Genomic DNA, 144,179 nt, shown 5'->3' with positions numbered 1-144,179 from the left:
GACACACATCTATTAATTATATAAATTTTGTTATAATTCTACTGCTAATTAATAAGTTATATCTTGTTGAAGTTCAAAAATTCAAAGTGTTTAGATTTTAATGGACTACTCAGTATATTAACGGAAAAATTGTCACTTTTCGAAAAGGAATCGTCGATACTTTTCTCCTCTCTATTAATGTTATTAATAAATAACTATAAATAATTATACCCTTAATTTGATAAAAAAAAAGCATTGTATTAGAGGAAATATTATTCAAGTTTTAATGTTATAATACTTCCCTCATCAATGATGGTTTTATAGCAATACAATTTAGAATCCTACAACTCAAGTTTTGTTCAATATAATTCTTAAAAATTGAACACAATAATAGTAAAATATATTAAAATTTAGAAAATTATATATTAATGTTATTTTTTTCTACTTTAATTAGCAGTAATGAGTGGTTAATTAATCACAATAAATGTCATCAGTGAAATAGACATTTTTAATGAAATTAAATTCAAAATTTTCAAGATTACAAAATCTTTAAAAATGAATTTTTAATCTATTTGAAGTTGATTAAAAAAAATAATTATACTCGATAGATAAGAAGAACTTTCAAAGTGTCTTCTTTTTAATAGTTGTAGCCTGGAGGTTAGGGGTATAAATTGCAAAGATGTTTTCTTTATGTCAATCACAGGGCCATTTTTACTCTACATATAGTTCATACGACCGTGAAGTTTGTTGTATTATTAGCAATAATTATTAGTATGTGTCTTTCTCGATTAACTAATATATTCATTAACTAAGGAAACCTTTTATAGTTTGTTCACCCCAAAAAGAAATGTTTACAGTCTTCAACTGGTCTAAATAATATACATGTATCCAAGGTCAGTAACTTTTGAAGACACATAGAACCTGCACTAAGCATATGTCATTAGAATTTGTATTTTAATAGTTCAAATAAGTTATGAGTGCAATTCAAATAGAGTGGGGAAATTTATTTTTATATATTTAGATAAATTAACTTAGATATTTTGGTCAATTTTAAGACGCTCATAGCCTATAGGAAGAGGCAACAGCAACCATCATCATTTGAACAACGCCCGTTGAAACATTCTATAATTGATTTAACGACCTTGATAATATTTTTTCTTGAATTCTAAATCAAAGTACGCCCTTACATTTATTAAACCGTTCATTCCAAGCATGGGTGGGGTAGTATTGTTGTACGCTATTTGTGCGTCAATTTTTTCTTTCTTTCTTTTTTACATACGCGCATTTTGGTAGGAAAAAATGTATTAATAAGCTGTTTCTGAAAATATCTAATACATACGTGATTGTTCCTTAATTAAATCAACAACAAAATGAAGGTACTTTGAACATACTTTTATTTTACCAGATCCTTGTGTTTGTGACTTTGTTATATATCTTTCTTTTTTTCTTCCCTTTCATCCTATAGTGCTGTATCCTTCTATTCGTCGTCGTCGCTAGTGCCGTAGCTGACCATCCTCCTCCAGCTCCCTACCAGCCAGCCCCATACCATCCCGCCCCAGCTCCATACCGTCCTTCTCCAGCCCCCTATCACCCAGCTCCCTACAAAGAGGAGGAACCCGTAATAGTCCATCAATATAAATGTTGAAAAACGGATTTAAAAATATGTGCTTTCTTCTTTTTTAGAAAAACTACGCTTATTCCTATGACGTCAATGAGTATGATGAATACGGTAACCCCAACATTCACTCAAAGACCGAAACCAGAGATGGCTACAAAGTCGAAGGTAAGTGCGGGAAAATATTTAAACATAAGTACCTATGATTCATATTTTCTAGGTCAATACAAGGTTACATTGCCCGATTGCCGTACTCAAATAGTGGACTACTACGTTGATGAGTACAAACAATTCCACGCTGACGTCAAATACGAAGGTCAAATCTGTGATGATTATTCCGTAAAGGCTCACAAGAAGCCTGCTCCATATCAACCAGCTCCTTACAAGTCTGCCCCCGCCCCATACAAGCCTGCCCCTGCTCCATATCAACCTGCTCCTTATAAGCCTGCCCCTGCTCCATACAGACCTGCTCCTTACAATGCTTAGGAAGATTTTCCTCATAATATATATATTTGATATCTATTTATTATACTTTTCTCTATTTTTCTGAATATACACAGAAAATATATACTAAAAGAAAATTAATATTTGTGATTTGATATTTCTTAAAAATTGGAGATTATTACGATAAACTTTGTATTCTGAAAATAGTTTGATCTAAGTCAAACCCAAAAACACTATACTTATAAAAGGGATAAATGAATTTGGACCAGGGCTAAAGGTGGATATCAGGTCAGTGAGGTTTGGACCTTACTTCTTTTCTCCTAGTATTGTGTCGACTAGAAACAATTATCGACTCGGTTTGATTCGACATGAATCAAATTGTGAGTAACTTTTCCAATTCGAAGGAAATCCGAGTTGACCTCATATTCAATTGAGTCGAGTAAGTTTTTATCAATAAATGATAATGGTTTTGTAGTGCTGTTTTCCTAAGGTTATTTTCATCTCTGAGGAGACAGACAGATTAGGGATTTACTATGGTTATGTATCGAATTGAGCCATCTCACAGTTGCTACAAAATATTAAATCATTGGTGGAGACGGGAAAATGATGGAATGTTTTCGCGTGCTATTATACCTTTATACAATTTAGAATTAGAATGGAGTAACTTGTATAATGGTACCCTCGCACGCTTAAAAATACGTGCATTTTTACTTCGTTACTCATATGTGCTCATAAAGCAAAAACATCGTCTTGAGTCAATCTTCAACCATTTGATTCAGTTCGATTCAAGTTGACAGAACACCACGATAAAATAGAAGACATATTTATAAGTGCAACCATAGCCAGTTGACTTGTAGAAAAGAAATTATCAATGCTCTGGTCCTCCTGTTGTATAGAAAGAAATATTAATTTGACATGCGCAATAGTTTTCACAGTTACAGCCCTGAACAGTGCTTTTAAAAAAGATATTATCGTTACTCTTTCATTCTTGAGGAGAGAACATATAAGTCGTATAAATGACTATGTATGAGTGTGGTTATGAAAGATGATTTGTTGAGGAATTTATAAGTGTATATCCCTGTCAGACTCAGAATAAAATTGAGGACCGAAATTGAAGTAATTCCTACCAAAATCCTTGAAAGATACGCAGTGGGATTTTTGTATATTTCATTCCTTTTCACGGCAGACAACAGATAATAGTTGGACATATTTCCCACAACTATACATAGTGAAATGTACTTTTATGTACATAATAGTTCCTAAGTTTAATAGTGTTGAAAATATTATTAGGGACATGATAAAACTACAAACTGTGACAGAGTAGGATTGTTTGTTTGAACATACTGCTGTAATCATGTGCATCATACAATGAATCTTAAGACGGTCTAACAACCAACTTTATGAGACAAAATGGATCCTAATTTGGAAATTATTTAAAATTGCATATATGTATCCTATTAAGTAAAAGTAATGTGTTTAACCTTTCAACGGTATATGACATTGGACACAAGGACTTTTGCGAAAAAATATATAGACTAAACACGAATAAAAAGTATAAATATTAATATATATATTTATTTCTTTGAAAAACCACACTGCCATGTGATCTGATATAAAATATATTTATTTTTATTAGCAATTAAATTCTCTCATCTTCACAGATGTTGTCTCTACAATATCTATACGTATTACGTAGTTTGTAAAATAATATATTAAATGTAGGTTATTAGTGATGTACCAGTTGTAATTTTTTGAGCCAAGACAATAGCTTGGTCTTGATTCTGGTCCTACATGCTCAAGAAAAGGTTTCTTTTGCACTCAAAACCTCGATTATAAAAAAATAAATAATTGTCATTTATTTTACGAATGTTCAAAACTAATCCACGTGGTAAACATGACTGTGAGCCTCTTGGAAGCTTTGTTGCTTGTTTGTTTTTTACCTTCAGGACTGAATGGCTGGTGATGTTATTCCTCCCTATAAAAACATCCACAAAATCAAGTGAATCATTATAAAAGTCATCTACTACTTCAAATAAGTCCAGGGTTCCGACACTCCTCGATAAGTTGGTCGGGAAAGAACTTAATCTTTGGAGCAGTTTGGGGAAAAACTTTGTTTACGAATTGATTCAATGATCAACTTGCAGCAAAAAGTCCTTGCTCTTGCTTAGGGTCGGAGTTTTTATATGCTATCCAGGGGCGTGCATAGTATTATATTAGGGGGTGGAGATAAAAATTTTGCTTTGCTGCATAATTTGGGCGAATTACGTTAAATTTAAATTTTTTGGGACACCTTTTCCACGTAAAATCGTAGTTCAAAGCCAAAATTTATTGATTTTTATTTTTTTAGGGGGCAAGGGGGGAGGGCTACATTCTTTCCACATACACACCCTGCTGGCGCTCCTGCTATCTACAACTAATCACATTCTTATATATTAGGCTTTATTGCATTTTCTTCCTTATGCCATTTTAAAAATGTTAAAATAAATAAGTATTGGTTAAAAAAATAAAAAAATAATTTCTCGGGAAAAATATAAGACACATATGTTATCTATATAAAGTTATTTGTAGGGATGGGATTTTTGTGGAGAAAGGAAAAATGTCAAGGCTAGACATTTGGTATTACTGAATGAAGGCCCTTTTAAAATAAGCTGCTTGTTATGCCATTTTGAAGGGAAAAAGTAAATTACTGCTCTAAAGAGAAGAATTATCTACATTTATAAGCGTAGGGAAAGTATTGTAGTTCTATTTGAATACATATATATATTTATTTTATTTGCCAATTTTAAAACAATTTACACCAAAGAATGGGAGAATTCTTCTTTCAGAAGGAAATGTTGTTGTTTTTTTTAACAAAGACACTTCCACCATCTTGGTGAATCCGCTTTAGTCTAACAGTATGAGGATGAGGTTCTTTGTGCACTCCAACCCTCTACAATCAACAAAAAAATAATTGCATGTAAAAAACAACAAAAATATTTTTTTAGAAATGTAGAGTTATATGACATGCTAAAATAAAAGACTGAACAATATACAATGACGAGGCTTAGCCATAAAATAAACGAAAAATGATCGCTGCACTGTTATAATGGAAATAAAATATTATATACTAAATAAAAAGATGATATTTAGAGATATTTAAACTCTAACTATTCCATTTAATCACCTTTTCTCTATTCCACCTCTTTTATCCGTTATATTACCAGAGTTGTTGTATAAAATATTACTTGTCGGTATGTTAAAAAATGAAACTAACAAATGACATGGCAATTTTGAAGAATATTTTGGAGAGTTTAATTTTATTAGCGGCAAGCAAAGTGTTAGTGCAGCTCAAGAAATTACGAGCGCACCCTTGCTAACTACCCCTTTTTTTGACCCCGCTCCCCTTTTCCTCAAATGTTTTTTTTTCTTTAGAAACGACATTCCCCTTAAAACTTTAGTGAGTGAAAGATTAATTTGAAATCATGAGCTCGCAACCGCTCTAACTCATAAATATTAAGCGTAGCTCGGAGTGTCACTTACTAATTATTTGGCTACAAGTACCTATAAGTGGATGGAAATACTCACAAATCACACACCATAAATAGCAAAGACATAAAGTGGCATTACTCCTATGTCAATGTTCCTCAATTCTACTGAGGTTGCAACAAGGACTTAACACTTATAACTCACCAACAAATCATCAATTTTATTTTCCGTTTGTCATGAACACACAGTGATTACTTCATACTTTATGTCTAGTTGCCATCATTAGACAAAAACGACTATGGGCCTATGGCTATCGTGTAGTTAAATTATGGTGTAGGCAACTAAAATTAATCAGGGTATTATTTATGTATTAGTTAATTATAATCACAGCGTTAACTCACTAACAAACACATTAACTATGTTTTCTTGATGCCAACTGTCAATTTTTCTACTTCTTTACGCTCAATCAAGGTTCTGAACGTTGATTAGTAGAATTATAACTACCTCTTCCAAAGGTTTTGTGAACAATTCCGAACAATTATTTAATAATAATTCCATTAAGGGAAATAATTCCCAAATTGCCGATTGATTTTGAAACTTTTTTCCGCTTCTTTTTGTATCAGAGATTGCGTGATATAATCTAGGGATCGACGGAGACTATGTTCTGTCTCGCTTCTGCCTTTTCCACGCACTCTATCAAACGCCCATCCGGTATGAATTATTTTAATATTTAGGAAATAACAGAATATTTTGTTACAAAATTACCCACAGGCCACAAAGGTCATTTAAAAACTTGACAACTCCTTTTTTTCATCACTAATTTTTACTATTTTGAAGTTGCAAAAGCAAAGTTTGTTGCTTTAAATCTGAAAAAGTCAACGGAGAAAAAGTGCTGAAGGGAGAATTCATTTTATTTTTTTGTATCCCACAAAACTAATCGTGGTCAGTAATAAAAAAATGGGTCCTTGATAAGATTTTTTCATCTCAGTGTAAAATACCTAAAATAACTTAATCTCCTAATGATAACCCTATTGTTGTTAACATTTTGGTTTTAGCAATAGAGGTAAAACAAAGTTTAATATTAATCATTAAATTCTAATATTTATATTAACATACATAAAGACTTATATTGTGGCCAAAAAATCCATAAAAAAAAATATGTTTCTGTTATTAAGGATTTAGAAATGGCAAAGTTTTAAGGTTTTTCACTTTATCTTTTTTATAAATTTGAAACAGCCTTGAATAAATGCTATTAAGACTGTGTGGTAGTAATTTATCTGATAATGTTCTTTACTCTGTGTGGTAATCTTCTAATTACTAATAAATCATAACTACCAAAAGATAATTATCATTTAGATTAAATGGTCCATTCTTAGGATTGGTTTCAAAGACAAGTAACGCAGGTAGTTTGTTGAACTGGATTCGACTCGACATTACTTATATTAAGACACTACATATGGCTTATATGAATCTTGCAGAGCTACCAAAGGTGGGTGGGGTTGAGGGGAGGCGAGGCAATTTACCATTTCCCATATTCATGGATGTCAGAATTTGATAAGTATGTAGATTCTTCCCTTTCTGTAAAACTTTCTATATTTTGGGCCATGTACAAAGTACGTATTTAAGTTTTTGGCAATTTTTGCTCCCTCTATACATTTTTTTGGTAAACAATTATTTTACGAACATGGTCACAATTCCCCCCAAAAAAAAAAAAAGACCTCCACCCTTCTACCAGCGTACGTACTTTGTATATAGGCTCATATGCCTTTTAACAGTGATAAAGATAATTATAATAATGTGATCAAATATTAACGTGGTCACCCTGAAAATTTGAGGAATGTTTGATTGGAGACTGAAGAGCAGCTTAGCTGTCATGACCTTTCATTAAATTAGCTGTGATTGGTTATTACATGAAGGAAATAAATCCAACCCCCACTCCTTATCTAGCAAGGATATAGGTAGAAATTACAATTACTCCGAGTTGGATTGACTTAGACGCGCCAAATTTTAACACAACAAAGCCTTTATAAGTTTACTATTGTTTAAACCTATGTAAGGGTTATACTTTGAAAAAAAATAAATATTCAATGACTGCTTCATACTCGATTTTGTTCATTTTTACAAAAATACCAACATCACCTCACTCAAACTACTGTTACATGACAGCTGAGAGTCCAAAATGGCCGATACTTTGGTTAGTAACTGTCAACAGATTCTAGATAGATGTGATTACGAGTTCTACTGGTTCACGTTGAGGGCAAAAACATTTCATACCACCTTTTTATAACTCCCCAACAAATCGTCAGTATTATTTTCTATCTTTCACGGACTATTAAATACTTTATACTTTGATGTTCTATCTTCAAAAATTAAATATTTATGCCTTGGTAACTGTGTTTAGGCTACAACTACAAATAGACTTGGGTTTTGAAGGTCATATTTTTTAAAACTATTATGATTATTTGCTATATTAGAAAGGACCAACATATATCGACATGTTTTTTGAATAAATGGGGAAGCAAAACCTCATCTATCCTTGTTTTCGGCGTACCTGTAGAATGGAGATTCAGTTCCAAACAGAGGCTCGAGTATGCTACATAAAATATTCATATTACATTATAAATGAATAAAAATATATTATTTGTTCAATAGGTCATAAGCAAACTTTAACAAAACACTTCCCCCCCCCCCTCCAAGGTGGCGCCACTGTGAATAGCTTTAATAATAAATAAATGAGTAAAAAAAACTCATAACAAACAAAAGCTATATTTTTGATTGAATTTCTAATGGGCCACTATTCGTAAGTATGCCAACAAACTACTACAAAGTATACAAGTAAGTATTTTCCATATGTGTAGTTACTTTTGTTTCAGTTACACCTTTTTAAGTAACAATTCAATGTAGTGGTACAAAATATGTGCATGCACTCAATGCGGCGCGTAAAGGGCCTATATTTTGCAGTTGTTTGTGTTTATGTAAAGATATGATCAATAGAGATGTGAAAAAGTGGAATTTCCTGTGAGTCAATATACCTAGGGTTGTAAATACCATGCATTTCTTAGCGTGGAAGTTTTTTTGTTTTTGGCAACCTGAACAGTGTTTTTTTTTTTTTTTTTTCTAAAGCGTTATCATTATTCCTTCATTTTAGAGGAAATAACATGTAAGTATAAAGTGTACACACGAGTGTGTGTGCTCATGAATGATGGAGAGTAACGCTTATGAGTAATAAGTGTAAGTCCTTGTTGGACTCAGAGTAAAATTGATCATCAATATCTGATTAATTCCTCCCAATGGCATTGCTTGATTTGGATTGAAAATTGTGCTTATGTCCTTATTTTAGTAGCTGCTTGCAGCTTATCTGCTATTCTCTCAAAGATTCTTCAATTTGTAAAAGGTACCAGTTTTAGGTTTTTTTTTTAACATGCCGAAAATCCTTACACAACTATAAATACCCATTGGAAAGTAGAAATTTCTGCCTCTATTTGTGAATAATAGCTTTTAACTCAAGTATATATACAAAGTCTTTAAATATTGATTTTTGAGGACAAAATTATTGAAATCTTACAGAAAAGCGGGTTCCTTACTTTAAAGCCAACAATAACTAAGAAAAATGCAGATGTAACTTGATGATGACTTAGTTGTAGGGACAATATTGCAAATTATTCCTAATATTATCCTTTAATTATTATATAAAATTAGAAAACAATTTTATCTCAGTTACTTTACTCAAACTTAGGATGGGGGTTATAAATTAAGATAGAAAATAGTACACTAAAGATCTCAAACATGGACCTTCCACTACTAGACGAAAGGAAATGGAAAACCCTATGGTATTAAAGAACGTAGGATTTCATATTTGTCAGAAAAGTTAGAATAATTAACTGTGAATATCATAGCACGGTGTATGCCCAATTTCGTGCAAAGATAGTTATATACAAATTCAATAAGACATAAGCAAACTAAAAAAAGTATTATATATAATCCACAAGATGGTGTGACAGTCTGTAGCCTTATGTTTAAACTACTTGCTTAAAAAAATGGCGCATGCTCAGAAGTACTTTTGTAGCACTCTCTATTGAAGTAACATAAACCTTTATTTCATATCAAACAATATTATCAAAGGGTTACCTTGCGTTCCTCAGACGATTGTGATATATACTTCAAATAACCTCCCAACAAATATTTATGAAAAAGCTAGTCTATAGGAGAATTCCATCTTTTATTTTGTCAAAAAAAAACCTGTTTTGCACTAATTTTGTAAACAAAAAAAGGTGGGAATAGCATTTACTGACATTGTAAAGAGGAATACAAACTTGAAAATTGAGGTTTGATGAAAAAAAGATAAAAAAAAGTGACAGAGATTTCAATCAAAAATCATTTTTATGTTTTATATTTATACCTATGCAAACGAATCTTCAGACAAAATTCTATAAATTTTATTTTTTTACGAATATAATATTTAATTGGAAATCCTTTTTTTTTTTTTCCTGAAAAAGAAACCGAACCGGCAATTTTCAGCAATTTCATTTTTGCCTATTTTCAATATATTTACAAGATGTCCTGATTCGTATAGTTGTATCTAGGTCTTTTTCAGTTAAAAAAAACATTTTTTTATGTTTTGGGTATGGAAAATTGGCACCTTGTCTTATCCTTACCAGATTCAAAAGAAGAATCCATGCAAAGTTTCGGCTTCCTTGGCCCAACAGTGTAGGCACCTGTAAAATATACTCTCAGACACAAACTTTATTATATATTGGGTTGGACAAAAAGTGATTTTGTATTTTTGACTCTATTTCAATTATTTATAAAAAATTTTTACAATCACCCGATTGAAACCAAGTATGCCTTGTTCAGTTCGATAGCTTTTTACCAACGAAAATCCAAGTTCATAATTCTTTTCTCGTAGAAGTCCTTTTCTCTATTAGAAAAAAAATCGAACAACTCATTTTCACAGGCCTCTATTGAGGGAAAATTCGTTCCCCCATGCTCGTTGGTCCTAGACAGGAACATATGGGAGTTATTGGTTCCAGGTCTGGAATGTAGGATTGATAGACAAGAACTTCCCATCCGAGCTCTCGGAGCTTCTGGCGCGTCATCAAAGATGTATGCGGCCTGGTGTTCTTGATGAACACACATTTCCTCTCATATGCACCAATGCTGACTGCTTCTGTTCGATTGCCAGCTTCAAATGGACAAGTTGTTCATAGTAGAGGGGGAAATGGTCATAGGGGAGCAGCTCATAGTAGATTATTCCCTGCCAATCCCACAAACACACGGCAACACCTTCCCGGTAGTCCATCCTGGCTTGCTCACGCTCTTATGGTTCAATTACTGAAGATTGTTCGACATTGGGCATAGACAAGTCTGAATGTAACATATAGTATTTTCATCTATTTATAAACAATTTGAAATATTGATAGATCATACCAGTGTGAAGCTTCTTCACAAACTGCGAACTGAATATGATCTTTCAAATGGTGTCCTCGAAGACAGAGACGGTTGCAATTGAGCAGAAAAGTTGTACCGTTCAGGCTTTCGTTAATTTTTGAGCGTCCAAACTGAAGAAAAAAAAATGAACAACGAATGGAAAAAGTCTTTGAACGGCGATCATTAATTCCCTTTATTTATTGTAATCCAACGACATGTTTTACACCAGTTCCAAAGGTAAAACCAAGAGGCAAAACAAATGATCAATTTTGATACAGATTTTGTTGGCTATGAGAAAAAATTTTGACCGCTAGGGGACGATGAGAATGTCATGAACACATTACATCACAGCATAGAGGAACTCACTTTTTTAATAGCCATGAGCATTGTTTACTTATATATTTTTTTAAACTAAGTGACAGAGAGTGATGCCACCTTGCGACAATATAATGCAACTCCGCGAATGATGAGTTTAAATTATCATTCAAGGAGTTGTATTAATTAGCATGAAATATAGGTGTAAGTTACTCACATTAAGGTAGCTGTAAAATTTCTTCTCAGGATGAGGTAATTTTTTAAAACAAACATCAGTCTATAGATATATATATATATATACATATTAATTTTGTCATGTCCATTTGAATTAATAAGATAAACTTTGCAAAAGTCGTACCTGAAGTGAATAAAGTCATTTGTAGTACATCAAAAGCGATATCTCACGGTGAAAAAGTATTTTGTAGCCAAATAAATTTGTACAAAAAGTGTAGTCACCGTCGATAGTTTTTTCTAAATCAATATATTTAATATCAAATAAAAAACTAAATTGCACGAAATTTTTGCTGTACCATCAAAGCATACTAAAAGAACAGAATTTGACGCTTCGGATTATATACCTGAGAAGAGTCTTATTTTGTTCAAAATCCTTATTAGACGTCTTAATTCTATGTACATAATTCCTCTAGATATTTCAAAGAACCACAATATGAGATAAACCATTTTAAAAAATAACCATGCATTGATCAAATAATAGTGTATCTTTAAAGCGTTTATTCATCTGAACAGACTTATCAATAATCACACTCTTAGGTGTGGGATACCTACCTTCGTGGCATTGATCTACACTTCCTTTTTTTTAAATGTGCTACGTCAAGATAAAAACAATCTTGATGTATATGGACTAATCAATATTAATGAAGCAAATTTTGTCTTTCTGAATGTATGAAAATAACACCAGGTGTATTGTATACCGTGATCCGTGATGAATATCATGAACATATCTTGATCTAAGAAATAACAATGTAGACGTATTAATAAAATATTGCAGGTGTGAGCATATAGTATCGAACGTGTGTACAGGGTGCACTGTATATAGTGCTCCCTGATGCATATCATATACATATTTTGGATATAAGAAATAATAATGTAGTGATATTAATGAAATATTGTTATTCTGGACGCAAAATTGCCTTAAAGATGTGTTGTAGCAAGACAACTGTTCACACTCCCGTCACTAATTTTGCAAAATTAGGGATTTATATGGATAAAAAGATAACAGGGTGTCCGACAAAAAAGTCCCAGAGAATTGACGCCATGATAAAGCTGACTAGTTCAAGATCTCCCACTAGTTCCTGCAAAAAAAAAAAAAAAACATTATAATTTGATTCGAAAAGGGTGCAAAGTATTTGACAGCACTTAACTAAGTCATTTGTTTTATTTCTGAAATACATTCCTTTTCTGATAAAAATATGAAAATATCCAAGGTGGTCTTAAAATTTTGCTAATGACTGCATATAGAACAATATTTCCATAACATTATTTCAAAAATGCATACAATATTTCATGAACGTATTATCCCGATCAATAATAGACTTTTAATAATCAAATTTACGGAATACCTAGTAAAATCCAAGAATTTTAACTATAGCTTAGAACATTTATTTGATTTATAAAAATTGTTAATTTGGCTCCGTGAAGACCATTTCAATAACATGAAGTATATCAATTTTTAATTCTTTCGTTGTGATGATGAAATTTTGCACTTTAATTGCAATTTGCTACACCTCCAAAGGATTAATCAGAATAGCATGCTGTTAATTTTATTGAAAGGATGATGTCATCTAGGTTGCGTAGTGAGTTACTTGTAGAGTAAAGATGAGCTTCAAAAGGTATCATATATGAACACCCAATATATTTATAAGAAATTTGGATAACATAATATTTAAAATTTTATTTTAATATTTTTGATTTTTTCCTGCTAGGAGGAGTTTAAATAAAATATTAACTAAAACAAAGCAAGAAAATTACTAACATTCTTACAAATTTATCTCTTCGTGGCATTTTCATTTACCCAGACAAGATACACATTAAATAACTGAACCTCTATATCTTGACAGAAAAAATATTGAAATTTGAAGAGTATAACATAAAAAGTTCTTAGAAAATAATTATACAAATATTTAAGTGTATGGGGATAATAGATGTGGAATACGTCATTATTTTTATTATATCGTGCAACCTTTCCTTAGAAAATGAAGAGAAATAGGCCCAAGTGCAGTTAGCCGATTTTCCTGACTATAATACCATATTCAATCATACTTGGAAATTTGTTCAAAGCTTAAAAACAGCTTATTCTAATCCAATCAATCAATTTTTAGAACACTGACTAGGAGAAAAGAAGGAGAAATATCGACAGCTGACAACATTTTACAATATAAATTTTGTATTTGCGAGGATACGCTGTGGAAAGTCCAACTTAATTCATGATACCCTTAGTGCCCTCTAGCGGCCATAAAAATATTATTATACCCAACTATGAATGAACAAAAAATAGTAGGTGGACTTCGTTTCACCACTTGGTTTTAGGTTTGACCCTGGGTTAAGACATGCCTATTCAGTACAATAAAAAAGAAGCGAATAAACAAACGGCTAAATGTAAGCTTTTTAATTTTTTTTTGGTTAATCGTTCAATTTTATGCTGTTTAGGCACTTAAAAATAAATATTTATTGCTCAACCTGATTAAAACTTGTTATAATTTCCTAAATTATCATTAATTCCCCCCCCCCCTTTTCAGTTATTGGACATTATAATGGATACAGAATAAACAATATTTTTAACGTACTACGATGATAAGTACTCTATACATGATATTTACTAAATAATGTAATGGGATTTAAAAAATGCTAACTTTGCCTTTTTACGTAGATCACTCACTTGGAATAAATATGTTTTACATTTTTGACAACAATATTAAGCCAAATAGTACCATAAAATATTTTTATTTTTAAACTAATACCTCTGATAATTTAACACAAAAACAATCTTGAACAAAACCAAGAATTTATGTCCAGTTTATTTTTGTACAATTTTTTGAAATGGGATATTTTTTCTGAAATAGGAATTGGCATACAGAAAATAAAGTGTAATATCCGATTCACCTATTTCGTTTCTTATATATTACTTTTCAAAGTTATGAAAAAAAATATTATGAAATATTTCTGTTAAGATACACCATTTTAGATTATGACTTTATTCTTCTAGTGTTATAAAATATCGTAATAAATAAAAGAGAATGATAAAATAATCCTCAAAAGCTGGGAAGAAACAATTTAAACAAAAACTTAACAAACGTGTTCTAAACACATGCCATCGATGAAGCAATAGTTATTTGAGTGCAATAAGTTTTGAAAAATGTAATGCATGTTGTCTCATATCAGGGACCGTACCGAACGATTCAAAACGTCTATATTATTTTACTGTATCGGTTAACACGTTAGACTCGCTAGTAGTGATACAAAATGCGTAAGTGTACTTATTGCACTCTACCCAGTGATTGTTTTAGTTCAGTAAAACATGATAATATGGAAAATAGATCAAAAATCGTTAGCAGTGTTGTAAATAATGTCGGAATTGGGAATTTTTACTAGAATCAGAATCGATTTTTTTAAATAACTAATAAACTCCTTATTAACGTTAACTGTCAGAAACTATCATAATAAGGTCGACTAAAAATATAGTAGACTCAAGTTTTTTATAAGCATCAACCAAGTTCTTGACTCAATCTTTACACGTAGACGACTTGTTGTTTCCAAGGAAATTTTTCACATATCTATTTGAAAGCCTGTAAAGCCTTCAATTCCAGTTGATGTAAGAATTTTTGAAATTCAGTATAATTGAAAACCTACCTTATTTGTGGGGTTTTTTTCTCGAAAGATATTGCAACCCTTCAGAATTGACTTTACCTATTGCTTTTACAAAAATCCTCATTTTACCAAGTTTACTTTGGAAAGGTGGTATAAATATTTTTTAGGGATCCACTAAAGGGACAGACCTGACAATGCTTTTCCCTGGGACATATGTAGGCCAAAAATGCTGGTCACTTCTTTTGTAATATTCCATAGTAGCACGACTGTCCTACAGACATAGGAAATATCAAAGTTTTGGGATTCCTGATTGCATACTCATATTCATTCCAATAAATTTGGGATCTCCATAGATCTTCTATTAATAACTCTCATATTTAATTGTTTATAAAAGTATTGCCATATGTCTCTTTTAAATAGAAGGAATGAGTAATGGGAAAGGATGGCATATAATTACAATTATGCAGAAGGACAAATTTCAGACTTCTCTAAGACGGATCAATAAAAATACGCCAATCAGATGTCCCATAAGTTTAGGACATGACTGTAAACAGACCATTGATTTCATGGCAAAGAAGACCGTCAACTGAAAATAATGTAGTGAAATCAAAATTCAGCTTTGGGTAATAGCTAATGGAACATTGTAGTCAAGTAAATTGTTCTCCTTTAGTCTTGAAGCAAGAAGTTATGTTTTTTCTTGGCAGACAGCCCCATTCATTTCACTACAGAAATAACAGTCATCATAATGATTTTTGACAAACCAAACCGAACACATATGATGGATTGCCCATTGCTTACCTTGGTCTCCTAAATTGAAACCAAAGTATAGCTTATATATTTTCTTTATATTGTATGTAATACTTTGTCACTGTGTTTTAGTTGTGAACCGGCTGCATACGTAACATAACTTGTCTTGATGTTTTATAATGTCGAGGAATTCTGACTGACCTGAGGACGATAACGAGCAGATTATATATATAAGAGTTTATCACGATTCCAGATCTTTTTCCATTTCTCGTACTTATAGTTTTGCATTAAGACCGAAGTGTAGATTTTTCTTCATTGCTATTTAAACTAGTTTAAATATTAAATCTATCCAACACTAATTAATTTAATTTATTTTTATAGACATTTTTTTTTAATATTATAATAAATTTTAGTAGAATAACATGTGGATATATTTTATACAAATTTTGAGACACGTATAGTCATTTTTTTTATTAAAATAATATCGTTTCAATATCAGGAAGCTTTATCAAATGAATAGATTTACCAACAAGTAAATACGCAAATTTATAAAAAGCAAAATTAGTTTCATCTTAAACACTCTACGTGCTGGAGGAAATAAAAAAACAGATTTTGAATTAGCGTCAAAAATTATGTAAGATACACTCAAAATTATTATTAATGAAAATTCTATGTTTACCTGTGTTATGTTCACAAGATTATGAAAATCACAAACAAAATATCTAAAAATCATGTAAGAGGGTATAGATTTTTTGCCAGCCATAAATTATCCAATAATTGATGTAATTATACCCAATCGGAATAAACTCTTTGTATTATACGAATAGTTAAGAAATGTAATTCCTTATTTCAATATATTTCACCTTAAATAATTTAGCCTTTTCTTCAAAATTAAGTGTAACCATCTCCAACATTATAATCATTGTGGTGTCCGGTAAAATGATTGTGTTAAAAAGGTGCGAACACAATCTTTGGGTTAATATCGCTTCACAGTGAAATTATGATGTAGATTATCATACTGACGGGTTGTCACTTATACTAACCGTAGGCTGGGGTCTATTACAAGTGATCATTGATACTTCGAAACGGTGCAGAGGTTGAGTAAAAGCTACCTTGGTGCCCTGCAGTTAACCTAACAAACCGTGGGCAGAGGTGAATTATAAGGTATCAAAAGTGGCTTGATGCTTAGAAACACTGCAGCGGTAGAGTTTAAACTCCATTGGGTCTTAACACTTCACATGTACAATCTGAGGGATTTTTTGATATTAAAAGGGTTCCATGATGCTCAGAGAATCGGCTGCGGGTGGAATTTTTAAATCATTGAATGGTTAGATTGTCCGATAATATGATTATAAATTGCAATGAAATTGCACGAGATAATATTCTCTTGAAATGAAATTACTCTCAATCATATTGCTTTACGATGATATTGCACAGCACAATTTTGTCTCATAATGATAATGTACGTCAGGATTTTACAACACAACGATATTACCCCAACAATTTTGTCTGCAAACTTTTTACCACTTATCATTTTACAGTGAACCACTCCGCAAAAAAAAACCTCAGGGCTACTCCCCATCTTATATGAGCACACGGAAATGTTCAATTCGGTTTGGTATATATCAATAATAGCTTGTATGCTGTAGAAATGGAAGTAAACTCTTCAGAATTCAAATCATAATTATAGCAGCTCAGAAAAAGAACATTCCCTCTTCCGGTTGGCAACTCCAAAAGAACGCTAAAAATATGACCGATTCTTTTACATTTTTGGATTGATTGATTAATTAATTTCCTTTAATGGGTCAGATGAATCTGAACCGATTAAGTACAAGTTGTATTTTGTCAGTCCTTCTTTATTTGATTTAGTCCAGTCTCAGGACCGTTTATATGAGTCCATGGCCGATCCTTACGACCGTCAGTCCTTCGGACTTTCAGCCCTAGAACTGATTTTTTTTTAAGAAATAAAATTCAGTGACGTCACCAAGGACACAACTTTATATATTTTAGGGCTGATATGCAGGACTTAACTTGACGAGACTGTAGTTTTCATTTTTAAATAAAGTACCTAAACATTATAGGTTTACAATGATTTTATCTCACCTAAGAATTGTCTTTGAAGTCAATATACAAATACATTTCCATTATTTAGGAGCGAACGTGAATCGAACTTACACAAATTGAGCTCAAAATAATAAATTTTCCTGAGTACATTGTCGACTAAGCTATGTCGCTCTATTTCAGATTGATTAAGTAATGGTTCAGTATTTATCTGTAATAAACAGATATGTCCCAAAAATAGTATCCAACCTTGTTTGGTATTAAGCCAATTCGTCCCAACTATAACTAATAACTTTAACCAAAGGTGCAAACAAGAAATCCAAAATTATTGTATATCCATCGAACTGGTGGATCAGTTGATAAGTCGTTGATAAGAAATTATCCGTGAGGAAAAGTTATAAGCTGCGAAAGAGTATTGATCTACACAATTCACGTCCTATCAACAGGGAAAGTGTGATTCCAAGAAAAAATTATTGGTTGCAAAAAAATTTTAATAAAATAAAAATGCTATAAATAGATAAATTTGTAAACACATTAATAAATGGCGTGCTTCTCAAAATTTAATTTATTGTGTCATTTTTCATGCAACAAAAAAAAAGTTTTAAATCAAAGACCCTATTTATTTTTGGTAAAGGAGAATACATGTGCACGACTAAATTTTTATCCACTCACAAACTCGACTGACAAAAAGGAAAAAAGTTGAACAACATCAGGATTTTCCTTGTTGCCAACTTTTAAATATTATTTAGATAGTAATTATCAATTATTATATACATTAAACTGATAATATAAATCTCAAAAAAGTACCTTGAATTATATTAATTATATATAAAAATCCAAATCATATGTTGTACCTTTTTTGAGTTCATAATACGTAGAGTCAGCTGCTTTAAATCATCCACGAGTCAACTCTTTGGAGACTTGAAGATTATAATCAAGACATGACCTCACAAACACAACAATATAAACGGTATTTTGATGTCAGCTATCGATGTGTCTTCTTCTTTTTCTATCTATATCAGTGTCCTATTTGCTTTCATTCAAATTATCTTTTTTTTTATTCTGTTAATAATTTCAAAGAATTATTGAATAATTAATTCCAATGTTGGGAAGAATTAGTTAACTATCAACTAATTTTGGGCCTATTTATCTATTTCTTTTCCGAGGAAAGGTTGTGTGCTATTATAAAGATAGTGACGTGTAAAATGGAGAGTTTTTAAAAATAATTTATCTAATGGTTATTACTTATTTTACATATATTATGAAATACAAAATGGTATAATAAGTTGTTACCTCACTAACAAAAAATTACCAAAGTAATTTATTGCCCACCTGTATAACTTTTTGTTTTTCACCTCTCAGGGCTCAATTACAAATTTATTTTTTGGGCTGTGAGTTCCTAATATATTGTAATCATTTAAAAATTATAATTTTTACTCGGACGTCAGTTTTTCCCATAAATTTTGTTAAAATAATGAACATTGAAAATATGAAATTCATTTCAATTTTAAATTTTTTTTCTCTAAATATAATTTTTTACATTTCTTAATGGGCTCTTAATTTTTTGTAATCATTCATTTAAAACTTAGAATTTTCGACACGGAATTGAGCTTTTCTCATTAATTTTTTTAGAAAAGTAAACCTTTTAAAATATAAAATTTCTTCCAATTTGGCTATTTCAAATTTTTAATCCGAAACATAATTTTTAACTTTGGAGGAGGGAGCTATAGTACCCTCAACCCACCACCCCCTGTGTGTGTCCCTTCTCCGATCAGTGTTATAAACATTGATTTGTTAAATTCAAAATATATTTTTTGTACATCTGTGAACATATCAACAATTATAATTATTGAAGGATAATTCCATTTTTGGTTAGTATTGGCCGACTATAATGACTAAGAATTATAGGCCTTTTTCCAGGTAGTTTTTGGTGAAAAGTCTGTGAGACACAGTAAAAGTAAAACCTGATACAGGTCTAATAGATGTGAAAACTCACCATTACAGTTTAAACTGTATAAGAAACAACTAAGTACAGTCACATTATGTTGGATATAATTTATAATGAATGTGTTTAGATTGATTCAGGTAAATAAATAGGAATGGAATTATATTTCTATAGCTTGAAATAATTAGTTAGTACATTATTTCATTAAAAGATAAAAATACAAATTAGAAATCATGAGATAAAAGATTGAATCGGAACTGTTGAAAAGAATAAATAACGCAACCTAGAAAATACTATATAATGAATATAATTTAACAGTTACCAAGTTCTTTGCTAGGAAAAATTAATACAAAACAATGCTATTGGATATGAAAAACTTAAAAAACATCAATATCTGCAAGAAAGTGAAAATATATATTAAGATAAAATTAAGCCTTTTTTGTCAATTATCACTTTGTTGGAAAATATTTTTTCAAATTTTTTTCAAGTTTACGCTTTTTTTAAAAGTGTATTTGTTAAAATGTAGACCCGACCCAAAAAAAATTTGATACATTGAATTTATAATTTTACTTATGTAAAAATCAATGACTGGGTATGAAATGACCAAAATTCTAAACAACGGTCCTTGATTTAAATAAGTTAATATAAAATGAAAATACTGATTTTGAGTTCACAATTGGTAGAGTTACCTGTTATCTAAATTATACAAGAACTGACTCATGAAAACATGTGAAATTGTATTTCTTTATAATTCTGTAAAATTAAAAAAAAATATTTTCAAGTACAGAAGCCAACTACTTATGAGCCTGAGATACAATCAAGGGCGATAGATTAGAAAAAGAGTTTAATTTTTGGTGGATAGAAAGAAATTTATAAAAGAAGTAAATATATCAGCTGCTTAACTTTTGATTTTCTTATAGAGTATTTAAAAAATGTATAATGTAAGGTTCCGTAAAAAATGTTTCAAAATTAAATAATAAAAATAACAAGATCAATTATCTTCCTAATTAGAGTAAGTAATTGATATTTTAGAGGCAGGAAAAGTTGAAAATTTAACATAAATACATCAAACAGATTACCATAATCTAATTAATAAATACTAATCAAAAACATTTGATATTAAACATATTTAACCTCAATCAAACACCACTTGGAAAAGATCCATGAAGTCGCTTTAAACTATCAGTCTATGATTATGCCTCTCAAAAACGTGATTTTGCCAAAAAAGGTTTTAAAGGCCAAACTTAATACAATTGAAAATTTTAAAAATCATTTTCGTGTTATATAGCTTAAAAATGATACAAATAAAGGTTTTTTCCCCGCCGAGCGAAAATTCTGTTGCATAGTGTTATAGCCAATAGTGGATAATATTATAGAGAAAAACGCGTGCGAGGAGAAGGGGGGGGGGAGAAAGACATATGGTATCTTTGTTTAGAATAATGATGTGATTCTCACTGATAATCACATCAGTATTTATCAGTTGTCTTATGATTATTGAGGGTATGACGAAAGTATTTATTAGCAAAATGTAGACAGTAGATTTGAAAACGTCACACTCCATGAAATTGTAATACATTATGAACCAAATTCTCAGAATAATAACTAATAAAACAACAAAGTAAGAGTATTTCGAAATAAATTTAAGTTCCAAGTTTGAAATAGAAGGCTTAATTTAAATATAATCTACATACTAACAAATAAAAAATAAACCATCATACATTTAAGTTAAATATACAAAATTAAACAATTACAATCATATAACTAATAATAACTATAAATTATAAATACAGAATATTGAAATAATAGATTGATCTAAATAATACTTTCTTGTTCTAACATCGAAATTCAGTTCAATATATCATAACTTTAGGTTGCAAAACACAAGCCAGACGTGGAGTTTAATCAAAAATATCCTCACCCTTTTTTCCTCATATGCAAGTTGCATATACAATTGTGCACAGGATAGATATATCTCTACCGATGTAATCTTAATAATTATGATTAATAAAGTAAATGTCAAAATCATAAAATAATATTAGATTTAATTCCATATCTTCTTCCAATCTTAGTACGAACAGCTTTTAGAATCCCACTTTCATTTATTTCATGTTTATATCAAAAAAGAAAAGTTAATCCATGCAGTCAAATTTTAAACCTTAATTACTTATCTTAGATATAAAATAAGACTCCTTTATGACTGATAACACAATTCAGGGAACCATTCTTGACTTAATGAAGTTTTCTAATATGACATCGTAAAGATTTAGAGCAAAAGCTAGTGATGTAGTAATGTCCGGCGATATTACTCCTTATTAAGAGCATCAAAAAATGATTTCCCCCTGGTTATTTATGCTTGTATAACAACATACTATTATCATGAAGGATATACACAATTGCTAATTATAATGCTACACCCAATGCAACTACCCCCGTTGTTGTGACCATTTAAGCAGTTGTTTTTGCCTTTTTATGAGTTTTCTGAACACTATTTCTTGGAGCTTATGAACCATAGCTAATCCATAAGTTACAAAAAAGTAATATTTATTGACTATGTAATATTAGAAAACCTAATGATCATACCCAAGTCTTTTATTGAAGAAACTAATGTCAGACAAACTAGTCTTGAAACATCCAAAGCTACTACCCCGTTGTTGTTACCATTTAAGCAGTTGTTTTTGCCTTTTATGAGTTTTCTGAACACCATTTCTTGGAGCTTATGAACCATAGCTAATCCTTAAGTGATAAAAAATTAATATTTATTGACTATGTAATATTGGAAAACCTAAAGATCATACCCAAGTCTTTAAGTGAAGAAAACTAGTGTCAGACAAACTAGTTGCAAACCATCCAAGACTACTACCCCCGTTGTTGTGACCATTTAAGCAGTTGTTTTTGCCTTTTATGAGTTGTGCATATCACAATTCTTTATATTTGTAGCTAAAATATAATCATATTTTATGATTAGATTTAAAAAAAGGAATACTTACTGTTAGATGTTACAAAATTCAGAGTTCCATTTCGAAATCAGTAAATATTTTATACTTTTTACTGATAACTTTGATCGTAATTTGGTGTGGATGACTCTAAACATGCTGAAAATTCTCTGAACTTCACAATTTACAATGGGGGTATTTCTATAAATTGAATCTTCAACACAGTCTAGGTCTCGCAATTCATTGTAAGCTGGATTTTCTGATAGGAAATTGGTCAATTTAGATCGTAATGGCTCTAGCTTAATATCATTTCGTAGCAGTTCAACGATGGTAATGCTGACAAGTAAGGGTAATCGTCCTTCTAAAACTATGATGGCCCCAGAAATTTTATTGAGATTATTATGAATAGTGGTCAACTCTTCAAATATATATTCATCAGTAATAATCTCCTTTGCTTTAATTATAGAAGGCATTTTTTCATGGAGGCTACTTAAATATTCCCTGATTACTATGAAGTGCTTGAAATAGTAAGCTGCTGCTTTTAACCAAGTTCCCTAACGTGTAATGACTGGAGCTGGGGTTAAGGGAATTTGGTAAGAAGCAGCAAATCTACGTTTTCTTAGTCCAGCGTTCAAAAATATTTTTTGATTTCGTGTATTAATTCATTTGTTCTAGGGAACTCTTTACGAGCAAGTTCAGCAACGTTATGGAGCCCATGCTTCAACTGAGGGTAGTACCTTTTTAGGTATTTTTGCAATAAGAAGCTCCATCCGTAATAACCACCTTCAGGTGAGTAGCATTAAAGCCGGTTCCAAGAGTAACATGAATAGTCTCGACAACAAAATTTATGATGTTCTTGGAATTAGCACTTTTAATTGCCTATCACGTTGATGAGATATTGACGACCCAAGAAATAGCCGTCAATGGACCAATCAATAAAGCAGTGATTGATCGCTCCTGATTATCTTTTGTCACATCGACAGCAACAAAAATATCCTTCTCTTCGACTTTTTCTTGGATTTTGGAGATGACATCGTTACCAACATCCTCCATTAATTTAATGATGGTTTCTCGGGAAGGGACGATTTACCCGATTATTTCTCCATAAATTTTTTGAACGTCGGATGATTAGCAATGGATAAGGGTATATTACATGCAATAAACATCTTTATGAGATCAAAGTTAAAGTCTGACTTGATGTATTCATCATTAACTTGATTGTTTCGATGAATATCCATGCTCTTGATATGAGATGAGGATAATGAGTGGCGTTTAATTCTAGACGGGGGACTAAAAGCACATTTATATCGACAAATCCGACAAGCCATCTGTTTCTCGGCTGGTAAGTATTTCCAAAATCCTGGGCCTCCATTTTCATAAATCCAGACAGAAGGTGGCGTTATTTTAGGCATTTTATTCAGTTCTCTATCGACTATCAGCATCTAATATTATATTAATATTGAATAATAAAGGAGGGAATGAATGATAACGTTTTTGATAGAAGAAGATGTATACTATCATTTAAACAATGATGCTATGCGTATTTATTCCTTCCTCCTCGCACGCTTTTCTATTCTTACCAAAATTATCACCCTTATATAGGTATAGGATTTGCTATATATCCTTCACAAATTTCAATGACACAAATCTATATAAATGAAACAAAGTTTGTCTCTATGAATGTGTGTCTGTTATAAAATAATTTTTTATCTAAGAAATGACAGTATAGCATCAAGTGTGCGCAGATAATGTAATAAAAAAACTGTGTTGTAAAGCTTAGCTCGTCATATTGAAAATAGAAAATTAATGTTGGTACTTGGAAATCTATATAGTGTGTAGTACACACTGTAACAAATTTGATAGTCACTAGTCTTATAGATAATCTTGTTATCTTACAATAATGACAGACTGCTTGTTATTCAGTTGGGAGTATCGTTAGAGTTGGGGAAAAAACCCCAAAATCGACATGATAACCTTGACATTTTGAAAAAAATATTTAAGAAGAGACCCATTTGGCTAGCGTTACGTTTTATGAGAAAAAGGAAATAATCCCCTTCATATTAAGCAAAGACAAAGTGAGGAATTACTCCGATGTCGATCATCAATTCTACTTTAAGGCCAATAAATACTAATAATTATAACTCCGCAACAAATCATCAGGTTTTATTATCCATCATTCATAAGCACATCCAATCGTTGTTATTATATACTTTGATTTTCTTTTTTCTCAACAATGAAATAAAATATCAACAGCTATAGAAAATAAAATTTGTTTAGATTGTCATCTACAAAATAATTTAACACGCGAATAAGGATTTTAATGGTAATAGTTTTATAATTATGTACTTACAAGGTTCTAACCAAAAATAAAAAAATATTTTTTTTATCTAGATATATTCTGGCACTTTATATTTTCTAATTATTGGTAGATCAAACTGTATTATGAGATGTATGTAATATGGAAAGATGGATAATATAAAGAGTGTTATCTATATACTTGTATTGTACTCGTATAAGAAAATACAAGTGTGTATCCTTGAAAATATCAGCCATGGGGATTAGTTCTGACGTGTTTGGAATAACAAAACTAATTGGATATTGATTTTCAATTTACGGATCACATTATATCGAAGGGATTAATATTATTCTACTTTAAAACAAAAGTTAAGAATAAATATCCCATAATTGACTACCAATATTTAGAGATGACTTCCAATTAGGGTTCTACTTGTATAATATTATATCAAACTTTGACCCGTAAAACCTTAGCGAAGTTCATTATTTTTGAACCCTCCAGTTAGTTAAAATATCTGAAAAAAAATATTGTTATATTTTTTCCAATAAATTGAAAACTTATCTATGAGGTATAATCAAACGATATAAATTTTTTATCCGCAAGGTGGCATCACTATACTTAACTATGGTAATAAATAAATTGATAACCAATCTACATTTGTTATTTGCTCATTCTGGGACATATAAAGATAAGATAAGGCTGAAAAACGTAAGCCTTTTTGGTATGTGAAAAAAAAAGAAACTGAAAATGTGTACTGTAACTCTGACAATTTGACGAATTTTGGAGAGGACAGCAGCTTAGCTGCTATGAGAGTTCCTTTAATTTTTGCTCCGAGTTATTGTCAGATGAAAGAAATAAACGCTGTTTCCACTAGGTATCAAGCAAAAATGACTGTTTTAGATCCTTAACTCTACTCTGATTCCAACAAATCCTGTAGGGAAAAAACACTGTTCAGGTTACCAACAACAAAAAGACTCGAATGCAAAAAATGCTTAGGATTTACAACCCTAGGGATAGACAATAAAAATCCCGTACAAAGTTATTTTTCCCCAGTGGATAGAGGATTTGACTTTATTAATACCACTCCTATATATGTAGTAAACTTGTAGCTTTAAGAGCTTAGAAATTAATTATATATATTTTATTTTTTTTGTGATAAAAGGATAGGCCTCAAGCCCCACCAATACTTCTTTTTTTAGGTTTATTTCGAAGCTCAGATGAAGATTCTTTCACTTTTTAGATAATATACTTATAGCCTGACATAGTTTTACTTGAAGGGACTGTTGTAGTTTAAGATTACATCAGATGTTAGGATAGGAATAGTTTTATTATGAATTGAAAAGTTAACACAAGAACTCAAGTCGGCCGATCATCAATAACGTCGTGGCTTTGCTGATTGGGTCCTTGAAATGTATGAAAATGATCCAGAATTTCATCGAAAAATCATCTTAACACCTTTCGACTTCTTCCTTTGGGGCCACGTGAAATATAAGGTCTACGTCAACATCCCAGTGTCGATTCATGACCTCAAAGATGGAACTCGTGAAGCTATTGAGGGTAAACAATAGCCACTTTGCGATTTGGAGATGGAAATTTTCAATTAAAAGGATACGGTACTGTAAGCATAGCTGTAGTGGTCATTTGGGTGATATTGTTTTCCATTATTAATGGCATGTCTTTCTCTTCAGATTGAAATAAACGTCCGTTCATTTATCTCACAAAATGTAATTTTTCTTAAAATAACACCCCTTATTGGAAACCCTATATAAATATCCTGGGAGGTTAGTCATTGTCGGGTAGTATAATGTTTGCAATAAAGTGTTACACATACTAAGCCTCCTCCACATCTTTCACTCTCTTTCTCTTGATCACGTCGCAACAAGACCGCGCAAGAAATCCTGAGCTCCCACTCACTAATGCTTTGTTAATAACTGAAGTGATTCAATATCGCAAAGATGATTAATACCAGCTTATTCAATTTCGTCAGATGATACATGAAACATTTTGGTTTAATAATTTACGTTATAAACAATAATATTTTTATACCTATTAGTTATTTCAACCTTAAAACCTGAAAAAAAATAATGGTATCCTCAACTTGTACAGACATTGCGACTTGTCACGTTGATTATAAAAATGATTTGTTAAAGTTTATTTGCTTAATTATTTATTTAAATAATAAACAAATATACAATCTACTAATTGTGCTTAAACACAATTAATATAATATTGTATTTTAATAAAAGGCGTACGACCAGTTCTAGTTATATTTTTTTCCTTTTTATGTCTAGTAGCTGAATATCAAAATACATTTTTGATTGATTTATTCCCTCGTCAACAGCTTACATGAAATTATGCCATGATAGTGCCCTGAAGCAGTCTATACATTCTTATCTATGTAGCACTCCAACATAAAGCAATTATTTGTTGCAGTATTCATAGTCAATATGAACGCTTTGTAAATTCATGCAGACATTTTCTATCTCTGGATTCGGAATCAATTTATAAACTACCTTAACATGCAATCCTTGTTTTAATAAGTCAAAGAACAGCTAATTAATTACAAATGGATTATTTTGAGCAAAAAATTTTTCTAAGCTTTTTTAAGTTTTAGCGCAATTTCTGGGGATAGTCTAGCTGCGCAATAGAATATAAACATTTAAGTTGAATTAACAAAAACTAAATATAGAAAAAAATTACATGCATAACATGACATAACTTTGCAAATTACGTCCAATGAACTGGATTATAAAACACGTATAAGTGCAAAAAATCGAAATATCTAGGTCAGTAAATAAAATACAAATATAAATTTTGATCAACATCAATTAAACCTTCTTATGAATTAAATTAATAATATATATATTTTACTGCAAGTACTCAGAAAATAATGTTCGATCTTGTCGACGGCTCTTAAGCATAAAAAAAATTGAGATCCCATGCCTTAGATTGCTAAAAAAAATGATTAAACTCAATTGTTTTTGTTCACTAGACACAGGATCTCTGTGCTATCTGGCAGCAATACATTTTTGTTAGCTTATTCGAATTTATACGTATGATTAATGATTTGTTCATGAGAAATTAGAATGCTAACGTTTTTTAATTAATTGTTGCTTTAGTAAGCTTAGAATCTATGTTAGAGCTAAAGAGTTAGGACATTTTTCATCAATGGATGTCAGTGTCGATGAAAAGTGACTGACTCATCAATTTCATTAGACAAAAGGAAATTTTTAAACAATAACATTTACTTTTATTAGTTTTAAAGAATATCATTTCCGATCATGTTAATAATATTATTTTCTATTTTAATTGCGCTTTTACAACTCTGATTAAATTATTGACTAATTAGAGTTGGACTCAAAACTTCAGATTCGCCGACTCTCCAGTCCCCATCTTGCAGCTTTGAATATTTTGGTTGGTTACTGAAGTCCTATAGAGCAATTAAACTGGAATTTCAAATTGCATCATACAGGGTCGGAGGGGGCATATAAGAGAAAAGCCCACAAGTCCCGGAGTATCAAAATAAGTACTCCCAGATTCTTCATAGCCCTGAAACGGTCTGTGTAGGTACTTCTAAGGACTCCAATTAACGTTCTTTCCAAAAAGCGCCAATTAAACCGTACAACAGTCTCCAGGATAAAAAACACTGACTTGAGGATGAAGTTATACCACCTCTATAAAATATCTTTACAGGCAAAATGAACGCCACCCAGGCTACCCACAGAAGAAAATTGCCTAACGATTTGGAGCCCCATGGTAACTGAATCATTTTTTATTCGGATGAGAAACAATGGATCTTCAAAAGAGCCCACAACATCCAAAACGACATATGGTTGGCCACAGAGATAATTAAAGTTTCCAGCCAGCATCATGAGCCTTAGGGTCGGTGAGCAACGGCATTACCACTCCCCCCCAATCTTCTTCGAAAAAGAGGTTGGATGCCTACAGGTACTGTTAGCTCCTGTCTCATCTTTATAAGTAAACCATACTGTGTGTTTGTTTAATTGTCTGAGAAAGACTAATTTTTTACAACAAGCGTGTGCAGCTAAAGCTCAGCGCGTCATATTCAAAAGGAAGGAAAGGCGAATATTTGTATATAGGGCTGTAAATCCGAAGCATTTTTTAGCGTGAGAGTTATTTTATGTTGGGAACCTCAACAATTTTTGTTATTTTGTCAAGCTCTTAGATATTCGCTTTTCAAAAAATGAAAGAATAATAACGAGTATTGAGTAACTATGTGTGAGTGTGCTCATGAAAAACGTAGCGTTTGTTTGTTATCTTCTATATCAATGCTACAAAGTTCGTATGTTCGTCCATGCTTAATAACTCCGACCAATGCCGGGTACTATCACTATTAGTGGATATTTTTATTAAATAAAAGATTTTATCAGATGTCAAAAAAATAATAAAAAGTTTAACACCTGGTATTGAATACAACTTAATGACAATGATCAACAGTGACATTTGAATTAAATTAAATTAATTAATAACAAAAATCTCCGTGAAATGTCTAGGTTTTGACAATTCATTTGGGTTTGGATCGATAAGGAACATGAAAAATAGGATAATATTTTGTTAAAGATCTTTGTTAAACATTATGATTAATTTATTGTCCACTTCATGTAAATAAGAATATAGTATCAAGTCCAATTTTGACATCCAAATAGTCAGCAGTAGTTTAACATTTCATCCAATATTAATGGAAAAGGGGGTTTCTTCTTAAACAATTTGGTTGTTTAGATACCCGAGATGGCCGACATCAACCATTATGACGTCATAGGAAAAGGATCCATCTATTCCGTCTCTCTTTTTATGTAAATATATATATGTTTTAAACAACGTCTAAGTTTATGGTTACTCAACTGGAAAAATAATAATTTATAGCTAACATTCTATAGTTCTATTTTCCTTAATCTTAATAGAAAAAATGATTTTTATTCTTATTCAATATGGTTGTCTATTTTTGATAAATATATATTTTAATAAATGCAAATTTGTTTCAAAGGGATAACCTTTTCAGCTGTAAACACAGCTGATGAATAGAATTGTATAAAATATGAGCTTAAGGCGTGTGAGATTTTTAAATACTTTGCAGTCTGAAGGGTGTTTCCTAGAACGTCTAAATATAAGATAATCATAATTGCGCGTGTCTATGAAAGACTGAAAGTAATACTGAGGATTTGTTGGGGAGTTCTAAGTGTAAATCTTTGTTGGAGTATAATTGAGGATGGACATCGAAGTAATTCCTGCCTATAATATTGCTAGATACGGAGTGGGATTTGCGTTTATTTCCATCCTCTCAGAGCTGCGTGTAGCTTATCTAATAAAACCTCATGACAGCTGAGCTGTTCTCCAACCCAACAATAAATCAAATTGTCAGGGTTACCAATAATCTAGTGTCGATCCTTATTTAGGACCGCAGTTTAGTCCAGTCACACTTGTCCGTCCTTAAAGAAGATAAAATCAATCCCTCTTGACAACATTGAGGTTATTTTAAATTATTATGTTATACAACAATCGAATAAATTATGTAACTCAGTAGAAATATTGAATTTTATGTTCGTTTGATATTCCATTAAAATGATAATTATTGAACTTTTGGCAAGATATGCACAATGTTCTTAAAACATATCTCATAGTCATATGTTATTTGACTTTATAAGCCATCGTCAATTGTAGAACTAATCCCAAGGATTCGTCCTAAGAGTTGACTGTACAAAATAAATAAGAATCAGTTCACAATTTTCTTTTTACTTACCGGCAGGCCATATTTTATACAACTCAACATTGATGAGCCTGCTATTTAAGTAATAAATTGAGATACACTTTTATTGAATAAAAGTAACACAGCAAACTCATTTAAATTCCTTTAATCATATAAAAATGACAGAAAAATATATATTACAAATACTTTATCATTATTCAGATAAACAGAAGTATGCGCGGAAAATATATGAATAAATATGTAATAATAATAATATTAATTAATAATTATAGTGTATTAATAGAGTCACAGCCAAGAAAGAGAAACTTGCATTATTTGCTTAAGCAAGTTATAATATTGCAAAAAAAATGGGAAATTAAAAAATACAAAATTAGTTGTGTTGTTTTTTTTCTAATAGAAAAAGTAGAAGTAGGTAATCTCAGATCATTAAAATGACTAAAAAATAAATAATTATTATAATAATATATGCATAAGGTATGATAGAGATAATATATATGTAATTATGAAAAGAATATAATAATATGTAATATCTGAGATGATTAAAAATTGACTACCATCATATTACATAAGACGACAATGACGAACTTTCAAATATATTAAATAAAAGTCAAATAATAATAACTATGAGGGTTGTTGATTAATCGCCTCTCTCTGTTTTTCAAATACAATTAATTGTACATTGATTTGGGCAGTCGTGCAACTAACTTTTCTGTTCAAACAATGCAGCAATGTTTTTAATTTTATTTGGTGAAACGGGGGACTTGTCCAAATGACCGGAGTTACTACTCCGACTTCTCGATACTGAATTACTGCTACTACTACCATTGTTGTTTAGCAGGCGTAGATTACTATTGGAGGAAGAAATAGGCAGTGATTTCCGCTTCGACTCGTTTTCTTCGTTGGATCGGCTCTTTTTCCCGAAAATTGCAGCTCGCTCCTTCACATTTACGTCTTCATTAATGAGACCAAAGGAGGAGGAGGAGGAGGGTGAATTGTTTTTCCTTGGTAGACTCAAAGTCGGTTTTGTAAGCTTGGTGTTATATTCGTTGTTGAGAAGGAGGTTATTATTGTCATTCACTTTTGTATGATTACTATTTTTATAATTATGCTCCAACACATTCGTAGTTGTGGCTGTCGTCGCAGAACAAGAATAAAAATGATTTTGAATTTGTGTGGATATCCTTTCCAGTGGTGGCTTTTTATCCTTGATAGTGCTCTCACTCGTTGTAGTAATATCGAATAGAGATGGCGATGAGGGTGAAGGTATTTTTATAGGTGATGATGGGTTGCTGACCATATTTGTATTTGCTTTATGTCCACTGCTGTTACCCCCACTACTACTTCCCACCCTATAATCTTCAACCTTATATTTCGCCCTAAAAAGAGATCTACGCTCTTCTTTATAACGCTCCATACGCTCCCTTGTACCAGGGTCATTTACATCGACATAAGGAACATTATGAATAGAATTTCTTCTGACTAAAGGAACCTCATCTCCCCCATCCCCAGGAGATAATATTTGTGTTTCTGTATTTCTCTTTGAGAGTTTTTTAGGAAAATCCTCTGACTTGCACACTGCCCGACTGGCCTTAAACAAATTTGATTCATTCAATTTGGCCTCTAATTCAGGAATACCCTGAGAACTCATTCTGCCATTGTTTTCCTCCACGCTATTAGAGCGAGTATAGTACTGTTGTGTTCCCTTCTTCTTATAAGATGTGGAAAGACCACCACTGGATTTGATATCTTCCAGGAGGAGTGAGTATGAATCCGAGGAGCAAGAAGATGTTTGAATTGGCTGATAGTCGAAATGACCCAACTGTTCCTCCTCCTCCTCTTCATCATCTTCTTCGTCGCATCCGTCCTCAAGAACATGAACAGGGACAGCAGTCATTAACTCTTTGATACTATTTTCTTCTATTTCCATGAGGACACTTGGATGCTGTTGATCAGTTGATGAGGAAGGATCCTTGATAAAAGTAATATTTGAATCTTCATCTATCTCCATTGCTACAACAGATTCATGGGTGAAGGGACGAATTATTATTTCTTCTGATGTAAACTTGGGAGGAGATAAAGGGTCCTCCTTTTTAAATTCAGTAACTTGTGTTGGGGAGGTTGAGTATAATTTAGGTATTGTATCCTCTTTATCCTGACGTTCTCCTTGTTCTACTTCTTCTTCACCATTTGGTTTGAAATCATCTTCAAATGACGTTAAAGAAAAGCTCTCATTTTCGGACACTGTTGCACCTGAAATATTTATTAAGGTACATTTTTATGGAAATTTATCAATTTATTCAAACAAATTCATTACCCGCAATGGAATAACTAGTTTCAATAGGACTTGAAATAGATGAATTCTCTATTGAATTTTCTATAATGGAGTGCCCATCATCCTCTAAATTGCTTTCTACAATTATTTGATCATCTTTTATGGGATTATCTGATGATTCATCTTTTGTATTGTCTGTTTCATCAGGAGAAAATACTTCAAGAGAGAGCTCTTTTACAGTGCTAATTGATGGCTCTGAAAATAATGATTTGTTTATAATACATCCAGAAACAAAAGTACATGACAAATATAAATACCTTCTTGATCTGTTTCTTCATTATCACCAGCTACAGAAGCATTATTCTTTGTTTGGGGATCGTTATGAATCTCGGCAATCACCAGTTTATCAAGGTTATCCTCATTTAGCGAAACATTACAAACAAAATCATTTTCGTTGCTAAAAACAAAAGATAATCTGTCCATCTCAATGGAATTCTTAATTTCAGATTTTTCCGATTTTTCATCAAAAATAGCAACTGTTTCACATTGTATAATTTCTTCCTTCTCTTCATTTGAAGTATGTTCCAAACAATCTGACAAAGACTCTTGATCTACTTTAAAGATAAACATTATACGCGTAAGTATATTTTTAAATGTAAAATATAAAACAGAATTACCCTCAATAGCACTTGCAGGCCTGTCATCGATAAATTTAATAGAGGGGGACATGGCTAAGGACGGGTTCATAATTTCTTCAGTTTCTGTTTCCATTTTTGATCTTTTGACTAGATTAGCGTTAGGAGACGTTCCAGGAGTGAAATCTGACTTTTTCTTTTTGGGTGAAACTTCACTGTTTAAGACACTGTTATTATTATTATTGTTGTTGAGAACGGGGGAAGAAGGTGCTCCTTGTTCCTTAGGACCTTTGAAAATCGGTATCCGAAGTTGATCCGATTTTCGACTGTTATGACGAGAAATGCGACGAAAACTAGGCCTAGCTTCGTCATCATCATCGTCAATTGAAGTAAATGACGTAGACATGAGAGCGTCCTCGTCCTCACTAAAAATCTTCATTTCGTTTTCTTCCAATTCAAAATTCACTTGAATTTCTGAGAGATCTAGGGAAGATGATTTGGGATCCACTGGACTCTCCGAGTCAGAACTAATTGGTTTAGAGGACTTGAATGAAAGAGAAGAGAGTGGAGTTCGTTCAAAATATGAATCATGTGAACTGGATCGACTATGAGTTTTGGGGCTATCCCTAGATGCGGTAGTCTTGAGAATAGCACGAGTAACAGTTTCTAGAGAAGCAACCTCATCCTTCACTTCACCTGAATTAGGACTAGATGAGCTGGAGGACAAGTCCTTAAAGCTACGTTCACTTTGAGGTATAAGACTCTCAGCGCTTTTGACAGGTCTTAAAGTTGCATTAAAATTCATTGCACAAGAGCTTGTATCTAATGACGCGGTGGCAGTTACCTTTTGGTGATCTTCATCAGTTGTAGTAGTTGAAAATTCACTTTCGTCCTATAAGGATAATTAATCAAGTAATAATGATATCAATACGAAAATACGTTTGAAATACGAGTACATAATATATTTAGATAATAATAGAAATGACTTACATTATTTGTAAGATGTTCTGAGTCTGATATTTTGTTATTGGACTTATATTTGATTTTTCCAGACGTAAATATAGTTTTCCAGCCTACCGGGGATTTCCTATGCCTAGAACTGGCTCTCTCTGAATAATGTTTGCGAATGCTATTATTGGGTAGATCAATTACAGTATGATAGGTGGGCGGAAGATTGCTAGGACCACCTCCGACTTCAATATACCGCTGTTCTTGAGGAACATAGCTCCCTGATGCAGCAGTAAGGGCTCTACTTCTTGCTTCTTCTAATGAAAGTAATTTAGTGGGAGTGGATATTGCTAAGGACTTTGGTCTGGATTTTTTGGGTGTTTCTTGAGACTGTTGACTACCACTGGATGAACTATTAGAATTATTACTACTACTGGTACAGGCACTACCAGTATAAGTAGGCATTTTTTCACTAAAAATAAGTTCACAATAACGAATAAGATACTCCGTGACAACGGCTTGGATACCAACACCTTGAAGAGCCGCCACACCACCAACTTCCAAAGATTTCGATCGTAGTAAATTAGGTGCCCAGACAATGGCAACATTTTTTGCTGTCATTCCGGTTTCATTTCCTCTGAGTGATACACGATACAAATGCCGGGACAGATACTCTAGTGTGCTGCAAAATAAGAGTTAGGAAAATAAGATAAAACATAATGAAAGAGAAAGTAGTGGGCTTAAAAAATTTATGCGTCCTCTTTCCGGACTTGAAGAATTAAAGTCAGGAAATTCTAAATGTTTTTATTTTCATGTTATAGGATAAATAACCTGTTTCCTGACTCTTATATGAAGAAGGAATCTTTATAAATGGTCTCTTTCAATGTAGTTACAATAAATATGTAAACAGGCGATTAAAACTAAACTAATAGAATACATAAAGGACTTAAATTTTAACTATGGACTTATAACGTTACTTCATTTAAGGTCGATGGCGTAATCGGGCCTTAGCACTATATTTATAACACCATGGGGATGTGATGAAAATAAACATGTTTATCGTAAAGGGAGAAAAAGAAGAGAAGCATTGATGGAGCAAGAAGGATTTTGCAATGGGTTTGAGAAAGTTTTTATTTTTTTCTCAATAATAATAATATTTTACCATGAAATAATAAAAATATTATTTATTTTATGAAAAGTAAGCATGCAGGGTTTACACACCGATAATTTGGAGGTGGTAATTGTTGTACAACATCCCTCAATAGAATAAGTCTTTGATTCTCAGATGATTTTGCAGCTTCTACAAATTTTTCATAGAGATGATACGTGCAAATAGGATTGGGTAGTTCTCTAAAATACATTTTCAATAGTGAGGACACACAATGAATATCTTGAAGAACACTCCTGTCATTGTATAAATCAGGAACTCTATCTTCATCAAAAGTAACTCTGAAATGGAGAAAGAAAATAATGTAAATCATTAATTATGAACAGGATGAACAATGAATGGAGAATGTTAGCTTTACCTAAGTTTTTGTATGTTTGACGCTATACCCGATAATCGATAGATACCATCAATGATACCCTTTGATTCAATGAATTCCGCGCAATGAAATAATACTTTGGGAACTGAAAGGAAATATGAATAAATTAAACAAATATAACACTTTTTGACATTAATTCGACATGAAATTGATTATTTTATTTCAATTTTCGTCTTTCCTTCAGTTCATATTCTTCTTCGTCATCAACATATTTAAAACGAAGAGGAAGAAATAAGAAGGAAACAAAAAGTGAAAGTTTTCATCCATTTCTATAACCATAAAATATTTTTATATTTTTTCTTCAAATGGGAATAAAGCAAAATAAAACATGTATAAAGTAGTAAGGAAAATATATGTAAACTATTATTATTGTAATATATAATACTCACTCTCTTGGCTTGTATTCAATAAATGCTCAGAGAGATCGCATCCAAAGACTCTTTCCCTCAAAATTCCGGATTTTTTCAACTTTCCTCTCGTGGGACGAGATAGAATAAAACTCCTAAAGAAGGATATTAATTTTCCATGTTTTCGTAGAACAGGTTTTGTGGGCTCCGAAGAAGCAGAAGAAGGAGAAATCCCATCCACTACATCTTCTTCTTCTTCTCCTTCACTACCTGAAGAGGAATTTGAAGATGATGAAATCATCTTAAATGTATTATTATGATCCGATGGGGTTGATCCTGGAAGATTTAAACCACTTGGGACTTTATCTCTAATGACTTCAACACATTCACATGGAAAGAATCCCACTTCAAATCCCTTTTTCCCTCTCCACCAAATTGACTCATCTGGTGGAGGCATGTCAATGACTGAGATCATATCACCCACCTAGGTACAAAAAAAAACATAATGAAATTATTTGAAATATCAACACAAAAACAATCTTGGAACAACTATAAACAAAATGAGTAATTCAAAATTACAATATATTGATTTACTTCTGGAATATGTAAAAAGTAACAAACTATAGGCTTATCGGTTAATTTTGGGCTTCATATTGAAATTTATGGGATGGATTAGGATACTTAAGAATATTAACTATATATTCGTATGATGAGACCTTGTTAAGTTCCGAAATGGCCTTTCAAATAGAATATATAATATATTTTATAAATATGTATAAACGCCCCAATATTTTAAATTGACTTATTTTAATTTATTTCAATTATGGGTTTCATATTGCAATTGCAGGGATGGATTAGGATACCTAAAAATATTAACTATTTGACTCTTAACTTCTTTTGATATATGGCAAATTATTTGACCCCGAAATAGTCTTTCATTTTTAATCTATTTTATCTGATTGATAATAATTTTAAGGATCTTTAAGTGCAATTTGCGACTCCTTCGAATGAATCATCAAAATATACTTATTAATCGAAATGGATCGTTAATTGTTATGTACAAAAATACAAAATATGTAATCCAGGCTAACTTTGAGAAAAATACACTAATGTATTATTATATGTATGAATAAAAGCAAAAGGGCAATTAATCTTGCATCTCTCTCCCTCTCAAAAGGATGTCCAATTCAACGTTGTCACCTTGATGAATCAACGTACTTTTGATGACAAGAATGATTATGATGCATTGGCAATTACCTTCAAACAAAGAAGTGTAATTAATTTTGAAACTAGTTTCATCATTGAAAGAAACCAAAAAGAAAGAAAAACAAAGGGGTTATCATCAAATCTTTTGTCTATGGAATCACATAAATTTTGAAGGACAAGGACTCGCTCCGTCGTAGTCATCCTCGCTTCAAAGGAGGAAAGAAATGATTATGAGGCACCACATAAAGAAGAAGTCACAACAATGAGTAGGAGAGGCAAGTTAGTTAATAGTAGAAGTACATAGGAGGATGATACATATAAGTAACATACACCCATGAATGATGTATCTATCTACGTTAGACTGTCCCCTTCTTTGGGATTATTATCACCGCCCCCTCCCCCTTGCACACATGGTACAAACTATTTAAATTTGAACAATTGGGTAGGTTTGTATTGGTCCTTATTTAAAACTGAAGACTGCAGTGCCGTCCACTTCATTCTTAAAAACATATAAAGTTTAGTCCTTGATGATGTCACACAACAATATTTCTTTTTTACTTACAATATTAAAAACCTATGGTCTCAGGACTGGTTCTAAGACTGGACTAGTCAGAACAAATAAGGACCACCACGACACTGCAATTGAACATTTTTAAGCCTTTTGAGTAGAATATTATACTATTTTTTTTTTTTTGTAATTTGTGGTTTATGAGTAAAAAATATTATACACCTTGTTTTTAATCATGTAAGAGAAACAAATATGTCCTCAAGGATTTGGAGTTTCCCTCTTATATCATATGTAATGTTTTTCATTTTAGTCAAACAACTATCATTTCGAAAGAGTTAAATTTGGCTCTATAAACTATCTTTATATTTGAATAATAAAGCAAAGTGTGTCTGTCTGTGTGTGGAGGACTTATTTTTGAGCGTCCGATTACTACTTGATCTAAGAAAAAAACTATGTATGAACGAGTATATATAGCTCAACGCGTCATATTTAATCAGAAAAGAAAAGGAGAGCACATAGTTATATTATTATTACAAAGTTTGTCCGTCTTTTTGTCTGTTCGTCAACTCCTCTTTGATAAAACAGAGAAACCACAAATCATGAAGCAAATCTTAGACCCTTTAAATAATTAAAACAAAGTACGTAATATACTTTACTGATTAATCAAATGCTAATAAATATATAAAATTGTATTTTGTACTCATAACATCAACTATGAAACGGTATACGAGGCTTAAGGAAATGACCAATTACGATTTTTAAAATTAAATAAAGTAAAAATTAAGTTTTTTGATGATCCCCAGTAAAAAAGATCAATCTGGATGTAGAAGGGGAAAGACTATACACCAAAAAAGGGGACAGTCTAATGTACATACATGATGAAAAATCAACCCTCTTCTTCTGGATATATTTTTAAAGATCTCTAATTCAAGGACAATGAAAGAAGGAGAAGAAGCAGTGATCATTTATAATTTTACAAATTGTCAATTTAATTCCCACGAATTATGTCACGTAGACATTACTTTCACTCCAACAAGGAATTGGTCATTTCTTCCTTACATATCATTATTCATCATATGTGTAAAAGACAATAAAATGTATTTCTATTTTTACATTATACATGTGTTTATTTATCATTAGGTACTTTTGCCAAAGAACCAGAAAATAAGAAATAATCTTTAATATGTGTATATATATAATATATATACACATATTTAGTAAGAAATGTAAGGTGAAAGTTTGATTCTTAAGGCACTTTGCAATTAAGAAGGAATAATAACAATAAATGCTTTATACCTGCCCGCTTCTGAACAAACCAAACTACGTAAAGAGACACCACACTATATCATCATATTACCACCATCATCACCCTAAATCCCTATTGATTCAATGAATTTAATAATGCATAAATAATTAGCTCAAATGTGATACATACACAAAGAGTAATTTGGAAAAGCCTTTGAACCTTAAAGATGCAATGAAGGAATAAGAATACTGTCATGGTCTAAGCCAAGCAAGATATTCTACATAGGTAGGTATTTACGACTCGCAATCTATTGACTTTACTAATGCATGTACATACATATAATAGCTCAAATGTTATTCATATAGAGTAAATTGGACAAGCCTTAGGAGCTTAAAAGATGCGAAGATGGAATAAGAATGCCTTCATGACCTAAGCCAAGCAAGTGCTGCTTCTATATAGATAGTTACGACTCTTACTTAAAAACTAAGTATGTATGTAAAGTAATGTGGACTAGCCTTTGGAACTTACAGATGCAGAGAAGGAATAAGAATAATCTTATGACCTAAGCCAAGCAAGTAATTTTACACATGTGTATAGGACTCTTACATGAAATGGTATGTGTGTTAACTAATGCGGACCAACCTTTGGAGCTTTAAGAAGCAGAGAATGAAGAATAAAGCAAAATTTTCAATTTCCTCAAGAAAATTATCTTGGCATAAGTCAAACAAATACCTCTACATAGATATGTATGTAACAAGCCTTTGCAGCTTTAAGATACAGATAAGTAATCAGAATACCCTCATGGCCTAAGGTAAGCAAGCGCTTCTGCATAGGTGTAAAGGACTCTTAATTGAAAATAAGACCAGCATTTGGAGCTCAAATATAAAGAGAAGGAATAAGAATACTCTCATGGCCTATTACTTGAAAAAAGTTTCAAAAAGTTCGGATTGACTCAAAAGTCTGAAACTTCTTCATAAAGATGACTTGTCAAGCTGTCAAGACAAATACTCCATTCAAAAGGGCTGAGTCTCAATAAATCGTTTTGTGGTGGCTGCTCTACCAAGTACGACACCTCCTCTGGTATATAAGTTGTCTACAGAAGATTTGGGATCCAAATTAATGTGGACCAGCATTTGGAGCTCAAATATGCAGAGGAGGAATAAGAATACTCTCATGGCCTAAGCCAAGCAAGGTATGCGCGAGTATATAAGAGTCTTATTTGAAGTTGGACAAGCCTTTGGAGCAAGCTTAAAGATGCGGAGAAGGAATAAGAATACTCTCATGAACTAAGCCAAGCAAGAACATTTACAAATATACTACTAGGTATATACGACTTGTACTTGTCTCTCGCCCCTTCCCCCACCCCACCCACCCCCCTTAAACGAAAACAAATCTATTAATAGGTAGTAGAGATATGTAAAATGTACATATATACTTAGTTATATTACTATGAAAAATACAGTGTAGAATAGTATATACAAGTAACTTACATAGGGGGGAAGGAAATGATATTATGTATTGTATAGAAATACAGAGGGTAAATAATAGTAAATACTTCTTATTTTATTATGATATTAGTCGTATAACATCTCATGAGTAGACTATATATCTAGGTACACTTGTTAGTTAGTTGGATGTGAGTGTTACAATTGTCAAGTTAGTGATTATAATAATAACTTATAACTAAGTAGTAGACGTCACAGTCTCGGTGAGCAGAGGAGCATTTCATCTCCCTGAATTATGATTAAATCACACTAAAATACACTTTTTTATCAAATAACTATTAAAGGATGAATGTCCTCTCTCTTATACTAGGAATTATTAGATTTCTCTCTTACCGGATTGATTTGCGGACTGTGTGAGTCTGATGTGCAAACCATATTAACAAAAGCAACTGACCAAAAGTTGCTGACGAATAATTAATTATTGTCTAAGTAATAATATGTATGTGATATACATATACACAGATTAATAGTCAACCATATTGACGACATTCAACATGCTAGTTGAAAAGATAGAATATATTGTAGCTAGATGCACCACACAACAAAACAACAACTATTATACATTGAAATAATAATAACAAATAAAAAACCAGGGAAGCAGATCCATACACTCTTGCTTCAGTAGTTATAGAGTCAAATCTACATACGAACAAAATAAGTCACACAACACGAGAACAACAACAGAACTACACCCCCGTCCAAGGAGTCCGACTTTAAACTGACTTTAAATCATAAAAAGAAATATCCGCACCACCACTACTACTTCTATGTATATTGCGTTTAAGAGTAAAGGCAGCACGCCTTTACTTCACATCATCATCACGCCAAAGCCTCTATACTACACAAGCAGCTAGGGAGGCGTATGGGATGAAGAGAGAATTCGATTTTTCTCTCCCCCCTCTTATTGTTATTATTACTTTTTGTATTTTAAATTATTCAAGTCTTTTTATGGTGATATAATAATGGACTGACTTCATGTTATTATGTTTAGTCCGACATATATTAATCTCTATTGAACACGTTTATTTGGAAATCATTAATAATAAAAGAGAGGTTTAGAGTGCTTGTAAAGAGGTCAAATTATTATAGATATTCATATCATTTTACAGTTGTAAAAGACATAATATATGATTTAGCAGGACACTATAGGGTAGGGTGACAAACCGTCTTCTTTTTACAACCTGTCTGAAGACTTTTTCAAATTAATTCATGATATCCAGTTTTTGAGAGTTAAGTCGATTTTCCTTCGACTTAAAAAAAATAGCAAATCCAAAAATAAGAGACCTAAAAACAAAAATGCACTAATATCTTAGATTCTATTAATGACAAATAACTCCTAAAATCGTCACTGAAGAAGCCACAAGTTGTCTTTTTTGAAAACTCAAATATATATGTGATGTTAGTTAACACGAAGACAATCTTGAACAAAAATGAAGTCAGAGCGAATATTTTTTTTCACATAATTTCGAGGGTCGAGTCTCAAATTGTCGTAACTCGAAAAATAAAAATATTAGTGTTACTACTTATGTAATCATAAAAGTGTGATTTTTTTTTTTAAATATTTGACTGTTGAAATGAATTTCTCAGATACATTTTATTGGAAAAATGGGAAAATGCCATTATTCATAGTAAAATAATTGAGTTTTCAAGCTTAACTCTGTAAAAAAAATATTTGAGGTACGACAATTTAGCTCTCACCCCAAGATTTATATTATATAATTACAGCCAAATATTTCCAAGACACAAAATTCCGATCAATTATAGGGTCTGTATTCAAATAACAAATTTATCGAATAAATTGAGTCACCCAGGAAAAATGTTAACTAAAGTTTATAGCAGCGGTTTCCAACCTTTCTGGTCCCGTTACTCCTTACTAACATTTCCCAAGTTGTAGTGACACCAAGGAAACAAAATTAGTTGGATTGATCCTTCTTCACTGAATTTTTGGAGCTAAGCTAACTAGTACCAGACTATATACTAAATTTGACATCTAAATATCTGAAAATTTCTAGGCACAATGTCTTTTATTTACAAAATTTTGTTGCAAATGACAAATTGTGGTTTTTCAATTTCTGCTTCAACAAAATGAAATTAAATCCTTACTTAAAAATTTCCTCACAAAATTTTATTTTCCTCAACTTTGTCTCACAATTCATCATGGGCAATCTCAAATTTTACAAATAAATTTTAATTTAGTTGACTATTTTAATTAAATAATATTGATATTAACACGATAATACAAAAAAAGGACATTCTTTTTTGAAGGCCTTTTAGAGCCTTCATTAGATTTCATGAGAAAGTTTATTTACATTTATGCAATATATCCATTTTCTATTATTTTATAGTGATGATACATTTTTCCTACTTTTAAATGCAATTTGCAACCCCAAAATAGGATTAATCATATTAATTTGTAGATAGAAATTGACGACTGCTATGCGTCGAAAAATACAATTAATTTAATTTAGTAATTTTCTTTTAAAAAAATTCAGCTTGTTTTTATGTTGGAGGGCAACATACATATATAATACTAATAATATGTAAATGATTATTTTTAAAACTGTCTTTATGAATAAGGAAATAGAAGGACACCTGGAGGAGAAGATAACATCTTTCCACTACACAAGCATGGAATAAAATAGAAAGTCCTAACACTAAGTAAGTAGGGAGCTTCCTTGTTTTGATTTAATTAATAAATAAGGAACTCCTTCATTACTTAGTCATAATAGTCCTTCCTTAAGAAGGCTAAAAGGTAAAGAGATTATCTGGGTTTTTTTTAAAACGTCACAAAATATACTTCTTTTCATGACATTTCTCAGTTAGGAGCACTATTTTGCATAACTAATAATGTTGAAACTCGGTTCGAAGCCAATTTTTTTTCTCAGTTTGATCTTAAGTGATTTTATAGACCAATATGGAGCGCTATTCAAATTATAGTCCAAAATTAAAACCGTGGATCGAAATTTTTGTAGACTAGCTTTTTTTCAATGCTTCTTTAATTGTTCAGATGGAGTTGCACTGATTAAGTTTAAGTAAACATTGTAGAATTACATTTACTCCATCTGACCTAAGAATCTTCTTTGAAATCCATGTACATAATGTATATCGACTTCTCTAGGAGCGACCGTGCATCGAACTTTTACGCACATAGAGTTAATGAGAATAATTTATCCTAAGCGCATTACCCATTGAGCTAAGACGCTCCGTTAGACAGCATTTTACTACAAGACTGGTTCAGTCCAAAGTTGGACCAAATTAGTTAAAATTATAGCGGTCCCAGACCGGTCTAGTACTCCCAGACCGAACTTCAAGACTAAAATATACCCAGAAGCCGATAAGTAATTAAATGACATACCTCAAAACTAATTTCATCTGAAGCTTGTTTAGCATAGCGTGTAACAGCGTAGGCAGCAGCCACTGCAGGGGTATTGATGGCACAGTCCTCTGAAACAAGTAGACGATGTCCACGATTATCCAAATCGAACCAATTCAATACGGGTCCACAAGTGATTACCGGGCCAGCAAGAGTGGAAAATCGTTTTATGTAATCTGAGAAAAACCTTCTTACAGAGTCCTGAAATGCAAATATACAAATATTAAAATAAACAATGAATTTGTTAAACAATCGAATTAGAACATTAAAATAAAAAAAAGAGACACCAATCAATAAATGCTTTATACACATAGGAACAATTGAAACACAATGATAAGCAAGTTTAGAACTGGAAAATTAGATATGTGCATTGGATTTTGTAGTATATATTTACTCGTACACACCTCTCAACGTCTACAGTTTGGAATATATGTGGATCATCACTCAAATGTTTCATAGTCTTACAGATACTGCTATTGTATACTTCATAGTTTTAAGCTGAATATTCAACAACATTGTTCCACTTACAAACTTACTATGCACCAAACTCCTTTTTCTCCCTTTCTCTTTTCCTCCTAGCAATAATGTCTTCTTCTTCTCTCCACTTTTCTTCGTTTGAAAAAAGAAAAGAGAAAGCCTTCCTTCCCCCCCTCTGTTCGTTTGTCTTACCATGGCAGACAACAACAGCATTCACTCTATCATCTAACAGACCCTCAATAATAATAATAATTACTATCATTCAAGAAATCGTTAGTGTAGTATATTATATAACCGGGTGTTTTAAAAGTCTTGGAATCTTATTAAAATGAAGATTTAAGAGGTTTCCTAGGCATTTTCTTGTAAACATCCTGTTCGAATTTATTAATACGATAGTTGAGCTCAGATTAAATACTCTTTAGTGGAAAGTAGAAGTCAAAAGAAAGGTAGTTGTCGTTCTAAACCACGTTGGCCACACAAGCATAATAAACATGCTCCCAGTGAGCAACCAGACGCCCTGGAGTGTAAGGAAACGATTTTAAGCTAGATATAACATTAAGGACAAACCTCAAAGTCGTCGACCAACCAAACTTTTCCAGAATCTACCCAAAAGGCCTTTTAAACCAATCCAAGAATAAAAATGACTGAGCTGGATCAGAAAAAACCATTGCCAAGTCCACAGTATCAAGAGCCGTAAAAATGGATGGAGGTAAGTCCCTCAGGCTTCAGAAACGACGTTTACTTAGTCAAGTAAAAAAAAAAAATCATTTTCAGCTCTATAAACAAATCCTGAATTACCTTAAACAGTGTCATTTTCTTCAGTGATGAAAAAACCTTCGCTATTGATCCTGTTATTAGCAGGGAAAATGATATAAAACCCTTGATAAATCCCGAGAGGGAATTCCGTTTCATGATCCTCCTGACCACCTGTTTGCTGACTAAGAATATGTTTATGATGTTTGTGTGACCGGCGTGGGCTTGAAAGGCAAGACCTTTCTTTTAGCGAGTATTTAATATGACCTATAAAGGCGACTTCACATATAAAACTATCGTGCCAAAATGTTCTAACTGGATATTTAAAAAAAAAACCAAAAAAAACCTACGAAACCTCTTAAATTTTTATTTTAATAACATTACAAGACTTATCTAAACCCCAGTATATTATAGGGGAGACAGTTGCAATAATCTTCTTTTTTTTTGTCACAATTACTTGGACCCGGTTCGACTTTTTTTTAAACTTTAACACAACAACCCTACAAATGTCTGCTATTATTTGAAATTATTAAAAGACTATGCTTGTCAATACTTTTTGTTTCTTCATGCAAATAGTAGTAGGGGAGATCAGGGAGAGTTGTAAAACTTTTTGTTTTTTGACACAGTTACTCCGAGCTGGTTTGACAGACCAAAATTTACCACAACAATTCTACATATGTCTGCTACTGTTTCAATATAGTTAAATAGTATGGTTTTAGTAGTTTTTATTCAACGAATTGTATTTGAATACGCTATTCCTGAAGCCAAGGACGGTGGCCACAGGTTCAAAAAACGAGTTAGGGTTATCAATCAAGAAAATCAAAATCAATATTTTTTTTGATGACTCAATAATTAACTTAATAAGACTTCTCATGATGTTTATTGATTAAATTTCAATTTATTATAGTAAATGAAGATAGAATAAGATTTATATTATAGATCAGATAAATTCACTTTCAAAAAACTCTTTAGGATCCTGCTCTGACATACTTGATGTGAAGTGTAATTGATTATTTGTGCTGGATTAGAATATTTATCAAACTCGAATGATCAATACTCGAAACATACGAATATTAACTAATCGCATCTCCAGTCATTTCTATATTTTAAATGAAACCTTATCAATTACTTTGTCATATTTTTGACAAGATTTTTTTCCCTTCGTCTAATTAGAACTTGATTTTTCTGCTTCGTTATTTAAAAAAAATTATATTACTGTAATTTATAACTTTTATAATATATTTGTTATTGTAGATCATAGATACCCAAACTACGGACCCTGTAGAAATATGGCCCAAATGTGTTCAGTCCACCCCAAGATTGCTAATTGATTATGAAATGAACCTTACGTTGGAAAGCTTTTTGGCTGGAAAAATATAATCGTTTTGGCCCTTGAAACTAACTGAAGTAATCAATTAAAGGCCGTTTTTGAACCAAATGCGGATTTATTTAACTTCATTGAATATTATTTTAACCAATGTACAAGATTATTTTTTGTGTTGAATATATCAAAATTGACGAATGAATAAAGGAGCTGCTATCAATGATATAATTATATCAGAAGTGTATACTTTTAACGTAACACCCGGTATTTTTAAACTATTGTAATGTAATTTTTGTGTTGATGTAGCTGATCTAATATATGTCATGACAGCTAAACTGCTCTCTTTCAAAACATTTTTTATTCTATTAGGGTTTCCATGTTGATTTTCGGTTTCTTTTTTTAACATGCCGAAAATAGACAAGATATTCATCATCATATATCGCCTATCGAGTGTGTTGAGTGTCCAATGATAGTAGGCTGAAATAGATTGTCTCTAAGTATCTTGGTCTCCCCCTACATATTATTTAATAAAAGTATGAGTCTATTAGTTAGAGTACAGACATACATTTGACGACACACTGACTGATTATTCTTTCCTTCTTTTGCATCATCATAAAATGTTCTTCTATTTCTTCTTAATAAAGAGATTAAAATATGATATGTTTTGTATCAGATCATTCAACTCTCTATGATATATCTCCGAATAAGTACATCATTTTTTAAATATGTATAAAATAAAAGTATGTCAAGTTAAATAGTATACATCATAGTATGAGTAAAATTAACTAACAACTAACGATTTTACAATAGATTTAAAGAAACAACAAAAAATGATTTTCCAAATAATGAATCATACAAATAAACGTGTTGCTAAGTTTAACATAAATCACTATGAGCTGGTGTTAGATGTCGTTATACCGGTACTAGAGTGACACCGGAGAACTGAAGCACATAAAATATTACTATAGTAAAATGGCAATGGAGCAGGTACTTGCAGTGTCATTATAACATCAAACCATTATATCCCACCTGATGAAGTAACCACCCCACTAATTTATAAGTTATAAAATTGTCATTTATATAACAAAATAAAAAGAGATTTTTTTTTTAAATGTAGGACTTTTTTTTTTTTTTTTTTTTTGAAGGTGAATTTGGTTTAATTACGATCAAAACCGAAATATCTGTAAGGATTGATCTAAAAAAATCCCTTGAAACAGCACCAGAATTTTTTTTTTTGTCTCAGACCGATTTTCAACACGAATATGTATGTCTGTAGTGTGTTCTACATACATACATAATTCATTATCACTTCTGTTTGTATTATGTATTAGCTCCTAGTCATTGACTATTCGATATTCTTTCAAAAGACTTCTTTATACAATTGAACAATAAAATAAATTGCTTTATAAATAAATAAATACGAATACATACATTGAAAAGGAAGTGAAACGAAATGTAGTAGATACTCTGTAATTTTGGCACCATCACGTAAGCCGTAAGGAGTAAAAGAAACTTTTTTTTTTTACAGAGAGTCTCTTTAATAAATGTTTATGTACACATCAATTGAGTTGTATGTACTATGTGTACTTGAACTTTTGATCCTTCTCCCCCCTTATTTATCATCTTTCATCTTCTTATTCATAACGAAGAAACTAACGAGCGGCGTGACAACTTCAGTGATTATAATTACTCGAATATACACATTCAGTGCAGGAAATAAGTCTTGGAAATTATCCCTAGCTAATTTTCTAAGTTTGCGCACTGACAAAGAAAAAAAGAACATCCTTTAATTTTAATTTAATGGTAGGTTTTTTCTAACAGTGAGAGATTTAATATTAAAAAAATCAAGAAAATTACATAACGTGAAAGTTATACTTAATAGGGCGTGTTGTGTGTGTGTGGGGGGGGGTGAACTTTATTAAAGGATTTCTTTACTAAAAAAAAGTAACTTAATTAAATTCAGATCCATGAATAAAAATTCCAACTTAGAAATTTATTCAATAAATAAAAAACTAAGCTCCCTCCCCCTCCTCAAAATTCCTGTGGACGCTCCCTTATAAATACTTGCATACAGGGGCGTCTAAAGTTTATCAATGAATATCTGAATAATTCCGAAAAAGTTGGAGAAAAGGTCAGATGAGATAAAAATCGAACTCTTTGGCATCAACTCAAATCGCCGTGTTTGGAGAAGGAAAAATGATGAGGTTAACCACAAGAACACCTTCCCAACCGTCAAGCATAGGGGTGGAAATATTATATCTTCGGATATTTCTCTGCAAAAGGACAACTTCACAACATTTTTTTTGTTAGTAAAATGTATCTTACTTTTAAGATAGACCTGCCATTAAAGTTATAGACCGTTCTTTTCTTTGACAGTGGACAAACTTACAAAATCGTCCAGGGATCAAATACTTATTTCCTGTAATGTATATATATGGCCAGTCAACACAAAAACAAGCTAGAATGATTTTTCTTCAAATCCAATTCTAATAGGAAATAACCTTCTTTTGAAATATAAAACATGGCCCTTTTCATCCCCCTCTCCCCCCAAATAAAAGGTCTTTCATAGGATATTATTTTTTAATCGACATTTTAAAAAAAGAAGTATTTCTGTAGAGTCCTTTCTATAAAAACAAGAGTATTTTTTTATTTAAATTCATTTTATTTTTCGTATGTAATTACCATCTTTAACAACCAGGAAGGGTGTCTCGTCTCCACCGTCCCTTAGACAAACAACTATCATCAATTTCTATCAACAAATTATTCTAATTAATCAGTTGGATACACTGCAAATTTACTTAGGCCCAGTTGCACCAATTCAACCCAAAATTAAGTCAAGCTTAAATCCCGAGACGTCATAAGTCCTAGTTTAAATTAAAGTTGAGTTTGTGAAATTTGACCTTAAATTAGAAAAAACTTATCGCCACAATGGAATAATAATAAATTGATGGATTTTATTTGAGAGTCCATATCAGGGCCACATTTAATTCTAATAGATCAAATGAAGTTTTTAAACTATATTGAATTTTCCGAGTATTTCAAGTCATCTCAGAAATTTGAATATAAAACTTATAATTTAGCTAAATATGTATATAAAATGATTGAACATTTTCTTGATCCTTTTATGTCAAAGCATTACATATATTGTTGTGTAACTAGTACTAGCAGATTATACAAGTTGCAATATTTTCATTCACATACCTAACTTAATTATAGCACTAACCATTTTAATTGATGCATTCACTTAATTTTGATAAACTATAATTACATATTGATTGCACATTTACGAGTAATACATACAACACTGGATATTTGAACATTATAATGGGGTACAAATTACTTGTCGATGAGTAATTTTCCTAAAAAAAGTAAAATACTATTCCTTAAATATTTTACTATCATCTATTGATTAATTATCTTTGCTTCAAGTACTGAAAAATCTTCAATAAGAATGCTTTATCTCAATTGTCGCTTGGAACTTGTACACAAAATATATTGATATATATTCATATCAATGAACCATCTGGAACTCGTGTAAATCAGTTAGAGTCCACTCCTTTGACTATTTACAGATTCAATCTCTAAGCAGTCAACAATAAATTTGACCTTTCTCCATATATGTTATGTCCACTTTTTGGGTTAATATTTGTTTACTCTACTTGTTTATCGACCTTTTCTGTTGGAGACAATTAAAAAAACCTCTCAGGTCATTTTTGGGTCAAAGTTGGTAAAGTTTAGTATCTTTTTCGGTTTCAAATAGGATGGTGAGTCAAAAATTGAGCCTTTTATTATGATTAGTATACGATTTATCCTTTAAAAATACTGTGCGCCTTTTTTTATAATTTTTAATAATTTAAAAGCATAAAATAATCTGAATTATTTGCAGATTTGTTTATGTTTTATCAAACATAGCACACGATAATGTTAATCCTTTTTCTTCAACAACTATCACAATTCAACTTGGGTCAAATTTTGATAAAACAAGGAAATCCCAAATCATTGAACACAACTTAGGCTCTTAAATAATAAAAAAAAAAACTGATGTACCAAATAGTTATAAACATAATAAGTAGTATTTTAGACGCATAGGATCATATTTGGCAGGGTACAAGAGGCCTAAAAAAACTATTTTAGAATCAAAATTCCCATTTTTTTCAAAACTAAAAAGGCCTGTACCACGCCCAAAATGGGCTGAGAAGCCTTAAACTTTAACAAATTTAGTTTTCGACTGTATCCAGCAAAAAAACAAACAAACAATCTTAGTGCAGCGGAAGAAAAATATTACCCAGAAAATGGGACAGCCTAATGTGCATTGTTGGTAATCATACGAATCCTTACACCCTCTGCAAATAATGATCAATTGCACATCAATACCAATATGAAGGGAGGAGTGGTTCTATGTCTAATTACAGCTCACTGAGGTGAGCCACAAGGAGCAATACCGTAATAATTATTACAGAAAGAATGTATACACTAGTCATGTTACGATCTATAAATATTTTCAGTTCCTCTATCAAAATTGATATGAGGGTATTCCAATACTTTTTCAACTAAATGGATAACACAAGAACGTTTATTTTAACCCATTTCTCCCCAGGAGTAACAATGGTTACCAGATTATATAAAGTCACATAGAAACAGTAAAGAACATATGTGGTGCGTCAATATAAAAACAATCTTGAACATAAATGAAATAAAGGAGAAAATTGTGTACAAGTTTGATGTACATATGTACAAGTTACAAGTTGTATCTTCTTCGTCTTCAAATGCATTATTTAATTACAAGATTGATCATTCTAATTAGAATTATTTATCTAAAAGAATAGATAAATAATTCTACATGAAGGATTTACAGTATTTGGGATGAGGATAATGTATTACCTGAATAGCCTATGGATGATCCATATATGAATGGTATAATTTTTGGCTATTTTAATACAAATTACTTAAATCTAAGTACTCTGTAGGACATTATAAAATGCACACAATTATATTATTCATTATTACGCTTGTAATGTGTACACAACATATATCATAGTCATTATTCAAATTTGTTGGATAAGTTAATACTCATTAAGACTTTTAGCTATAATTCAACACCTCTCTTTGATTTATAAAACTTATATTAGCCCCGATATGATCTTTTAAATAAAATCTTTCAATTTATCGTTCTTTCATTGTGACGATCAAATGAGTTTACTTCAAGTGCAATTTGTCACACCCAAAGGTGTAATAAATATAGTTTGTTGATATAAATTGACGATACTTTTTTGGAACGCCAGAGAGAAGCCTTAATAGGTAATTATAATACTTTGAATAATCATAAACAAGCCTGGAGTATGTTTCTAGAAAGTGGAATGAAATCGGTCAAGTACCTCCTTTTTAAATGTATATTCTACCTAACAATGCCGCCATAATAATAATATACAGATAACCTGATTGGAGAAAAAGAAATCAAAGACAATTATTATTCAAACAAGGTTTTGAAGGTTATTCAATATTCAGGTTCGTGGTCGTCGTAGTAACACACTTTTGTGTACAATAATGTAAATAATAGAATATCTACACCAAGGAAGCATAAGCATAAGAAGAAGGCAATTTAATCATTTTAGGTACATCCATATGTAACGTAACGTATGAGATGATTTTTTATGTGGTTAATACACGAAACCATAAAAAAACTTCCACCCTTCTTCTTCTTCATAGGGTTTGAAGGACTATTCTCTTCAACATTATATGTATATATATACTATAATAATGATGTAATACCCGCCTATTTCCGGTATTGGCCCTGATTTACAAATATACACAACATATCGTACTTCATATAAATATGTTAGCAGGATTGTCTAAGCCCACAATTATTGATATGCTTCCATGGACTAGCAATTACCTATGTGCCTACAATCCATAGGTAGTTACTAGTGTTGGAACTTGGTTCAAGGTCAATCTTTCTTCGGTTTGGGCTTAAATTATTTTTTCGAAAGTGATTTTAACGAAATTTCCTTTTCTCAAAAAAAAAGGTCGCACAAAAAAAAACATTTTTTTCCATACTTTTATAGCAGAGTGAAACTCGACACTGGTCATGCCGTTACCCTTAATTGTATCTTACTCTTACAACTATAGAATTATTATTCAATAGCTGTTGGAAATTACTCTCAGCTTAACCAGAACAAATTAGAATGGGCACTCGGTAGAGCACAAGCCTCTGCCTATACTGATTTTTCCTAAATTGGATTTTTTTTTTTATGAAATAGATTTATTAAACCTACATAGGGACACCAATTTGAGTAACTCAATCAATATGTTCAAAAGTGATAATCGATTATATATTTTTATCGTTTTGTGCTATTTTGACCTTTCAAAATTTAATGGCATCTTAGTTTGACCATTTATAATCTTCGTAACAAGTTAGGTGCCAAACGAATTCTAACTGTTGCCGTAATCCTGGTGACACAACAGACAAACAAACAGACAGAGTAAAAAAAACTTCCTTTGAACTTCGTTAGTGGAGTTAATTATAATTCACGTAAGTAATTGTTCAGAATACTCAGGAGAAACATGGACAGTTGACAACCAAACATAAATTTGACATAAATTGGAACCGATACAACACAAGTGGTTGGTCATCCTATGCGCCGTTACCTGGCTGGCACAAAAAATTACAGTGAATTTTGTTTTCAGCGGTGGATGTTTCTACTTATTTGTTCTAATTAGTGTTCTGAACGTTGATTGGTTAAATTAGAGTTACCTCTTTTTAAGCTCTGAACAATCCGGGAAGAATTAATTAACTACTACACACTTATTTGATCCCTTTTTTCTTCTTTTTTTGATTATTTTTGAGGAGAGATTGCGTAATACAATAAAGGTAATGACGTGCCAAACATATTTAACCTAGGGTCTTGATTTTCTCCTTTTAATGATGTATCCCACTTGTACCTATTATTGCGTCGCCACTGCTTCTAGCATACAAGTTTAATGATTTGCATATAGTACTACAAAGCTCCGTGTGGGTTCAATAATGAGGTATGTCTCTAATATTTTGCGCATTTTTATAACCACAAACAATCTATATATGTATAATGTATTGTGCCATATAATTATAAAAATAGTGGTAATAAACAATGAATTGCTTCGTCCAATACATGAATAAATAAGTAAATAGGCAGAGTGTCACTTTCTCTTCTCTTCTCTTATGTACTCAAAACAGACATGTATCTAATTATAATTGAAACCTACCTATGGGATGATGGAACACGAATGATCAAAACATTTGTAGGAACATTATGAATTAATAGTGAAAGTACACAATTTATTTCATTGATCACTTGCTATATATGTATTTGAGGAACCTATAACATAAGTCTAGACACAAAGGAAAGAATAGATTCAAAGTGACATTTCTAATTCAAAATGAGCCACAATCAATATGTGGTATCGCGTCATAAAAACAATCCTCTACAAAAATAAAAATAAATCAGTAATTCCAAATTTATTGGTGTATGTATTTTATAAATATAAATCCCTTCTTACTTCACACTTACTTTTTTTAATTCCGTCGATAATGGGCTTCATATTCAAATTTCTGGGATGTTGAAAGATATCTAAAAATATTAACGATAGTCTGGAGCCTTCTTTAGATAATTAAAACCCTTCTTTAGATAATTAAAACACGCACTCTTTTTCTTTTTTCCAATTTTTTGACCAACTATGAGTAATTTTTTTAAAGAGTAAAATAGTTATGAAATGAAAGAATGAATTGAATAGAAACCATTCTTTAATGAATATCGTAATGTATTGATTTTTCTTGTAGGCGGATTTATTTATTTTATGTTACAGGAATAATAATTTATGAAAAATATATTTAAATTCCTTATGACAATCAAGATACTATTTTTTTTCAATTTTTTATTTCACAACTATTCTATTAATTAAAAAAAAGCCTTTAGTTGGTCAAAAAAAAAAAAGATGAAGAAAAAAAGCAGTGTTACAATCACAGTTTTGTTATTGAGGGGGTTTGATCTTTTTTTAATTATAGTGACTATAAATGACACAATTAATAGGCCGATAAATACTACGAACTGAAAAAATAATTATGCCCCCTGGTGATTACGGTGATTACGGCCCGGGAAGAGAATGAAGTGCCCGTTCAATGTAATGAGTATTCCTTTATTTATTCTTGTTCCTTTCCAATATATAATATATTTGATTTTTTTTCAATAACTGGTAGATAATTTTTACCAACTTTGTTAAGTGCAATTTGCGGCGTCTCAAAAGAAAATATCAAAATTATCTATTAATTTAAATGTAAGATAAATTGATTAAGAATACATTTGAGAAATATCCTCCCAGTTTCCCTTTATGTTGACGGCCACATATTATATTGATTAACATAAATAATTATGTATTATTATTCGAAAATCATCAAAATATTTTAGGGACATTTATTATTTTTGAGACAAAGACGACAACCGTTCATCAAACCAAACCCATAATAGATTATATTACGTAGAGTTTTTCATTGCAATACATAATTCATTCTAAATTATGTAATTCTGCATAAATATTCGGTATGCAGTATGTATGAATATTGAAAATATTCATACTAGTGATATTATGGATCCTTCAATTGCGATTCCAGGTTCTTTGTGCCTCTTTCATCTTAGGCTAGAGATTCAGTTCTTTCCTATGTGATTTTATATTTAAAAAAATAGGCCCTATCTAATACCAGGGACAAGCAGGAAGGAGTAATCGCAGGTTTGTCTTTATGGGCGACATTCTCTGTGGGGTGCAAAAAATATTCGTCAATTAATAATGTGTTATTTTTCTCTAATTTTTAGAAGGTAAATTTATAATTTGCTAAAGGCGAAAAAAAACTACAGGTCGCTGCCACTGGGTAAAGGATGTTTGAGCAGGTTCCCTCTTGCCTGAAGGAAGAAGAGCATACACTATATTAGTAGTTCTGAACCTTGAGAGAGGTACTGAACCATAGCAGTTACATATGAACATGCACCGAACTCTTTATAATTGGTTAAGTGGAGAATGCCATCACAAGTTATGAGTTGAATGTATTTCTTGACTTCTACTGAACTAGAGGGACTGATTCACTGAACTCATTCTGGTTTAGAACTATTGCACAAGATGAATGATTTACTTTTATTATTTTTGGTTGGTCAGTACGAATTAAAAGTTCAAGAGCCGATTCATTTTGCAGAAAAAAAGTTTATATTACAAAGTTCTAGGTAATTTTGCCACTAACCTTTTTTCTGCATATTTTTACCTCTTATAGATTTTGCTCCAAGGCATATTAGCCGCTTTTTTATATTTAACGCTAGAACTTTACCGTTAGGCTTTACTGTTGAAACATTCTTCCTTTCTATAGATGATAGATGGAGTTTCTTATATTTGTTCAAGCCTCAATTAAGATCATAAATACGAATAAAGTACCGCTATTCAATTAATCCTATCGAAATAGACTCATGATCCCAGATCTGTGACTCCTATGTGCTAATAAACCCAATTCCTTCATTATTTCCACACTATTTTCTTCTTCTATAGCCAAGATCATGGAATTCTAGACACATGGAATAATCTTCAGACCCACAATCCGTGAATGACATCACTAGTATATACATACATACTACATGGCTTTTAAAGGCTTTCAAATATTCGAAGCATCCATGATTTTGTGTATTTATTCATTAATGGATGGATGATACATGTACATAATATACATAAATGTCCATATTACAAACATATTTTATGTATCTTTTTAAAGACCTCAATTTTCTATAAATCCAATACACAAAGAAAAATAAGCATGCCCTTAATTTTTCTTTTATAATTGAATACATGAAAAATAATACTTGTAACATACATACCTATATTATGTACTTTAGAGTGGTCACTATTTTCGAAATGAAATAGTATGAGGGTGGTGGCCATTTTATGGATGGTTACAATAATAGCTTTGGCTTAAGTCTTTACAAAACTCTGCAGAACCAGTATAAAGATTTTGGCTCATTTCTTACAGAATATATTGACATTAGATATACAGTCAAATTTTGATATAATAAAATACATTTATATTCAACGTTCACTAAGATACCAAATTTTTACAAAATAAATATTTCGCATAGAAGAGACACAAAGTAAAAAATCTACATAATGTTGTTTTTTTTTGGGTTATCAACTTCATAGGAATCCATGAGAATAAATAATTCCCGAAAGGGTTTTGAATATTTATAGGTACAAATCATAAGCTGACACCAATATTTTTTTAGTATATGTTTCTTTTTAAATTCATTCACAGTATTTTTCAATCAATACGGATGCATATCATGACTCATAAGTGTCCCTTAAAAACAGTTTCGTTGAAAGATAGGCTAAAAATTATCGATGATTTGTCAAAAACAGATTTTAATCAAAGAACTAGGGAGTTTCAAAATTACTTATTTACATAAGTATTAAAAAATTAAAGTTTTTTATACATTCTTATTATAACAAAAATTGCAATATAGTCAACTTTTCATCTATGAAAAATAGCAGTTTCCTTTATCCAGATTTAACTGCATAAAGAATGTGTCACTATGTTGATGTAAGAAGACAACGTAAGGTGGGTTACCATATCTATCATGCGTGTTCACTAGACTGTTCCGTTTTCGGGTTAATATTTTTTTCCTTCTGCACAAACACATTTTCTCTAAGGGACAATAAAAAATCTGACCTTGGCAAAGTTTGAGGCTTCTCAGGCCATTTCATTTTGAAACAATTGTATTTATGGGTCAAAATTGGGCATTTAAAGCCTATAGTACCAAATATCAAGATATGAGTAAAAAATGGCATCTTTTATATTTTTAATATCCCGTTTATCAGTTTGCACCATGTTTTGAAAAATTTAAGGGTTCTAAGATATGCTCAATGATTTGATGTGTAATAATTGATGAACAAAAAGAGGAAAGTTATATTGTGCTATATTTCAAACCTCAAGAATGCAAAGCCCCTGAAAAAATGTTAACAGTTCAACCAATTCCTGCTCCCTTTCTACTAAAGGTTTTATTAATAAAAGCCACAAATAAAAGTACATATAATGAATCAAAATCTTATACGAGGTGTGATCTAACAGTAAGATTACTTTTCAAATTTCGCGGGCAACGTATATTTGGTATGCTAGATTTTTTTATTTCTCTATGTTAGTACATTTGTACAAGTATTTTGTGTGTTTAGTGATTTTTGCTATTGAAAAACATAGATCGTAAGAATTTGCATGAAATTTTATGAAAAAAAATGAAATTAAGTACTCCAAAAGACTTAAAATGTTGACAGTGACACACGGTGAAACTGTTCAAAAAATGTTTATAAGTGGAATAAAATCTTCAAGATGGCCGTAACGATGCCAATGATGAGCCTTGCTCTTGTCGCCCAGCACATTGAAAACGTTGAAGCAGTGAAGAAAATTGTTTTTGAAAATAGTCGAATGAAAATCAGATAAGTTGCTGAGGATATTAACATATCGGTTGGCTCGTGCCATGAATTTTTCAGAGAAGACTGAGAAGTTTGTTCCGAAGCTGTTTAATTTTGACAAAAATAATCGTCGCATGAGTATCGCTCAAGAGCTGTTGGCAAGACGTCAATGATGATCCTGATTTACTCTAAAGGGGCATAACTTATGAAGAATTACAGGTATATGGTTATGATATCGAAACTAAATCTCAATCTTCCAAATGGAAGAGCAAAAGGACTTATAGCAAAAAATCGCTGAACACGTAAAATACGTTCTTTTTCGAATGTACTAACATAAAAAAATCAAAAAATCTAGCATAGCAATATACGTTGAACGCAAAATTTGAAAAGTAACCTTACTTTTTGAACACATCTCGTATTATTTATATGCAGTTAAATGGTTTATTGACAAATATTTGACCAATTTTGAGAGAATTTTTGAATTACCTATTTTTTATAAGAGACAAATTTCACAAATATTCTTTTTTATATAGACAATTGTGGCAAAAAAAAAAAAAAAAAAACCATTGTCTTTTCGACAAATTTAACATTTTTGTCTTAGACATGGGACATCCATACCACTTCAAAAATAGTGATCACTCTAATATACAACTATGTAAATATTGAACATTTCCAAATACATACACAAATATGAACATAAAAACTCTTTTTCACGACAAATTTCATTATTTGTACTAAAAATAAGAAAATAAATACGTTTAATTGTTATTTAGTAGGTCTAAGTATTATGCAATTACAACTTCGCTACAAAAACTATTCATCATCCTACATACATACCTACACTTAAACGAAATACATACATAATATGAACAAAAAAAATAAATGATTTTTCAACTTAAGAGCATTCTAATTCTATAAAGGTAAGTGTGGAACGTCAACACGCAAACAAACTAGAAGGATTTATATCAAACTGGAGTCTGGATTACTTATATTTGTATTCTATGGAGAACAATCATCAATCAACATTTATATCAACAATTTATTCTGATTAATCCTATGAGTGCGTCGTTCATTACAAATTAAAGTTCGCAAAAATAAAAATAATAAAATTGATAGATTTGATGTATTTAAAAGCCCCTATATCGGGGCTAAATTAAGTGTAATAAATCAATTGAAGACTCTAAATTATAGTTAACATTCTTGGGTATTTTAACTCATAGCAGAAATTTGAAGATACATATAGCCTATAAGTGACCGAAATATGTTAATGAAATATTGGACTGTATTTACAGTGGAGAAAATAAGTATTTGATCCATTACCGATTTTGTAAATTTGCCCCCTGATAAAGATTTTATATGGGATTTAGATCCAGAGACTGAATAACCCACTGCATGACCTTAATGTACTTTTTCTAAAGCCACTCTTTTGTTTGCTTTGGCCATATGTTTTGGGTCATTACACAAACCCATTTTTAGTGCCCAGTCCTGAGGGAAAGAGGTTGTCACCCAAGATTTCTAAGGTAGATGGCCTGTCCATTCTCTCTTCGATACGGTGAAGTTGTCCTCTCCCTTAGCAAAGAAATACCTCAAAAACATCATATTTCCACCCCTTACTTCACGGTGGGGATGGTGTTCTTGGGGGGTATACTCAACATTTTCTCACCTCCAACCACTTTTTGTAAGAATAAAATGTCTCCCTGTTAAAATAAACCTAGCAACTACTAAAATCGCCAAAGGATCAAATACTTATTTTCTTCACTATGATTAAAAAATATATTGCACATAAATTCTCCTTTTCTTTATTTGCGTTCAAGATTGTTTTATGTTAACTCACCACAAATATAATGAAAAAAAATTCAATTTATTGTGAACAAATAAGATTATACTGTTAAAACTTAACGATTCATTTAAAGGCATAATTTAAAGAGCATACGTGTAGTACACCCTTACATGTAATGTACATTACATACATACTACACTAATTGTTTATCTGATCCCATTGAGATCAATTTAACAATCATATGAATTCCCTCATCAACAACGAAAAAATTACTGCTTGAAATGTGTATTTATATCAGTCAAGGTTAAAGTGAGGCTACTTTACAGTCAACATATTTCCCATGCACTATTCCGTACAATAGACAATTTTACTGACATTCGCAAATACAAATAACTTGCGGATGTTTTGGGGAGATGAATCTCAAACAAATTGTGTAGCAAAGACATTAATATATTTGTTCCTGGCTGTAGAAAACTATGCACGTAGTGGGTGCAATAGGAAGTCCTTTTATTTTTCAGACATTATGAATAAAAATATATAAAAATTCGTCTAATTTTGGAGCTCAATTTTTTATTTTTTTATTTATGATAACGGCCTCGAGACCATCCAAAGGCAACACACACATCTATATCAAATTGTAATTCTCCTCAATAGCAGCAATCAGCGAATTGATATTTGGACACCGTCCAGAGCCACTATATCTCTTCTAAACCTCTCTCCATATCGACAAATCCTGTGAGTTGAGATCAAAGATCGACTGTGGTTAGAAATCTTTGGACCAAAATCCTACCACCAAGAACTTAACTCTCAAAGAAGCTTTGGACGTTTCTGAAAGTTATTTCTTTAGTTAAGAATAACCTTCACTAGTGTGATGACTATTTTCATTTTTTTATTTAACAAATGCAACCACTAACAATCGAGGAATTGTTATGTGAAACTTAATAATATTAATTGCATTTTTGCAATTTACAAAAAAAAACTTCCTTCTTCCATGTTGAAAAAAAAACAACTTGAAAAATAAAAAAAATGTTAGGAGGAAAATGCAAATGTATTCTTGTTCCCTTTATTCGTTGGTCAACTATTGAAATTTAAATTGAGTAGAAGCTATAACTTAGCTAGATAATTGATATTTTATCATAAAATTGAATAAGGCAAATACTTATATATATGTATATATAAGATATCAAATTTCTGAATTAGCTACCCTCTACTCCAAACATAACTTCTATTATACGTAAGTCCCTGTAAATAACTGTCCATTGCCTCTAGTGACATTTTTGTCGTATATTTTTAGTCGAAAAGTATCGGAGAGTACTGATGCATAAATATTGGTATCATGAAAACACTAGTAAGGTCCTTGAAAAACGTACACACTTTAAAGTGCCCTAAACAAGACATCATTTTATATTATAGTGAAGTATCTTATTTCAAAATTTGAATTAGTTTAGTAAAACTTGAAGTATTTTTAAAATTCGTAAATTTTTTGCCATTATTCTTAATCTAGACCTAAATAAAGTTTAAATAAGGCATATTAAAATGATAGCAGATTGATTTATAGTGACGTCATTTATAAATGACAGTGTGTCCCATCGAATCGTGAACAAATTTTCCCAAGCTCAATTTATCAAGATTCTCAAAAATTATAAGTAGTAAGCCAATTAGACTTTATACACATAATTAAATCCCTTAGCTCCACTATGGCCTTGCTGGTATTCTTCACGTATTCCCACTACATGTCAGTCCGCTCACTCTCCACGACAACTTCGAGCTTCCGCATACACATCAGAAGTGGTTCAAGTCTCACTCTCCATGGCGCCTCAGATCCCATACACAAGAGGGTGGCAGTCTGGTGAGGATGGAGGCAAAATTGAGCAGGGACATAAATTCGCCAAGTTGTCTTCACATTACTTTTGAGTTCTTGTGGTCTTTTGACTTCTAGGCTTTCTCTCAATGCTCTTGTTGCCGTCTTTCAGCTTTTTAATCTTGGTAATGAGACTCTTGAGCTGGGGACGATGCGGGAGATCTCTTCATAGCTCATTTCCGCGTCATGAAGCGTAGACACTTGATTTCATTTGTCCTCCATCTCAGTTGTCTTTGGTTTGAGAAAGAAATATGTTTAATAAGATTTTTTTGTTTTTATTCCTGTAAGAGTTGATATTACGCGGAAAATCGGTAAATGAAACCTTCCCAAAGTTTCATTCACAATTCACTGGGACTCGCTGTATGGGATGAGGTTTAAGTCCAATTCCGACGCATCTTTAAAATCAAGGATGGCATAGGACTTTGGGACCGATACATCACTATAGATATATATATATATATATCCAATACGTATTCCAAAATTAATAAAATAAATAATTAATTATCATATGAATAAAGAGTAACTTCCTCTTCATTATAAAGACTCATTCATTGGTTTGTCATCTAAGTCAAAGGAGACAATTATCAAGTCATGGTCCTATAGATAATATAAAATGTACAGAGTTTAAAAGCAAACTAAAAACTTTTCTTGCTTCAGAAATGCAAAAAAAATTATAATTAAAAAAAAGCACACATACACACACAGGAAAAAAGAAGAGAAGATAAAGGACTGATGATGATTACAACATATTCATCGTCATCACCGTAACATTTGGTCACACAATACAATTTTCTACTTTTAACTCGCACTTTCTATTACATTACTAATTCTAATTAAAACAGATTACTACTATCTTACTATTTTGTATGTATATATTTAGTATTTACTTACTTATAAAGAAATAAGTAGCATTTACAAACATGTACATTCACCATGTACTATTGCTATCACATCATTGGTAGCTATATATTATAAGGGATGGGCACGGATAATAATCGTAATCCGGAAATCCATCTACAAAATATTATATCATATTACCCAAAAACGGGCAATTACTCCTAAAAATAATCTTTTTTAAAGTACACAAATCTTTATTTATTCATGAGTAACCCTTTTAAGCAGTTTTTTGTAATATATATATTTTTTTCCTTTTTTCACTGTTGACGGGTTATTCCGAATCTCTTTTTTTTTATTATGAGTAATTATGGTGTATAAGTAATGGCTGATATAAAAAAAAGTAGTTTTTTTGTTAAATATTCATCTGTTTTGAAAACTAAGAAGGAATTCTTACGATAACATTAGATGGAACTATAAGTTGTCTGTCTCCCACTCTTTTAATTAGAGGCAGGGACGTCTGAACAAATTCAAAAGTGGGGGAGGGAGCAAAATCGTAAAAATGACGCCATTTATTGAGGGGAACATAATACCGCAACTCTTCATTGATATTGTGTCTTTCAAAAAGTGGATAGAGGTTAATAGCCTCTATGCCAGAATGTATTTGCAATTGGGGGTGGGGAATTATAGAAAGAAGACGTCATCAGAGGAGCCACTATGATTTTTTCTCTCTATTAATTGTATTACACATAGCTGGAGCCAAACGCCTGCGGACGTCCCTGCACAGTAGTCAAAGGGGTTCAGATCCAACCAGGTAAAAGGCCACATTTCCTTTGTACAACATAAAGGTCCTACAAATGTTGGTTTTTCCCGAATAAATTCCAATTAATCAATTTGGACAAACTGCACCAATTTTAAGTTTTAGCAGAATACCGACATGTTAGCCTCATTATCGATGTAGTTATTTTGGTCCTGGATCGTGCGCCCTGCATGGAGGCACACAATAATGGCCGCAAGTTGTTCGTATTCGGAGTTCATCAAAAGGTTTTTGTGATTTTACTTTAATGAGTTGAATGGGATGAGCACACTTTTATAAACATAGATCAATGGGTAGCCAAGATATTGAGGTCTAAACTTGTTTTGGATTTGAAATCCCCACCCTGTATTTGCTAGGAACGCTTAAAAACAAATAAAGAATTTCCTTTTATAAAACTCAAGATGAAAATACCATCTTCATATGGTATTTTAAAAATGATATACATAGATTGATAGAGAAATCATAAAAATGAAATAAGCTGTTACTAGATTATTTTCAGGTAAAAAATTAATAAATATTTATATATATATAATGTATATATTTTGGTATATTTAACATAAGAGTGCTTCGTCGCCCACGTATGAAGATAATAATGCAAGGAGAAAACCCCCAAATATTTTTATAAGTAGGTACCTTTTCGTATGCCTACTATTTGAAGAGGAAGATGTGTGTGTGTTTTTGAAGGAAGAATAAAAAGAGAAGGAGAATGGAATGATGAAACATGCAAGATTCACTTATAGTTAGTATAATATATTGTACATAACTATTATTATTATTTAAAGGTTGAGATATGTCTTGTGTACAATCAAGAAAATCTTGAATGTTTTTTTAAAACATTATATATGTACTGTGTCAACACAAAACCAATCTTGGACAGAAATCGACAAGAAAATGAGAAATGTCCAATTTATTCTTTTACTTCCTATATACATAAAATGGCCCATTGTTTAATAGACCAATTTTACTCAATTATAGCCTTTATATTATAATTTGTGGGGTGGTTTGAGATACTTAGGAATAGAAGCCATAGTCTTGAGTTTTTATTTGATATATTCGACTTTGTTTCATATGGCTACATTCAAATTGAATGTATTTAATCTTTTTTTTTTAAGTGTTCGAGAATTTTGACGATCTTCAAGAGCAATTTGCAGTGTCTCGGAATTATTTATCCAAATCCCACATATATTAGATACCAAAATTAGTATTGGTATTTCTATACTTTTTTTTACTAAAAATATAAAAAAGGGATAATAAACAAGCACTCCCAAAAGAGTTTTTTGAAGACAAATTTATTCATCTTATTTTTTATCAATGACATTTTTTTGTTTTTTGAAAGAAATGAGTTTAGTTCGGAAATTTAGGGGTGACATCATCATTGATGACTCTACATTGTTATTAGGTAATCACGCTACACCGATTCGGTTCTTTATCAATTTGGTATACTAGTACCTTTTTTAAGGCGTCTATACTTTGGTACCTCTATAATAGCGATATACAGAAGAATATTACATTGTACAACCCAATATTTCATAGTAACAATGTTCATCATTTTTGTGAACACACAAAAGTATATTCGCAATTATTCTATAACATTGGTCTAGAACAACGATTTTCAAAGTGGCATATATTGCCCCAAGGAGTCGATACAGAGCTGCTCGGGGTCTATGTAAACAAAATAAAAATTTGGAGGTCCACACAAAAGTGATCATATGTTGTTTATTTTTAAATTTTGACAGTCGAGGTAGAGAATGGATAAAAAACTCGACCTGTAAAGTCCCATCCCTAGTCATTTTTTGAGCCAGTGCATATAATTGAGGTATTTATATATTTTCTTCTTTTTAGATAGTAGCAGTAGCAGTCAAACCAGAAAAAAACTTTTTACAAACAGTATTGTACTGATTAGTTACCGATTAATCGCACATCCCTAATTAAAAACGTCTTATATTTAGAAGAAGAGAGATCATCTGATATGTATCATATTTCCATACTCACGTTTTTTGATGTTATTATATCACTTGAATGATGATAATGATTTCTCATCATCTTACAGACGGGCTCCTACTGCTTTTGAGTATAGATAACCATTACACTTAAATCACTAATAATAATAATGAACAAAACCACTCCTTCTCTTCGACGTTGTATTCCTTATGTAAACATTATAATACATTATATGCCCCTACACCACTTAGGGGTATACTTTCATTTTAATTAAAGCTTTCACATTAATAGGTTTTCTTCCATTCATGTAGTTACAATGTAGTGCATAGCATTATGTATCTCATACCTAATATACGGTCAACTAACTAAATAAATGGACAAAATACTCCATTGCCACCATCGCGCCACCCCTTAGAATATATTTATTTTCTAAATATTCAGTTAATACCTATATAGAGAGAGACTCAAAAGAGTAGCTCGCCCAACCCTCATACTTGTGTTTATAATAAATGGGAAAAAAGACATTAAAGTGACCTAGTATTTATGTATACACACAAATACTACAACTATTGCTTACTCCCTAAAAGCAGCAGTATTTATGCCCCCTTAGTCAGAAGGAGAAAAAGAAGAAGCTCCCTCAAATATTTCTAATTCCATAGTTACTTACTTTTCTTTCTAATAGCATGTACTTCTTAACTGACAACAAAAATTTGTACAAAAAAGTACATACGCATGAAACGAGGAGGGTTAAATAAAATTATTACACCCATTTAGAGATTCTACAGTAGGAGAGAGAGAAAGAAAGAAAGATATCTCTGACACTTTTCAAGACATCCAGTCATTATTAAGAATTTTGTGTGTTGTTTGGTATACCGGTACAATTTAGCGTGTTACCAGAAAACTGATGTATTTATAATTGTACCATACCAGGGGCGCCGGCAGGGGATTAGATAGAGGGGAAAAGCCCACCATCAAATTTTGTATCTTCATTACCCCAAAATGATCGCTGTGCGTGAAACATTGAAAATGGGAAAATATAAGCGAAAACTTTTTTTAGGAGTCCCTTTCTTTAAAAAAGAAATGCCAAAATTTTAAATCTAAAACAGGTAAAAAAAAATTTAAGCCCCCTCCCAAACAAAAACATACTGCAGACGAACCTGTATACAAGGATGAGTTTCAGATATTTATAGAAATCCGGTACAGATTGACAATTTAACTTTAGACTAAGAACCAGGTATTTTAATAACAGTAAGTAATTTGTAACTATACAGCATTAACTACATTGCACGTTAATTATTAGCCTCTCACTTTTTGAAGAGGATGAGAATTAAAAGTTGAATGAGTATAACGTCATTCTTGATATACTTTTGAATTGTTTTTTTTTTAAAATTAAACACAAGATTTTATTTATGGGAGGAGGAGCTTATTTATTTATATTTTTTGGATGAGCCCAAATTCAATTTCAAAATTTTATCCCAAAACGATAAAGATTTCGTTTTTTTCCCTCCTCCTAAATCACAGCCAACCTGCAACCCCTGGTGATAACATAACTTTTTACATTGCTGTTTCGGGTACAGATATTATAGCATTGACTTGAGTCAGACTACTCCAAAAAAATCATAAAGTATTTAGCTTATATTAATTATTTAATCCAGAAACATGTAACTCTTTTCTCAAAGGGACCGTCACGGTATTCTTAGTACTATAGAGCAGGGCTACTCAACTAATAATAGGTGAGGTCCACTTCATTTCAAATTCCAATGTATTAATATAATGTTCGGATATCTGCCACCAGGACATACCCGTATAACTTATTTAACTGTAACAATAAGAAAGTCCGGAAAATACTCTAGTATAAATATTTATAGGAGAAATACCCGTTTTTGAGAGCTGTAAATTGCTTACTCCTGATCTAATCTTTATGTTTTTTTATTCATTCACACTGTTGTAAAGAAAAATAGTAGTTTAAGCGTTATAAAAATGTGAGTATTTTCCATTGTTTTATTTTATTTTATTTTTCAAAATAGTGTGCATTGGAAAAACTAATTCTTTTGTATTAAAATCCATCAGCAATGACATTTATGTGTTATCTACGAATATTTAGTGGAAAAAGTATGAAAATACTAATATATACTTTCGTACAGGAATTCTATAGATCTAGAGACTTAAAATTATGAGGGGGAAATGAAAAACTCGAATATTGTAAATTTTGTCGAACAATAATTGATTAATTTTCAAATGACCAATCTATGTAAAATAATTTTATAGAACAGTTAAACTCTGACCTAAATATCTGATCACATTTAGTTTTCCTCTTATCTTAGTAATTCCTAGCATTCATTCCTCTTACTAATATTAATATGTATCTAAAACTATCTATATGCGAAATGTCGATAGACTATAACGCATAAAAAAGATTAACCTGCCTTGAAGCAAAACGTAAGATAATTTATAAATAAGGAGTATCGTAGCGATGGTTTGCCGACACATAAATGACATCGTCAGTTATCATAAGCCAAAAATAATTTCAATAATTACAAGTAAAACAGATAAGATACAATTTTTTAAGGCGTATCAGTACAAAGTTACAATAGGCAATTTATTTTTTCCAGTTTAACACAATATTTTACTCGAAACTATTTTTAGTATTAAATTTCATATGTACGCAGATCGAATAGAGTAAATATAGACCAGTATTTGGATATTCTTTATTTGTTTAACATCCCAAACTAGAGCCATTAGGAAAATACTGTTACCGTAATAACATTAATATGAATTTTGCCTTCAAATGGTATAACATCGGCATAGAGTTAAGTATATATTAAATTATGAATATGATGTGTACAAATTCATATGTATGTACAAGTTGTAACTGTAATAATTGTACTACAGTCAAATCCGAATTTAATCAAAATACACTTACAGTCAATGTTCTCTCAGATACCAATTTTTTAATACATAAAATACATTGGATAGAATAAACACATAGTAAAAAATCCGCAATTTTTTGGTATCAACTTCATGAGAATCCTTGAGATTGAAGGATTCCGCTGATAATTTTCGCTTTTTATAGGTACAAATATTAAGCCAGCACCAACATTTTTTGTTCTGTATGTTTCTATTTAAATTCATTTCACACTGATTTTCGATATATATTATGAGTTTCCCAAAAAACACTTTATCTGAAAGATAAGCTAAAAATCCTCGATGACTGCCAAAACAGGATATAATCAAACACTGTTTACCTCGAAATGTGGAGTTTCAAAATTACTTATTTACATAACTATTCAAAAATTGTAGTTTTTTATATAAATCGGATATAAGATATAGTCAACTTTTCATTTGGAAAATAACAGTTTCCTTTATCTGGATTTGACTGTAGTTACTATTTATACATCTCAAAACATCTTATTTAGTTACATCATTTCTCATTTTAATTACCTACTTTTAATTGATGTTATCATTTCAATTTAATATATCAAAATTACGCATTTATAATGAATATAAGAACAATATATAGCAACTGTTGCCATTTGAACAATATAATATGCCATAGAATACTCCTTATCAATTCGTAATTTTCATTAAAAAATGAAAAATTACACAATTCGACCATTGAATGAATATATGGTCTTGCATTTTCTCAATCACAATTACTCTTAAATACTTATTTTAAAATTATTCATCTCATTAATTGCTAACTACTTGTACAATTTAATGACAACAGTTTATAACTTGTACATAATCACTACTAAAACACGACTTAAATATTAGTACTGGGTTTGGGTGAAAAAAATTAAAGATCGATCTGAGACCGTTATGAGTTTTAATGAACCAAATTAATTGAGTGTTCTGAATATTGAATGGTTAAATTCGAATAAGCTCTTTTTGACCTGTGAAACATTCCCATTGAATAACAATTCCATAGTCGGAAAGAATTTGCATACTACTAACTAATTTTGAGCCTTTTTTCTGTTTCTTTTCAGAGGAAGGTTTGCGTAATACAGTCAAGGAAATGATGTGAAATTGTTTCCACAAAAAATAAGTCTGAATCAATCACATTTAAAATTCAATCTTGACCGATTCTATAGATGAACTGTTGATGACGTCATGTGTGTTTCAAAATGGTGAATATCGGTACAATAATGCCCTATGTAGTTAAATGGGTTCGACAAATAATATACGCACAATTCATAAACTTGGAATAGGATTACCACAGGATTAAATATATATATATTTTTTAAATTACAAAAACCAAGTTTTCTAATTGTTTGGAATAAAAATTACAAAAATCCTAAGCTATTCTCAAAAAATTAAAAAAATGCACAGCTGTTGGAAAAAAAAATCAATTTTGTTGAAAAAAAAATTACAAAATCCAGAGCTGTAAAAAAAAAATTGGAAAAAAATTTCAAATATTACCAATTATTGAATATTAAAAAAATCATAGCTATTTAGAGAAAATAGAATTGAAAAAAAAAAAAAAAAAAATTGAAAAATTAAATTAAGTTTTAAATATTACATTTTTCTTAGATAACAATTTCAAATATTAAATTTCTTCGTTAAAAGGAAAAATTCCTTAATTTGAGGGGGCGGGGGACTACAGCCCTCCCCTTGCGGACGCCCCTAAAAGAATGGAAGCGAAAAAAATGGATCCTTGATTTGAAAACGATTAAATTTCGATCATTGCGCTCTGGACTGAAATATTAGTCCAAATTGGTTTCGAAAAAAACTATTAAGACCGAACCGAATAAAACATTCTCAATCGGACTGAGTCTCAACACTAATATATATGTATATTATGCAGGAATATCAATTCAATATATTATATCCAAATCCAAGTATTACACCTTACATTTGAATAAAAGATCATTAAAAACAGCTCAGTCCTACCTTATATGAAGTGTAATTTGAAGGGAGTTTAAAATTTTCTTCTCCTCGAGGTATTAAAGGAAGACGTGAAAGCTTCCTGTCCCATATGCATTGATGCGCTTGTCTATCAAGAAAATAGAAATCCTCGATGCTTCGTTTAATATTCCAGGTCTTCCCCAGAGAGGAGACTTGAATAGAGAAAACTCGGGTTGGATGATCCAAGAATGAACCCCCCGTTTCGTTGACGTCCAAGGGCAATAGGGATCGAAGTTCTTCTTCTTCGCTTATAAGCTCGATCTTTGATTTAAATAAATAAAAACACAAAAGTTATGACAAATTATAAATATATATATATATTATGTTTTAACGAAAATGAATAATGAACAAGAGTTTTCCTATTTTATATAAGAAATAGGTTATTCAATGCTCCATATTTAATAAAAATAAATGTAGAATAGATTTTATTACAGGTATGAATATGAATAATTAAAACATTTGAGCATGATTGTACTCCAGAATTAATACTATTACTGCATAAATGAATAATTAATTAATTATATTTTAATATATAATCTATGAAAGCTTTGTAACAACGCTATTATTAGCTTCAGGAGATTCTTAGTAATACGCATATCTTTTTCACCACCTAAAATCAGGACTACAAGATAATTTTTCAACTTAAACCCCAGACATAGCTATTTAAAAAACAAAAAAAAAACATGGCTGCAAGAGTATTAATATAATAATTCAAGAAATTTGGGAAGATATTTGCAATCATTTCGCTGCAGATAAACGATAAAGCCCCTATTGATCACCAAGATAGTTTTCTTTTATGTTTCGGTGCAAGTAAAGGGAAACGGACCGCAAATGGAATAAAAACGGTCCTGAAATACTAGGGTTTTGGGATACTTTAGGATCTAGTAACCTTAGATTCGCAATTATCCCATTTTTATCAAAAATAAATATCTTTGATATTTGGATACGCAGTTCTACTAAGAAATTTAACAATCATATTAAATTTCTGTCAGTAAACATAGCATTAATCAAATGATATATTGCCTTTCTCCTCTAAGATAAACGTAATTAATATTTTAATGGTTGCTTTGATTATTTGGATCCATTTATGAGAGTTTGGCTGACTGCACAATTTGATTTTTAACAAAAGAACTCGACATTTTTTTGTACTCCAATTATATTAAATATAACATATATTCTAAAGTGGAAATCTAATATTAAACATGTTAACCATTTGCAACAGTTGACTCGAAACGCTATTAGAATAAAAAATAATGACAACCATCCAATAAATAAATTAGAAAAATAAAAAAATGTTTAAAGAAAAGAAGGTGTAAATAAATCAATCAATGATTGAGATTCAGTAGACAATAAGAATGAATCATTCCGTTAGATGGAATGTGTTGGGAGCTCCTATGTAACCAGGTCAAGTCCTGATTGACTCTCCTTTATCCCTAGTGTTGTGTCGGTTCTTATTTATAACCGAGGACCGCGGTCCAGTCCAGCCCGACTTGTCGGTCCTTAAAGAAGGTAAAATCGATTCCTCGTGACGTCAACGAGGTTGTTTGTCCTCTTTTTAATTATTCTGTTATATATATTAAAATAAATTATATAGCAAAGTAACAAAATAATATGTTCGTATTATACTGTATTATCATGGAAAATATAATCTTTTTTGCAAGATATGTGCAATAATCTGAATACATATTACACATATCTTATTTGCGTTATTGAACTATCGATATTTTTATGAAATATTGCAAGTACCGACATTCCTAAGGATGGTCCCAATGACCGACGGTCTTAAGGACCAATCCCAAGGACTGACGGTCCTAAGACTGGACCGAATAAATAAGGAACGACACAACACTATCTATCCCGAGGTTGTCTCTGACTATAACTATCATCATATATATTAATCACTTTTTTTCACCAAAGAGTCCTAGAACAACTTGGCTTATAGCTTTGGATTTCATTAATTCAGACCTAAATTTAACTAAGAACTTATAACTTCCACAAATTAAAACGAAATAATTAATTTAACCAGACGTAGGAGTAATATACAACCTCTTATACTTCGTACATTAGTGACTCCTAAGCAGGAATTATCGGGGCCTTTGTGCACCTCTAGAGTTAACATGAATAATGAATAAAATATTTGTTCGAGTATATTTATATGACCCAAGATATTAAAAAAATACTATAGGGTTCAGCAGTGATGAAAAAGTTTAGAATCAATCCTGTACATATTTGACATATGGGTAATATTTTATTAAAATTTAACAAACGAAAAAAGAAAAAAAAATTACACCCAATGTTACATGAAATTAAAACTGATGTTAGATATCTATTTAGGGAAAATTTTAAAATTACGGGGCTTAATTTAATCATCAGGAAAATTTATGCACATTTGAAATTTCGACGCTATTTTCTTGCTTCCAACAATTACTTCAAACTCAGTTTTGATTTTACAAAGACTTTGTGATTATTTAATACAATACAATTTTTGTTAAATTATATTAAACTTAATATAAAATGTAGTTACTATATATAGTATTTGCAATATTTTATATATTGTCCGGGAATCATGTATTGAGTCATGTATCATGTATTTTTAATATAAAACTCAGCAAAAATATTAATAGGAACAGAATCATTGGGTGTGAAAAATTGCTTATGGTACTAATAGAAAAAGTAGAGGCTCAGCCAAAATATTTGCGAAATTCGTTGGTTAAATACTTCATGGAATTACCCATATAGTAGAAATTAAATAATATTAACAATGGAGTAAAGTATAACCGAGGATAAGACAGATAATATTATTTATGAAATATGATTTTTTTAAATTTTAATAAACGTAAAAGTCAATACATACTTGAATTCCACATATTTCCGTAAACTCGTAATGAAAATGTGCACAGTTTTCTATTCTAGGACATCGAGAAGATCCAGCAGTTTCGTTATTGAGAGCCGTTAAATGCTGAATGCGAATAGAGCCACGCGACGTTTCCAAGTCTGTGCTAGTACATAGTCCACTCTATAAAAAAATATAATAAGAAAACCAATTAAAAATATATTTGAAAATTGACAATTACAAATAACGGAACTTTAAATATATTTATCCATCACTCAACCTCCATTTGTTTCAGATTTTTTTTTTTTTCTTTCTCTTTTTTGATAGGAAAATTATAATTTATTACAAAGAAATTTTATAGTAGGACACTACATACCCCTCATGAAAAAATATATTTAAGCCTGATAATGATATATTATGCATACATATATTCAAAGTGACATAAATTAGGGAGAGAAGAAAGCAGGTTTTTTTATTTTACATTTTAATAAATGAAGTAACTACTCAGCAAGTCTCAATCATGGAGACTTGTATTCTTATAATATAATCAAGAAAGATAGATGTAGCCTTTCTTGAATATAATCTATTTATGGTAGAATGATAAATGACTGAGAGGAAGTTTATTTGTATATAACGAATTATACTAAGTTACATTAAATAATGTAATGACTATATGGAGTAACAATATAGAGATTGGTCCATTAACTCATTGAAATTAAGAGTATTGTCTGTAGAGATTTTGTTATATAAGTCAAAAATGTAACGATATCAGAATGGGAACCACCCCAAACTGCAAATGAAGTGCAAGAGTTCTATTAAGACTATGAGTAGTGACGAAAATCGTGGGTATTTTGTGCTTTTTAAAACAACCTGACTTTTTCCTGTTCCCTCAAGCCAAAAAAATCTCGCTGGAAGATCATTTGGAACCGTGGCAGAGGTAAAATCAGCTTGGACAGAGTCACAACCCCTATGTCGGAAATGATTTCGGAAAGGGTATAGACGGGTGGATTCGGCGATGGCAAAAGTGCATCTACATTACGTCAAAAATAATATCAGTCATATTTTCTTTTTAACTAATTAATAACGCCTGAAATAAAAAATTCGCATATTAATGTGATTTTTTTATTTCGTGGGCCAACCCTCGTATATATATATTTTAAGAGCTATCAATAGTAACTGAAATATTTAATAAAATGTACATAAATCATGTATTGAGTCGAAATTTGAATCTCATCCCTATCCTCGATGCCTTTTTTAATAACAACATACTCCCTAGGTTTAAGAATTAATTAACATTGAATGAGATGTTGGTCAATTGTAGGGTGTCAATTTTAAGCCTGTAAAAAAGTATTAACATATATTCTTATACAAACCGTAATACTCTGTGAGTATTTTTTTTTTTTTTGATAAAACATTATTTCTGAACCACCTCGTACATAAAAAAAGAGAAGAATTCTTACTGTAAACTCAGATGCGATATCTTTACAACTAGAGATCATACGATCCGAATAACGACGTATTCTGCCCATCCGGACCCCATCCTTGGGGAATTTAAGTGACATTTTGTGAGTAGGGTTTATAGAAGAGAGATCCTGAGATATTCCATGATAAATGGTTGGTCTTTGTCTATATTTGATCAGAATTAATGTAGGTATAGTAAGTCAGTTTGCATAAAAAAACAGGGGCTTAGTAACCTATTAATAATATGGGCTATATATTGAACAATAGTAGAGTGGTTCTGAAATTTGTATTTTTTTCAAAATTATGAAATAATTTTCTTTTTGGTAGAAAAATGAAGAAACATTATATTGTTGAAGCCATATTCATTAGTGTTTAGAGAGGTTTCGTGACTAATAATTACATATTTTTAATCAAAATAGATAATATAATTATCGGCATCAAATAACTTGGCAGGCCATTTCTATATAGAAATGACGGGTACACTGTATACGTTTGTGTACACGTCAAATTTTCTCTATTTATATCAAAACTGGAGTCATTTATAGAGGAAAGTCGAAAATTAATCATCCCAACCTTTTTAATGATAAGCAAATAACTTGGGAAGCGAAGAATATATTATCGGACAAGGAAAAGAAGCATCTCCATTTCTCAATATATTTGAATAATAATCACTATGGGAGGATCACAAAAGTATAAAGAAGGTCTCATTATATGGAGGAGGTTGTGAGATTGTATCTTATGGAGTATAGAGAGATTGTCTTTTATGGAGAATTCGAGATGGGGTGGGGATAGGGACTCTTTTTCTTGTACTTTGGTCTCATCCATTCGTCCCCGGATCAACTCTTAAGCCCCTCTCCTTCATCCCTCCCAAATTATACATAAAAGGCATACTCACAATCTCCTAAAGTCAATTTTTTATTATGAAAAGGTTGCGAAGATTGAATATCAACTTTCCGCTGTTTCCAATTTCGAGATAGTTAGATTAAGTATGACGTGATTGTAAACTTATGCAGTATACCCAATATGACAGCTACTAAATTTTCTTTCGAAACTCGTGATTCTAACAATAATTTTTATTTTATTCTATAAAATTTGGTTATAAAATTATTTTGCCCTTAAATAAAGTTAAGAAAATACGTCGACAAAATATATGTGCTTAGAAATATTGTTGTATATTAGTATTTTGACGGTGATCCGCTGACAAACAAATAGATATAAGCGGAAAGCTTAAGATTGGACATACTCGATACTTATATATATATTTGATCGCAATTGTATTTAATTAAATTTGTTAGTTTAATCGCAAAGCTGTAATGTGTAGAAAAAAAAACAGATTAGTTTTTTTTCTAAGAAAAGTATAAAATTTTCAATACTTTCAGTAATATTTTTCAAAACCCCTTCAAATTCGAAAATGATATTTATAGAGCAAAATAAACATTTTGAGACCTTACAGCCCCAACGTTTCGAACATGTACCTAAATAAGCTCCACTCTAATTCACATAAATAGTCCACTATATATATTTAGAATAAACCTATCAACATTCACATCTTATAGGGGTAAAGTATATCGTATTGTCTTGTACTAGAAGAGGAAAAGTAAGTATATAAACAGAGTAGCGTAGGAGGGCCGGAGTTGGTCATCATACATATAATATATAATCGTATGTATGGAAAACCATTCTAAGAATTCCAAGACAACAATGAAAAGAGACGAAATTAACATAAAATGATTCTATGCATTTACTCGGTTATGTATGTATCAAACAACATAGAGATACTTTGTGGTTAATGTGGCTGAAGTAGTCAAACAACAAGTCAGTCATACACCTGCAACACATTTTTTTTTTGTAAATATGTACATATATATTAGTGTTGAGGTTCGGTCCGAAAATCCTAGCCCCATCTGAGATCGCTATGATTTTTAGTGGACCAAACTAATTCGATCCTTTAATGAAGTTCAAGTGAGTGTTGTCAAAAGGAAAAGATATCCAGACAATTAACACTTATGAAGATCATGAAAATAGTTTAATTAAAGGTCTCATTATGTGGAGGAAGTTGTGAGTTTGTCTCTTATGGAGTATTCGAGGAAGGGAGAGAGGGATAGACCAGATGAGATCACACCTAATTATGGCCGCAGACCAGTCCAGTTTCACTTGTTGGTCCTTAAAGTAGGTAAAAACTATCCCTTATGACATTATTAAGTGTTTTTTCTTTCCTTTTTTTTATTATGATCTTACATAATATTCATAAAAAATATTAGTATTTTTTGCTAGATATGTGTAAGCTCTTAATTCATATCTGATATATCTTATTTGGCTTGATAAACCATCAACATTTGATTAAAAATTCCAAGGGCCGACATATATCTAGTTTAATCTAAATAAGTCGATCTGGATTGGTCTCGTTTAAAATTCGCTCTATAGGGATTCTATAGATGAATTGTTCAGGACATTGTGTGTGTGTGGTACAAAATTCAGAAATTCGTTAAAATGACGTCATATGAAGTTAAATGTGTGGCATAAGTCATGTTTGTACAACGGATAAATAAGTCAGTATGAGGAGAAAATACGTCTGTATGAAGGGTCTGAAAAGATCCGTCCCCTGCTTACAAATATTCAATTTGACTCTAGGGCTTAAGATCGCTGTTCGGACCGAAATATTGAAAAATCAGCTAAGATCGAACCGAGCAAAATCGATCTTGTACAGAGTATCAACACTAATGTATGTAGTATACCTAGTACGTGAGTCTTGAAGTATAGTACGGATCTATTGATAATATTTACTGTACATAATATTCAATAAGTCATCATTTGAAAAATGTAGAAAATATGATGTGATGCGTCAACACAAAAGCAAGTAGGAATTATTTGAGTTTGGATAACATTTTTATTTAGATACATAGACAAATTACTGTCAATTTATATTAGGGTTATATCTGCCCTTAACATGGAACAAAAAATCTGTCCCACGCCACGTCTCGTTAAGTCAAATCTTTGTTATCAGTCTTTGATATCAAAAAATTTAAAGTGCCCTCTACTGGGCATAATTTTCACTAAGGTATTATAGTAAAGTATTTCAGTTTACGATTTGGATTAGTTTAGTAAAACTATAACTATCTATAAAACACGTGAAAATTTCGCTTTTACTCTTCATTGAGGGTTAATTAAGTTCTAAATTAGGTTAATTAAAATTATAGAAGTTTGATTTATGATGACGTAATTTATCAAAGATTGTTCTACGGGGCAGCTTTTGCGTCCAATTTGGTCACTTTCTTACAATTTGTTATGCCTCCTTGGTTATATCCGCAAATTATTCCGAGTAATCCTTTGCAGGCATCGCAAATTCCTCCTAAATTAGCAAGCATTCATTGTCACAGTGAAAGAATGAGTAATTGATAGATTTAATGTATTTGAAAGGCCATTTATTGGAACCAAGTTAAGCCCCATGAGTCAATATTCTTTTAATATTATTTTGTAGCTCAAAGCATCACATTAAAATGATAGAAGTTTGATTTATGATGACGTCATTTATCAAAGATTGTTCTACTGGTCCCATGTATAAGTTGTGTACACTTTGTTAGGATAACAAATGAGTACTTTAACCTTTAGAGTGTTCACTAACAAAAATAAATCAATCATTCCTACATACCAGCGATTATATTTCATTCAAATCTTAACATATTCGGAGCTGAAAAGACCAATAAAAAACCAAATAAACAGAAACAGTCCTCAGATTGTACGCCTGCAATATTTCATTAATACAAATACTCGTTTTCATATATTCATACAGACAGACAAACTATGCTTTATTAATAATTGTATAGTTCATTTCAATGACCAGCTACAAATTGATGCTGCTTATGATTTCTTTTGAATATTTTCATAATCATTCTGCTCTAATGTATTTAAAAGTAAAGTAATAACCCAGTCAAACTAAAAAGTGTTGCAACTCTACCTACTCTAACACAAAATTATATACATATTGAAAATAAGAGAACACGCATATACATCTGTACAACATGAAGAACACAAACGCGTCGAGGACAGTAAAAGGGGAAGAAGTCACACTATTTACTATAATTATCATCATTCATTTTGTTTCTACTGGCAAATGTATTATACTGTTAGTAAATATCAACTTTCATTAATAACATCCTTAAGAGTCATCCATTGAACGTACATAACATATGTATACTAGGATTTCTCTCCAGGGATAGCGTTTTTTCGGGATTTATCGGGGTTGTACACCTACGAGAAATCCCGTATTTCATTATTTCATAATACAAGGTGTGACAACATAACTTCTTTGGCAATCAGGCTGTTGATTTTAAAGTTTTCTAGGAAATACAGTCAGTCACTATTATGCCTTGGAGTAGCGAGGAACGTGCGTTTCCCGTCGTCAATAAATACTGACAAAAAATGGTTTAATATAATATTTTATATAATTAGAATAATTGCAATTTAGCTTTTGAGTTTTTATGTGTGCGATTTATGAACATCCGTTAATTGCTTTCATTTCTAATTTACAAAAAAGCGATTTTTTCAATTCATTTACATAATTTGAAATTTCCACAATTCTTTAAACGCAAATAACTCCACGAATAATCAGAATAAATACCTTAAATTGTTGTTATCCAATCTGCTGTAATTTAAGAATTCTGAATTAGTGCGTTTTGTTCAAATCGGGGAAGTAAAAGCGGATTTATTCCGGAAAAACCATCTATTTGGATACCTTTGAAAAATTTCTAATAATTAATTACGTAATTAACTAATAATTCCCAATTTTAAAATTAATGGTGCTTTTTTATTAACTTTTTCATCTTTTTGTAAAAAACTATTACTCAAAAATCTCTAAATGAAAAGTTATTTAATGAGAAACAAAAAAAAATAATAAAAAAATCACCGTGTATTAAAATACCAAAGTTAGGTTTAGTCAGTTTATGTACAATGGGGTACATCGTGGATCTGATATGATTATCAAAACTTTAACTTTAAATGAGTACTATCATTATGAAACAAAAATAAAACTTTAATTGTTAATAAAACTAGTTTATTTTTTTTATTTTTTTTTACCGCACCCTGTTTAAGCTTAATTTATTTATATATAATTCACTCTATTGAATTTTGAGTACATATTAAAGTAAGAAAAAAAGAGTTAGTTATGTTTTAGTTATGGACAAGTAGACCTTTATCTCGAGGGTCGTGTTGTACATTTCATTAAAAATTTAGGCCGTTATCACTTTCTATTGAAGCTTTTTTGTGTTGTGTTTGATTGGGTTATTGAATTTCAAAAAGCCGTGGCTCTAAAAAAAACAACCACGCACACTATTAGTGATCATGATAAAATGAGATTATATGAGTAAAACAAGCTTAAAATTTAATTTTTTGCTTCAAATACTAAAAATACTTAAATTTCACAATATTTATTATTTAGTAAGGGGATCAAATTATTTCCTGGGACCTTTTAACTTAATAAAATATTATGGAGCGACGTATCTAAGTGTGCAACACATTTAAGGGAAGTTATTTGATTGAATTCACTCTTGTTTAAGGAAATATGGTACTTTAAGTAGCTAAATTGCTCGTCATAACAAGAAATGTTGTATCAGCAAAATTTAGAAAGTTTTGGGCATCATAACGATAACTGCTCCAGTTATAAAGAAGATTGTATTTATTGAGGAGGAACGGCGCTGCGATGTGTCCACAAAAACATGGAAATTTCAAATGTTTTAAAAGATTGGCCTTGGCATTGCCAACAAGACACAGCACCTTTCGATGTCTCAGACAGGTCGCTGAAGTGGCTGAGTGAGTACGCCAAGCAGTCCGGTTCAAAGCCGATACATTATTTTGAATCTAAAGCGAATCGAACATATCATTCCCTTAAGGAGGCCAACATTCCAAGGAACAACCTCGTCAACATCTGCTCCTCCTTCGCTCCAGGCTGTGATTGTTGCTGGAGGAGGATACAAAAGGGCTCTTTTTCAACATTTATATATACAATTCAAGATACTGTCAAGTAAATCCACCAAAAAATGTGGCGTCAATTTAAAGATGTATGAAAAATGCGTTAATTTATCTTTGAAGTGAAAAAATATGTTTGGATAATCTCTTGATTTTTGTCCAAGATTACTTTTGTGTTGACAGGCCAGATATAAATTATATAAATGGACTTCAAAAATTCTTAGGTCAACTGAAGTAAATGTATTACTATAATGTTTATTTATACTTAATCAGTGCAACTCTATCTGACCAATTAAATGAATATTAAAAAAATATATATTTCCCGGTATCCTGGTCAACGCTAATTTCCCGGGTAATGAGAACTCTGCTACATACTAAACACATGTTTTTGATGAAGTAAATAAAATATATTTGTCTATTTTCTATATAGGAAACATAGATAAATATATATGTAAGTATGTCGGTTCAAAACGTGAGGAACGTCAATTTAAATTAATCAATTTTTTGAGGTGAAAGTTTTTTATGTGTTTTTTTGTAAAGGATATTATTATATACAGACGGAAGGATGGAACAGCTGCAGGTTTAAGTAATATTAAATGGATATATAATATAATAATAATATTTCCTATAAAATTATCTACGTCTTGGTTACTTAACAAAATCCTAAAATATAAAAAGTATTACAAAATATAACTCTCTGTTAGATAAATGTCAAGCTATTTTAATTAATATAGCTTTAAAGGACAATCCAATTCATTTGAGAAAGGGAAGGAGGGGGGGGGGGAATGAGAATATAAAGGCCTAAAAGTTACTTCATCTCACGAATTTTCCACCAGAATATTATTAATATTATTTTACATAATACTCCGACTCGTCAACACAAATGCAAGCTAGAATGTTTTTTCTCGCAATTGTATTAATTATCGTCATTTTTTAAATTGTTTCATTTCAATTTTGGGGGGCTTGTAACTTGTAAACAACAGATGAGTGTCGTGGACTAAGGCTAATAATATACAAAAATATTCTGTACCCCATAAAATATTTCCCAAATTATTTTAGATATCATAATTAACAGGATGCCTTCAATGAAATTAGATAAAATGCTTAAGATACATTAATTCATAAAAATGGATAATGGCCAATGGTAGGATGATTATCAGATACAGTAAAGAGCAATTGGCGATATATCGCTGGTCAAATATTCATTAAAAAGCTCATTTATTCATCTTTAAAGCTCCATAACTTATTTCTGAGCTTGTCAAGAATATAACAGTAATTTTCAGGAAATATACAGAGTAGGTCAGCCAAACGTGGACTCGAGGGATAGATTTAGAAATACATCAATAATTTTGTATTTTCAATATAATCGGCAAAAAAAAATAATGTTAAAAAAATATATAGGCAAGGCTTTTGCAGAAAACATTTTTCACTCAATATGGCCACCTTCATTAGCAATCACAGCCTTTACACATAATCTGAAGGGCATGCAGGATTTGATGAAAAACTCCTCTGACAAGTTGCAGCCACTATGGAGGACTTCAGTGAGTTCACTTATGGGTGTGAGATCCTGTTGGTTTCCATCTCCAAAGTACCCCATTATAAAAAGTCCAGTGGGTTCAATTCTTGTGAGGAAGAGGGCCTATTGACCACAATCAAGCCATGTTATCTGCACAGAACTTTTGGCACTTGGCAGACATATGATAGGGGGCGCCGTCCTCAGTCCACACTAATTACCCTACGGATTGTTGGCCCTCATCCATGGCAAAATGGTGTACCTTAGCACCTTATAGTAGACCTACTTGCCTATTTTCTGTACAGCTTTGAAAAAGAACGCAGGCATCTTATTTCCATCAGAGGCCACAACGCCAAGGACCATTGTTTGGGCCGTATATTTGGTGTGGTAAACTCCTTGGACCTATTCTTTTGTTTCCACAAGGCAACAGTCGTTCCGGCAGTTATGGAATTGATGAACAGTGAAAATCTTTTTGTCCAAGAAAATTTCCACAATTGACCCATTTGCCTTGATCCAAATGAGGATTTTCTTCCATCTCTCGGGCTTCCTAGCTTTCACGCCTTTGTCAGAACGTGGGATGGGATCCTTGTGAAAGAAACAAATCCAAAGTTGTACTTTATAGCCCTTCTGATGGTCCTAGGAGTCATAGAGAAGTCGTTGGCAAGGCAATTCATCGATTTAGTGGGATTCTCCTTTATATTCTTCTACAAACTTAACAAGAACTTTGTATTCTTCTTTAAATTATGCCAACATAAAAACCAGGCTCCTAGAACACTTATCAATGTCTGTAATATTCATCACATCAACTCCAGCATCTAGGAGATCTGAGGTACGCTGACTTTTTGCTTGTTGCTTGCTCATGATGATGAAACGTCTAAATGATTAATATAGTCTGTTTATGTATAAAAAAGACGGGGAAAAACAGAATATCTAAAAATAATCACTAAAACTTTTCATAGTAATGAGAAAATGAACATTAATTAACAGTCCACGTTTTGCAGCCCTACCCTGTACTTAATCTATATGGATTTCAAAGACAGTTCCTAGGTCATATGGAGTAAATGTAATACTATAATGTTTACTTATACATAATCAGTGCAATTCCATCGTACAAATTAAGGAACATTAAAAAAAAAAGCTGGAAGGAGTTTTCTCCAAATCCAGTCTGAATCGCATGTATTGTTTTCTTCCACGAATAATTATCATCAATTTCTATCAACAAATTGTACTGATAAATCCTATGGAAGAGGCGTCTCAAATTTCACATAAAGTAGCAAAAATACATCCTAATAATATAAGAGTTAGAAATCGATAGATTTTCAACATCTCAAAGATTTGTATTATTCTTCTGATTAATTAATTATCCTTCATTTCCGTTAACAAACTATTATACCGATGAATTAATTATCCTTCATTTCCGCTTACAAATTATTATAATTTGTCCATTAGACACCCCGTAAATTTCACTTCAGATGGAAAAAACTCATCTTTACAATAAAAAAAAAACTAGAAATGGATTATTCTATGTCTTTAAAAGCGGTCATATCAAGGTCAAATTAACCTTATCATTAACGAGATAATGGTTCTATTTATGTAGTGTATTAATGTTGACTCTGGATTATATTAATTATATTTCTATCAACTTATTATTCTGATTAATTTTTACTATAAGTAGCAAAGAGAATTATTCAATATTATTAAAATGGGTCATATCGTTGTCAAATTAACATTGTAATAAATCAAATGAAAGTTCTACGCAACAGCTAACATTCTTGGGTATCCCAAGGTATCCTAGAAATCTAAATACAAAGCTTATAATTGAGCAAAATATGTCTTATGAAAATCCATCAACACAATGAACTAATAATAAATTGATAGATTGTATAAGAAAAGGTCATATTTGAAACAAATTAATTTCCACAAATCAAATAAATGTCCAAACAATAGTTAGTAGTCTTCTTGAGTATCTCAAGCACTCCCAGAAATTTGAATACAAAGCTTATAATTGAGGGAAATATGCATGTAAAATATTAGGTCATATATAAGATGTAAAAAATATGTATAGGATATTTGTGTCAACAAAAGTGAGCCTGGATTAAACTTGTATTTTGAATTTAATTATCTTATTTTGTATTAATGAATTAATTTGAGAAAACCTTCAGAGGAGACGCTAACTACATTTAAAGATCGTAAAAGTTCTCAATCATTTATATAATTAGATGAATACTTTTAAAAGAAGGATTTACATTACTTGGGAATAGGATCATCATGCAATAATTGAACATTGAATGGATGATCAATGCTGTAATTTTTCACTATTTTCGTACAAATGCCTAAAATTGAACTATTCTGTGGCACATAATACAATTTAAAAGCCCACAATTATATTACTAATAAATACTTAATGACCATATAATTTTAATAGATAAAAACTAAATCAAAGTATCAATGTATACAACTTGCTGATACTATTTGCTAATTGTACACAACATTTGTATATTCAGGGATCTCTCCTTACTGCAGTTTTGAGAACAAGACAAAACCGCGTTTTATGAAATCTGAAATTGCAGGGGGACTTTTTTATTACTAAAGATGAGGTATACGGGGAGTCAGAATAATTCCAAACACACCGTTTGAAACTGCGTTATGCAGGGAACCCAGAATATAAATATTATACTTAAAAAGGACCATATGAGAACAAAGACTCGTCTCTAATATTTAAAGAAAAGGCTCCAGAACAGCCCATATATTCTTAGGTATCATGTCCCATTCCACAAGTTATAATAAGAAGCCCATAATTGAGCGTCCATTGGATAATGGGCCTTTACAGTTAGAAATTATAACAATAAATTAGGGATTTCTCAATTTTTGTTCAAAATGGCTTTGATGCTAATAATGTACATATTTATGTACTTTATTTTTCTTCATGATTGTTTCAATGTTGACGCACAACTTACTATTTATGATATGATGATGATCTTTAAAAATAAATAGATAAAGAACAACAACTATGGGTTATTATTATTATTACTATTTAGAAAAATCCCAAGTTACTACTAAGGGAATAAAAATGACATATTACAATTGGATAGCAATTCTGATCAAAAATATACGACACGGAGAGAAACACAGACACACGCACTCACTCGTCCAGGAAAGCAGCAACTGAGGACAACTGACATGAAAACAACGATAATAATAATGTATAAAAAATACGGAGAAAGAGGGGGGTAGGTTAGGGAAAAGCATCGGAAGCTCACCAGCAGCGTCCTCGTTGCCCTTCAGTTGTTCCCCCCTTCTCCTTTTTTTATATAAAATAATTCCCCCGAAATATATGGAATAAACATAAAAGAAAGGGCTGAACGATTTCATTATTATATATATACATATATAATATTTGCGTGCGTTTGCGAAAAGAATAATAAAGACAGCATTTATGTCAGAGGGACCCTCCCAAAATTATACTCACATATGTATCTAGACTCAACGAACATTAATTTTACTTGGATATTAAGCATGACAACTATTGTATGTATGCAACGTATGCAACATAAAAGTGTTGTGTCGACTCGAAGAATTGTGGATTGATTTTGATTCCATGTTTTTGGACTTGTTTACAATAATGGTGAGTAGCAGGACAGTCCTCCCGTACCCTCTTTTTTTTTTTTTTTTTTTTTGTAGACTCTCCAAAAGTTTCTAAAGACCCCCCCTCCAAAAAAAGAAAACATATCTTATAGTAAACAAGTCTAAGTCTAAAACGCTTGATCAGATCAGTCTGAAATTCAGTAAGTAATAACCAAGCATGTTCCTGTGATATTTGTTGGGCCTCCAAGGGGTCATTGAAAGTCTGTTTTTGACCGAAATGAAAACTAAAATCCCTTCTCTCTTCTATTTTCCCTATGCCTCTTTTCGTTTACATTCATGCTTTGATTCTATTCCTCTATGTTCAGTTCTGGAACACGGGCACTCACTGCTAGAATACTATTTTTATAAGTCTGTTATCACACATGGAATTCAAAATGGCCGTACAGATCAGTCTGAAATTTAGCAAGTAGACGCATAAAATAAACATGCATGTTCCAATGATATTCTTTTGGGCCTTCGAGGTCATTAAAAGCCTGTTTTTGGCCAAAATAAAAGCTCCTTTACCTTTTCTCTTTCTATATATATCTCCTTCTCTTCCCTTCTACGTCTGTATCTTTCTATATCCCTCTCTCTGTCTCTTTTCTTCTAACTTCGTTCTTTGTTTCTATTCCCATCTATTCACCCCCCTTATTCAAACCTATAATAACAAAACCGTCATACCCCAGTTTTCTAAAGAAATTGCACGATATTATGGCTACTATTTTTATTGAGTCTATTGGCGCTGTTATCCCTAAGTTATTTTCTTACCCATCACAATTTCTAATAGAGTTCTTCTAATCTCTGAATATACATATTAGGTATAAACAGAGCCTAGGCCTAGTCTTCCACCATTTTTTTCCCCAGTAACTATCAGCCTATTAATGATGAGTCGTCATTCCTAGTCACTACAATAAGGCCCCCAATAAGAAATCCGTGATAAAGGCACCGATATACCACGGTTTTGTTAAGAATTGCACGATCTCACGATTAATATTAACTTTCATATTTTTATTGAGTCGACTACATGATTTTTATAAGAAAAAACTCATCAAATGATGTTTATTGATTTGATTCCGGCTGTACTCCCTAAGTGGTTTAATAATCAATCATTGGGGAGTAGTTAAAATGCACCCATTTTAAAAAATGACAGAATATAATTGTTTAAGTTACAATTAGGCATAGTAAAAACTTGTAGAATCAAATTGTAGGATTACTTATGCGCGTATTTTCACATATCTATCAATCAGAATATGTCTTTTGGAGTAGACATATTAGATATACATAGTGTTGTGTCGGTACCTATATAGGACTAAATACAGTTCTGTTTTGGTATTGTCCTGCATATCAGGTATAAAATCTTATAAAGTAAGGTCATTAATGCCGTCACTCAACTTAATTTATTCTCTTTTTTATCAGTTCTAGTACTGACAATATTAAGAACCTCCGGCCTTAAAGAAAAGTCCCAAGGACCGATTAGACCCGTTATATCTTTTTTTCCTTATATAATTTATCAACTTGAATTGATCCTTCACGTCGAATTTTTTATCCACTCGCAACTTCAACTGGAAAATAAAATTTTAGGGACAAATATGGTATCTAGCCTTCTGTATTTTTTTATTGTCATCTGTTAATTATTAAAGCCGGATATATTATTCATGTAGGAAATGGAATATATCTATCTCTATTGATATTATATACAATATATATGTACATTGAATTGAATTCCTTGATTGATATAAATTAATATATATAAAAATCCAAATCATATGTAATAGCCTTTTTGAGGTCATAGTACATCTTTGTACATATACACTGAAAAAGCTAATTGATAGAGGTGACTAGCTACACGAAAAATAGTTCAATTGTCTTCAGTTGTTAATTTTCGTATGATTTAGGGATTTTTTTTTTAAATTTATAGACATACATTTAATAGACTGACATTTTTCCTCGGGATTTTAACAGAACACGGCGTTAGCTCACTAACTCAAAAATATACACTATATCAGCTGTCAATGTGTCTGCTTCTCTTCCTCCAATCAATCCTATTCTGAACATTGATTGGTTGAATTAGAATTAGCTCTTGTGAAGTTGTAACAACTCCCTACAATAATTAGGTAGATTTTTGGTGTAGAAACGGGCAAAGTAGAACACTACCTTATTGCCCTATGGACCTTCCCTGTTGTATGTACCGTTTTTGTAGATTTGAGGAATATGATTTCATAGTTCAACTTTGCCTCTTTGTCCAATAATCCACCAAATAAATTGACCTAGCGACTCAACGACAAACAATACTGCCAATTGGGAAGGGTCCAGAGGACAATGATGTATAATTCTACTGGCCCGATGCTCCACCAAAAATCGACCAATTGAATAATAATTGGTTGGGAACTACCAAATCGAGATTTGAGGACCAAATTATCGTAACTCAACAGTTACAAATATTAGTGCTGTTACCTATAAAAATATCTCTACAAGTATAATATTAAAATTTAAAAACAGAGACATTCAGACTGTGGAAATGTATTTCGCAGATCCATTTGATTGTAAATATTGGAAAATAACCCTATTCATAATGAAATAATGGAGATTCCAACCTTAACAAATATTTGAGCTACGACAATTTGTATCTTATCCCAAGAGCTGATTTTGAGGCTTCTTTCAGTTGTTTATTTTTTTGGAGGAATGATTGTGTGATACAAACAAAGTAACGACGTGATACATGTAAAGAAAAACATTTCTACTACTCACATATACAACTGACCCAATGACGTAATAGAAACTTCATAGACATATAAGTACTATATACATTATAGATTAGGGCGCCTTGTTTTTTTACTTTTTTTCGAATTTCGATTATGGCTGGTGCAGAAAAGAGTTGACACATGATATGCCTTTTGAAAAAATTTATTATCCCACGAGGTTACCTTTAGATTGCAATTCTGGATCAAATTATGAAAAAAGATAAAAACTTAGTTCATATATTTACTAAAAAGACATTTGTAGTTATTTTGTATGAAATAAAATGGGTATAAAAACAAGTGTTTTTTTTTCTAAAATTCTGCTATGTAACAAAACAGGAGAAAAAATTTGGGAAGATTTGATATTCTTCGGATAACTCGCATCAATTTTTTTTACATTTTCAGAAAGGAGAGACCAAATTTTTCTATTTTTTTCTTCTTGCTCTATTGAGTTGCTTTAGAAAAAACTTTATACATATTATTTATACGTTGGAATATTGTTTATAATACTTAATCAAAGTAAAATAATGATTAATGTTTTCTTTTAATATTTATCGACGAAATAAATATCTCGTGTCTTCTTTCAAATTTTGAACGTGATGATGTGCCACCTGAAGATGACATTAAATATTTCATAGGTTTTTATTTTAGTATATCACGTCTTTTCCAAACTCTCCCAAATCGAAATTCGAAAAAAGTTGTCAAACAAACCGCCCTATTATAGATATTATCATATCATCTATGTGTACGATCTATACACTCACTTTTAATAGAAGAGAGAGATAGAGGGGGAAAAAGGGATTGTGGATTTTGTCTTGAACATAACATTGTATTAGTATGTACATACATTGATACCTTCATGTTCAAACACACCCTTTTTTCGTGAGTGAGTTGAGGAGCTATAACATCGTAGACCTCCTCTTCAAACTCTCTAAGAGTAATGTGCATATCATATTGAACATCATTATTGCTTCCTCACTATATTATTGGCACACATAGAAAACACTCCCGATGAGAAAGACAGATAGATAGACTTACTCATCTTTCCATTACGTCGTTAGCTGTATTGTCTCTCCCAACCTTTCCTTCTTCAAAAGGGAAAGAGGGAGGGGAAAACAGCTCAAAATCAGTCAATCATTCTTTACTATTAAATAATGAATTGTTTGGAATTGTTCACAGTTTAAACAAGAGGTAGGTAACTTTTTTTACTGTTACCCCAACAGAATTAGTAGAGGGGCGTGAGTAGGATTATATTTTGAGGGGGGAAAGGCATGGTTTTTGGGGTTTTTATTACAAAAATCCCAAAAATAAAAAGTTTTTCAAAAAAAATTCTAAAATCAACAGCTACTCAAAAAAAAAAAAAAAATCAAAAATCCACAGCTGTTCACAACAAGATATATGGAAAAAAACTTTCAAAAATTAAATATTTTAGAAAATATTTATCAAAAATACACAGTCATTTACAAAAAATTAAATTTCCTGTCAAATTTTTTCATCCTGACCGAAACAAATCGAGTAAAAAGCAAAAATTCCTTAATTTCGGGGGAGTGGCTACAGACCCTCCAGCCCACTCCCTGCGAACGCCAATTTCATTTAACACTAAGAAGTAGTATTAACCCCAAAATGTTCTAAATTTCCGATTTTGGGTAATTTAGCCCTATTCCCTGATCTCTGTTTTAAATCAAGCTTACCAATCTTACAACCCTTCCTCTTTCATGAAAAAACAGTGGAGGAGAAATTTAAACTAATTTAAATCAATTATTAGCCAATTATTTTCAACACTAGAAGAAACAATTTTATAATAATTGTTGGGAATTGCTCACAACTACTTCACAAATGCTAATTTGAAAACTTCCCCTCCCCTCCCCCCTCCTTAATAGGCACCAAAATAAGTTCATAGTAATGGCCACTTAACAAAAAAACTCATTCCAACTCTACTAATCCACGTTCAAATCAAGACGAATAAGGGAATTTTAGAACCACGAAGATCAACAGTAGCAAACAAAATATATGTGAGTTATTTAAAACTATGCTGAGTAGCACGTATTTACCATGATTGTATATCGCAACCTCTCCTAAAAAAGAAGGAGAAAAAAAAGTACCCCAAATTCACTTAGTAGTTAGCCATTTCTTCCTCAAAATGGTTATTCAAAAGTAATTGTTGGGAATATTTCAGAGTATCTTAAAAATAATTGACTATATTTCAACCAATCCACGTTCAAAACAATACAGATAACGGATAAGGGGAAATTAAGAAGCGGAAAAAGCAGATGACCCAGTGCTATCCGCAGGATTACATATATATATTTTAATTTCGAAAATCCATGGCTATGCTCACAAAATTAATTTTTGGAAAAAAAAATTGAAACATCCATAGATATTTACAGAAAATTAAATTTTTAGGAAAAAAAATCGAAAATTTAATGAAATTTTTTAGAAAAAGAAATCGAAAATATAATGAAATTTTTTGAAAAAAATTTCAAATATTAAATTTTCTAGTAAAAAAGCAAACATTTCTTAATTTTGGTGGGTAGGGGAACTGCGGACGCCCTTCTCACGACAAAAAACAGTCTATATTTTTAGATTTGTTATGTAGCGCCGTAACATATCGTTCCATCTGAGTACCAACTAGTTACTTGTACGACCTCTCACAACCTCTTCTCCGAATAGAAACTGAAAAAAGGGGCCACATTCAGTTGGTTGTTAGCTCAACTGTAGAATGGATACTCAATGGTAGTAGTTGTTGTCAATATTTATCAATGACTGAACAATAGCTAATTATAACTCAACCAATCAACGTTCAGAATGATACTGATAAGGGAAATTAAGAAGTAAAACAAAATTAACCAACAATACAAAACAGTGTATATTATTTTTAGGTGTGTGAGGTATTGTTGTGCAAAATAGTGGGTATCTGGGCAAATACAAGACAAAAAAAACAAATTTCCTTTAGTAAAATGGGGCCGAAGTTTGGAGTGTAAACCAAGGAGACAAAACGAGTTTATGAGTCAATACTCAAATACAAAAATCGTAGATATATATTGTATCTTCCAACATCCATAGTCAGTTAGATACAAAACGGTTACCTACTTATTTCAAATACATTATTATACATACATCCATAAAACGTACCTAATAATAAAACGTACAAGATGGCCAAGAAATCCCCTTTTCCTTCCTACTCAATGTCAAAGTACACTGACCTTAAAAGGACATTATCTAGGACGTATCATCATTCATAATCATCTTTCACAAGGGTAAGCATTAGGTACATAGATAGGTTCATCATGTGTAGTTCCCTATTATATAGGTAAATAATTATGTCTTACCTGAGATGTAAATTTTGGATCTATATTGGAGAGTCCAATCACACGGGATCTACTGCTATCCGAATACTTTCGAAGGCTGGATCCTGTGAGAGGAGTGGAGGTTGTTAGTTCACTCGAGGACATCCTCGTAGTTGAATTCCTGGAAAATAAATATGGAAATATTAACGTTGTGGATATAACTTTGCATATGAATATAGTATTAATATATTGGGAGACTGAAGAATTTAAAAAAATGGCAAATAACCTAAGATTTGTCGTCTTATCCTGTCGACAACTCTGTGTCCGTCGACGGAAACGGAATGATTTATTCAGATTCTGAATAATAGAGTTCATAGTAAGAGTACGTTTTAATCCAAAGGTTTTGAATAAGCTCGATGAAGATGCACGAGTCTTCCCTGAGGGTATCGTGGATTCCTGCTATGTGCATAAATTCATAAAACAACAATCACAACACATTCATACTCATAACTTATGGGAATATGCATCACTAGACAATGACTAAATAAATTGTAGATAATTAATTCATCCCCCAAAAACAAAAAAAACTATGATTATGGATATATTGTGATTCAAATGATATAATCCTTTCCATAGTGACCGATGATGGGCAGTTGACGTCATCCTCGTCGTCCTGAAGTAAATCCTCAGCACTACGAAGTCCCGACTCCCGCCTCTCATCCTTTCCAAGACCAATAGCCTCATCGTCCTTCCGACTCACTTCACGAGAACTATAACTCCTCCGAATAAGCGCATTCGAAGAGGCTGCATCAAAAGCCCTCTTTCGACGACGAATAAAAGTGGTGGTTGGGCGTCTCACCACAAAAGGTGAGACTTCGGCCTCGGTTAAAATTATCCTTCGAGTAAAAATATCCTCACTAATCTCACTCATGCTGAAGGTTGTTCACTTTAACAAGGGGGGCTACAGATCATGGTGGCTCGAAAGGGAAGGGCTTCTCATAAATGAGATGATAAAAAACGCGGGATGGTTTTTTTATCTTTTTTCTTGAATGATGAGAGGATTTCCTTAGGTTACTGAGTAGCCACGCAAAGATCCACCATCCTTCTGCAATATTTTCGTTAAACTGGTGTGTAGAACGGTTCTTCCTTTTCTTAGTTAGTTAAATAACAATAATAAAATATATTATATATAATAATATGTAATGTTCTACTCCTAAAGGCATTCCACCGGCGTGTACAAGGGGCGTAGAATGAATCGTGAACACTCTTAGGATTATATGCGTTTTCTTGTATTTATACTAGTAACTTGTATTATATATAATAATAATTTATTAGTAGTACAAGCAATAATATATCTAGACTACGACTTTAACAGCAAATAAACACACTGCTGCCCTGAAAAAAAAATCATTTAAAAAGACGATATCAAATAATATAAACATTCATTTTTCATAATAATATGTAAATGCAAGAACATTTCACAAATTAATCATTTGTTTCGTTTATTTACTGCTAAAAAAATAAGAGCTACGCCCTTGTTATTTTTTCTCCCTAACTCACGTACTCAAATATTATGTACTCAAAAATAACAGGCTGTTGGGAAAGCATTGACATAGTTTTGCTCTTATGGTAAGTATGCACGTAGGAACATAGGTAACACTGACGCAAAAAGTAAGTCCTAGTCGTTCCCCCTTCCTCTCTTGCTTCATGGGGAAATATTCGTCATTTAGAAGGGGGGGAGGGGGATTTGAAGGCATTATTTTGATTAATAATGAGAATTCATTTCATGCCTCCTTCCTTCTATTCTTGAGTTTTCCTTCATATTCTATCTATCTATTAATGCAAGAAGCAGACAATAATTTAATAAGGGAGAAAAAGAATAAGGGGCATTTCATCATGTTTTGGAGTGTCAAGGCTACGGGAAAAAAAATAAACCCTTAAAACGACTCAAAGAGAAGAAAAAAATATCTTAAATATTTACATGGTAATGAAATAGTAAGTATTCATCTATTTATACAATAGGCATTTTGGTAATTATAGACGATGCATATACAAAAACAATCTAGAACATAAGTAAATGAAAATTTACTTTATTTTTAAATAATCATATATATAGTTGAATAAAATATGTCCTAAAAAGCGGGAGCGGCATTTGATAGTTGCCAATTGTAAGAGGGTTTTTTTATTTACTAAAGCTGCTATCCTTATTATTTAATCATTTGGTAATAACTAGCGCATGTGCTCCTAGATTAATGAGGGAGATTAACAATGAGGATTTGATCCGGAGTAATGAGTGTAAGTACTTGTTGGACTTAAATTATAAATTGAGGAACATATACATATGTCCTTGCAATACGAAGTTTCCGATCTAAGAAAGCTACGAGACATTTTTTCTGACTTTAAAACATTTTCAACATAGTCTCCTTGAAACTTCTCACATGAATGATCCTATCTCCTTAACTCGTCCAAAAACTACTCGGCATTTTTCTCTGCCAACTCAGTGTTCACGAAGGTGATTGCCTCTTCCGTTGAAAAAATTATTTGGAGTCCATTGTTTGGACTGTATTTTGTTTTGGGCGTACAATGGTGTATCCAAGTTTCCACTACAGTAATTAATTCAGATTTATTAGGCCTAAACTGCCATAAGCACTCACATCAACTAACTATCAACAGATGCTAGATAGATATGACTAGCTTTTATTTAAAAGTGCTACCATCTTCACGTTGAGGTAGGGGAAACTTTTCTGACCACCCTCGTATATGGAGTGGGATTTGTGTTTATTTCCTTCCTCTCACGGCTGCTTGCAGCTGATCTAATGAAACGTCATGACAGCTAAGCTGCTTCCCTCCCGAACATTCTTTAAATTGTAAGGATAAACACGTCCATTTTCGGGGGTTTTTTCATTTCTACACACCGGCAGGACATGTTTTATACATGCACTTCATATAAAATATGACCTGCCGGTATTTAGAAAAAAAAGAAACCAAAAATTGAACCTGACAATGGAGCATCAGCATTGCTTATTTATAATTGAAGTTAAAAAAAGCGAAATAAAGTATTATTTAATACAGGGGTATATTACTAAAATAGAGGGTGCTGTGAAAATTATTTCTTATCATGCGTCATTTTTTTAAGAAACTAGTTTAAACAAAAATCTATAGACTGTCACACCACCTTACGGATAATATTTTTTTATTAGTTTGCTCAGGCACTATTAGAATAATGTAGCTGTCAATACTATTTAGTAGTGTTGAGACTCGTTTCAATGCCCTTTTTTCGGCTCGGTCTTAAGTGATTATTTCTAGACCGATTAATATAGATATTTTGATCCAGGGAGGCATCTCAGACCGTAGACCGAAATTCAATCATTTTCAAATAGTGGACCGATTTTTTCAGACTCAACCTATGGATTGATTTTTTTTCCTTTATCCGGATTTATAAGTTGTACATATATGATTGATGCAACACATTTAAATCCACATGACGTTATTGTGCCGATATTCACAATTTTGAAACACACATGACGTCATCAAAAATTCATTTGTAGAATCGGTCTCGATCGTTTTCATTTAAGATTCTTCTTTGTGACCAATCTAGAGTGAATGGTTCTTTTAGACCGATCCAAACTTCTTCTTTACCAAATTAGTCATAAGAGTCTCAGACTGATCTAGGATTTTGGCCTTTTAGATTGAGCTCTTGTTCCTCTTGGTCCTGGAGACACCAAACTCCTTGGAGTGCACGAATAGAAATTTGACTATCACGTTCAAGTGACATTTTCTCGACTTGTAGCTACGTAAACTACAGATTCAGGTTTTTTTTTGTTATGTAACTAATTGCTTATGCTTTAATATACCGTGATATGAATTAATTCCAATTTCTATACCTATATTAATGATTGAATAAGTGAGTTTTTAGATTTAAAATGGACCATCGACTATATACATCAACTCAATATTTTATAAGAATTTTTTGCAAAATTAAAGGCTTTATATTCATATTGTTCTGCAATTTTGGCTACTATAAATGCAATTTGCGACACTTTCAACTAAGGGTTAATGAGAATAATTTCCTGATTGAAAAGGACGATAAAATTTCGTCTAAGAATCCAACTAAAGTAATACCAACTCATTGTGGGGGTAAAAATCATACAAGTCTGTTTATATTTGACATGCCCCTTGTGATATATATTGTTTACAAGTTAAAATATTGTACAAGTTGCAAACAAGAACAAAAGATTGAAATTCCCTTAGATCTTTGATATATATTATCAACGTTGTAATTCATGACAATTAGCAAATACTAATTGATTAGATTATGTGGCCATGTTACAAAGTTCAAATGCCCACAGCTATATTAAATTTTGGACATAGAGCGTGCCTGTGACACGGTGTTTGATTTCGGACACGCTGGGTGATTTGTGTGTCCACCTGATACACTGTGTCTAAATATTTTTCAAATACCCACCATATATATATATATTTATAATTTATGTGTTTTTTGACTCAAAAACATTTATAAACTTTTAACTCATTTTCAACTTGCTAGTTAACTTATAAATTAGTTTTAATAGACCATAATAACTTTTTGACACTATCTAAGAATTTTTTTATTGGGACTATAAAAACTAAAGGGCACACACATTTTCCAAGGGAACCCAATATTTTAGAAATGATGCCCGAAAAGGCACACAACTAATTATTTTTACTTTTTTTATATTGGTCCTAAATACTATTTTTATATATGTTGGACCAATAAAAAAAATATATAATAGGTTGGTGAAAAAGTAATTTCGTATTTTCTCATTATTTCAATGCTTTATAAGAAGTGATACAATCATACAATTTAAGCCAAGTATGCCCCAATCTGTTCAATAGCTTGTTGCCAACGAGAATCCAACTTCATAATACCCTTTTCCTAGAAGCCCTTGTCCCTATTTGAAAAAAAATCGGACACCCAATTATCACAGGGCTCTATTAAGACCAAATTTGTACCCCAAATCTGTTGGCCATAAATAGGAACAGGTGGTAGTCACTTGGTGTACCGGTCCAGACTGTAGGACGGATGCATAATGACTTCCTATCCGAGCTCTTGGGGCTTCTAGGGAGTCATCAAAGATGTATGCGACCTGGCGTTTTCTTGATGAGGCCTTGTTATTAATGCTGGGTGCTTCTGTTCGATCGCCAGCTTCAAATGGTCCAGTTGTTTACACTAGAAAACAGAATTGAGCGTTAAAAAATTGCTCAACCCTCTGTTGTACAACACAAACCGAAAGAGTATCGGCCCAGTATAAATTGCAAATTTTCTTGGTCGCTTTCGATGCTAAAAATGTAAAATATGGTTTATGTCTTTATTTGAGACCTCCATACCCGACGAATGATAATTCATGACTGTACCTTCCAAGCTCAATACTGTTCAAAAGCGTTGGTAGTATACACTCACAACTTTACAACGCCTAATCGTATGATCCGATATTAGATATAATTAACAAGATTACTTAGTTTTTAAAAAAAGGACGGGAAATACGAAATTACTTTTTTCTCCAACCTAATATATATAAATAGTAATCATAGCTGCAGTAAAAATTAATCCATTATTTTTCCTATAGATATCTTTAGTAATGTGTATCTCGCGTTGTATAAGTGCGGTTGGTTTACACTAGATGGCCTTAGAAGGATAAGATTTTGTACTAAATAAACTTCTCAGATAGTTTGTTATTGCTAGGCAGAGTATTGTTTGAGTGTGTGTCAAAAATGGAACCAGCAAAGAGAAAATACGGCATATTTGACGATTTTTCTTTTTTTGAATCAGCTGCAATAACTGTGTTATAGAACAATTTCTTCTAAATGACGCCATCATCAATTAATCTTCACCAATATTTATAAGAAGGATAAATATTTTTGTTCGGCTTGAATTAAAAATAATAGAATATTTAAGTTTTACTAAAGGCATGCAATTGGCAGGGCGAGGGGTCCGACTTTTTCACAAATCTTTAACAATTTTTAGATAATGTTTTATTTCATTAATAAATGACAAAATTTGTCAAAATTGCGACAACAACAAAAAATAATTGACAAATAAATTTTCCCATACGACAAACTTGACAACAAGATTTATGCCAGGAAGCCAAATGTAACCATAGATTAGTATAAATTACTTGAGTGCACTTGTGTCGCATTGTGGCAATGATTGTATGACCCACTATATGATATACTTATTCATTCTTGGAAAATCGGGGGAAAAAAGAAAGACAAATTGTATTTTCTAGATTATGAAGCATTATAATCCCCGCCAATAGCTTACATCATCTTCAGTCGATAACAACTTGTGTAGGTAATTGTTCCTGCAAAAGAGTCTTTCAACAGAAGAGATGGGGTTATTTCATGGTTGATGTCAAAAGTGGCCCATCCACCTTCACACGGTTCTTTCCACTCAGCCGAAGATCTCTTGCATGAGGGGTTTGACCTGGACTGTCTTCTTTTTTAATTCCTCTGACACCAGTTTAAGTCTTTCAACAGGGCACTTCTTCTCTCCAACGTTTCGGACTTACTGACGGCGGTCCTTGAGACACCCAACAGCTAGGAGTGTGGAAATGGAAATTCATCGAGCACGTTCAACCGTCATTTTCTCTACTTGTACATAGGCTAGAGAGCTAAAGTTGGTTCTGTTTTGTAACTAATTGTTTATGCTTTAAAATATCTAAATATCAATTAATTTCATCACTTAACCATCACCAATTATTGAATTAGTAAGTGTTTAGATTTCAATGGACCAACCGGTGCCCCACCACCATCCCACATAACCATGGGCAATTGATAAACTAAGGGTTCTTTTGTTATTGAAAATAATGCTTTCATGAGGGCACTTAAAAATTTGGGAAGTTTCTAAAGGACCGATAGTAAGGAGAAACCGATATCTCCTCCCAAAATAACTTGAACACAAAATATACATAAATAATTCAATTTTCATGGAGTACAAAGTATACAGCAATATATAGTAGATAGACTACTTTTACCTCCTCCAATTGGTAAAGGAAATATAAATGATAAAAAAAAAATCATAGTTTAATGGTTGGATGAATATAATTTTCTCTTCATAAAAGAACAACACCACTAATAAGTCACTTTTATCATGTACATACTAGTAGTGCCTAGTAATAAATACAGTGATATGTGGTGATTAACGGTATTGAATAGTCTTAATTTGTTGTAGTTCTATCTCTAAACATATGCTAAAATATGTTATGCATTTCTTTAAGGAAAATAAAAGGTCTAATGAACATTTAAGAAATATATATTTTTTTAAATGAAGGGAAAGAAAAAAGCAGTAGAATCAAATCCCAGGACAACAAAATCTTCCTTCATTCTTTCTCCATAATATAACCCCCCTTCCTTCCTTCCCCCTCTCTTTCTTTCTTTAATTGAACATTTTGATTAGTCATTCTCATGTGCTCGAAGTCGTTGTTGTGTAGCACAGGAATGGAAGCTAAGAGACTATGTTGTTCACTTCAGTAGAATAATCTGTACATGAATAAAATAGAGTTTGTGAGGTTCCTTTATGGGTGCCTAGGAGGCTGAAATTTTGCGAGGGTGCCTCTCTTTTGAACCTGGTCCTGCTCAGAACCAAGACACAAATATGTTTTTTGGAGCTCAAAAAAAAAAAAAAAAAAAAAAAAAATTGGTGAAAATTGCAATTTAGTTTTTTCCAAGTGCAAAAAAAAAAAAAAAATGCAAAAAAAAAATATGTTTATTTGGATATGGCACATAAAAGTTCATGCTTCACTGAAATATCTGTCATTTTCATAACCATTTTTCAATTTTTTTTTTTTTTTTTTTTTAAATTCTTTCTCTTTTTTTTTTTCATCAACCGTCAATTTTCAATTTTTAAGAAGAAAAGTCACAAAAAGATGCATTTTGGACTTAAAATTATAGATCTTAACATAACATTAATTAATATTTTATATTTTCGTAACATTTATCATATATTTTTGCAGCATTTGCAAAAATGAACTAGTCATCGAGGTTTATTTTTGCCGATTACAATATTTTTCAGAACTTTTATGTTTTTGAAAGTATGAACGAATATTGGTAGTTTTGTTTTCCTCTTTACAATTCGAATAAATACTATTTACTACTTTTTTTGCAAAATTAGTGCAAAAAAGTTTTTCCAATTTTCTTCGTTAATTTCGATCAGGCAATTTTTTGAAAAAATAAAAAATGGAATTCTTATTTAGACAGTTTCTTTATGCATATATGTTGTTATGTTTTTTTTAAGTTTAAATAATTTTCTTTTTTAAACCAAAGGAGTTTTTTAGTATGGAATGTGTTTTTCTAACACCATCGAACGTAAACGGATCGGACTTATAAAATCCGAGATAGGCATTACTAAAGTCATCTATTGGAAAAATAATGGATTACAATTTACATATTATATAATGTAAAATAAAATATTCGTGTTGGATTCGAGTCAAAATGTTCGAGTTCTGTATAGTTCATCATTATTCTATCGTTCTTGAAGAGAGAATATATAAGAATAATATTTACTAGCAGTAGCATCCGGCATTCTCTGGAGTAATTTTAGGTATCGGCTAAAAAACACATTTTTCTTTAATAATATAAAAGATAATTTCCCAAGAAATCCTCAGTGTTACTCTCCGTATTTTTTTTAGCAGACTCACACGTAACCCCTCGATAATTATATAAATTCTGTCCTCAAGAATGAAAGTATACTAATAAAATTTTGAAGAAAAAAGTTTTATATGTTGGGGATGATTGATGAATACATTAGTCTTAAGAGCGCTCACTAATAACAACAAACAAAATTCATTGTAACATGCCAGTCTTTAAATTTAATTTGAATATTAACATATACTGAAAATGCACAAGAATTATAATAAGAGACCAACAACAAACAGTGATCTTATTAAAGATACACACGCCTGCAGTATTTCATTAATATTACCACAAATGAGTAGATGATTTACATCAGGGAGCACTATATATAGTGCACCCTGTATACAAGTTCGATTCTATATGGAAATGTCTGCAATTAATATGACTACGTTTTTCTTTCTTACATAAATCAAAATATGTTTATAGTCACTAGATATATTATACAGTGCACCCGTTGACTCATTTCCATATATTCAGACAGACAAACTTTGCTTTGTTAATATATATTTTATTTTACATTTTTATGACAAAGGCGAGAATGATTCATTCGGAGGGATATGTTAGCACTACCATGCTCTATTAAAAAAAAGGAGGAAAGGCAAACCGTTCTTCCTTTTCTAATTTATAAACTAAGTTTTTGCTTCTCTGTAATCCCTTCTTCATAAATGTGGTAACCCATCTTAAGAAGAAATTATAAAAAATCGCGCTTGAAGCGGCTCTCCCGAAACCGATACTAATCAGCTCGTATCTATCAAAAAAATCCTATGTTGCTGGACTCGTATCTAAAAATATTACTTTACAAAGTATATACCTCAGCCAGAATGGGAAATACCCGTCAAAAGGAACTTACCCCACCCAAATGTGATGTGTCCCTCCTTAGGAACAAAAGCTCTTAGAAAGTCATTTGTTTATGGACAGAGGAAAAGAGAGAGAAAGTAAAAAAGAAAAAAAAGTGATGGAAGACAAACAAAAATAATCGTAAATAGATCTTCAGAGTCGCTCAAAATAGTATGATAAACTTTTGAGAGTATGTGTAATGTACATACAAATATTAGGTTCTATGTACATTAGACTGTGACAAAATCCAGTCACAATGGATTTTTGAACAAAGGACAGCATTCTCTCTGTATTTGGATCAGTACAAGATAATGTAGATAAATATAATTTCCAATGTGTTAATATTGACAGAGCGCGTTCGGGTTAAAGATTCTGACAGTGTGAGATATGTTGTATGTCAACATAAAAACAATCTAGAATAATCCCAATACATTTTTTGCTTCATAATTACAGACAGGCCAATATTATATGGACTTATTTGAGTCAATTGTTGGCTTTGTATTCAAATTTAAGATTACCAAAGAATTTTAACTAGAGTATAAAACCTTTTTTTGATCTTTGCGATGCATCCAAGGGGTGAATAAAAATAATTTGTTGATATAAATGGACGGTAATCCGTCGTTAAAGACTCAAATAATCCACACTCAATTAAAAGAAATAAAAATCATTCAATGTTTTTTTGGGGTTGACAGGCCACATATGAAGACGAAATTAAGAATATTTGAAACATTTATATTTCCTTTAATTGTCGACGCATTATTCTGAAACTGAATAATTGTTATCTTTTTACAAGACAAAATTAGACAAGTAATGAGTTTATTATAGCAGATGCAGATACAATGTGTCGTGAACGAACTTTCCCAAGCTCATCTTCACCAAGATTCTCAAAAAGTACAAGTAGTAAGACAATGACACTTTATATATTCATTTAAATTTATATAACCATTTAAATCTCAAAGTGGCCACCATTTGCAATGCCACTAGGAATGAAGGCCTTGCAGGTCTTCTTTACGTATTCCTCCGACGTGTCGGTCCACTCCTTCTCAACCGGCAGCATTTAGGGTATCCACATTCAAGGTGAGGTGATGCATACCTTCCTCTCGATGGCACCCCATATCCCATAGTCAAGAAGGTTAAGAACGGAGGCTACATTGACAAGGGCCATAAATACGCCAATATATCTTCACACCACTTTTGAGCTTTTTTGGGCTTGGTGGCGGGGGCAGAGTCTTGTTTGAAAAAATAATTGACCGTTGTGGTAGTTGGCCTTCAATCAGGGAAAGAACACTGTCTCTCAATGCTCTTGTTGTCTCCTTCAGCTTTTGAATCTGGCTTATGAGACCCTTGGAAGAGGGGACGATGCAGAAGATATCGTCATATCTCATTCCCGCGTTAAAGAGCGAACACACGATTTCTTTAAGTGCCCATCCTTGGTCTGATAAACAATTGTTTGTTTTTATTGCTATACCAGTAACTATTAAGGGGAAAACAGGTAACTTATTTTGTAATTCAATGAAACCTTTCCAAAGTGTCATGTAAGATTCGCTGGGACGCAGGGGTGGGAGTTATAATAGCCAATAGAATAGACATTCTTCAAATTTTCTAGGGTACCATGTTGATTTTTTGTTTCTTTGTTGGGATATCTGCATATTTTCTACAAATATAAAAATATACGCTACAAAGTAATAAAAGCATAACGCCCAACTCATAACATCATATTTGAGACCGTACAAGCAGCTACAAATGCCCCATTTCTACACAAAAATTCATCTTTTTCAAATTAAAATGACATCTCCCACCACCAAAATGGGTTCAAAGGTCTCAAACTTTGCCATAATCCGTTTTTTTTTCATTGTCCCCATCAGATATGGTCTTTGTGCAAGGGCAGGGTTAACCCAAAAACGGTACAGTCTAATATACATTAATATACGAGTGTTTAGTTTACACTACAGAGAGTAAGTAGATATTTTAAGAGCTTTAGCAGTAGAGAAGAAATGTTTGATAGATAGCATCACGTAGGTGATTTATACTTTTTTAATTTTGGGTGCACGTACATATATCAAGTTATATAAAAAGCCTCACTTTTAATGATAGGCGCTAAAAACAGCGTGAGACTTTTTATAACATATTATAAAACACCAAGACAAAAAGGAACAATCTTAGGTTAAATAATTCTCTATTTAAAATATGTTAGCCACAAATCAGAGGATTTGAAATGTTGTGCAGCTTTCTTTTTGCAAATTAAAAACATTTATTTTAAAGTATTCTTTCATTTGCTACACATATTTTTAAAATATGTATTTTAACGCCAAAAAATGATATTTTTTAAGAATAAAAATCATTTTATTCATTTAAATTAACACATTGTCTTATAGTATAGGACCTCCTTATCACAGAGGCAGGAGAAAGTCCCTATACTGCATGTCCAAAGTTAATAACCTTTCTTAAAAAAATGTCCTACATAATACATCTTGAAAAAACGTCCCCTTTAGTGGAACTGACCGAACTTTGACCTAATTAGTTCGGTCTAACAAATGTTATAATAGTCTTTAGACTGATCTACTGAGTGTGGGTTCTATTTTATCCCTGTTATTTTTTATTACGAAATTTCATTATATAACTAAACGACAGCTGAAACAAAAATAAACTAGATTTTGTTTTTATTCCATTACTTTAAATGTAAAAAGGCTGAAAAGACCGTTGGCATCTCCATCTGGACTTCCTACAACATAAATAAGTACATTACCGCTCCTTACAGCCAAGAAGAACCAAAACCTCTACTGCAACAATATGGCTGACTTCTGGCCTGCCTCCGTGTGGCACTCCTCCCACACTGACCTCTACCCCTTCCACAAAAAAGTGTCTTTGCGAAGAATGTCTGGTCCAAATTTGGATTCGCTCTGAGTTACCATGATGACAGCATGGCACGCCATGATCACGACTTTCATCGTCAAGAGCTACTAATCTGTTCTACGGCGTTTCGATGCTGTTGTTGCATGTGTAGGATGACGACATATTGAATAAAAAATATAGTTCAATATAGTATTTAAACATATCAAAAATTGGTTTCGACTTGTATTGTCTAATTTCCATAAAATTAACGCTCGTCTTGATTTGATCATGCTACTCCATATTTCGGGTCGCACTCTGTAGTATTTTGTTTTCATTCAATTAATGGGGTAAATTTATGGAAGTCGAGTAGTTAGTTTGAGTATTTCAATACATCCTTAGAACCCCTTCGTGGACGAAAAAAAAAGTGTAGCATTGACTACTAAATTTGGTAAAATACTGATCACGTGGTCTTTGTTTTGCCACTTCAAATATGGCTTTGAGTTCACCGATGTAGCAAAAAGACGTTTTTGCTCTTTTTTTATCTTATTGGATTTTTTAATTATCTGTTTGTAATTATAACACAAATGTGCAAAAAAAAAGAAAAAAAAGCAAGTAACGGGTTTTTCCTCTCAATAGTTAACTGACTTATTTAATGGACATTTAATGGTTTATTAGCTATAAATATTTGTGTAGTCATAAAAAAGATTTTTTTTAAATACGCAAATATAATTTATTATTATTTTTTTATTTTAACTAAAAAAGCAAATTAATATTTAAAAAAATATCATTTTGCTATCAGGGGCGTCGGCAGGTTTCTATTTGGGGGGGCTTGGTTTTTGGAATTTTTTGAAAAAAAAAAAAAAAATTACTTAACTGGGTTTGCTATTTTTTTCATAACTTGGAAAATCAATAAATAGTTCAATAAAAGTATTAAAATAAAAACCTAATTGCAAATAAAATACTATTTTCCTGATGTCGATTCCAGAAAAAAAAATCCGATTCTCCGATTCCGATTAATCGTCCCATGGCCGTAGATTTATACATGGGTATATTATACATATATGGGTAATTCAAAAACATAGCCTCTCAAATCTCCCAAACCCACTCTAAATGTTTTTTGCTATAGTGACATATTAATTGAATCTTGTACTGATAAGATGTTTGAGATATTTAAGGTAAAAAAATATGGCAAAGGTCAACTATATTTTATATTAAATACCTAAAAAGAAATTAAGTTGCATAGTTGAATAGCAATCAAATGATGTATTATTTATAATGGTCCTTATTTAGGACTGAAGAATGTAGCCCCGTCCAGTTCAGCCTCGGTACGGTCCAGATCAGTCTCGGTCCGGTCCTGGTAAGTCATGGACATCAGTCTTAAAATTTGTAAAGTTGGATCTTTGATGATGTCATTCAATTTTATTTCTTTTTGTTTTAATCCGTTCTAGTACTCAGAGTCCAAAGGACCTCTCTTAAGATTTGACTGAACCGAATAAATAATGACTCAATCAACACTAATAGTCTGCATCGATCCGTTAAGTGATTTAAGAACTGCAAGAGTCTACATATTGATTTTTGATCTAATTCATCATGAGAAGAAGCTCAGAAATCAGAGCTGGATTGAGTTACAGATCTGCAATTTCATTATTATTTCTCAATAATAGGATATTTGACATAGCAAATATTATTCCAATCGGATGAAAAAATGTAATTGAGTGTTAATTTTCCATAAATCATCTGCAGATTGGATTTTATTCTTCACAATTTGTTACAATTAAGTAACTGATCAATTGACCGCTAACCAATGAATCCAAATCTACTGTATTTCCTTAAAACAAGTTATATACAAATCGATAAATGTATACTGCCTATAGCAAAGGTCGTTAAAAGATTAACGACTGCAAAGTTACAAAAAATATATACAAACATGATACATGGATCCACATATGGAAGCCGTGTGATCTCATTAGAAATTGAGGAAGTAAACACATATTTTATTTTCATGTTTATTGACCGCAATGAAATAAACGATCTTGCAAACTGATTCTACATATAATAACTGTAGTCCTGCTTCATAATGCATCGTTTAAATGCATGTTTATTGTGCAGAGCATAATAATTAATTAAAATCAATTAAGTCAAGAGAAACGAGATTGATGTATACTGCTTATATTATATCCTATGTAATAGGGATAGGCCAGGGTAATATCCCTAACCCATTAGTCATGGCTCATCAGTAACTTAGTTGCATTAGTATGTAGTTACGAAGGTTCTTTGTAATTAAGGTCATATACCTAGTTACAAATTACTGGAGGGTATTTAAATACCCGATTCTATAGGAGTCTGACGTTTATTTTCTCGTATCTACTCGTTCTCATAACATAAATCCCTGGTCAGGGGCGGCGTCTGCAGGATTATATACATATTTTTTTTATCTTTATTTTTTTACTTACGAAAAAAAAAATCCTAGTACGAAAAAAAAACCTTTATTTGGGGAGGGGGATGTAAGCAAGACAATTCTTACGCCCCACCAATCTCCCCCTCCCCTCTCTCCTGATAAATAATAATCAATAGTTTAAAAAAATGATGGAAAACGAGTAGAAGAGTTTTTGTAGACAATGAGCTGTTAGCATCATTGATGAAAATATTTGAAAATGGAAGAGGGCACAGCTTTTTGTAGTTGCTGCCTGTATATATGTTTTTTTTAATCTTCCAAAGCTGTTATCATTTAATATTGAAGAGATAATATAAAAGTATAAAGTATCCATATTACGTGAAAGACGAAAAGCAATACTGAGGATTTGTTGGAAAGATATAAGCGTAAGTCCTTTTTAGACTCGGAGAATAATTGAAGATTGACAACGGAGTTGTTCCTGGGGATATTATTGCTAGATACAGAGTAGGATTTGTGTTTATTTATGTAACTTCATAGAACGGCATAACAGCTAAGCTTCTCGCCACTCGAATAATGCGGATAATATTATCCCTGTCAGAAGATATATTGTCTTTCAAAGTTGCCAACATATCCTTTTTATTTATTTACTATACCAAGACAATTTTCACATTACTAATTATAAGTATAAGTCCTTGTTGAACTAAAATTATAATTGAGGATCGAAAACGGAGTAACTCCTTCATATGTCCTTGCTGGATACGGAGTAGGGTTTATCTTAATTTCCTTCTTCTCAAAGCTGCTCGCAGCTAATTTAATCAAAAAAAGGACAGCTAATCTGCTCTTCTTCCAAACATTCTTCAAATTGATATTTTAAGGTGTATTTTTTTATTTGTTTTTTTTTTTAGCAAACGTCATATTTTATTATTTCCAACTAATTTTATCATCACTCTTTAACTCTGGAGGTCAAAAAAATTAAGTTTAAAGTGGGTATACTCTTCAATGACTGAGACTAAGATGGATTTTTGTTTGAGGGTCTCCTTGTTACTTCCCTACCACTCATAGCTGCTTGTATCTAATCATCATTGAAAACGTCATGACAGCCAACCTGCTCTTCCACCCAAACATACATTCAAATTGTCGGGAACACCAACATGCTAATCAGCTTTTCAAACGTTGATTGATTGAATTATGATTAGGTGTTGTTAAGCTGTGAACTATTCCAAATTATTTTAATTCCATATTTGGGAAGAATTGTCTAGCTATTAAATGATTTTGGGCCTTTTTATTTTTCTTTTCGTATATAAGGCTGTGTGATATAATAAAAGTAACGACGTGTACAATTTCATTCTTCTTTTTGTGGGACACCGATAAGGAATCATGTTTACAACCTGTAGTTTTAATCAAGAACTCTTCTGGAAAAATGCAGCTTGTATTTTATTGCACAGTTTTTCATGCCACTCCTTTTGTCATTCATGCATAAAATGTAATATCATCATTACATCCGTAATGGAGAGACTGAAAAAGAGCGATATTTCCGTTCGAACGGAAATTAAGAAAACACAAAATATTACGAGACTGTCGTTCTGTTTAACTTAAACAGATATTTTTTGTAAATAGCTTCTACAGTGTGTTCCAGCGAATCGTTAATGAAACTTTGGAGCGGTTTGATTGACTTATTAAATATTTCCCTATTTTCCCCCATAATATTAATTGGTAAAGCAATAAAAAAATAAAATAATTATTTTGAAATAAATTTATTCATCCGACAAACGACAACAAAGATAGAGGCCAAAGGAAAGCGTGTGTCAGCTGTCAACGCTTCTTAACACAAGAATGAGTTATGATGAGATCTTCCGCATCATCCTCTGTTCTATAGCTTTCCTTGCCAAGATTAAATCACTGAAGAGCCTGGAAAGGCCACAATGGCAAAAAACTGAAAAATGGTGTGAATACAACTGGGCAAATTTCTGGGGCTGGTTAATGTGGTCACCATTCTCACCAGACTGCAATCCTCTCAACAATAGGATCTCGAGTACCATCGAGAGGAAGGTCTATGCCACCTTCCATGTATATGTGCATGCTTTAAAGGCTACCGGTGAGAGGGAGTGAGGTGACTTGTCGGAGGAATACGTTAATAATACCTACACGGCCTTCATGCCTAGGATCGAGGTCATGAGGTCAGAGATTGAATTATTTATATAAAATAAAATAAACATGGTGGAGACCTGATTGGTCACTCAGAGATTGAATTATTTATATAAAATAAAATAAACAAATATAATCTCAAATGTATTACTACAGTAAAATAGAGCTTTTTTTTGTCGGCCATTTTAAAGGCCTAAACAAATCAGTTTAATAACGCTAAAAGTTCTTTTTTTTATATTAATGAAGGGGGAAATTAATTATTAATTAAACCTTTACAAACTATAAAAAACATATCCCTCCATTACCTAGATATCATTATTTATCTAATCTTAAAATGTATTAAAAATATGTTTTTACATCGTTTTTCAATTCTCATTTCCATATTGTAGATGAAAAATAGCTATTGCAATGGAAATAATAAGATATTTTCTCTAATTCCCTTCTTTTCTCATTTCTAATTGATCCAAAAAAAAAAAAAATCATAATTAAATGAATGAAACATTTTTAGGGGTTTTTAAAGAAATGAAAAAAAATCACCAAATCAAAGATAAAAAAATGGTTTAGGACATAGTCCTAAAAGAATAAAGAGACCGTTTACCAGAGTTGTGTCGGTTTTTCTTTATTCAGTTCCAGTCTTAGGACGATCGATCCTTGGGATTGGTCCATGGAATTTTTCTTAAAAATTCCAAAGATTTATTTAGCACATATCTTGCAAAAAATATTCATGTTTATGTTATTATGCAATATCAATATATATTAAATAATGGAAGAATTGTCAAGGTATATCATTATATATCTGGATATAAAGCATATTATACCTCTAACGTCAGGTAAAGGAAAGAAGGGTTAACTTTTTATTAAACCGTCAGAGTCAATCAGATTTATCTTGTAGAAATTGTTCATTATAATGAAGGAAAAATAAACAAATGTGACGTCATAGTATACCCCTTTGTCATGTGATAATTTTCTTCATTATACACGAATCTTCTCCCCTGTATGTATTTTTTTCTCCACGGATCCAACCCTACCTTCTAGTGCAGTATTTATCAACTTTTACGTCACCGCTGAGACCCAAGGTATAATTTTTTAGAGGGGGTAGTGGCTAATTTTGTCCAAATATACGGGTTTATGATTTTTTAAAACATTTTTTATGATCTTTTTTGTGTGAAAAACATTTCTAGAGAATTTTTGATGACTTTTTTCCAAAAGGATTTTCTACCCTCTGGAACGGGGAGCATCAAAATAACCAATTAAGCCTCCGTTACTGTATATTCAGTTTGGTCGCAATGGTGTACATGAATATATTCGTACACCTTATACACTTATACTCCTGGTGCATGCATCTAGAATTTAATTTAATTATATTATACACAGATATGCTGTTCTTAAAAGAATCCCTAATTATTGCTAAAGACTCGAGTGTATCTCACTTCCACTTAAGTTTCTTTCATCCATATTTTATAACGTAATAGTATTCTACTAAAACTCCAACATTGTGACTACATTCTAAATTATTGTGATTAACAAACGTTAATTTCTAAATATTACACGTGACTACTGAGTGTATAATATTAACATAAATGTTAAATAAATATAATAATAAATTAAATTTCTTTCATTAATAAAAAAAAATGACATTAAAAAGTGTCAATCATAAATAATAAAAAAATATGCATTTCAACCCACAAAGAAAAATCCTTGTCACAGCCGTGGTTCCTCCTAGAGTTTGGAGAGTCCCGGATTGGATATAGTTCTGGATACTGTCAGTACATGGGGGGTTGCTAACTTTCATCATTTTGTGGGACGGTGGACGGGGGGTGATTATCCCTAAAAATTATCAACACTCTTATATAATTAGATTTATTTAATATATGTATAGATGATGTTGTTGTTGTTGTTTTTGGAGGGGGGGGCTTCGGTAACTTTTTTTTTTTTTTTTTGGGGGCTAACGAAGCCACTGGTCAGTAACATATTAAAGATGGCATAAAGAGTCTGCAATTTTGAATATAGTTTTTTTTTTGTCAATACAGGAACGTCGCTAGGATTGGTCGATTTTACCAAAAATTGTATAATTTTTACTAGGAGTTAAAAACTTTTCCAATTTGTGTTTAAATTTTTAAAGAATACTCATTTTTCAACAACTTAATGAAATGACCTTTTGTTAAAGAAAATACATGTTTCTTAGAATTACGGCAAATAATCGTGCCCAATTTTCCATTAGGATATAGGTCGTCTATACGGTTCCAGTGCCATGCTAAAAATTGCTTGTGAGTCTGCAATTTTCAATGTTGTACTTTCTCAATCCAGGGTTGTCGGTAGGATTTATTTTAAGAGATTTTTAACAAATTAAAATTTTTTCCAATATATATTGAAATTTTTTTACGATTATTTTTTTTTAGAAAATACTCTATTTTTTAAGGAAAAGACATGTTTCTTAGAATGAATATTTTTTTAAATCCTAGTCACAAGAGATATTTGTCTGGACTGTACATGTACCATACTAAAAATGGTATGAGGGGTTTGTACTTTTGAATATAGTACTTTCTCAATCCAGGGTCGTAGCAAGAATTGGAACATTTCGACACTTTTTAACAACATCATTTTTAGAATTCACGTACTTGATCCGTCCTAAGATATAGATCTGAACAATGGCAGTACCAAGCTAAAAATATCACGAGGGGTCTACACTTTTAAACTTACTATAATTTATTAAAAATTAATTAACAATTTGTGTTGATTTTTTTTTTTTTTTGGGGGGAGGTTTACCTTTTTCTAGTTTTTAGATCCTAACTTTAATTATATGTTGTATAAATTTATTCAACAACCTTTGCATAACTTTTTTTATAAGAAAATACATATTTCTGAATAACCAAACATTTTATACATCAAATTTTTACGACGCCTCAAAAAAGACGTTAGTATAATATTTATATCTCTATAAAAGCTTTACCCCGTATAAACCGAACACCCTACTGTACAGTACACACATTTATTGTCCAATAAAAATATAAACACATTCTTTCCCTTCCTAAGAAAATATGTCTAAAATAATTAAACGAATGCCACCACAACTCTTCAAGTTTGCATAGTAATATAATAATTTTTTTCTTTACTCACTTATTGTAAGTATTGTATAAACAGATAAAAAATATTACTTAGCAAGGAAATAGTGAATTTTAAGTGAAAGAGAAATCCGTATGAAAATAAATAAATGTGGCCCACCAATACAAGCACAAACTAGAACGATTTCTCAAAAATGAGTTGGTTTACATTAATTACAAATTGATATATGTTAAATTGAAAGGCCATATTGGGCCCAAACTAAGTATTACAAATCAAATGAATGTTCTGAACTATATTTAACAGTCTTGCCTATATCTATTCATCCCAGATATTTCAATGTAAACCCTATAATTGACCTATATATATCTGAGAAATATTTCATTTAAAGTAGGAAAAATTCATCGTCCCCATAAAAATTGATAGATGTTATGTATTTGAAAGGGCACATCGGTCCCAAATTAAGTAACACAAAACAAACAAAGTTTTTAAACTATATTCAAGATTATCTGGCATTAAGAAATCCCAGTCATTCCAGAAATTTAAATGCAAAGCCCAAGATTAAATTATTATAAAAATGATAGATTTAATGTATTTGAAAGACCGTATCGGAGACAAAACAGGTCTTATAAATCAAATTAAACCTCTGCCCTATATTTAAAATTCTTGTATATATCAATTCATGCCATAAATTTGAGAACTAAGCTTTTAATTTACCCATTTAAGTCTATAAAGGATTGGGTTGTATTTTCATAATCTTCATACATATGTGTTGGTTTGTTATTTGAAGTTTATAGCACTTTTTTTTTATAAATTCATTATAATCAGTGTTGGGCGTAACGCGTTACAAAAGCAACGCGTTACTCTAATAAATTACATGAGGCAGTAACGGAGTAATATAATGTGCTACTAAATATATTACGGTAATATTATTACAGTTACTGAGTCTGGTAACGCGCGTTACAATCCGAGCTGTCTCACAGGCGAGGTGTTTTCGAAAAAATAACACAGATACAACAGTCGTCAATAAAGAGGAGAAAAAGACGGTTTTAAATCAACACAAGAAGAAGACAATTTGGTTTGGAGATTTCAAGATGGCAAAAACGAAGGATGATTCAACATTTTCTAAGTGGTTATACTCGCAATATTTTCAATATTATGTGCTGTTGGGAAGCCTGGTAATATGTAAGTAACTTATTACTCTACACAGAAGGTAATATTGTAAAGAAACGTATTACTTTCAAATGCAAGTAACTAGTAATATGAAATATATTACATTTTGGAAATAACTGGCCCAACACTGATAATAATACATTTAATATAATATACAGGCACGGTATTAAAATACATATAAGAATAACCTAACGCTCGCCCGCATCGAAGAGGTCTAAAGTAAAATAAAAGGAAATAGCATTGACCATTATCAATGTTATTTCCCGCTCTCTTCTTGGCCCTTTGCTAATATTTGATACACAGCAAATATGGAGGGATTATGAAAAACAACTGCATTTGAAACTACTCAAATCCCTTATGATGAGGTTTTGATAATGATTGAATGTTTAAGGGAATAATATGCGAATATCCCTTAATAATATGAAGCAAATTAATTTTACTCATAGCTTTAAAAAAAAACATCTTTAAATCAAAGAAATATATATTTACCTCAAGCTCTCACTCAGAGAGTCTTTGGAGTTCATAACATACTTCACAAAAAAGGAGCCTTCAAACATGTTGTGTACAATCACATTTAGATAAATATTCTCTAAGGAGTAGTAAACTGATATCTCCTTTTGGTATAATGAGCTTTCGACTGTAGTAAGATGGTTAGGAAACTTCAATTATGAATAGAAAGAAAGCAATAGCAATCGTATGGACCTTTTTTTATTTGAACAAAAAATTGTAGATAGAAGGCCTTAATGCAAGAGAGAGCGCCATTTATAATACTCCTTCTTCTCTTTCTCTCTTTTTTCTTGATGAAAGAACTCTTGCTTCTTCTTTTGTTCATAAACAGAGCATCTTGCGGAAAAAACTGCATTTTTTAAAAGGCACACCAAAATAAGTGAAAGGGGAAGGGGGAAAGTTGAGATTCTATGAACTTCAGTTAAATCCATTCATTTATACACTAAATATGACTGTATACAAACTGCAATAATAACAGCTGATAAAATAAAAATAAAACATTATTCAGGATGCTTTCAAAACAACAAACCCCGCTCACGAAAAAATGCTTAGGATGTACATACAAACTTTGCCTTATTAATATGTAAAGTTTATCTGGATTTTTACACTCCCGGGTATTTATAATAACAACAACCCCACCTTCCTTCAATCTAAAATGATGCTCCATTAAGGATATAAGGACATTCCATTATGTACCCATGATATACAATTTGACTGAATTTTTTCAAAATAATCTTGTAGTTTGTCACGAAAGAGTAACTGATTCAACTGAACAGTCATCTATCGAGTAAAAATAAGATGTATGTAATCCATACCGTTAATTTTTTTAAAGAGCGAAGTATATTAAGATAAACAAAAATGAATTTGACTTTAAATGAGGATTAACAACGAGCGTTTTTAGGTAAAACAGCAAGGGGAAAAAATTGAAAAATCCATAGTTATTTTCAAAAAAATTAAAAAATCCATAGTTATTTTCAAAAAATTGAAAAATCCATAGTTATTTTCAAAAAAATTGCAATTTTTTGAAATAAATTTCGAAAACAAAATTTTAGATATTAAATTTTTCAGATATTTTTTTTCCAAAATCCATAGCTATTCACAGACAATTAAATTTTTTGGAATAAAAATGGATTAATTAAATTTTTAATATTATTTTTATTTATATTAAATTTTTTTAGTAAAAATATAAAATCCTTAATTTGGGGAGGGGGTTATAGCCCCTCCAGCCCTCCCCCTGTCGATGACCCTGCGAGTAGCTAAGAGAGAAAGTAAATAAATATAAACCCCACTCATAATCTAACAAAGATATACAGAGAAGTCAATTCTACTCAGAGTCCAAGAAACACGGACACTTAGAGCTCTGCAAAAAATCATCAGTGTTACTCTTTGTCTTTTACGGACTAGTGATTATTTTATTCTTATTGTTCTCTCTCCAGGAATAAAAGAATACTTATAACAGCTTGTGAAAACAAATGACAAAAATCCGCCCCCTCTCCGTTATCCTATTTTTTTCATCTATAAATATGCCCATGATGAAGGCAGTAACTTGAGAAGTATTATACAATAACCTTTCACAAGAAAGGAAAACAAAACATACTTGTCGATATTGTAATGTACTTACTAGGGTTGAGATAGGTCTGAAAATTCTAGACCGGTCTTAGAACGATATGATTTTTTAGTAGACGGAACTATTTCGGTCTGGATCGATCCCATTTAAAATTCAGTATCTACTTGTTTTATTGTTGAATATTGAGAATATTAAATGTGTGTTCCAAAATTGTAGGAATCGACCTATCATGACGTCATATGAAGTTAAATGTGTTACATACGTCATACTTTACAATTCAAGAATCCGTGTAGGAAAGAAAATCCGTCCTTCGATTGAGACCGAAAAAAGTCCGTTTGTATCACGGCGTTGCCCTGTTAACGCAAAAATACAGATAGTATTTTATTAACAGCTGTATATATTTCTACTTCTTTTCTCCTTATCAATGTTCTGAACGTTGATTGGTTGAATTAGAATGAGCCCTTGTTAAGCTGTGAATAATTCCCAACAATTATGTAATAATAATTCGCATAATTGCGAAGAATTGTCCAAGTACTAACTGATTTTATAACATTTTTTATAGTTCTTTTCGAAAGAGAGGTTGCGTGATACAATAAAGGTAAAGACGTTACATATTGAGACAGAAGAAATCGATCCCTATTTTAAAAGAAATTAAACTTCGGTCTACGGTCTAAGATCCTAGGCTGAACATAAATATCGGATCAACCTGGCCTAAAAGACTTAAGACCGAACCCGTAAAAAAAATCGATCTTGGACCGAGTCTCAACACTACTATACATGTATTTATATATTTCTGAAATGAGAGGTTGAGTGGAACTCATTGTTTTTCAATATTTTCCGAAAGAATATTAAAAAGAGAAAAAGGACCGATAACTTACGAGTATAAAAATATGAAATATGAACGACAATAATTTATTGGATGTTTATTCTCTGACTTATATATATTATGTAAATTGACTCCATCAGCTCACGTATTCCAGATATTATATTGTATTACTTAAATAAAAAAACACGTAACACAGTTTTGTATTTAGTTTCAATAGGGAAGACCGGCAAAGTTGTGGCATCCTTTTTATTTTTTGGCTCAATTTTTGTATCTGCCAGGTGACTTGGACACGCCAAATTTAAGCACAACATACTTTCATATATGGACTATTGTTTAAATATATTTTAAGGTTATAAAACTCTATAGGAACTGTTAGATGTACAAAAATAGCCACATAGGCGCCCTCTATCCAATTAAAACCTGACATGATCTCAAATTTTAAACACTAGGTACGGCATTACTTTTATTGTATCACGCAACCTTTCCAACAAAAAGAAACAGAATAAAAGCCTGAAATCATCTTGTAGTTAGCCAAATCAGTGAATCATACCAAATGTAATTTATATTTTATGTACTCCCAGACTATCACTTCGCCATTTTTAAAATGAATTACATATTATTAAAATCTATATAGTATTTTATTCGAAATTGTATAATAATATTGCTTAGTAATATTTTATTAAAATGGCAGCTATAAATTTGTATTTGTGTATGAATGCCAAATTTCTTCATAGAAATAATAAAATGGCCGATATATTTACATATTATGTAAAAGACGAGGGATCAATAAGAAATTGTATTCATGTCCTTTTGGAAACGGATCAGAGGGTGAGTAAAATTATTAATTTGTTTATTTATCAAAAAGAATAAAATAGGAAATAATAATGATGTATCATGTGAGAGGAGGGAATCGACAGCTGATAACAAGTATTTTTGTGTTAGCGAAGTAACGCCGTGTAGGAGGAAGTCAAATTTCAGTCAAAAATTCGTACTACTCCGTGGCATCAGTTTTCCTGTGGTATGTTTTCAATCATAATTATCCTTTAAAATTCTATTGAGTTTTGCGGATATACTGCCACCCTGTTTCAGCTGTTTAGTCGTGACGGACGTTAAACAGTCCCTATACTTAATCATCAAATTGCTTTTGAAAGTGACACCTCAAATTTTACAACTGTTCACGTAGCACTGTAAAAATATTGTATTTGAGTTTTCCATTTAAAAAAAATACTACTTTAACCCCTCAAAAACTGTTTTTATCCAATATCTCGAAGAAAAGTTGACAAAAATTATCAATTTCTTCCACAATAATCTAAAATATATATGTCTTACTACTGTGAAGTAAATACCGATAGCTTTTACTTAATATGCAAGGAAAAGGGACCGTTGCAGCCATGGATAAGTATTGATATGCTGATATCACATAAGTTTACGTGAGCAGTTGTTGGGAACTTTATAAATACATATAGGTATAAATTAGATCTTTATTTATAGTCTCTAGACTCAATAGTACTTATTTGCCTATAAAATATATTATCAAAAACTTTGTATGTTGGAGTAGGAGTCGGGCATTATATTTACTGAATCCGCATCCCTGCTAACAACCAACTGATTTAGGGTCTCTTACTTTATGAAACGTTGTGTAATACAATAGAGGTAACGTTGTGATATAAAATGTATTTATTTATTTTTTAAAGGGAGGGAAACATAAATATAGCATAAATTCCCCAACAGCTGTCGTGAACGTTTATGATAACTAGACTTGAGTCTCGGTCCAAGACCAATTTATTTTTTCTCTTCCGTCTAAATGATTTTTCTACAATTTTTTATAAATTATTTCGGTCCAGACCGCGTTCTCAAAACGTAAATTGAAATTAAATCGATTTGTAATCGTAGACCAATTTTTTTCTGTTTCGATCAATGGAATAATCCCCCCCCCCTGATTTTTGAGTTGTAAAAAGATATTTTATACAACACATTTAACTACATATGACGTTACTCTATGTCGATGTTCATTATTTTGAAACATAGATGACATCAACATTTAATCTATGTAATTTTAAATGAGACAATCCTGATCAGTTTATATGTAAGAAAGATCCAAATTAAATGTTTCGTTGCGACCAATCTAAACCTATTTTTTCTTTGAGTCCAATTCAGATCGACCTTCATTTAAGGACCGAATTAATTTAGTCAACTAAAAATCATAACTGTCACAGACCGCCCTAGGATTTTTAGATCAAATCCCAACACTAGTGTGATATCAACCTTCCCAAAAAAATCTTGCTATTTGGTCAGAACCAGCGGCGACACTAGCCACTTTTAAATAAATTATCATATATTAGATCAAGTAAAAAGTTCTAAGCGTTTTTCGATTGATGTCTTTAGTGAGCTATATTTCCCAATGAATATATTTCATTTAAAAAAAGCTTAGTGTATGCTTAAAGGTTTTAGTTGGATCGGCATGTGAGCACTTATCACATTGCCAAGGAACTGAAAATTAGCCAAAAAACCGTTTGGAACCATCTAAATTGGATAATCCTCGCTATGTTAATTTTATTGACAAAATAAAGCGGGGAAAAAGCAAATAACTTTACTTTATCAATTATATTTATATGTCGCCTCTTTCAATATATATACATATGTATCTTCTCCCTCTGTATCTTTCTACATCCCTCTCTCTCTATCTTTTTTCTTCTGCCTTCATTCTTTGTATCTATTCCCTTCTATTCATCCTTGCGACGTGGGCACGCTCTGCTAGTATATATACATATAAAATAAACCTATTTATATAAGTAATTACATAACGATGTATATAATTTTTCGGCCTAAACTGAATATTGAAAGCTAGCCAACCCCTTGGTTGGAAACATCCCATCTTGCTAATGTCCTTGGTCTACCCTAAAACTCCCCTACCTTACTATGCAAGTACTTGCATATATTTCATCTCCGAGATGAAGAAGGTAAATGCAATTAATTATTATTCAATGGATAGGTATTAGGTGAACCTACATATGTACATATTCAAGTGTTAAAAGATTTCTAGAACGAGTACGAGTATTTAAACTTAATGAGTGTGTATTAGCAATAATAAAATTAATGCGGATGAAGCAAGTTTACTCCATTCGTAAAATGATACCTTTTCATTTCACTTACAATAATACCTAAAAATAACACTAGGTCGGTTTAATTAATATGTATATACATTTATATTTAACAGCATAACATAATTAATATAAAATTCGTCAGCTCATTCCAGGAGAAAGTGCATAAAAAGATCTTGCAAATCGTTGGTGCGTCAACATAAAAACAATCTTGAACAAAAATTAAGACAAGCATTAAGTCCCAATATATTTTTTAAATTCATATTTTGTTCAAGATTGTTTTTTTTTTGTAAATCTTTTTTTTGGGGGAATGTTTAGTTATTGGAACAAAAATTAAGTTTTGTCAACAACGTTCAAAATTTTAACTGTAACATATTTCAAATACGTTTATCGTTTCATCTAAAAAAAGTTATTTGTCATTTATAAACAAAAACAAAAAAAAACATTATGTAAAAAAAAAAATAATACTAATCACACTTCTGATGACGACACCATTTGCTAACCACAACTTAATGGAATTTTTATATTTGTTGCAACAAAAAATGACGACTTGTCCAAAACATTGTAAAAAATGTTAATATCTTATTAATAAAATTTCTCTTGTAAAATTCTCACTGAGAAAAAATTTAAACTCTTTAATTTTTTTCATTTCTAAAAAAATGTTCTTTAGAATTTGTATTAAAAAAATCATAGACATATTTAAGACCATTATAGCTGTTCCAAATCGTCAGACAAAACTAGAAAATTTACGATATTTGATTTTTTTAATAATTTAACATCATAATCTAAGACATACAGTAATTCCCAACCGAGGCTACCAGATTATTAAAAAAAAATTTAAAAAAAAAACCATTTCTTCTAAAGTATAAAATAGATAAAAAATCCTATACCTAAAAAATTTTCCACCTCTATAACTAACTATTTTTAAACATACATTAAGTAATTCATCGATGATCTATTGAATAGGTTAAACTTTAAATGAAACTGATCCAGATCGAACTTCTTTTAAGGGACGAATTAGTTAAGTCCACTGAACATCATAAGTCTCAGATGGATATAGGATCTCCAGACCGAAAAACCGTTTTTTCAAATTATCATACATTTTTATTTACGTAAAGTAGACAATAAATAACATTTGTAAGAATAAAATATTTTGTATCTAATTTTATACGGATTTTCAGTGAGTTGTTAATTACAGTACTAATTAAAGTATATAGTTTTTCCTTTAGCACTAGTCTTTAATCATTATTTAAGCCTTTTTTTTATAGATTTATTTGTAGAAATTTGTCCGTATTATTGTCCACCAAAATGGCACCCCAGGGATTGATTATGCAATCTGTGACGTGAGTGAGAACGTTTAATACAATTATAGAGCATATTTGAAAACGCGATCAACTAAGGGTTAATGTACTTTAGGATGTTGTCCTAAGTATTCAGTAAATGACGTAATTATGACTAATTTCTAAATTAATAGGTATGTACTTAAATACAGGGTATATCAACGAAACCCGGAGCGTTTGACCTATTTAATTTAAATTAAGATAAAACGGTCATTTTTTTATGCTTTATTTAAAAACAAAAACTGAGGAGCAGATACAATCATTGAAAATATATCTATCACAATTCATCATCTGTTGACCTCAGTAACAGCCTCAATTGGGGTACTGGAAACTAAAACCTGATCGAAATTCTTACATTCCGGGACAATGGAGTCCATCAGGGGCTTCTTAGTGGTGTGAGGGCCTCTGTTGACTACTGTTTAAAGGTAGTTCTAGATAAAATAATCCGTCGGATTCAAGTCGGGGGAACCAGGATGTCAAATATCCTTGGCCACCCAGTCGTAGCAATAATTGGAATCACTCATGTAGGATCCTTGGTCTCCACTGGGTCCTTCCTCAACGTCATATCCCTTCTTCTGTCGATGCCTATTATCTATGAGACCTTAGTTTGCTAATATCCTAATTGCTGCTGACCAAAATTATCACATGCCCGGTGCTGTACCACTGCCAATTGTAATAGGCTTGAAATCTTACGTTGTTCACTCCATGGTAGGGGTTTGACCTCTAAGTAAAACGTTTATATATATATTACACCACATAAAAAGCATTGCACAATTTCGTCATCATATATGCCAGAAAAATACGGAAATCTGGAGCACCGTATTTTGTTGCAACACCTTGAATATATTGAATAATCTTTTTAGGTGGTGTACAGTCGTCCACTTTTCACTCCTTTAGGAACAAGAAATGTACCTACAAATAATAAGGGAAGTTTTCCCCCTTATGATATTTCAAAGATCGCATGAGTTGGGGGAGGGTGATGCTAGTTGTCCACACGGAAAAAGTTGGAGATCATTAACAGCTTTAGAAAATAAAAAGTCATATTCAGATTGCAACTATAAAAAGTCGATCCGCCTTTCTAGGACAAATTTGATACACCTCTAATGATGGTACATAAAAACTCCATTAAGGAAACCTGCCTTTTTAAGAAGCAAGTATGTAAACAACTACTTGACGCTTAAAGATCAACCTTATAATTAATTGTCCTTTACGCTATAAGGAGAAAATAAATATATATGCTTATAAAGGTCGAGGAAAAAAGAAACTTTTTTTTCGGGAGGGGGGAGGTAGAATTAAGTGTTCAAAACTTAAATAAAGAACAAGGCATAAAGACATAAATAGTATGATAATTAATGGTCAGTCGGACATACATACATCAGGTACACAAAAGGGAAACTCAGAGGTAGAGACTTGAACTTTAGACTCGAGTGTGTATTTTGAAGACCAAAGCAAAGACTTTCATTGGATTAGAGATCCTTTTATTAAAATTAATTTTCTAAAAATCATTTTAATTTAGTTCACTGGATATTTTTTAAACTACTACATTTTATAGAGAAAAAAAACTCAATTCGAGTCATAATGAATTGCAAATAATTAACGATGAATAATATGCCACATATTTTTACATTACTATGGATTCATTTTCATTAGAGAATTAAAGATTCAAATCAATAATAAAGTTATGGACATTAACAAATGACTTGACTCGAAAGTAATATTTAAGATCTTGGACGACTGGTGTACTGTCCTTTTGAGGGATACAAGAAATTTGACAAACCACTACTCCAATGTTTTTAGTCTGGATTATTTGAGCTGAGTACAGTCAAAATTTCCACAAAAAATATTTCGAACTAGTTATTATTCAGTGGAATTGAGTTCTTTTTCGAGTTCGAGATATACTCGAATACAACATTACTATATATAATTTGATAAATGTTTTCATGATTCGCTTAATTCTTTATGACACACTCGGAGGGATTATGGCATGTACTAGAAGGAAAAGCTAAATAGAAATCTACGTTTTGAAGTCTCAATGACAAATGAATCTTTCATTTTTTACAACTATTATTGAAGTCAGATGACTATTAACATATCTATAAACGGAAACACTTTACAATTATCAGTATATATGTAAAATAATAAAATATTGTACAATACATATTTTATGTATAGTTTATGTATTAAATAGGCCATAATCAATTAAGTTACTTCCTATATAAAGTTCAAGCCCTATTAGTGTTGACACGATACCAACATTTCATATCGGTACTTTTCGATACTTTTTCGAATAAAAATATATTAACAAAAATGTAGTGAAGGGCAATTGGCAGGTACTTAGAGAAGATACCTTAGTTTCATGTTTTGTGTAAGGATTTGTAAGTATCTTGGCGGAGATACTAGTCCAGAAATAAGATAGTTTTTTATTTCTAAAGAAAGTTAGAATTAAATGTTTGTTTTTTTCATAAATTTTTTTCTTACAGATTTAAATATACATTTGAGTTTAAAATGGTTTTCTTCGAAAAAACCAAAAAATACTATAATGCACTTAAACAAACGTATTTAAAACGATCACAAAAATAAATTAATAACAAGTTACAAAAATATTGAAAAAACAACAATCAAACTAAGAAAAAATAACTAGAATCACAAAAAAAAAAAGAAGCCTATCTCGATATAAAATTTATAAACTTTTCAAAATTGTGAATAATCTTACACAAAATCATAAGTATTGTGCTGAGAATGAAGGATAAAACTTAATAAGATCTCCTGCAAACCTAAGTTAAGATGTTATCATTGGTAATTTTAATATTAAAAGCAGAAAAGCGAGCAGCTACAGCAATGAGAATCCCCCACTATTATAGCTAGCAGTGTTTACGTTTGGGATGAAGGCCTCTAAGTATGTTTGTGGGGACCAGGCCGGAAATAAGATAACTTTTTTTGATTGTAAAGGAAAAAGCTAAATTCTTTTTTTTTTTTTTTATAAATGACAAATTTGTTTGAGGGATAGAAAAGGGGGAAATTTGAAAGGCTACTTGATTGGTGGGTCATTTCTTTTCTTTTTTATGATCCAGTGGAGCTGCAATTGACAGTTCAAATACCAGTGTGTAAAGAACCGTTCTATATACATCAATTCCCCGGTATCCCCGACACTGGAATGTATTTAATTCTAGTGATGACGTCATGAATGGATCACGGATGATTTTGGAGGAGGCAGAACGGTGTTTTTTTGTTTATTTTTTTTCTTTTTTGACATTATATTTTTGTTTCTTTATAAGTACGAAATAATTTTCAAAGAGACAAAAAACTGTTAAAAGATATCATTTTTGGAAAGAGACAGACTAAATTTGAAGGAATAACCTTTTTGGGTTTAAATTTCCAAGATAAATTATAATTTTTTCCCACCAATATGATGGATCTGTAAAATCTTTGTTAGAAGATAAAATATTATTTTTCTGATAACTATAAAAACTCAGCAAATGTTTGAGCCAATGACTAGTGTTGTGTCGGTTCTTATTTATTCGGTACAGTCACTCATGAACTGTTCCTATCGATCCTTTGGTCATTGAGATCTCGGTTCATTGGAATTTACATAATCCAATGAAACTTCGCTAGTTCATTCATTACTATTGTGTTATTTTTTTGCAGAGATTCAAAAGAGCCGGAACAACGGGCTCGAAATAACAGCCCCCTCAATATTAGGGAGAATGATAAAAATGACAAATATGAGAATTGAGAATATACGGGTAGGACTGAAGCTTTAAAAAAAGTGGTGTACATCCCTGTTAGATTGAGTAGATTCCTGGACGAACAAATATCTCATTTCCCAGGCCAGATGTATCTTTTTATTATACTAAAGATAACGTCATTTTATCAATTCCCTTCATGCCGTCTGCAACTTTTTATTCTTTTAACTGAATTTACCTTGTTAATTGAATGCATGAAGGCTGCATAGCTAGTTATGGAGTAAAATTCCCATTCTCAGAGGACAAAAACAGTGTCGCTGTGACCAATATCTAGTATAAATAGAGATCACGTGGTCTCCGTTTCGCCACTTTGTTTATAGCTTTGGATAGGACAAGATATATTAGAGGGTGTCCCGTACTTTTGCCTTAAACTATTTTACCTCAGGACGACAAATTCCTTGAGGCAAAATGTCCACAGGTAAAATAGTGTAAGGCAAAAGTACCTAGAACCATACAGAGACCCTGCTTTCATTAAAAAAAATATCTCAGGCACGCCCAATTTCGTGACGTAATAAGTATAAATCTGACAAATATAACAGAAGGAACACTATAAATCAGATATCAAGTGCGTTTAACTTCTGATGGTCATCGAGGATAAGATATTCAACTTATTTATCTTGTTTTTGTCCAATTTGCCTGGCGCAGTTGAAATAATTATGACTGATATGCCTTGTCTTTCAATTATCTTGGACTAGCAATACATGTATAATTTATTCCAAAAATATAAAAAGAAATACCTAAATTTAACTGTATTTGTTAATCAGCAACGGAATCCTGATTTATCTCGGATCCGGTAATTTAAAAATTTATTTCCAAGGAAATAAGAAATCCTAGTACAGTAATTCCCTTCCGAGACTCTGAAGTACATCGTCTAGAACAGGGAACACGTGGCCCACGGGCTTAATCTTTAATTGTGGCGCACTAATCATTCTCACTTTGAGTAATATTTTCTGAAAAATTATCGCTCTGGTAATTATTTTTTGAGAAAAACAGGGGGAATTTTTTTTTAAGGATTTCTTTCCTTAAAAAGAAGGTCATTTTATCAAAATTATGCAGCGGGGTTTTTTTTTTTTTTTTTAATTTTTCCAAAAAAATAAAAAAAATCCAGGGTTGCCAGATTGGCTTTTTTTAAAGCATTTTGGCTATGAAAAATTAGATTTTGCATAAATTTGAAATAAATACGTATTTAATAGTTTTGTTTATTAAAGCATTTTCCATGAAATCTATTTTAATAGGTTATTTGGCCTATTAAATATTTCAAGTGGCAATGCGGCCCATTATATGAAAAAGTAGGAGATCCCTGGCCAAGGGATAAAGTTATCAAAAAATCGAAATTAGATCCTATCTAAAAAAACAACAACATATGCCTAAGGTTGATGAAAAGATTGAGAATCGCTGCCCTTTTAGACTATACTCAACAAATATCCAGGTACAAAATATGTAATAAAAAATACATGGAAAGGTGACATGGAAAGTTAAATATAAAATTAATATGTAACACACTGCCATTACATAGTTATTCTTACCCCTTTTCTTCTCTTCTCTCCTCTAGTATACTACTATTTGTTAATATAGTTTTGCAGAACAAACTCCCCTTTCAACTCCACAAGGTGTGTTGAACTACCACCAACTACTAATACGAACATTCAACTATTAAAGGAAGAGTCATTTTTGAATGGATTACTCATTTCATTAGGAATACTAATATAAATAAGAGCTCTCTCTTTTAGGTAGAACTAAAGGCAATGGATGATCATTTCTCTGACCGAACATAAAAAACAAAAGTAAATGCCATTTGAACACTTTCGAAATAAATTGGTGGTATTTATAAATCTATTATATGAAGAAATATTAAATCGATGAGAAATTCTATAAGGCATCCATCATCAAGCCCAAAACCAGTGACAAGAGGGTACATAGTGGTGTGTAGACTCGGACTGAGATCGATTTTTTTAATCTAAAACTATACAGATCTCAGACCGGTACAGGATTTTTCCAGACCGAAAACCCAACACTAAGAACATGAATGAATATTTTAAGGGAAAGAAGATTCAAAATTACATTGCCTCAAATCAAATAATGAAATTATCCTTTTAATAAAATCAGTTGCCTAGGGGTGTCATAATATATTTTAAAGTAGGGCAACATAATATAAGGGAGTGCCTAATAAATATAACTAAGATTGTTGAGACTCTTTTCAAGATATATGTCTTCAGCTCGTTCTTGAAACATTTTTCTGGACGATAGTTAGCTCCAAACTACGGTATGAATCCATGGATCGCAATTTTAAACGTAGAGCCAAATTTCCTTTTCTATAAAAAAAACAACGATTCAGACCAGAACATTTGATCGAATTAAGTAATAGTATAACAGTCTCAGAACGGTGTAGGATTTCCAGACCAAACCCCAGCATAAATCCTATCCCCTTCCCCCCCACCTGCCCCTTGCAAATGAATATTTTAAAAGAAAGAAGATTCGAAATTAGATTGGCTAAAACGAAATAAGGCAATTTTCCTTGAAATAATTTAAAATCAGTTGCCTAGGGGCGTCAAAATATATTCTGTAGGGAGTTACATAATCTGAGGGGATGTTTAATCAATCGAAAAAAGCTCGTCAATAGTGCAGATCCTCAGTCTATGACCTATATTTTTGGTTCGGTTTAAAGCTATTAAAGACTGATCTGGACGGATATTTTTTTCGGTTTGGTCTAAATATATTTTTTTACACTAATCTGTGCTGATATTTTGGTCTAGACTGCAGACTGAAACCGTGGATCAAAATTTGAATTGTACAACAAAGTGACCTTTTCTATAAAACCTGATTTTTTTTTAATCAGACTGATAAAGGCGTATTTTTTGTGCGGACCGAATTTTTCTACACGATGAGCCTATTTGAACCAAAATAGTTGAATTTGACAAAAAAATCACCAACTGGTCCATGATTTTCAAACCGAAACCTACTATTAATCTTAAATTTATTGTTCAAAAAATAAAAATACAAGATCCCCCAAACAAAAGCTTGCTTTTTTTTAATTTGTAGTGCAGGAGAGTGCTAAAATGGCCTCCCCTAGGAAAGTCATGCCACTACCCAAAATATTAATTCTCAAGCAAATAATATATTTGAAAAAATTCTTACCACCACAAGTTTTTGATGGATAAATCCCGTTTGAGAGTAAAGAACTTTTGCTTTTTCCGACTTCTTTTAGAAGAAGTCAACTCTAGACTCCGAGATCGATGCATCGTTGATTGGATAACACCGTGTGCGTAATGATTTTAGATAATATGTAAGTTACTATTCTAAAGGAAGAGGAATTGCATATATCATTATTCTGTGTGTAAGAGTGGATTTGACAGTCAAATACGTAGAATGGAAAAATTAAAAAAATAGTTATATAAGAAATAACAAAGTTTGTTTGATAAAAGGGAAAAAATCAATGCAATTTTTTTATATTTAATATATTCTAAAATAATATTTCAAAAGAAAAATCTTTAGACAATTTTTTCCTCGAGGGTTGTATAATAACTTGTACATAACTTTTACATATTAAGATTTTAACAAGAAGAAAAATTTGTGCGTCAACATAAACAGAGTCTTAAACAAAAATCAGAAAAAATCCAAATTTATTTATTTTACTTTATATTGAGTATTAATTGCTAAATTGCTGTAACTCAAAAATGACATATATTATTGTTATTGCTCATAGGTGATCCGAGAAGTCTAATATTATATGTTAATATTTAAAAACAGATAAATTCAGACAGATGATTCTTTCAGATCCATTTTTCTATAAACAAAACTTAATTTTGTCAAATTATTATTTGAGTTACGACTATGTGTCACTCACTCCACGATATATACATGAAGCCAAATATTTCCTATGCATATTTGAGTCAATTAAAGGCTAATTATTCAAATTTCTGAGAATAGTTCAGACACTCAACAATGAGAACTATGTATAGTTTAAAGCCTTCATTTGATTTATGACACTTATATATGAGAACCTATATGGCACATTTCAAAGAAAATAAACGCATTTCTCATCATTTTAATGTAACAATGAATTTTGGCTACATAAAGGGCAATTTGCAAAACACTCAACGGGTTAATATAAATTGTCGATAATTCGTAAATGAATACAAATATAATCAAGGTTTCAATTTTGAGGTTAATCATTCTAGCTTGTTTTTGTGATGATGAGTCACATATGTAAACACATATACGTGACCCATCAACACAAAAACGAACTGGATTGATTTTTTTTTTTTTTTCCTGCCAGAGGCGCTCAAAATTACACTTCAAGATTGACAAAACTATCAATCCCTTATAGAAAAAATATTGAATAGAGTATATTTACAGGGCCATATAGGAATTTAACAACGTATCATAATGAAGGCCTCAGACTATAGTTAATATTCTTAAGTATCTCAATCCCTCCAGAAATTTGTATATGAAGCCCATTATTGACCAAAATATGTGGATAACATAATGGGTCATTTATATATTGAAGTAAAGCAATCATTTGGTAATTTTGTTCAAGATTACTTTTGTGATGACTCACCGCATTTAATAAAATATTATGTTCCACAGCTCTTCCATACAGATTAATAATTGTAAGTCTCTCAATGAATTAAACTCTGTTTATATATATTTAAACTACTTTTTTAATATCAATGATGTATGTTGATTCAATCCTCTAAGTTGCGAGTATCAAAAACTGTAAGAAGCCTCTCCCACTACATATGTATGAAATAACTAAGACGCATTCAAGATATGAGAACACCACAATACAGAGATCATAATTCAACTAATCATACGACCTCTATTACTTCATGATAAACCCAGCGTTTATTCTGAAAAGAAAATATATACTAGATCCGCCTAATAAGGTGTCGCATGCCCGGAAGGGGAGAAACATTAACTACTTATTTGTGTCATCCGTATGCCTACTTTTCCGAAAAGTTATTATTAGTGTTGGATTCGAGTTCGAGTTTTTGAGTCAAGATGAGTTTGAGTAAAGACATCAGGGATATAAAATACTTTTTTTTAGATAAACAATGGACTCCCCTAGACAACCTCAAAAATAAGGCAGTCAATAAATTAATGTAGGTAAGTCATTTTAGAAAATATTAATGTGGATTAAATAAGAAATTTTTGGAAAAGGTAATGTATTTTAATGGCGTCCACAGGGAGCTTGGTTTTTGGAATCCATAGCTATTCAGAGAAAATTAAATTTTTTGAACAAAAAATGAAATTGCAAGTATATATATGTATTTTTTTTTAATTTCAAAAATCCACAGCTATTCACAAACAATTAAATTGCTTCGAAAAAAATTTCAAATATTAAATTGTTCCGAAAAAAATTTCTAATATTACATTTTTATGGGGAAAAATTTCCAAAATCCATAGCTATTCACAAAAATATAATTTCCCCGAATGAGGTAAAATAATTCTAGTACAAAACAAAAATTCTTTCATTTCAGCCCACCTTCTGTGGACGCCCCTATATCTACATGAGACGTGTCAATATAAAATCAGGCTAGAACTGTTTTCCTAAAATTGATCAGTTCTGTTCCATAAAACGGTGCTACGCACTATTGCCTTAAACTATTTTTCCTTACACTAATTCACCTTAGGACATTTCGCGGTAAAACCATTTTGCCTCATGGATATTTCGCCATAAAATATAAATAAATTAAGTATATGATTATGTTTTTAAATTTCCATACATAAATACGAGTACATATTGAAATCTCACTATGTAATGAGTTCGAACCTGATACAAAATAGTTAATAAAATTATTACAATATGCAATAAGAAAAAAAAATGCAAACAAGACAGTAATTTGAACGGAAGAAGTGATACTCACTACTCCGTTATTAATTATCATTAGACATGATGGATAATTCATACTAGAACAGACCCATGGATTGACAAACAAGCCTAATGCGAGGAAAGAGCATAATTCTATCGCTATTCCAACAGAAAAAATCATTTAATGTGTTTTATAGTTATGTATATGCGTTACAAATTTTGATTAAAAAATTCAAAGGGAACATGACATGCAATCAAAAATAAACAATAACGGCAAATATACCTCATTTATCTATATTTTAAGGCGAAATATCATTGAGGCAAAATGGTTATGGGGAAAATGTCCAGAGGCTCGAGATGGCATCAGCTGTGGTTGGGGTATTTTTGCTATATTTTTGTTTCTCTTGATTTTTAAAGAGCATATAAATATAAGTATTCCATACAGTGGGGACATACAACAGCTGACGTAATCTGACTCGGCACTAACGCCCTCAAGAAATCTATACTTATCTATGGGTGGAACCCCCTGTTTTTAACGGCTTTATTGCGTGTAACTCAAATTCAATAGATAATGTGCAACATAGAAATAGATTCATTTTAATTTTTTTTTTAAATGCTACTTCTAAGGATGAAATTTTAAGTAAGAAGCATCATGAAAAAGTAGGGCTTTGGAATTTGTGAAGTCGGTGCCTTTTTTGGTGGAGTAGGAAAATTTGTACAGACTTTGACTCCGGCTTCAAAAAAAATTTTATAAAACTTTTTCATAATCTGAGGCTTACATTGAAGGTTTTTTTTTTTTTTTCTGATTGATTAGAGATTATAAGTACTATTAATGAATGAAACTTGAAATTTACCTCATTTATAAGTCTACTTCACACATTTATAACTTGGTCTAAAGTCTTTACAATCCCAATTCCCGTTAGTTTAGCTACTAGCCATGGTATTATTACATTACTTAGTTAGTGAATAGTCAATATGATCAGAGTAAAGAGTAACGTTGCAGGGAGATGTTGTTGGTATTGTTATTCCTCGGTTACAAGTCCATTAATTATTTTCCAAAACTTATATGAACTTATAAATGAGCTAACTTTCAAGTTACATTAATTAATAGTACTAAATACTCATAATTTATAACCATCTAGAAAATAACTTTACGAATACCCAATATAAGCCCTAGATTTCGTTTACATAAATTATAATTTTTGTGGCCGGAGTCGTACAAATTTCCCGACTCCAACTCCAACAAAAATGTCAAGGACTCCGTAGCTCTGGTTCGTACCCTAAACTCCCAGTAGGATTTAATTTAAGAATTCATTCACCTTATTTTGGATTACAAGGTTTCACCTACATCTGGACTGCCTACAATATCAAAAAGTACATTAAGAATAGAAGGATGGAACCCCCTCCCATACAGCCAAGAAAAACCATAACTTCTTCAGCAACAATATGAGTATGGATAGTTTGGTGTGTCTTGGAGAAGAATGTATACCGCACCTTTCATCCAAATTTGGATTTATTCCGAGCTTCCCTCGTGACAGCGGTGTACGCCATGGATACGGTCTTCATAGTCGAGAGCGGCGAATCTGTCGTTGCTTTTATTTCTAGTAAGGAAAAACATATTGAATAAAGACATAGTATTAAAACATATCACAAACATGTTTCGAGTTGCCTCTTCTTAATTCCTTAAAAATTTCGTTTTTCGTAATTTAGTCATGCTAATGTAAGTTTGGGTCCCAGATTGTAGTCACTAAATTAAGTTATTATGTTGTATAGTTATCTACATCTTGGCCACATCCCTAAGTTAAATTACATTTCTTCTTTGGATATAATTAATTTTTCTGCTAGTAGAAAAAACCCTCTCGCCGTTCTACACCAAAGTTGCAGAAAAGTATTTCATGTCTTGCTCAAACAAGTTTTTAAAGACCTCTTTTACTTCCCTGTTCCATCACTTAAATTGATCTTGTGATCGCTGAATGAAGGATAGTTAGATGTAAGTTTAGTCGAGTTTTTCAAGTAATATTTCAACGAGGCTTTTTTTATTTTTAAGTTCGATAATTACTCGAATTCAACACTACATATTATTAAGTAACTCACATGAAACACCCTCAACATTTAGTAGAATTGTAACTTGTAGTTCCGCTATCAGCTGTTAGTAATAATAGCCTACAAAGGAAATGTTCAAGTCTTTTGCAAGGCATTGATAACTTTGTTAAACATACATACATATATGCATAGTAATAATCCGAAAAGCTTGAGTTTACATTTATGTTCATAAATGTAATATTTTTTCAAGCAATTAATTATTAATTACTGAAGCTTTTCTCGAGCAAAAATATAACATGACTAATTTGATCATTCGTTGAGGAAATTATTCAAGAGACATATGGACGACTCGATATCCCAACAACAAAAAGATAAATAACTTGTATTAATGCTATGTACATATGTTAATATTAGTGTTGTATTCTAGTAAAAATGTTCGAGTTTGGTCGAATTTGAACTTTTGAGAATTTCCGGTTTAGATATAGTGTGGTTTATCCTTTTTAATACTTTTTGAATGTCCTTTGCACGGTTTTACCTCGTTAATACAAAAATACTCAATGTATGTCAGATATCAATTCCCTTATCCGTGATCATAATGTGTTCTTTTGATAATTAAACGAAGCAATAAATTACAAGTATATACCAATGCTCCGTTTTCAAAAGGACAGGAATACAATTTCTTGTTGATCTCACGTCATATATATTGAGCGTTTTATTATTCTTATGTATAAATTTGGGATATCATTTACAAATATAAACGTATAATACGCTTATAATTAAATCTTACAAAGCAATATTATAATACAGTAATCAGTATCGACGAATATACTATTTAGGATTTATTCATATTATGAAATATATATAAAATTCATTTTATAGAATATGATAATGATAGTCTGGTAGTATTTAAGAGATAAATAGCAGTTGGTATGATTGAACTCTTTGGTTAACTACAAAATGATTTCGCGCATTTTTTTTTCTTTCTTTTTTGGAAGAATGTTTGCGTTATACAATAAAAGTAACGACGTGTTTGGAGTTCCTATTGAATATAATATTAGGAAGACTAGCTATCCTCTTTTACGTAAACAAGTCTAAGAACATTTTGTGGCGAACACATCCTCCATTTTTTTGGCCTTACGGGCCGGAGGACTATATTGTTGGTGTAATTTCTTCCTTGGGCTACTCCATTCATACAGGGAATGTAAATTAAAAGTGTAAAACCATTACAATGACCAATTTGTATCTGTACGAGATCGCCCCTGCCTGCCAAAAGCGCCGTGTGGTGGAAGTTATCAAGAGAGGAGGATCTCATTATGAATAATTGAATGTCATTAAATGTAGCTTTCAAATAATAAAATATTTATGATTCTACCCCATCTCTTTCTTTCGTTATTAGCCGTTGAAGATTTTCCTATGCCGAATTATCGATACTCTTAGGAGTCAGGACACAGCAGTATAACATAATTCAAAATAACAATATGTATACCAATTCTACTGATTTAAAAGACCAGATAAATGAACGACTTATTTCAACGAATAACACTCCATTAACATTCCAATTTCGACAAAAATAAGGAGATACAATAACAAATACATGCAACTAGGTATGGAATAGTAATTATAATCATTATTGGTAGGTAGAAAGGAAGGAAGGAAGGAATAACCTTCAGCAGTACACACAAAGATGAACAACAACTGTTCACCTTCCTACATTAGGGTGGCACTTATTATGTACTTAAAAATAAATCTTTTTATTATTTGTATTCTCTCACCCACCCTCTCAATTTGCGCAAAAAATGTAGCATTTAAGCGACAATCAGATGTGGCTCTTAAACTTTTCCTAAAATTGTAATTTTCGCAACATTTGCAGACGTTTAAATTTTAATTTATATTAAATTAAACGTAGAATCATTGTAAATATATCCACTACCGAGAGGAGTAAATAAGTGCACCAAATAATGGTTCAGTTTGTAAGTAAACACCTTGTAACCCAACAATCTTTCAATAATCTAACTGATCATGTTCAAAAAGGATTGCACATTAAAACTAAAAAAAATGAAACTCAACCAGTAAAGATATTGGGTTAAAATCAAGACTCAACGGTCGTTAAAATTAGCCAATAGCCCACTAGATCTGTGCATAATTAAACTACCCATGTACTTGGTTTATATATGGAGATTTTTAATAGGACGTAAATTCGAAAGGAAACCTCTATAAAATAGTATTTTGTCCAATCAGAAACAAGGACACGAAGCTGTTTATGAAATATGTTAAATAGATCTGTTGGTTCTGGAACTGAAATTTACAGAGTGTTCTACACTAAGAAGTGTCAATTTTGTTTAAAAAAAACATTTTCAAACTAACCAAGAAGTGAAATATTGCAAAACTGTCTTTTAAAATATATTTTACATAAAAATCACACAAAATATTTGTTTTCAATGTCTATTTGACGTATGAGACGTTGACACAAGGTAATACTTATGATTTGAACCCAAAATTACCTGTGTAGATACGCTATTTAAGGTACGGCAATACATAGCTAAACGGTTAGATACAGGCTACCCTGCACTAGCCCGACTGTTTTTTACAATTCACGGGTTGAAATGTACTGATGCTTACAAACCAAATTGGTATTGGTATAACTTAATGTTTTTAGAAAAAAAGAGAGATACGGAATTGGAATTTGGCTTATCTATATAAACAAAGCAAAGTTAATTTATATGAATGTATGTGGGAATGAAATTTTTGTCATTTTTGATCTAAAAAATAACAATGTAGTCATATTAATGTAATCTCGCAGCATTTTGCAATTAGTTTTCAAGTGTATATACAGGGTGTACAGTATATAGCGCTCCCTGATGTATATTATATGTATATTTTTGATCTAAGAACTAAAAATGTAATCATATTAATGAAATCTCCTCGGCACTCTGCATGTAGTATTGATCGTATTAACAAGGATCACTATATATAGTGCGCCCTGATGTATATCATATATATATTTTTATCTAAGAAATAACAAAATACAGTCATATTAATGAAATCTCGCAAGAGGTTTGCATGTATAGCTCAGGCTTAGCCAGGTAGCGCTCTAGAACAGGGACATTCAAGCTTTTAGTATAATGGCCCACATTTCATTTGAAATATTTTAATGGTCCACAGAACTTACTTAATTAAACTTTTATTAAAAAGGGGCTCATAAAACAAAACTATTAAGTACATATTTATTTTAAAAATAAACCGATCAAACTGCTTGAAAAAAAGGCGAATCTGACAACCTTCTTCAAGGGTGTCCGTCGGGTTATATTTTGGGGGGAGGGGGCTATTTTTTCCCCAGAGCAGATATTTTTTCAAAAGTTCCTTTATTTGTGAAATATTTTTCTTCAATGTTTGTATTTATTATGCATGTTCTACGCATTTGGTCATATTGCGATAATTGTGCTTAAAAAATACTACTCGAGGTGAGTATGAGTATTGGACCACACTAAAAAATAAATTGGGTCGCAATGTGTCCTGCAGCCACGGATTGAACATCCCTGCTCTAGAGAATAAAGCTCATCAATCATAACGTCATTTTTTTGAGTAGCTACGTGTGAGTGTGATTATGAAAAACAGAGAGTAAAACGGAGGATTTGTTGTAGAGTTGTCTTCTAAATTATGTCTGTTTTATTGACCCCTAATTACTCCGGTGAGGTCGGGCACTACCGCAAGTTTTTCAATATAGCACAAAAAACATTAAGGAGGGAAGGACACCATAAAATATTAATTTACACAGCGAAGTTTCATTATCAAGTGAACAAAATAGAAGGGAGAGAGAAGCAAAAGTACACCATTGATTTGTAAGGGCCACCCTAACCTACACTTTAAATATGTTGACTGCATATTTATGCAGACTCAGATAAGAGGAAAGAGAAATCTAGTTCTCAGGGAAACTTTGATTAAAAAGAGATAAGATTTTTTTCAGAGCTCAATTGTTTGTATATATGTACACATAGTAAGATTTCTTATTTCTCGGGATAGTTTCATTGAGCAGGATCCCGGGAAATGAATAAAGTGAATAAATTTATATGGTTTTGTTAAAAGAATGAATAACATTTTTGACTAGATTTGAGCGATAATATAATAAAAATAATCAATATCTTAATTTCATCAATATCACTAATATTGGGCACAAGTTTTTTTCTTTTTTAAATTCCGTAACACGATCTCACCCAAAATAAAAAACTTAGATAGTAAGTGATCCAACGAGTGAATATTTGGTTAATCTTCCCCCTCCACACTTAACTGAATTTTTTATAGTTCTCGTAATAAAAACCTTTAGACCTGACCAAACAATTTAAAATATACCTAATTCTCTGCCAAAATGGTTATTTGTTCAACTTTAGTCTTTTCCTAAAAATTTTATCACTAAAATGTTATTAAAAAGTATTTTCTAAAAAAAAATAAGTTCTTTTTCTAATTTAGCATTTATAAAAAAATATGTCAAAAAGTCACCATTATATAATTTACCCCCACCCCCTCCCCTCTACCTTTGCAAATACATTACACCACCGGTATTTGGGGATTGTGTTATTGTCCAAAACACTAGCCGACACGGGGACTAAAACTATGAAGATTTAATTATTACAATTATATTAATCTTTAATCATAAAATAACTAAATGTGGTATTTACCGGGATTTCCACGTAGTTGTGAAACCCCGGGAGAAAAACCCTCAGGTATACCTACTCAAACAACTTTCCATCTTAATTATGTTTACTAAGTTACATTCAAGTATACCTATTAAAATTATACTTATATCATCTAGGGATGTAGGTATTAATGTTGGATTTCGGTTTGGACCGATCTCGTGGTAAAATCTAAAAACATCATTTATTTATGTTTTTGAGGAGAAAAGATGAAGTTACTTAGAAAAGAGAAAAAAAATTAGTTTAATTATTTGAATTTCAGTCCACTGTCTAAAGTTAGGTCTGAATCGATATTTTGGTGCAAACGGATCTCAAAAAATCATTTAAGACCGAACCAAAAAAAAAAAAAAAAAATCGGTCTCAAACTGAGTGTCAACACTAGTAGGTATATAATTCTTGAGGAAACGAAATCAAGAAGATTGAAAAAAAATCGCTCGACAAAAGGAACTATTACGAACAATTATTATATCAAATAAATGTACTATTTTACTTCATCAGAGTAATTATACTATTTAATATTAATATTCTAAAAACAACAAAAAATATATATATTTAGGAAACTAATCTATGTTACATAGTTTTTCCTCATATATGGTAAGTTAAAATAAAAGCAATCTTGAAAAAAAAAAATCATGAAAAGTAGATATACATATTTCAGATAATTCAAATTTAAACAATAACAGCCTAACACGCCGGCGAACAGATTGGCAGCTCTTGCCCGTGTCCATAGCGTACGATGCTGTAATAATGTCAGCTCCGAGCGAATCCAAATTTGGATGAGAAGTGTTGCAGACATTATTCTCCAAGACGCCCCAAACTACGAAGTCCAGGAGGTTGAGTTCAGGGCTGAAGGAGGACCAGATACAGGCAGGCCAGAAGTCAGCCATATTCTTGCTGCGGAAGTTTTTGCTCTTATTGGGTGTATAGGGCTGTGATTGACTTTTTTTTCTTTTCCTTTTTTTTTTTAAATTGACTTCTTGATTTTGTAAGCATTCTGTATAGAGATTATCAATGTCTGCAGCATTATGGGCATTGACATCGACGTAGCCTTTCTTCCTGTTGCTCCAAATTTTTAACACTGAGAGACATGGGATAAAACCAAAACTTCTTTATTTTTGCTTCAGCTGTCGTTTAGTTAGCAGGGATAAAATCGTATTCAAATGCTACTGCAAGTTTTGGTTCCCCACTATGTATACTTTAAAAATTTGTAGTTGTAATTTTTGTTTAAATAAATAGTATTAGAAGATTAGAAAAATAGTATTTCCGGGAATGAATTTGACTGTGAATATATTTACTAAGAAAGAAAATTGATGTAAGGAATGTATGTACTTGGAATGAAAATTCAGGGAATGAATTTACTAGGAACATATTTTCCTAGCATTGAACATAGATAGTGAGTCATCTACGTGGCTATAGTACTGCATATGAAATAATAATTGCAATGCATTGCCTTTTAAATACCTACTTAATAATACAAATTATTAATATCCCTTAACTATGGTTTTCTAGGTTGATTAGAGTAGCTATCGAATATAAATCAAGAGAATAATGACATCAATTTGATGATGTTTTTCCTATAACATATTCGTACATAACATATCTCATAGATAACAATGAGTTCCTACTTGAAACAAAAATGACCTTAAAATATACATATATGTAAATACATCGATCTATATATATTATTTGCCTCAATCAAATGAAGCATGCTTCCTTCATAATAAAATACAGAGTAGAAAAAACACCATTCAATAAATTTATCATATCCTCCTCTCTAGAAGCAAAACAAAGCCTAGTTAAATAATAATGTAATAAATCAAAAAATATTTATAGGAATCATAAACATATGTGATGGATTTCATATTATGATCACATGGAAGTTGATACTTTGAATTAACAAAAAAAAAAATTATTACATCACCTTTAGTGTGTCTCGCAACCTTTATACCGAAAAGAAACAGGGAAAATTAGAATGGCACTCGGCACAGGCCAAACCTCATCCGAAAGTTTTTTTTTGTTTTTTTGACAATTTGTGTGACCTTGGTCTCTTAATATTTAATTGTAATACTCTTAACATAAATAGATATGGGAGTTTTGTAAGAGCGCGAGGAAAAGGAGGGAGCGAGACATATGGTAGTGCTCAATTTATACCCTTGTTAATATCACCTACTTGTTATATGATTTTGGGGGAAATGAGTTATTCCTATAAGGAAAATAATTATCTACAATTAAAATAGTATAAATGTCGGTAAAATGTTATAATTATATTTAAATTCAAAAACAATTTGCACCAAAGAAAGGCTAGAGTTCTCACTTCAGAGGGAGAAGTTAACACCACGACGACCTACTAAATAGGAAACAAAAAAGAAGGAAGACCACACGCAACAACCGTTTTTTCTTTTCTAATTGTTAAAGTTAGTTTTTTCTCTACACAGACACCTTTTCTAAAGATAAATAGTCTTCCTACTAAGTTTTACCAAACTCGGTTGGTATCTTCTTCCGTAATCCTCTTTATAAACAAACAGACAAACGAATGGAGGCAATTACATAACCTCCGTTCAATTTCGTTGGCTAAGATGAAAAGGCTCAAAATCAAAAATTGGCCAGTTCTTCCCAATTCTGGAATTATTGTTTAATCATTTCTGGCAATTACTCGCAAGAGCTAATTATAATTCAACTAATCGACATTCAGAACACTGATTAGGAACAGACCCGTGATTAAGAGGGGGGGGAGTACAATCCTCTTAACTAAAATTTTACCTATTTATATTTTGTCAAAATTTGGTATTTTTGTCTCAATTTGAAATTAAATATATTGAATATTGTCAATTCAAAACACATTCTGTCAATGTTGTCAAAGTTTTCTTTAAATGCCCGCCCCTGCCCCCTCACGCTCAAAAAGGGATCCTTATAACAGCCCTAATTAGGGGGAGCAGAAAGATCGACAGATGACAATAAAATACATATAGATTTTTGTGCTAGCGAGGTAATGACGTGTTAACAGATTGAGATCCTTCGTGGAGTTAGGTTTTTTAAATTGTGCTAATAATTACTGGTGATGGCATCCCTAATAAGGGATATTGGATCATACAAATGGACTCACAGAGTTAGCTGTCATCTTAAGTTTTATGAATATATACTAGTGTAGAACTGAGACGATTATGGAAAAATATGAAATTTTGAAATTCAATTTCTCCCGTAGTAGATTGAAATCGATTCCCTAGATCCAGGCTTTAGAATAACATACAGGTAGAGAAAACCTATCCTATTTAACTATCATGAGCAAAGGTTCAATTACACTAAGGTGAACAGCCAGGACAGGTCCGGGAACGATCAAATAAACAATCAAAACTAATAAAGCATTTAAAAAATCAACTTAAATCACGACGTTTCCTTTATTATATCACGCAACCTGTCTTCCGATTAGAAGCATAAAAAGACCTAAAATCACTTCGAAGTTAACAAATTCTTCCAAATTATGGATGTATTAGTTAATAATTGTTCACAGCTTATAAGGAGATGACTATAACTCACCCAATTATCATTCAGAACGCCGATTATGAGCAAAGAAACATAAACATCGACAGCTGACAATAATATAAAGTAAATATAAATTAAATGAGAGAGTGCAAAATATTTTTTTTATATTAAAAATTCAAGCTTCAAAATATATTTAGCGAAAAAAAAAAACGAAAAAGAAACATTTATTTATTCTTTTTCCATAAATATCAATATTAATTTCCACAATATCAAACTAACTCCCTCCCCCCTAAAACCGACATTGATTTGGTGATGTGTTCTATTTTTTGGAAATCAAAATTCGGTCACTCTCTAAGTTAGATACGTTTCAACGTATGCAACGGTTCAGAAATTTTTGTTACATGAAATAAAACAACCTGTGTCCTGGTATCCAACTTTAACACTCAAAAAAGATAGGGCCCTAATAACCGGGAACGTCAGGATGCCTCCTCAATAATTATTCAAGCAATAGTATTTATTGGTCTATTAATGGAAATTTTTGAATCCTCCATAATCACTCCAATCAGGCACCCCATTAAAAAAACTGTGATTACGGCACTGAAAGGGCACGGACCACACGTTGAGTAGCTTTGATATTGAGTGTAGACAATGAAGTTGCTTCAGTGATGTGTATTTTACTTAACAAACGTATAGTATTATTATAACAATATACTCCTTTTGAAGCATTGTTCTCATTTCTGCATAGGATATATAGATTTAAAAAATAGTCAAGTAATCGATTCCTTTGACATTGGAATAGATTATTAACTTAGTCTTGAACGTAGAAAATTCCTTCAAAATCTCAGCTCTAGCAATACAATCATGTGAGTCCACAACTATGAGATACAAGAGAAGAGGAAGAAAATAATGAAACATGTAGATTGTAGCGGGAATCTGTGTCCAACATCGCATTGTTCCTTTGAGTTTATAGTTATTCTTAACATTGTAGCATTACATTGCATATTAAACATATTTTCGGCTTATTTGTGGGAAGAGAGGAGTCGGAATCAAGTGTTCTATCTATTCCTTACTCTACTTAGGATTCAATATTTAAATAATAAATATCAATATATAAAATTATCCCATGATTTGAGAATAGTAATACAAATGCTGCTTCGATCCACATTTTACTGAGGAATAAATGTATGTAATAAAATTAAATATAAATCCACTTCGCAGAAATTTAATTGATTTATTCTTTTTGCGCCTTGGATCCAATAAAAAGATCAAGTTTTTCAATTCAATCCTCATTGGAAAAAATAACACAGCTCATTTAATACGAAATAAGCACTATATAATGTCCAAGCCCCAAAATCCTTCCCGAACTCCTGAACAAATCATTTTCTAATAGTTAAAAGTTCTTACCTTAACAATTGTGGATGTAATTAACGTCATCAACTATTAAGTGATAATGTCCCTCGCTTTTTCTCCTTTTTTCATTGGATATGAAGTATAATATAAGGTACACAACGTTGAACTTAAAGCACTAAATTCAATCGAATATATAATATTAATATTTTGACGATGGTTTCAAATAACTTTGTCTTTTTGAAATCAATTCAAAATTTTCTTCCTCACATATTTTTAAACGATGATATTTGAACAACACAAAACAATATAATAACAACAACGTCGACATAACATTGCGCCTGCGCATTGCGCTTCTTTTCTTTTTTTCTTCCACAGAGCTAGAAGAGGAAAAAATATATGTAGGGAGCTTCATCCAATAAAAAGAAACGATGTTCTATATAGAGGACGCTCTTCACTGCTACAATAGTCGTAGTTGAACGACATCTAGCGAAAAAAGATTTTTATTTTTTTAAGATGTGGTGTGTCAACATAAAAGCAGTATTAAGCAAAAATCAAGAAATATTATTTTCTACTTTATATATATGTATGTATATGTTGTGTACCAGTTGCAACTTGTATAATCAAATTGTACAAGTTACAACCAAAAAGTGAGATGAATAATTATTTTAAATGAAGGACTCGGACGTACCCGTATTATATATTTTATTTCAAACTATTTTATTAATACTTTAAATAACTCTAAAATTGAGTAAAACTTGTCGATAGACAACATTTGTAGTTCTTCCATCACTTGGGCCATTATAATTAGACATCTGTTCCTCCTTTAACCATTATAAGACTCACTCGCTAATCCTCTTCTTCCTTTTTTTTTAAATTCATATTCAATATGTGTTCTCCCTTTTCCGTTAGTACAATGATTTGTTTGTTTTTTTAATTTTTGGATATAAAATTATAAATACTTTATTTTTACGATTAATTTTTATTATTTTAATTGCGATTTGTCGGATCCGACAAAGCCGAACTGATACTGTAGTATAGCTTATCGGTCTCGGTTCTTATTATTTTGATCTTTTGTGTGTATATATATAGACTGGAATCATTTGAGAGGGTTCAAAAAGTGTTTATAATTTATAACACACCAATTTCAAGCTCTGTCCCATGTGAGCGAATGTTCAGCACGGGAAATATCTATTTCACAGGAATAGTAATAAAATGCTTGAGGATAATCTTCAAATGTGACTTTTAATATACCTAGATAAATTATGAATGACCTTTTAGATGTATTCCTTTCTTAAAACTTTGTTCCTATTAAGAATATATGAAGAAAATACAATATCCTATATAATTAAAATAATTTATGTGTGTCTGTGATGTATGTCCCACTTAGTAACTGAAAAAGGAAGAACGTATATTAAATACGAATTGAAAAAGGTAATTAGGAAGAAGTTGAGCGAGTTAATCTTAGTATGTATCTTCAATCTTCATTATGGTTGAAGAAGGAACATGGCAAGTTAGGGATGGCAATAAATAAATCGCAGGGTCAAACATTTGAAATAATTGCTTTATACATATTTACCAAAATCAGTATTTTCACATGGTCAATTATATATCGCATTTTTAAGAGTGCCAAAAGGGGGTACAGGTTTGATTAAATTTACATCAAATGGACAAAACAACAAAAAATGTTGTATTATTATATAATTATAATTTATTGTAAATCGTTTTAGCTTAGAATTTTAACATAAATAAGCTATTTTTCATTGGCTACCTTTAAGATAGCGTGTTCGTGTTAGTCTACTGTCTATAATTTAATATTGTAGTACCTTTCTGTCCGCTTATGAAAACGCATAACCCGGGTATTTAGTTCACAAACGGAGACAAATACATACTTAACAAATAAAATAGAAGTTGCTCAGAATTCTGATCTAAGTTTTTTTTAGCAAATAAGTTAATTTTTTTCATAAAACAAGATCGATTCCCTCAAAGATTTGAGTAACTATATGTTGTTGAAGAATGTGTTTTTATTTAATTCCAACTGTTACAGCAATCTCCAACATTTGGTTGATGTATGTAATGGAAAAATACTCGATTTGTTGTTTCTATTTTTTTAAGTAGCATTTATTGCAAGTTAGACTCTTTTCAGGAAGATAGCAACAGAGAAATCACTCCTCACATGAAGACACTCATTGGGGAAATTTTTTTAAGGTTAAGCTATGTTTTTTTAGTATACTATAGTACCTAAGACCTTATTGAACAAAGTTGTGTAGCTTGATATAATATAGATTTAAAAGGGTATAATAATTTTTGGAAGGCATGCTCTACCAAACGGTCGATTTGACACTTAAAGGTAAAATCCACATACAATTCAAATATATGGGGCAGTAAATATGTGGTTATTTCTAAATGAATACTTTCAAGTACATTTCCTGTACATATCTCCAAATTTTATAAATTTGCAGTGGCCCACAGCTCGAAGCAAGCCAACACGCCACTTCCAAAGTTGGCCAACCATCAACCTCCTCCCCATCAAATATACCTCAGAAGAAACTATATGCCTCAAGACCCTCAGAGCCCCAAGAGCCTCACAACCCCAAACAGATGTGGTGAATGAAGACGATGAGCAATTGCCACTTCATTGTGATAAGCAGGGACGATGCAACCTCTGTCCAAAGGGCGT

General features: G+C 31.5%; 2 protein-coding genes and 1 long non-coding RNA gene across 16 annotated transcripts in view; 2 read left to right on the top strand and 1 right to left on the bottom strand.

Moving 5' to 3' along the window:
- LOC121123327 (uncharacterized) overlaps positions 1–2,179 on the top strand; it is a 9,863-nt gene extending 7,684 nt beyond the window's left edge. Inside the window, exons 2-4 of the mRNA XM_071890811.1 lie at positions 1,445–1,597; positions 1,663–1,762; positions 1,815–2,179. Of these exons, the coding sequence (XP_071746912.1) occupies positions 1,445–1,597; positions 1,663–1,762; positions 1,815–2,080 (519 nt within the window). The 3' untranslated portion in view covers positions 2,081–2,179. The remainder of the gene's footprint in view (positions 1–1,444; positions 1,598–1,662; positions 1,763–1,814) is intronic.
- A 28,727-nt stretch (positions 2,180–30,906) lies between these two features.
- Positions 30,907–141,836, bottom strand: LOC121122343 (uncharacterized). Of its 14 annotated transcripts, none has more exons than XM_040717307.2 (14): positions 128,787–128,999; positions 127,265–127,425; positions 91,976–92,114; positions 73,371–73,532; positions 70,502–70,777; positions 44,344–44,562; positions 36,566–37,007; positions 36,159–36,261; positions 35,854–36,081; positions 34,675–35,314; positions 33,727–34,576; positions 33,367–33,663; positions 33,092–33,304; positions 30,907–33,027 (listed from the first exon to the last, which is right to left on the bottom strand). In XM_040717307.2, the coding sequence occupies exons 2-14, from the start codon at positions 127,366–127,368 to the stop codon at positions 31,478–31,480; spliced, it is 5,223 nt and encodes a 1,740-aa protein (XP_040573241.1). In that variant the 5' UTR covers positions 127,369–127,425; positions 128,787–128,999; the 3' UTR covers positions 30,907–31,477. The 14 variants fall into 14 exon arrangements, with proteins under 14 accessions (XP_040573241.1, XP_071746774.1, XP_071746773.1 ...); XM_071890673.1 differs by having other exon boundaries at positions 33,367–33,660; XM_071890672.1 differs by having other exon boundaries at positions 128,688–128,935.
- On the top strand, positions 91,712–93,422 carry LOC121122344 (uncharacterized). The gene is made up of 3 exons (XR_005865786.2): positions 91,712–91,903; positions 91,957–93,088; positions 93,153–93,422. It is a non-coding gene; the product is annotated as an uncharacterized lncRNA (long non-coding RNA).
- Positions 141,837–144,179: the final 2,343 nt, after the last annotated feature.

The sequence above is a fragment of the Lepeophtheirus salmonis genome, chromosome 8 (genome assembly GCF_016086655.4).
Source record: "Lepeophtheirus salmonis chromosome 8, UVic_Lsal_1.4, whole genome shotgun sequence".
Classification (NCBI taxonomy): Eukaryota; Metazoa; Arthropoda; class Copepoda; order Siphonostomatoida; family Caligidae; genus Lepeophtheirus; species Lepeophtheirus salmonis.
Note: the sequence above shows the minus strand (reverse complement) of the source record. Positions and strands in the feature narration are given on the sequence as shown.

Excerpts from the sequence above, each read along its gene's own strand:
- LOC121122343 (XM_040717307.2), bottom strand. The coding sequence starts at position 127,368 with ATGCATCGATCTCGGAGTCTAGAGTTGACTTCTTCTAAAAGAAGTCGG. Across the intron at positions 44,563-70,501 it reads CAAATTACACTTCATATAAG|GACTCTGTAAGAAGGTTTTT; the intron begins GTAGGACTGAGC and ends TTTGCATTTCAG. Across the intron at positions 34,577-34,674 it reads CAGAACATCTTACAAATAAT|GACGAAAGTGAATTTTCAAC; the intron begins GTAAGTCATTTC and ends TTATCCTTATAG.